At 37.8% G+C, this 101,639-nt stretch overlaps 4 protein-coding genes across 10 annotated transcripts; 3 read left to right on the top strand and 1 right to left on the bottom strand.

Moving 5' to 3' along the window:
- The first annotated feature begins 1,411 nt into the window (after window positions 1-1,411).
- Window positions 1,412-26,251, top strand: MTIF2 (mitochondrial translational initiation factor 2). Of its 5 annotated transcripts, none has more exons than XM_004461990.3 (15): window positions 1,412-1,532; window positions 2,670-2,731; window positions 5,640-5,856; window positions 6,207-6,318; window positions 10,929-11,100; window positions 11,861-12,021; window positions 12,932-13,108; window positions 16,328-16,467; window positions 18,125-18,249; window positions 18,917-19,121; window positions 19,323-19,572; window positions 19,905-20,045; window positions 21,539-21,703; window positions 25,067-25,207; window positions 26,038-26,251. In XM_004461990.3, the coding sequence occupies exons 3-15, from the start codon at window positions 5,647-5,649 to the stop codon at window positions 26,208-26,210; spliced, it is 2,172 nt and encodes a 723-aa protein (XP_004462047.1). In that variant the 5' UTR covers window positions 1,412-1,532; window positions 2,670-2,731; window positions 5,640-5,646; the 3' UTR covers window positions 26,211-26,251. The 5 variants fall into 5 exon arrangements, with proteins under 5 accessions (XP_004462047.1, XP_004462049.1, XP_004462046.1 ...); XM_004461992.4 differs by having other exon boundaries at window positions 2,670-2,761; window positions 5,640-5,747; XM_004461989.3 differs by having other exon boundaries at window positions 2,670-2,761.
- On the top strand, window positions 22,972-24,223 carry LOC101443258 (L-lactate dehydrogenase A chain-like). The gene has a single exon (XM_004481785.5). The coding sequence runs from the start codon at window positions 22,987-22,989 to the stop codon at window positions 24,130-24,132; it is 1,146 nt and encodes a 381-aa protein (XP_004481842.2). The 5' UTR covers window positions 22,972-22,986; the 3' UTR covers window positions 24,133-24,223.
- Window positions 26,252-26,606: 355 nt separating the features above from the next.
- RPS27A (ribosomal protein S27a) lies at window positions 26,607-28,835 on the bottom strand. Its single transcript, XM_004461993.5, has 6 exons — window positions 28,778-28,835; window positions 28,611-28,675; window positions 28,266-28,320; window positions 27,837-27,922; window positions 27,160-27,291; window positions 26,607-26,790 (listed from the first exon to the last, which is right to left on the bottom strand). The coding sequence occupies exons 2-6, from the start codon at window positions 28,656-28,658 to the stop codon at window positions 26,641-26,643; spliced, it is 471 nt and encodes a 156-aa protein (XP_004462050.1). The 5' UTR covers window positions 28,659-28,675; window positions 28,778-28,835; the 3' UTR covers window positions 26,607-26,640.
- Window positions 28,836-29,114: 279 nt separating this feature from the next.
- CLHC1 (clathrin heavy chain linker domain containing 1) lies at window positions 29,115-96,978 on the top strand. 3 transcript variants are annotated; one of them, XM_058278577.2, is made up of 12 exons: window positions 29,117-29,234; window positions 40,539-40,797; window positions 46,448-46,635; window positions 62,071-62,204; window positions 67,292-67,493; window positions 67,613-67,725; window positions 68,100-68,184; window positions 69,902-70,008; window positions 73,947-74,121; window positions 90,676-90,878; window positions 92,522-92,701; window positions 94,146-96,978. In XM_058278577.2, the coding sequence occupies exons 2-12, from the start codon at window positions 40,621-40,623 to the stop codon at window positions 94,295-94,297; spliced, it is 1,716 nt and encodes a 571-aa protein (XP_058134560.1). In that variant the 5' UTR covers window positions 29,117-29,234; window positions 40,539-40,620; the 3' UTR covers window positions 94,298-96,978. The 3 variants fall into 3 exon arrangements, with proteins under 3 accessions (XP_058134562.1, XP_058134560.1, XP_058134559.1); XM_058278576.2 differs by having other exon boundaries at window positions 94,101-96,978; XM_058278579.1 differs by lacking the exon at window positions 46,448-46,635 and having other exon boundaries at window positions 29,115-29,234; window positions 94,101-96,978.
- Window positions 96,979-101,639: the final 4,661 nt, after the last annotated feature.

Raw genomic sequence — 101,639 nt, 5'->3', positions numbered from 1 at the left:
AGAGCAAGGAAGTACTCAAAGAATGATGGGGACATATCAAAAGGACCCAGAAGCCAAGCCTGAAGTTCTTACTGGCCAAATCAAGAATCATTTGAACATCAAAATAAACAAGAGCAAATTATAGCCCATTGAATAAATGGGTATGAAGCTACCAGTCTACAGAGATGTAAGTAAATAAATGAATTCACTGAGTATTTGATGAGGGACAGGATATTTACATAGTTTCACAGTATCTCCCCACAGAATACTGACATGTTACAAAGGGAAAAAGTAATTTTACAGTGAAGTCAGGCAGATGCCATCTTAATCGAATTATGAGGGCGAGCAGGGTCAGCAATGAGACAGATTGAAATCATGTGTGACTTGAGAAAGTTCAATGAAAAGAACACAGCATCACTTCTGTGATATTTCTGCCACAGACACATAACCTGAACTTAATCATTAGAAAGCTTCAGAGAAACCTAAATTGCAATTTTTTCTGCAAATTAATTGACTTGTAATCTTCAAAGTTATCAAGGTCATCAAAGTCAAGGAAAGACTGAGAAATTTTTCCAGGCTGAAGACTAAAGAGACAAGATAACTAAATGCAATGGTGATTCTGATTTGGATCTCTCTGTAATATACATTATTGAGGCACTGACAAAACCAGAATGGGGTTTGAGTATTAGACGATAGTGATGTATCCATGTTAATTTCTGTGATAGGATGATAATGCCTCTTTCCCTTCTCCACCCTCGACTCCCCACCCCTCAAAAGAGGACGAGCCAAAAGACAAAATGTCCAATAAAGGTGTGGTAATGCTCTAGGAGCCAAGGGGACTGTTAATAGCAATAACCACAATAGTAAACAGTATGAACCAGGAGCTATTATAAGCATTTTATCAATTTATTTAAACCTTACTACTGATCTTATGAAGTAAACGCTATTATAACCACATTGTAGATGAGGAAACTAGGCACAGGGAGTTTACGTATTTGTCCCCAAGTCCACAGAACTGGCAATGATTAAAACTGGGAATGGACTCTGCTTTACTACCCCAACTGCTTCCCACCCGACGGTACTAAATGGTTCTACACCCACATTCCCTTGCCCTTTTTCCTTCCTGTTAGGCAGATGAGCCTTTTAAGAGCACATTTCTCCCACATTTCCCCGTTTAACTTCCGTCGGGTAAATGCACCGAACTCCCTCAGGACCAGAGTAGCAGTAATTTCTTTCCAAAAAAGGGACCTACAGAAACGATTAGCGACATTTTACTGGCTCTCACGAACGTCACAGGCTGAACCGTGCCAGCAGGTGGCAACGGCGACCGGAGGACGCTGTACTTATGCCTTCGAGAAAGAACCGCTTCCGGCGGTGGCAGGAAGCCTGTTGGGGACCGATTGGGGGACGGACCGACTGTTCGCTGCGGTCCCAAAGGTCCGGAAGCCTGTTGGGGACGGATTGGGGGAAGGACCGACAGTTCTCAGCGGGCCCGAAGGTTATCTCCGCCCGGCTTGGGATTCCAGACTCCCGGGACTTTATATAGGAGCTAAGTGAGTAGCGTCTCTTATCCTGTGTGGCGTACGTTGTTTGGCCTAAAGTGTCATTGACACAAATCCCTTGAATTCATAAACGTCGTGCATCAGCCAGATTTCCAGTGATGCACTTATTTCCCGCCTTGATTCTACGAGAATATGTTCATTATTCTCCCCGCATCGGTCAGCTGGCTTTTTGTTCCTCTGCCTCTCGTGAACCCAGGCTTTCGGGACTCGGATTCTACGTGTATCCACCCAAATCCGTAGTTTTCTGCAGGGACTTCTTTTTATCTTTCAGATAAGTTCTAAAGCTTCCAACTATTATATTTAGACATTTCCACTAACACAGTGACCATTTCCAACATCTTTGATTCCTTGAAAAGAAAACCGAATCAGCGGTCAGAAAACCTGGGTTTTAATAACGACTGCCATTAGCTAGCGGTATGCCATTGGAGAAGGCTTTTTGATCTCTCTGGAGTCGTTTCCTTTTTAAAATAAGGAGTTTGGAGTTAGTAATAACTAAGATTCTTTGCAGTTTAGACATTTAGGTTATTGCCCCCAATGTGTCTTTCTAATTCCTGATTCAATTATCTATATGTGCTTTGGTTAATTTCCCCGTAGGGCCCTTCTTCCCATTCCATTCCACTATTTTATGTCCTTTTCAAACCTGGTTTCCACAATTAAATTTTTTTTTGGTACAGAATCCTGTGCTTCCTGAACATTCTTTACTGCTTAGTCCAAGGTCACTTACCAATATAAGAAAATTTGTATCATTCTTTAGTCGTTTAATGTGTGTAAATATTCATTTACTATTGAAGGAATTTCTAAATCTTAATGTGTGGTTTTTTGGGTTTTTTTTTTGTAATTAAGTTTGGGCTTTCTTTTGAAGGTCTAACTTGAATAAATCTTTTAAGGTAAAATGCTTGCTATCTTACATACACTAAATCTCAGAATTATCCATAAATAAACAAGATCGTGACTTATAAATATTTTCAACTTTAAGCAGTATCTCTTCAAAGCATATCTAAAATCATTAAAAGACATGATACAGGTTTTAAATAGCTGGTGATAAAGTATATGTAGTATTTCATTTCCTCATCATAGCCTTTGTAATAGGAAGGACAGACCTTTAATCACGTTTATTTTCTTTTGCAGAGATCAGGAAAATGAGGCCCATAGGAAACAAGTGACTTGCTCAATCAAGATAATACGAACTGGTATTTGTCAGAGCCAGGTCTCCAAACAAGGTCTTTTGTTGCTTAGACTAGTACTTTGTCCACTATATTGTCCCTCTTTTCAGTTTTCTTTTCTTCTTTACTTTTTAAAAAATATTCAGTATATTGTGTCAGGACAATAAAGTATGTTTAGGAAGATTGGTTAAAATAGAACGTTTTATTTTTAATTTAGCATTCATTTATCCAGCAAAGCTCACTTGTCCAGAGTCTCAATTTTGTTGGTCATATCAAATAGCCGTTATCATTTCTGAACACATTTTGAAAATATATAGCAGGAAAAAAATCAAACACATTATAGAAATACCATAGTATGGGAAAAACAGGTTTTAAAATATCAGTATAATGTAAGTAGTATTTTATAGAAGGTAGCTTTATTTGGGTTAAGGTAAACACACTGAAATATTCCATAATTTTTATTCCTTGGTTTTTATAATGTTGAAGGGTAATATTTAATGATACAGAAAAATGCTCACAATAGAGTCTCTTTTTAAGCCCCCCTGATGGCTCCCATATCTGTGTGCTTGTTTTTGCTCGTTTTCTGTTTGTTTCTTCTTTAGAAGGCACTGGAAACCAAACCTGGGACCTCCCATGTGGGAGGTGGGCATACAACTGCTTGAGCCACATCTATTCCCTGCTTGTGTTTGGTTTTGCTCACTGTCTTCTCATTGTTTGCTTGTTGTCTTGCTCATTGTTTTTGCATGTTGTTTGCTTGTTTTTGTACGCTTGTTGTCTGCTCATTGTTTTTGCTTGATGTCTGCTTATTATATGCTAGTTTTTTGTTTGTCTTCTTTAGGAGGCACCAGGAACGGAATCTGGGACCTCCCATGTGGGAAGTGGGTGCCCAACTGCCTGAGCCACATCCACTCCCTATAAAAAAGTTTTGAGTATTTATTGCTTTTGCTTTCAATATCATTTGGTAATTATATATTATTATTATTATTATTTTAGGAGGTACCAGGGATTGAACCCAGGACCTCATAAATGGAAAGCGGGAGATCAACCACTGAACTACATCCTCTCCCCTCTTATTTTTTTGTAATTTACTTTTTAATAATGACTATGTTTTCATAAAATTCCTGAAACATTCCTGGTCTCATTCAGACCTGCCCAGACAGGACTGTTCATGTTAAAATTCACAGGGATATGTAGTTAAGACTCTTGCTATAAGAACCTTCACAATATATTCTTTAGTCAAAAAAAGTTATAAAACAGGAAGCGGACTTGGCCCAGTTGTTAGGGCATCCGTCTACCACATGGGAAGTCTGCGGTTCAAACCCCGGGCCTCCTTGACCCATGTGGAGCTGGCCCATGTACAGTGCTGATGTGCGCAAGGAGTGCCGTGCCACACAGGGGTGTCCCCCTCGTAGGGGAGCCCCATGCGCAAGGAGTTCGCCCCTAAGGAGAGCCGCCCAGCACGAAAGAAAGTGCAGCCGGCCTAGGAATGACGCTGCACACATGAACTGACGCAGCAAGATGACGCAACAAAAAGAGACACAGATTCCTGTGCTGCTGACAACAGAAGTGGACAAAGAAGAACACACAGCAAAATGGACACAGAGAACAGACAACTGGGGGGGGTGGAGAGACATAAATAAAAATAAATTTTTTAAAAAAAGTTATAAAACAAAATATAGTATGATTTTATTTGGAGAAGTAAAATAGCTATGAGCACAAGAAAAGGCCTGAAAAGATATACATTAAAATGTATATTTAATGAGACTGTTTCTGAGTGGAGAGTAAAAGAAAGTCTATATTGAAGAATCTGAAAGGCTATATCTACTACTTTGAAATATATTATTCATTAAAAAAATGATGCCACAATTTACAAAAAGGATCTTGCTTATTATTGAAATGAAAATACTACCCTATGGTTGTAATCAGTCACTGCGTCCAGTGTGCCCAAGAATCATTATATTGTATCATTATGTTGGAATACTTTTAAAGACAGCAAACTTTTTGAAGGAAGGAACTCTGGCTTATTAAACTTTGAATCAACAACATCAAGCACTATGCCTGGCATATGGTGCTCAAGAAATGTTTGCTGAGGAGTAAACTTGTGCTTATGTTATTTTCTTGTTGCTCTTATCCTTCAAAACTGAAAAGCAAAGCCATGGAAAGGCAGAGGAAATAGAGGACTCAAGGAGGAAAAGAACTATGCTATTGTTGACTTCAGTTACAGTATTCTTTCTAATAAACTTTTCTTTCATTCCAAGAATAATATTCAAAAGGCATTATTTAATATTTATTGGGTGCCTTTTTCTCACCCTTTTTATTAGGGTTTTGGAGAGTGTAAAGTGTTAAGGCTTGAAAGACATTGCACTTGGAGCACATTCAAAGCTTCAGAAATTAGATGACAAGTCATCAGAGATTATAGATGGGTCAGAATAACAAAAACTTGGGAGGTAGGAGTGGGGGAACTAACTATAAGATTATAAGAGATGAAGTGTGAAAATGAGTGGAGGGCAGATAATGAGTCCTTATATACTATGGTATGGAGTTGTACATTATCCTTGGGGTAATGGGGAGCCACTAGTGGACGTTAAGCAAAGAGGTAATGAGTTCCAGTTTGCATTTTAGAAAAATCACTCTAGTTGTGATTTGGTTAGTTGATGTTTTAAGATTTAAGAAAAGAATTTTTATGAAGTTTTCTTTGTATTTTAGTTCTGTCATGGTAGTAACATTTAACAATAATAATAGCTAATATCTAGAGGCTGCTTAGTTTGGATTCTCATTTCACTGACTCCCAAGTTTGACTCATTGTTGTAACTCTAGCACCTGGGCCAGTGCTTCCCATCTAGTAGATATCCAATTTGTATTTGTTAACTTGATTTGAATATTAACCCAAATATTATTTTGAGTTTTTTTTGCTGTTGTTTGTTTGTTTTAATAGGAGAAACATGAACCAGAAGATACTGAAGTTGGAGAATCTGTTACGATTTCACAGTCTTTGTAGACAGCTTCATAGCCTTTGTCAAAGAAGAACTTTACCACTCTGGAGGCATGTGTTTTCATCTCCTTACCCCATGTGGACAGCTCAGTTGTTTATCCGGCCAGATGCACTCATCCCAGCTACTTTGTCTCAATATAGGCTTCTAATAACAAAGAAGGTAGTTAAAGGTTTCTGCTCATTACTTATATTATTTGGTCTGAGAAGGAAGTAACTAGAGCCATGAGTAGAAATCTTATTTGAGTATTTTGTTGTTTAAGGAATCTGTCCTCAGTGCTATACTCCAGGGAATACAGCATTGTTTAGAAAAGGAGGTTCCAAACACACACATGGAAGTGAGTGTTTAACATTGAATTAAAGATGCATTTTAAATTTTAGTCTAAGGCTTAACCACTTATGGGAGTGTTTGTTGGTAGAAATAGGAGCTGTTTTTGTGATAGATATTCCAGAATCTAAAGTTGCCACTTAATATTTTATTCCTTCTTCATTATATGTTTGACTTTTTAATAGGAAGAAAGGCCACAGAAATCTCGTTCATCTGTGACAAAATCTAAAAAGGAGGTAGAGGTATGGATTGGAATGACAGTTAAGGAGCTGGCCAGAGCAATGGAAAAAGACATAGGTGAGCCAGATCATATTTACAAGGAAAAATATGGGAACATGGAAAATCTGATCTATTTGCTATGAGGTTGATTGATTCAAGGATGAAAACTAGACTGGTAGTTTTAAAAGACTTTACCTAAGTCCTAATATTTTCCACTTTAGGTTACAAACCCTAATTAGTATCTTGGTGCTACCAAATACAGTACTCCAAGATTTTGCTTTTACCAAAAGTAGAAAATATTTTCTTATCTACATTAACCCTTCTTTTTTAGAAATTTTGTCATCTATTAAAATAAGTCCAAACAATGTTTTTGGACTGAGGGACTATACTTATATTCATATTTTTCTCTTTATTTTTCTATAATTTTTTAAATGTCCTTTTTTCACACATTTTCAGTGTCCATAAGACCAGCAGATAAATTTTATAGTAATAACTACAGCTTTTAAGAATACTATTTTTACTTATAAATGGAAAGCATAATTGTCATTTTTTTTATTCTTCATTGAACCATTAATGTATTTATTAACTATTTAGAATTGCTAGAACAGGATTGGAAGTTTCATTGTAATCTGACAACATAAGAATAACCTATTGTAACAAAATAATGTGACAAGTGAAGCAGACTCTTGAAACTAGAATTAATAATAATAACTCACATTTATTAAGCTATTAATATATACCAGTAATTTTTGTGTGTTAACTCTTATAATCCTCACAGTACCCTAAAGGTAGGTATTATTATTATCTCCATTTATAGATTAAGGCAACTGAGGCTTAGAAAAGGGAAATAGGGAAACGGACTTTGGCCCAGTGGTTAGGGCGTCCGTCTACCATATGGGAGGTCTGCGGTTCAAACCCCGGGCCTCCTTGACCCGTGTGGAGCTGGCCATGCACAGCGCTGATGTGCGCAAGGAGTGCCGTGCCACGCAAGGGTGTCCCCCGCGTGGGGGAGCCCCACGCACAAGGAGTGCGCCCGTGAGGAAAGCCGCCCAGCGTGAAAAGAAAGAGCAGCCTGCCCAGGAATGGCGCCGCCCACACTTCCTGTGCCGCTGACGACAACAGAAGCGGACAAAGAAACAAGACGCAGCAAATAGACACCAAGAACAGACAACCAGGGGAGGGGGGAAAATTAAATAAATAAATAAATCTTTAAAAAAAAAAAAAAAAGAAAAGGGAAATAATTGATGATATTCTAGCGCAGTTTCACAGCTTGTATATGGTGGGACAGGATTTGAACTCGGGGGCCTGGCTTGAGAGCCCATACTCTTACTCATGAACCAATTACCACTCAAGAATTAGTATTTTGTAAATTACAGAGAGCCAGAATTTTAAATGTAGTCAGGTTACTGAAGAGTTAGATAAGATGGACTGAGAGAGAGAGATTTTGTTCCTGCCTGAAAGTATTAACACTTTATGCATGTACATCTTTACAAAAAATAGGAAATTAGCACACAGTCTTGAATTTTTATAATTTTGCAGGTAGATTATACAATCATTCTAAACCTTAGGAAAATAAATGAATATGGATACCTCATTCAGAAATTTTCCAAGGAAAATTTTATTGATATAATTTTGTAAATAATATTGATAATAGATTTGATTTTTTAAAAACTTTTTATTATTGGCAACTTTCAAACATATATAAAAGTAGTGAGAGTAGAATAATATACTTGAAAGTAATTATAATCCAGTCACCGCAATTATTAATATATCATTTAATCTGTAACTACTTCAGTTTGTATCTCTAAAAATTGAGGTTTCTTTGTTTTTTTAAAACATAACCACCCACACAGAAAATATAACCACAATAATTCCTTATTATCACCAAATAGATCATTAAAATATAAAATTAGTCTCATTGAACAGTGCCCAAAGTCCCAAACCGATCTGAGATTATTTAAATAAAATATCTATTTGAAGCTTACTTACTATTATATTAAAATCTCTTCTGAATTAAAGATAGCTTTCATAAAGTAATAACTACTGTATCAGAATGTGTGTACTTCCTTTTTTCCCTCTGGGAGGACCTGGGTTTGATCCCTGTCGCCTCCTTGTGGAAAAGAAGAGAAAGTGTGCCTGTGTGGCGAGCCAGTGCCCATGTGGCAAGCCGAGTGCCTGCGCAAATGCCCGTGTGGCAAGCCAAGTGCTCGCATGGCCAGCTGAGTGCCCACATGGTGAGCTGAGTGCCTGCATGAGTGCACACAGGGCAAGCCAAATGCCCGCATGAGTGCCCGCATGGTGAGCCAGTGCCCATGCGGTAAGCCAAGGGTCTGTGCGGCGATCCGAGTGCCCACATGGTGAGCTAAGTGCCCATGTGAGTGCCCGCATGGTGAGCCAGTACCTGCGTGGTGAGCCAGTGCCCGCTCAAGTGAGTCATGCAGCAAGATGATGTCACAACAAAAGAGAGACGAAGGGGAGAGTCAAGGTGAAATGCAGCAGAAACCAGGAACTGAGGTAGTGCAATTGACAGGGAACCTTTCTCCACATCAGAGGTCCCCAGGATCGAATCCTGGTAAATCCTTGAGGGAGAAAGATGAGAAGACAAAAAGAGAAACAGGTACTGAAGATCACACAGCAAATGGACATAGACAGCAAAAATAGCAGGGAGGGGGAAGGCAAGGGAAAGAAAAAAATACTTAAAAAAAAAGGAATTCTTAAGAAAAATTCTTTGTGCACTTTTCTACATGTAAATATTTATATATTGTCAGTACCATATACATTTAATATAGTGGTGAAAAGATAATCCCAGTGTTTAACCTAACCTTTCGAAAATTTAGGGTAACATTTTAGAAAATTGAAATAAATTGATTATTAGGTGTTTTTTGCATTATTAGAAACAGTATTACAGTTTTTATGTTTTGAAAGAGTTGTTCTTTGAGAGTGTATCCACATAGAAAATTTGAGTCATATTTTTAAAATATGTTCTATTGCAATAGGATGAAGGTGGGGAAAAACATGTAGGAAATTATGGTTTCTTGACATTATGAAGTAATAAGATCAGTGGTGTAGGAAGCGGATGTGGCTCAAGCAATTGGACTCCTGTCTACATATGGGAGGTCCAGGGTATGATTCCTGGGGCCTCCTAGTGAAGGCAAGCTGGCCCGAGCAGAGAGCTGGCCCACATGGAGGGCTGGCCCATGTGGCAAACTGGCCTAAGTAGAGTGCTGGCCCGCACAGCAGGCTGGTCTGAGCAGAGAGCTGGCACAGCAAGATGACTCAACAAGAGGAGGCACAGAGGAGAAATAATAAGACACAGCAGACCAGGGAGCTGAGGTGGTACAAAAGATTGAGCACCTCTCCCATTCTGGAAGGTCCCAGGATCGCTTCCCTGTGCCGCCTAAAGAGAAAACAAGCAGGTACAGAAGAAGACATAGCGAATGGACACAGAGCAGATAACGAGGAGGGTGGGGGAGAAATAAATAATCTTTAAAAAAATAAAAATTTTTTAAAAATTCAAATCTGATCATGTCATTCCCCAGCTTAAAAACTTTTTTTTAAAAAAAAGTCAGTGGTATGCTGGGGCCTGCTGGGGCCAGTTTGCATTTGCTTGTGAGAACCCATTATTAAAGTTTGTGATCTGAATAGAATACTCTTAATCTAATGTTCTGCTTACCTGAGGATATCTTTCTTTCTTATATATCTCTAAATTTCTATCTATAAATAGGTTAACTGAAAGTCTGGAAACAAAACTATTTCATTATCATCAGAGATACATTCATATGTTATCCATAAGGAAACATGACTGAGATTAAAACAAAGCACATAAATAAAATGAAAAAAGAACAATAGATAAATATTTTTCCCATATTTCCAGACTATTTGGATACTCTAAATAGACACATAAGTAAGTTGTGTGTATTTGTACTTAGACATACATACTGTGTATCTCTATAGATAGATAAATACACATTTGTGTATATATATATGACATGTATGATTACAACTGTTCAAAGCCATTGACTATAATAAACTAAATACTAAATGTGTATACAACATGCAGTTTAATGTTTTATTGATGGGTCAGAAGGTAAGTCACTGACTCTGAGGTATCCTTATTTTCAAATACTTATGAATATGCAGATATATTAATATAAATGGAACACATTTTAATTATTTATTTCTTTTCAGGTTCTTTGTTATTTGTTAACATTAGAGAAATGAACAGTTTATAGTTTTTCCACTCATTGAATATACTGTTTATATAGATATTTATTAATAAATGTCACTTTCTTTGTTTTTTTTTTAAGATTTATTTTATTCATTTATTTCTCCTCTCCCCCTCATTGTTTGCACTTGCTGTGTTTGTTCATCTTCCTTGTTTCTTTAGGAGGCACTGGCTACTGAACCTTGAACCTCTGATGCAGGAGGGAGGTGCCTAATTGCTTGAGCCACCTCCACTCCCTGCTTTGCTGTCACTCATGTTTTTCTTCTTGTTTCTCTTGTTGTGTCATCTTGTTGTGTCAGCTTGCTCTCTTCTTTAGGAGACACTAGGAACCAAACCAGAACCGAACCAGAGATTTCCATGTGGTAGGCAGGAGTGCAATTGCTTGAGCCATATCCCTTTCCCAAGGTTACTTTCTTGAGCATTTAGTTCATGAACTTAAAAGCTTTTATCTTATTCCAACCAGATTGTGTATATGAAGCTTTATTGAACACTGCTATTGACATAGATTCACTAGAAGCAAACTCACGTTTAGATGATGTCTGGATCAAAGAAGTGGTAAAGAAAACAGGGATGAAATTAAAATGGAGCAAATTAAAACAGGACAAAATCAGAGAAAATAAAAATGCTGTAAGAAGGTAAACTTAACCATATATTTTGGGGAAGGGAGATTATATAGTTTTGTTTTTTTAGATTTTTATAGTAGAAACAAATATACAACATAGAATTTCCTACTTTAATCTCTTTCAAATGTACAATTCAGTGGTGTCAATTATATTGATGGAGTTGTGCTACCATCAACACCATATATTACCAGAAATTTTTCAACACTCCAAACAGAAACTCTGTACCAATTAAGCATTAACTGTCTCCTTCCCCTTCCCCGATAAGCTGTGCTCTAATTTCTGACAAATTTGCATATTTTTTAAGTGAAATCATACAATATCTTTTCCTTTTGTGTCGTGCTTATCACTCAACATGAGGAGACCACTTTTAATGGAAAGATTTGCCTCAACATTTCTTTTGTTATTAAATGATGTGTGAATGTAATAGGATAAACTTTTCTTTAAAGTACTTAAAGCCCCAGAGGGGAATTAAAGTCATTATAAAATGCTAAGGGTTATTTTTCTTAGTTTGCTGAATATATATATATATATTGACCCTGAAGTTTAACATTTGATTCAGTTCTGTTTATTGCTATGAAGATCCAGCTGCAGGTGGATAGTCAGTATATATTCTGTCACAAGTCAATATATGTATAGATGGGGAAAGTTGATCAAAGCTGACTGTTGGATTTTATAGTTAATGGTAGTTCACAAAAAGAACTGTGAACCAATTCACAGGCTATAAAGTGTTTCTACTATTTAAAAAGTGAAACTCTTCTGCTTTTAATTGTAGACCCCAGGCAGATCCAGCTTTATTAGCCCCAAGGTCCCCGGTTGTTACCATAATGGGCCATGTTGATCATGGGAAAACAACACTACTTGACAAACTGCGAAAAACTCAAGTGGCAGCGATGGAAGCTGGAGGCATCACTCAGCACATTGGTGCCTTTCTTGGTATGAACACAAATTACAACGTGTTTGGGAACCCCACTTACGATTTTCTTAAGCCAAATATCATAATTTGAACTATACAAATACAAAATAAAAGGGAAGGCTAAAGCATAGAGCCATTGATTTAATGAATGGTAGAGCAGATGGTTAATAAAGGTTATTTTATACTTATAAGAAAAAAATTATGTTGCCTTCTTTATTCTAGCCCATTCTTAGTTTGGTTAAATGAACCTAAAATTCTTCGTTAGTTTATATAACCTCAAATGCTAGGTTGTGATAATATTGCTAAATATAGTTAAATAATTACTAAATATAATTAAATAATAGCTACTATTTACAGAGTACTTAGCATGCACCAGCACTGTGCTGAGCACTTTATATGTTTTATCTTTTTTATCTTCACAACAACATTATGAGGTAGGTATTCACATTCCTGTTTATAGATAAGGAGGCTGAGGCTTCATCAGGTTAAGAAACTTGCCCAAGGTATACAACTAAGTGGCATAGCCTGGAATCAAACCTAAGGCTGTTGGACTCTTAATTCCTGAGCAACTAACTGTTATTAAATTGCTTTCCTGTGACTCAAGGTGGTTGTGTAAGTGTGATTTGATTGCCTCCATTAGGTCTTTTCTCTTCCCAGAATAGACACCAGATATTACATTTATGAAAGTAGTTATGTTCTAGAAATGTGAAGAGTTTTAGTTTGAAACTACTATGTGGACAGAATAAAGGTTTCACTGGTATGTTATCACCTTTCATTGTGAAATGATAATCTGTATTGTTCTGATTAAAATTAATGAAAGTAATAAAATTAAAGGGTTATTGATTACATTTGATAATGTCACATATATTCTTTCATATTAAGGAAGTAAATATTTGAGTTCTTAGTGTTTTTGGATTTCTGTTTCCACAGTCTCTCTGCCTTCTGGAGAAAAAATAACCTTTCTTGATACTCCAGGCCATGCTGCCTTCTCAGCAATGAGAGCCAGAGGTGCTCAGGTCACTGACATTGTCATATTGGTTGTAGCAGCAGATGATGGAGTAATGAAACAAACTGTAGAATCTATTCAGCATGCCAAAGATGCTAAAGGTACTGTGTGACTTTCTTGAATGTGTCAGGAGGGAAACTGCTTGTTGTTTTTGTATTTTTTTAATTGTTTTGTATTTTTTAAAATTTCTCCCCCTTCGCCTCATCGAGCTAGCTGTCTGCTCTTTGTGTCTGTTTGTTGTGTGCTCTTTGTCTGCATGTCTTATTTTTAGGAGGCACCAGGAACCAAACTCATGACCTCCCTTGTGGGAGGGAGGTGCCCAATTGCTTGAGTCACATTTCCCCCCTGCTTTTTTTATCTCCCCCCGCCCTTGTGGCTTTTTGCATGCTCGCTGCTCTCTGTGTCCATTTGCTGTGTGTTCTTCTGTGTCTGTATTTATTTTATTTCCCCTTCCCCCTTGTGGCTTGCTTGCCATCTGCTCTCTGTGTCCATTCGCTGTGCACTCTTCTGTGTTTTTTGCTTGTCTCCCTTTTTTTTTGTTGCATTACTTTGCTGAGTCAGCTCTCCGTGGCATCTGGATGCAGTCGAGCCTGCCTTCACTAGGAGGTCCTAGGACATGAACCCAGGGCCTCTCATATGGTAGACAGGAACCCAACTGATTGAGCCACAGCTGCTTCCCTGCCCCCTGCTTTTTATAGCTCTTATTGTATTTCCTCGTTGCGTCATCTCATTGCAACAGCTTGTTGTATCAGCTCACCATGCCAGCCCATGACGTCAGCTCACTATCTTGCTCTTTTTCTTTAGGAGGCACTGGGAACTGAACCTGGGACGTCCCATGCATGAGGTGGGCGCCCAACTGCTTGAGCCACATCCGCTTACCTGTTTTTGTATTTTTTTTTAAAGATTTATTTATTTACTCCCCACCTTGCGGCTTGTTCCTTTCTTTTGCTGTCTCTTCTCTGTGTCCATTTGCTGTGCGTTTTTTCTGTATCTGCTTGTCACCCTTTTGTTGTGTCATCTTGCTGTGCCAGCTCTCCACGGCGCACGGGCCATCAGCTGTTCATGGCACTCAGCCCAGCTAGCCTTCATAAGGAGGCCCCCGGATGCAAACCCAGGCCTCCCATATGGTAGATGGGAGCCCAACTAATGGAGCCACAGCTGCTTCCTGTTTTTGTATTTTTAAGAGATATGCTACATAGTGTCCCTGTTCAAATGTAGCTCTTTTGATCTTCAAGGCAACCCCAGAATTCTTATAGTGTTTCACAGATAAGGCTCAAAATTGTTAAATTTTTTTCCCACAGATGTATAACTAATGAGATTAGTGTATTGGAATTCAATTTGGGACTTGTGCCCATAAGTACTCTTTCTCTATATTTCACATACATGGCATCATGGTATAAGAAATGTCTCAAGGAGACGGACTTTGGCCCAGTGGTTGGGGCGTCCGTCTGCCACATGGGAGGCCCGCCGTTCAAGCCCAGGGCCTCCTGGACCCGTGTGGGGCTGGCCCATGCGCAGTGCTGATGAGCGCAGGGAGTGCCGTGCCACGCAGGGGTGTCCCCCGCGTGGGGGAGCCCCGCGCGCAGGGAGTGCGCCCATGAGGAGAGCCGCCCAGCGTGAAAGGAGAGAAGCAGCCTGCCCAGGAATGGCGCCGCCCACACTTCCCGTGCCCTGACGACAACAGAGGCGGACAAAGAGACAAGACACAGCAAATAGACACCAAGAACAGACAACCAGGGGAGGGGGGGAAATTAAATGAAAATAAATAAATCTTTAAAAAAAAAAAAAAAGTCTCAAATTTTTAAAAAAACCTTTTTGTCATGGAAAATCCAAAGAGATAAAAAGTAGGAAGAAAAGAATAATGGACTTCTATGTATCCACCCCCTAAATGTATTAGGGGTGCAAAGTAGTGACATTCTAATTCTGTTATTACTTCATTTATTATCTGGAATTCTTTAAATGTAGAGAAATTTCTATTACCTAATTTAAATAACTTATTTGACCAAATGTAAACATTTTAAACTTTTGGAAAATCCCTTGGCCACCTTTTCCCTTATTTCTCTATTTAAAAATTGTAATAATAAACACTATACATACTCTCTCTCTGAGAAAATACTATCACCTTGAGAAAATGTACCTGATGCAATGAGCCCTGTTTCTCAGGTTTGTTGGCAAGGGAAAAAAAGATTGAGAATTACTGATCTTTTCCAATTCTTGCATCTCACAAAGTGAAAACTAAGACTTAAAGCTGCAGTAACTCTCCCAGGTTGCACAGCTAATTTGCAGCATGTCTGCATTTATACTCTGGGTCTCCTAGCTTCCAGTGTTTCTTTCCCATTTTTAAAATTTAATTTTTTTTTTTAAGTTTTTCTCTTTCCTTTTTAATTCCTCAAAACTGCTTTCATGAGATGCACTAATTCTGAATGGTCCTGAGGGAATTCATGGCAAAAAGAAGAGAGTGTTAAACTTGTCAGGGTTCTTATGACATATCAGATGGTCAACATAGGATAAATTCTTTATATCATGGTTTTCTGCACTTATTTTTATGGTTCTAATAAAGTTAGTTTATCATTATGGAATGTACTTTTTCATAACTGTGGCTTTGTTGGAGAGGATAGCATTTTTGTGTCTGTTTTCAAGTTCTCTTCTGATATCTGAGAAAACTGCAGAGATGGTGAAACTCAACCAGTGAATTATTATCTCCCAGAGTTTTGTTTGATCTCTCTTCTCTGGGTGGTTGTGTCTGGTAATGAGAAGTAAATTATAGGATTATTTGGTTCATTCATTAAGTAAACATTTATGGAGAGTTTACCATGTGTCAATCTCTGAGCTAGGTATATGTAAAGAGTTGCTGTAATCCTAAAAGAGAATTTGCAGTAATGATACTTAGTTTCACCCCAGTTAAAGATGTTGATTTTTAAAAATAAGTTAATAGCTCCTGGAAAGAAAGGCAATGATCTGAAGACATTGAATTACAATCTTCTCTTGATTTTCTTCTGGAGATTATCTCCAATGTGGTTATTGATTTTGCTTTCAGGTTTAAAAACGGGTGTTTCTCAATTCAAAATATTTCTTTTTTAATAACCTTAGGTATCTGCTCTTTATTCATAATCTGCTTATAATTGTAGATACCTGGATTCCCTCTTTACATTTGGAGAACAGAATAGAGTGGTGTGATTGCAAAATGGGTCGTTTAGATCTTTCATTAGATAAGTTTGTCCACCAAGTAAAGAGACGCAGTAACAGTTTGTTGTCTCACTGTGAATATCTGGGATTGGAGGTCTCACCGTTTGTACTTTTCGTAACTGTGTCTCTTTCAGTTCCTATTGTCCTTGCCATTAACAAATGTGACAAAGCTGAGGCTGATCCTGAGAAAGTGAAGAAAGAGCTTCTGGCCTACGATGTGGTATGTGAGGATTTTGGAGGCGATGTTCAAGCAGTGCATGTCTCTGCACTTACGGTAAGTGTGGGCCCTCAGAGACCAGTGCATTCAGCTGGTAATGCCATGTGCAGTGTACGTAGTGCCTTCTGCTTAAAGAGCATTTGACAAACTTTATTTCTAAAGTTGTTTAAAAATTCTCTGGGTACTAGGCAAAGCTGGTATCATTACCCTTGTTAGGAGCTTAAGAATAAAGCTCAGAAAGGCCAGTCACAAAACTTAATGCTTTTCTAATTGACATGCTTAGAATGTGAAGAATAAATGGCAATGATTTGTGAGTAGGAGAAGCGGAATTGGCTCAGTGGTTAGGGGCACCCGTCTACCACATGAGAGGTCTGCGGTTCAAACCCCAGGTCTCGACCCGTGTGGAGCTGGCCCATGCGCAGTGCTGATGCGCGCAAGGAGTGCCCTGCCATGCAGGGGTGTCCCCGCGTAGGGGAGTCCCACGCGCAAGGAGTGCGCCCCGTAAGGAAAGCCACCCAGCGCGAAAGAAAGTGCAGCCTGCCCAAGAATGGCACCGCACACATGGAGAGCGGACACAAGATGACGCAACAAAAAGAAACACAGATTCCCGGTGCCGCTGGTAAGGATAGAAGCGGTCACAGAAGAACACACAGCGAATGGACACAGAGAGCAGACAACTGGGTGGGGGAGGGACGGGGAAGGAAGAGAAGTAAATTAATAAATAAAATCTTTAAAAAAAAAAAAAGAAAAGATGTTGGAAAGAGAATAAATGAAGCATGTGTTTGTGAAAGGGAATTAAGAAGCACCACCCACCAGTGGCCATCCTTTAATAAAATTGCTACTTGTCATTTATTCACAGTCTAAAAGAGGGAAGCTCCCTAAGTGTTTATCAACTAATGAATGGCTAATAAAATGTGGTATATTCATAAAATGAAATATTATTCAGTCGTATAAAGTAAATGAAGTTCCAATACATGCAACACATAGATGAACCTTGTAGATTTCACATTGAGCGAAATAAGCCAGATACAAAAGGACAAATATTGTATGATCTCACTATGTGAAATAATTAGAGTAAGCAAACTTGTAAATCTTGAATATAGATTACCAAGGGATTGGTTGGGGATAGGGAATGGGAAATGAAGGCATAAAATATACAGGATTCCTATTTGGAATGATGGAAATGTTTTGGTAATGGGTGATGGTAATGGTCGCACAACATTGTGAAGGTCATTAACATCATTGAAATATATGTCTGAATGTGATTGAAAGAGGAAATGTTAAATTTTATATATAGTAACAGAATAAAATTTTTTTAAAAATCCATGGAACTACAGTACACAGTTACACTTTATACTGTTAAACTATGGACTTTAATATTACAACTGTAAAAATGTGCTATCACCAGTTGCAACAAATGTTCCACACCAATGCAAGATATTAGTAGATAGGGTGCTATATGGGAATCCTGTATTTTATGCATGATTGTTCTGCAAACCGTCAACTTCTCTAATTTAAAAAAAATAGCCACTTGCTCTTTGTGTGATTTGTTGCTGGGCCAGGTTTTCTTACTGATCTTTTTTTTTTTTAATTGGCAATTCTTATTTTTAATGCATAAAGAGAAAAGTGTAACTGTCAGGAATTATTTGGCTTTTGACCCTAGTATTTACATTTACAGACAATTCTAATTAATACCTTTGTGTTATTGTTAAAGGGCGATAATTTGATGGCTTTGGCGGAGGCAACGATTACTCTAGCAGAAATGTTAGAATTAAAAGCTGATCCCACTGGTCCAGTAGAAGGAACAGTAATAGAGTCTTTCACAGACAAAGGAAGAGGGTAGGAATGTTAAAATGCTTGTCTTTTAATAATTTTGTTCCATGGTTGATGTTTTTTTACTTAATTATAACAATGTATTATTATTTTTGCATGTTATTGTTAGCCCATGTTTCAAAGCATTTGTTTTGAAAATGTTTTATTGCATAAGCACTTAGGACACAAAAATGCTAGTTATCAGTAGACCATAGTAACCATCTGTATATCTAGTAATTGTATTTAAATGATTTGTCGTTCACTTTTATTTTTTTACCCCACTGACTTAAACTGATAAAGCCGCATAAACTAACATAAATTGGGATGAAATAATTGTTGCATTTTAGGTTTTCTTAGTTGTTTTTGACTTTACCCATTAATATAGCATATAAGAAGGTCTTTGAAATGGTATTTTCTTGAACTTCCCTTCCTATCACAAAAGAGGTCTCCTCACTGATAACAAACCAGTTTTAGAAAGAGGATTAGGATTCTGTCAGAACACTGCTCCCTGCTCCTTCCCATAGTATGTACCTTTACAAGAAACGTTTTTATAATATGAAAAACTGCTTACGTTAAATGGTAGTGGAATTAACTATGTATGCATATGTATATATATATAAACCTCATAAAGATATCTTGGCTTTACTGTACATCCTGACTGTGACATTAGGATATACTTTTATTTCTGCTTTAGTCCTGTTACCACAGCTATAATTCAAAGAGGAACTTTGAGAAAAGGTTCAATTTTGGTTGCCGGAAAAAGTTGGGCAAAAGTGCGCTTAATGTTTGATGAAAATGGAAAAACAATCAATGAGGCCTGTCCTAGCATGCCAGTGGGAATTATAGGCTGGAGAGACCTTCCTTCTGCAGGAGATGAGATTCTTGAAGTAGAATCTGAGGTACATCAACTTTAATTCCTATATATTAAATATGATATGATGATTTTAAATATCTAAAATGTTACACCAAATAAGTACTCATATTAACAAATAAAATTCATGTAATTTTCACATATGAGTTAGGCTAATTTCCTAGTGGGAGAGAAAAACAAGGCCTTTATTGTATTTAGCTAAATAATGACAGGGTTTTTTCCTGTAAAGCCAAAGGCACGTGAAGTTGTTGACTGGAGGAAGTATGAACAAGAACGGGAGAAAAACAAAGAAGACATAAAAATATTAGAAGAAAAACGAAAGGAACACCAAGAAGCACATCGGAAAGACCGCGAGAAGTATGGCACTTTGCACTGGAAGGAGAGATCACTTAAAAAGTACCAGGAAAAAATAAAAAATCCTTTAAAGCCAAAAGAGAAAACAGAAAGAGATTCAAATGTACTTCCTGTAATTATTAAAGGTGCCTTTTTAAAGATTTTACTTTACAGCTCATTTTGGAATATATGCATTTCTTCATTCTCACAATTAGTTTGGTCCCTTTAATTTAAGCCAAAAATATTTCAGTATTTTGTGGGTAATTTTCACAGAGTGAACACATTTCTTGCTGATTTTGTTGTAAATGTGCCTTTGGTTCATTATACTTTATTAAATTAAGTAGGTATTTACAGGGCTAAAACAAATTTAATGTGGATTTAGTGGTAAATGCCATTCCCAAGAGGGCTTTAAATAGATTGCCATTTTTGCGTGTTAAGACCTCTTATTTTCAACAATTTTAAACTTTTCTCTATTTAGGAGATGTTGATGGTTCCGTTGAAGCCATTTTGAACATATTGAATACCTATGATGCTTCCCACGAGTGTGAACTAGAATTAGTACATTTTGGAGTGGGTGATATTAGTGAAAATGATGTTAACCTTGCTGAAACATTTGATGGTGAGGACTCCATTTTCTCTTTAACTGTGCTCCCTAGATCACTCTCTGAACCATTTGCTTCTGTCCCTTGTTGCTTGGCTACTCATGCCAGAAATGTAACCCTATCAGCATTACCCTTCCTGCTATCGTCAAGTCCCAACTAGCAATTAAGGCCAACTGAGATGTGCAGTATTGCAGCCTTATTGCCATTATACTGCAACCTCAGGGAACTATTCAAGCTCGAGTAGTGTTTCTGATTTTTCTTTGAGGGCACCGTTACTCCTGGTTCCCCATCCCAATTCAAGGTTAATTCTTTGTATCTTTCATTGATTTAGACTTTTGAATGCTCCTAACACTCTTACCAGCCCATTCAGAATTTTTGTTAATTTCTCATTTTAAAAACCATATCCAGAGAGTGGGTTTAGCTCAGTGTTTTGAGTGCATGCTTCCCATGTACAAGGTCCCATGTTTAATACCTGGTACCTCCTAAAACAAACAAACAAACAAAAAAATACCCATATCTTTCTTTGATCAAAAGCTCCTTTTAGCAGTAAATACCTAGAAGACAGGGGCACAGTCTTTATTAGTGGAACTTAGGATAGATACTCGTAACTATCGCTTTAACTAGGTATAGCACCTAGTATAGCATCACCATTACTGAGGGATTAATGAATCATTTAGGAGGGAGGTACTTCATAACCTTATTTGATGAGAATTAGATGTCACCTCTACTACTGAAAAGTTATTGTCAGTAATGCTGGTTATTTCACAGATTTTGTTAGGCATTGACTGGCCTAGGCCTCTGACAGTAGTGAATGATTTCTTACTGATAAGACTTTCAATGTGATTGTGTTTTTCTTTTGCTGAAGCTGTTTAGGTCAATTATTGTCATTTGTTTAAGGCAAGAGTGTTTTGCATTTACTCCCCACGTCCCTAGTATTTGCAGTTAAATACGTTATTTATTTGGTCTTTGGTAAAGTGGGGTGGGAATGGTCAACTCCATGAAACTTCTTACTTCCTAAAATAATTCCTGAAATTTACCAATTAAATCACTATTTTTGGACGTCTTTTGGCTAGCCAAACATCCTATAGTAAACAACAAAAATTACAGGCATAGGATAATTTAATAAAATAATTCAATTACTAACATAAGGTAATAATACTTCAGCCTTACTGTTTTCCATTTTCTTATTTCCTTGGTATAAAAACCAAAGCTTTGTTTGGCATACTGCCTTGTACATTATTGGCACTTCAAATAATGTTTCATAGGTGAAGGATGAAATAATAAATTTTCCTTATTAAATAAGACACAATAGAACTTTATAAAATTCTCACTTTCATTAATTTGAAAATTTACTAGTTTTCATGAGAAAAAATTACAGAACTTTTCATCTCCCATAATTGTTTTTATTTACACAGGAAGGAAAGAAAAAAAATTTTGATTTGAGTTTCTTCTTGAAAAACAAAATATGCAGTATTTGTGTTATATTACTGATTCTATTTCTGCTTGGCAGGTGTTATATATGGCTTCAATGTGAATGCAGGAAATGTTCTTCAAAAGTCGGCTGCAAAAAAAGGAGTAAAAATTAAACTTCACAAAATCATTTACCGACTTATTGAAGATTTGCAGGCAGAATTGAGCAGCAGACTGTCCTGCATTGTGGAAGAACACCCAATAGGTTAGTGTTCAGTGAATGTTACTTTTAAACTGTTATATTGTAAGTGCTTTAAATAATACTTGGTAGCAAGTTTAGGGGAAATGTATTTCAAAGTTGTATCCAGGGTCTTCCTATTTCATATCCTGTGACCAAAAAACCGTGACTACCACAGATGAGAATTCATTGTAACATAATATGGATTATAAACACCTGCCCTGTACAAGGAATGCTCCTGTGCTTAGGCCCTGAGGACACAAAGGCAAATAAGTCAGGAAGAGCAAGCCCTTGAGTTTTTGCCTACCGAGACAGACCTGAACAAGTCATTGTAGTACAAGTTAGATTGGGATAGGGAGGCATAGTAAGTTTTTTAAAAATAGATTATTAACAGTGTCATGGAGCGCTGGTTTTTTCCTAGGGCTGGCAGAGATATCCAGTGTGAGAAGAAATTTACATTTAAATGTTCTTTATAGTAAATCCTTTGGTTGGATTAAAGGCTGTTTAAGATTGATTGAATTACCCTGTTCTTTTGCATCCACACCTGTAGAATTTGGGGGGTAACTTTTAATTTCGATTTAGATTTAAACTTTTAGGAAAATTGCAAAAAAGTACAAGGGACTCCCACACACCCTTTATTAAATTCAGCAGTTGCTTACATTTTGCTCTATTTGTTGAATCCTTCCAGACTCCCTTTTATGTACACAGACACATACTTAAACATATTTTTCTGGACCATTTGAGAGTGTAATTTGAGATATTAAGCCCATTTGCCTCTAAATACTTGTATTTCCCAAGAACAAGGACATTTTCTTACAGAACCACACATTAGTGAGTAAACTAAGGACATTTAACATTTTATACAGTATCATCTAATCCACAGTTCATATTCAAATTTTGTCCATTGTGCCGGTAATGTACTTTATATTTTTCCCATTATCCAGGACCCTGTATTACATTTAGTTGTTGTCTCGTCTCATTTAATTTGGAACAGTTCCTCAACCTTTTTGTCTTTTTTGACTTGACATTTTGGATCAGTTTAGGCCAGTGACTTTGTAGAATGTGCCTTAATTTGGATTTGTCTGATAACTCTTTATTAGATACATTATTTAGTTTTGGTACACATACAGATTTATTTATAGGCCTTTTCTGATCTGCTCATGATCAGAGATTTGCATGTTCTATCCATGAGCAAGCACCATCCAATACTACTAATGGCTAGAAAATTCGTACATCATGTGTTATCATTTCATCATTGGAATTTAATTTTCTGTGGAAAAAATTAAGCTTATTTCCAGAATTATCCTTAAATGGATATAATTAAATTACCAGTGATGAGATTTAAAATAAGTAAGGTGGGTCCCGGAGCTGCAGCCGCCCAGTCTGGATCCAAGCACCGTACGCAGCAGACGCCCGCTCGACGTGTAGTCCCGGTTCCTTCCCATTCCAAATCTAAGATGGCAACTCTCAAGGATCAGCTGATTCAGAATCTCCTTAAGGAAGAACAGATCCCTCAGAATAAGATTACAGTTGTTGGGGTTGGTGCTGTTGGCATGGCCTGTGCCATCAGTATTCTGATGAAGGAACTGGCAGATGAATTTGCACTTGTGGATGTCATAGAAGACAAATTGAAGGGAGAGATGATGGATCTCCAACATGGCACCCTTTTCCTTAGAACACCAAAAATTGTCTCTGGCAAAGACTATAGTGTGACTGCAAACTCCAAGCTGGTTATCATCACAGCTGGGGCTCGTCAGCAAGAGGGAGAAAGCCGTCTTAATTTGGTCCAGCGTAATGTAAACATCTTTAAATTCATCATTCCTAATGTTGTAAAATACAGCCCAAACTGCAAGTTGCTTATTGTTTCCAATCCAGTGGATATATTGACCTATGTGGCTTGGAAACTAAGTGGCTTTCCCAAAAACCGTGTTATTGGAAGTGGTTGCAATCTGGATTCAGCCCGGTTCCGTTACCTAATTGGGGAGAGGCTGGGAGTTCACCCATCCAGCTGTCATGGCTGGGTCCTTGGGGAACATGGAGACTCTAGTGTGCCTGTGTGGAGTGGAATGAATGTTGCTGGTGTCTCCTTGAAAAATCTGCACCCTGAGTTAGGCACTGATGCAGATAAGGAACAATGGAAAGAGGTTCACAAACAGGTGGTTGACAGTGCTTATGAGGTGATCAAACTGAAAGGCTATACCTCCTGGGCCATTGGGTTATCTGTGGCAGATTTGGCAGAAACTATAATGAAGAATCTTAGATGTGTACATCCTGTTTCCACCATGATTAAGGGACTCTATGGAATAAAAGATGACGTCTTCCTTAGTGTTCCTTGCGTCTTGGGACAGAATGGTATCTCAGATGTTGTCAAGGTGACTCTGACTCCTGAAGAAGAAGGCCGTTTGAAGAAGAGTGCAGATACACTTTGGGGGATCCAAAAAGAGCTACAATTTTAAAGTCTTCTAATGTACCACTTCATTGTTTAAGCTACAACAGGATTTTAGTTGGGGGCTGTTCCTGTTCTTTTTATCTGATCTTGGATTACGGCAGTAAGATGACCTAGGAAAAAAGTTAGACATAGGAATGTTTCTTAAAACCTTAAAGGTATTTACTGATACTGAAGATGATACCTATCTTGTATAGTCCCAAACTGATTATATAAAATAGTTTATGTCTGAGGCACCAGTGCCAATGCACATGCTGCAGCTGCCTTTCAAACCAGAAGTGTGGTTACTGTGTATTTTATACCTTCTGGTTCCTTTACCTAACATGCCTCGTGTAATTTCCTTCCTCCCAATCAATCATATCCTGAACTCCAATGTGTAAATCCAACATTGCATGTCTTGTGCATAACTATTTTAAAGGATCTTATTTTGTGTACCAAATGTATCAAAGTAGTGTACATTGCCATGTAATGTAAAAAAAAAATTACCTATTACAATGCAACCAACTGTTCAAGTGTTGTACCTCAAAAATGTCAAATAAACCATAAAGAGTGAAAAAATAAATAAAATAAAATAAGTAAGGTGATGACAGGTGATCTATTCTAGAAAATTGAGAGCAGAAAACTAGATTTTTAATGGAGCAGGCAGGAATTGTACCAAGCTATTACTTGCTATTATCATTCTGTGTATTTTATTGAGCCAAGAGTGAGGTAGTTTTCTACTGTTCACTCTTCCAGTGAGCATGTTTATTTTTGTAATTCTTTTCCAAGAATATCAAAGGTTTTTCATATTTTTATTTCTGTTTAGGGATAAAGTTGGTGGAGCCAAAGAAACCAGAACTTCTGTGCCTAAGTTTCTTTTTAACACCTTTAATTCTTACAAAGAATGTCAAAAATTATTTCTCAGCACCTTTATTTTCTGTATTTAATATTGTTTCTTCCTAAAGGTGAAGCTTCTATACTAGCTACCTTCTCTGTGACAGAAGGGAAGAAAAAAGTTCCTGTGGCTGGCTGCAGAGTCCAAAAGGGACAGTTAGAAAAAACCCAGAAATTTAAATTAATCCGTAATGGACAAGTGATTTGGAAGGGTAAGTAAAATACTTACCTACCGAGACCCTCCTTTGCTGATCCATACTCACCCATTCTGTTCATCTTTCCTTGCCTTTTCCAAACCTACTCTTCCTTTAGCATGTACTTTGATTAGTAGCTGGAGATTGCTGCGGCATCCAACCTGAGTTACTCCTTTATCTCCCTCCTCACCTTCATGTCAGATCCATCATTAAAATCTGGTGATTGTTACTGAGATCTATCCATTTCTGACTTTCATTCATCCTCATTCGGGCCATTACTTCTTATTCACAAAACTGATCTTCAGTTGATGGGCTCCCTTCCTCTCCCTAGTCCTGACTTCCAAGACTATCAGATCCCCAATCTGGTTTTCTAAGTGGTTTTAGATTGGTACCAAACTACTCTTCCAGCCATATCTACACTTCATCTACATTTTTATCTTATTGCTTTTTGCCTGTAATGTCTTTTCCCTTTTCTTTGGTTTTCCCATTCTTTATGTCCTGAGTACAATCCCATCCCCTGTAAAGGCTTAACCTACCTTAGAAATGGGAACCCCAAGTCCAATCATGTACAGCACACTTAATTTCCTTTGGTTCCTTATTTAGGCTTAACCTGCCAGGACTTAAATTTTGGTTATGATATATAACCCTCCAGTATTTAATGTGCAGCTTTAAAGTTTGTTGTATTTAGACTTCCCAAATGTTATTCTCGGTATTTTATTCATAGCTTAAATGTAAATGATTTTGTACAGTATTTTTAAGAATTTGTGTAATTTTCCTTTCCACACCATACTACATAGCTCTTAGTGGATATTGAATCTTTGTTGAATATAGTTTTTCATTTCTTTAAGGTTCATTAACCTCCCTGAAGCACCATAAGGATGATGTTTCAGTCATCAAAACTGGTATGGACTGTGGTCTCAGTTTGGATGAAGGAAATATAGAATTTAAAGTAGGAGATGAAATTGTTTGCTATGAAGAAAAGGAAGTTCTAGCCAAGACTTCTTGGGATCCAGGATTTTAAAATTACATTAAAAATGTAAATAAATATATTTTATTGTAGAACTGTTTTTGCTTTTTGAATTCATTAAGATATGCCACTACTAGTCAAAAAGTACACATGTACTAGAGAAAACTGTCAAGGTGCTAAACCTTATTTAAGGATACCTCCAACTAGAACAGCAAGTGGTAAAAGGAATCATGAATACCCATCAAGTGTATGCTTTAGTTAAGAGAAGCACTCCCTGAATTGAGCTCCATGAGCAAAGTAGAGTACCAGCCAACACTGGTACCAATGGACAATTGAATATTCACATGACACTTATAACCCACATGGAAACATTATCAGAGGAAAGAGTGAATATTACTTTGATACTTAGAAACCACTGTTTAAATTACTGGAATAAAATTCAACAATTAATCTTAGTTCATGTTTTTTATTAATCCACACACAATTACTTGTCTTCTGGTTTGTTGAAGCAGTAAGTCAGACAACACTTGCCACAGTAATGTCTGTCGAAGTGGCTGGCCATAAAAACTCCAGCACCACATTCATCTGAAGGGCACTCCCTACGAAGGCGACTAATTTTGCCATTCTCATCCACCTGAAAAATACAAACCCTGTTGTAAGATAAATGTACAACATATTCTGAAATCTTTTAAGTTACTACAACAAAAAAAAGTTGCATATTAAAGGTCCTGCTTTACAAGTATTAGGTGGAACTACAACCAGGACTCAGATATAATTTAAAGTACCCTGGTTTGGAACAAGCTACTAAAGGTGAAACATTATAAAAGCACTATTCAAATTCCAAACAGGAACTTTAGAGCTTGAAATCAAACAGAGAGACATACTAAGCAGACGGAAAACTTACAATAGCTTATTTACATCAAGAGTAGGTAAATATTGCATAGCCAATCCAATTACTCTATTAGTTTACTGATATTCTCTCCACCATCTTGAACTGACTCACCTTATAATACTTCAAGACAGCCAGCTTAACCTTCTTTCTCTTATGCTTATTCTTCTTGGGAGTAGTATAAGACTTCTTCTTCCTTTTCTTAGCACCACCACGAAGTCTCAACACAAGATGAAGAGTGGACTCCTGTTAATTTAACAGAGGAAGAGACTTTAGAGGATTACATTAATGTTTATGCTACATTAAGAACGGACAACTGGGTATTATTCATCTTCTAATGGGGTGCATCTACAAGACTGTCTTAAAAAAACAAATCTGATTTTAACTACCACTTTACAGGAAGATTAAAAAATACATGAAATAACATTATAGGATGCAATTAACAAAATTTAGAATGTTAGAAAATAATAGCAGCATTCCTCAAATGTGTGTAGGACTCAGATTTCTAGGAACAAGTTCCTGGGTGCTGGCAGAAACGCAGCTGGTCTTCATACCAGGCCCTTGACTAAAAGACCAAATTTTGTCATCAAAATGACAAAAGGGGAAAAAATGGTTAAAAAGAAACTTAACAAATGAAGACATTAATGACAGCAATTGTTGTCCACTGCAAACTATTAAATGTGGGGGAGAGGGGTGTTGGTGAAGCATCACTGCACCGATGTTAATAATTGCCAAAGCTGGATAATTGGTCGATTTACTTAAGAAGGGACTTTACTTTTCCCTAAACAGACCTTTTGAATGTTGTAGTCAGACAAAGTACGTCCATCTTCCAGTTGCTTGCCAGCAAAGATCAGTCTCTGCTGATCAGGAGGAATTCCTTATGGAAAAATAAAGCCACAGTCAAATTCGTAATAATCCTGAATCAATTAATGTACTAATTTATTTGAATCAAAGCAGTCACACAGCTCTTACTATAGGTTAGGCATGCTTCTAAATGTTTACACATTTAACCTCATTTACTCTTAAAGGCAGTGCACGGATTCCAAGCTCGGCAGGACTGTGCCATGCTCATATTTGTCCAAGATATTATTCTCTTGGTCAGTGTGAACACTTCCCACCCCACCCGTAACAGATATGCTGCAGAGCTCATGTAGTACCTACAGGTAGGCTGATGCCTCTATAGATTAATTTTCCTGAACTGAGAAAAAAATTAAACTTGCCTTCCTTATCCTGGATCTTGGCTTTCACATTTTCTATTGTATCCGAAGGTTCAACCTACAAGTTTAAAAATGCAATACATTGACAACACAATCAGACACCGGCGCCGTCTGGAGCGAGCTGCATCTAGGTCACACACACTCGTGCCCAAACGCACGAGCGCACCTCTTCCCCGCCGCGAGAAGGGACCCCGGCTTTGGCTAACTAGCCTGACCCACTCCGGGTCTCCAGGCCCAGTCTTCAGATCCGAAACTCGGAAGCAAAGACTAAGGCGAAACATCGCGCGGGTCCTGAAATGCACCTCAGGAACTTAGGGCCTTGACTTCCTCGCACCACCTGGTCCGTACCTCAAGTGTGATGGTCTTTCCCGTCAGAGTTTTTACGAAAATCTGCATCTTGGTGGTGGTTCCACCTGAGCATGAGGGAAAAAGAGAAGACCGATTAGACCTGGGGTCACAGAAGACAGAAGTGGGAAGGTCGCTGGCCAGAGAGCGGCCAAGGAGCACACACTCACCACAGATGGCGGATCGGAAAGGAAGCGCGCGGCGCCGGCCCACGGGTTTCCCAGAGACCCTCGCCGAAAGCCCCACCCCTGAGGTGGCCACACCAATGCCTGACTACCGTGACAGTGGCGGACCAACCAGTGCTCGCCCAGGTCGTGAACCTCATTTTCTTCATTTTCTCAGCTTAACCTTCGGAATGCTCTTTAAATGGTAGATTTAGCCAACTTTAAAAAATGTTTTTTTAAAAGGCTTTTCCCGTACAGTCGAAAGGGATTTGAGAATTTACAAGGGGGGGAGGGGTTGAGCGAGTCTCATTGGGGGAGGAAGTGAAAGTGCATTCTGGGAATTGTAGTTTCCCACTGCTTTCGTCTGGTTAGGACTACTTATCCCAAGATGCAGTTCCACAGGCCCGTGTTCCTAGTTACTATTTTCAAGCACTAGAATCGGTGTTTGGAGAAAGGGATTAAGGTGAGGAGGGAAGAGAAGAGTAATAGTTTGGGGAATGGTGGAAACGGGCCGGAAATGACTAGGGGGTAACGTTAAGGGGCTGGGGAAATGCTTGGGTCGCCGAAGTGTTGAACCTCGGAGGATCTTAGATCCGCTGGGTGCTGCCTGGGCCTCCGAGGGAAAGGAATCCCTGTGACCGACCCCACTCAAAAATAGATGAAATCTTAGGAACGATCGTTCATCCTTTCCTCACCCTTTACCTCCTCCAGGTCTTCAACCCTAATCTAGCTTAAGGAAAGTTCCGGGCCTCGTGTGTCACTCCTTGGTGTGAAATGGTTTAACATGTTGAAAAATCTCAGGAGGTTTATGAATGAATTTTGAAATGAAGCCATAAGGGAAAGAGTCCTGCAGAATGGTTCTTTAGTGATAGAATTTCCAAATTTGGACTTTGGGATTGGTGGCGAAGGACCTGAGTGCGGTAGGGTGCTCTCCCAGCAAGGCAGGCCAGTTGAAAGCCACTTAACTCTAGGTGTTTTCTACTCCACAGACTACAGAGTCCTTTCTAATGGACCTTTTTAAGGCCTTTTCTATTGTCTAGTCCCTTGTCCCTAAATTCAGGCTCTCCTGAAAGAGTTCTAACTTCTAACCTGTCTCCAGTCTTTTCCCTTTTCCACCCACCTTCGCTATTAACCTTCCAAATATTCTAAAAAGTGAAAATGACTGTCATTATTTCTACTTGATATTTCATCAGCTCCCTTTCATCTGAATTCCTTAGTATGACATTTGGCCTCTGCCTCCCTTACCACCTACTCTATGAAACCCATTACTCACTTCACACTTTAATAACATGGAGCTAGTAAAAGTTCCTGACTTAGGCTGTCCTATGCTTTGGCAATTCTAAAGAGTCCATTACCTTTTTTGGAACAATATTCATCCCTTAGTCTGCTACTAGTCTCTCCATCTTTCAACAGTTCTCCTTGAAAGAATTGTTTATACTGATTGTCTCCAATTCTTCCCCTCCCATTGACTTTTTAAATTTCAAAAAAAATTTTATTCCCCTCCCCCCCCCTTTTTTTTGTGCTCTCTCTCTGCTCTCTGTGTTCATTCCTGTGTGTGCTTTATGTCTGCTTGTCTTCTCTTTAGGAGGCACCAGGAACTTATTCTGGAACCATTTATGTGGGAGAGAGCCACTCAATCACTTGAGCCACCTCAAGTGGCTCTCTGGTTTGTTGTGTTTCTCCTCTTTGTCTCTTTTTGTTGTTCCAGTTCTCTGTGCTTCCAGCTCGCCACATGGGCCATCTCTCTTCACCAGGAAGCCCCTGGGAAACGAACCTGGAACATCCCATATGGTAGAAAGGAGCCCAGTCGCTTGAGCCACATCTGCTTTCCCCCATTGACTTTTTTTAAAAAATTAATTTATTTAAGTATATCACTAATACATAAACATATATAAGCAATTAGTGTATAATAATAGTTGTGAACTTACAAAACAAACATGTATTACGTCATGCAGTACTTTCATAACACCCTACCACCGATAATTTGCAATGTTAAACCTTTTTAACTAATGATTAAAAAGCATTGTCAAAATATTTCTACTAACCGATGTATTTTTCCCCCAACCAACCCTATTATTATCTGTATATCATGTATGTATGAAAATACATAAACAAGTGTATATAGTAAAAGTTGTGAACATAGAAAACAAACATGCATAACATCATACAGGGGTCCCATACAACAACCCTTCACCAATACTGTACATTGTTGTGAAACGTTTGATAAAGATTATGAAAAATTATTGTCAAAATCTTACTACTAATCATCATTATCTTACGTTTTGTGTGTTTTTCCCCCAACCCACTCTTAGTATTTTTCAAATATGTTTTTTATGACAGAAGTTGTAAACTGATAAAACAGTCATGCATATGTACAGAATTCCCAAACAACACCCCTCCATCAGCATACCACACTGTGGTGGAACATTTGCTACAGATAAAATAATACCATCTGACTGTTACTGTGTCCATAGCTTACATTTCACTCACATTTTCCATACTGCTGCATTATTAACACAGTACATCTTTGGCATAGATGCAAGAATATCATATTATTACTGCTAACCACAGTCCATAGGTCAAGTCCAGCTGTATTTTTCTCTTGCTTCTCCACATTCCCACCAGTAGTGGGATGCAGTAGTGATGTACAATTTGCACTAGCTCACAAAGGACACTTGCACCTGTACCATCAACCACAATTCTTATCCACCTCTTGGTTTGCTCTGCTACTCAGTTCCTAGATTATTCTCTAGTATTCTGTCAGTTGGTATTTACGTACCTAGACTACCATATTTAGCCACATCCCCATTTATAAACTAGCTGTTACTTACTATGTGTTACCATCCACTCTATGCATTTCCACACTTTTACAGTAAAGCTAATTAAAACGTCTACATATGTTAAACATCAGTAGTCCATCTCAGTCCTCCTCTTTATCTCCTTTAAGAATCCACCACCTACCACCAGGTCTTGAAGATATTTTCCTATGATTTCTTCTAGAAGTTTTATGGTTCTTGCTTTTATTTTTAGGATTTTGATCCATTTTGAGTTAATTTTTGGATAAGGTATGAGATAGAGGTCCTCTTTCTTTTGGCTACAGATATCAAGTTCTTTCAGCACCATTTTGCTAAATGGACTGTTCTGCCCAAGCTGTGTGGGTTCGACAGGCTAATCAAAAATCGCTTCACCATACATATGAGGGTCTGTTTCTGAACCATCAATTTAGTTCCATTGGTCTATGTGTCTGTCTTTATGCCAGAACCATGCTGTTTTTACAAATAGAGCTAGGTAATATGATTTAAAGTCTGGAGATGAGGGTTTACCTTTCCTTTTAATGATGTTTTTGGCTATTCAGGACCCCTTACCTTTCCAAATAAATTTGATGATCATGTTTTCATTTTTTTTTTTAATGCTGTTGGAATTTTTATAGGGATTGCATTGAATCTGTATATCAATTTGAATAGAATTAACCTCTTAATGATATTTAGTCTTCCAATCCATGAGCATGGACTGTTGTTATAATTACTTAGGCCTTTTTAATTTCTTTTAAAACCAAGTTGCAGTTTTCTGAATACAAGTGCTTTACATCTTTGGTTAAGTTTATTCCTATTTCAGTTTTATCTGTCATATTTTATTTTCACCACTCTTTTGACACTTTTAGATACTTTTATTGATGTAATCTTCATTTCTAGACTCTCTTCCAGGCCTCTCTCTCCTGTCTTTTCTTTTCAGGCTCTAGGACACCCTCTAGTATTTCCTGAAAATCTCTTGCTTAGAAATTCTCTCAGTTTCTGTTTATCTGTGAATATTCTAATCTCGCCCTCATTTTTGAAAGACAGTCTTGCTGGATATAAGATTCTTGACTGGAAGTTTTTCTCTTGCAGTGTCTTACCTATATCAGACCACTGTCTTCTTGCCTCCATGATTTCTGGTGAGAAGTCAGCATTTAACCTTATTGGGTATTCCTTATATGTTATGCATTGCCTTTCTCTTGCTGTTCTGAGAATTCTCTCTTTGTCTTTGGCATTTGACATTCTGATGAGTATGTGTCTTGGACTTGGTCTATCCAGATTTTTTCAGATGGGTGTATGTTGTGCTTCTTGGACATAAATATCTATGTCCTTGAATAGGGTTGGGAAATTTTCTACCATTATTTCTTCAAGTATTCCTTCTGCCCTTTTTCCCTTCTCTTCTCCTTCTGGGACACCCATGACATGTATGTTTGCATGCCTTTTGCCATCATTTAGTCCTCTGAGACCTAGTTCAATTTTTTCCATTCTTCATCTGTTCTTTTGTATTTTCACTTTCAGAGGCCATTTCTTCAAGCTCACCAATCATTTCTTCTGCCTCCTCAAATCTGCTATTATATGATTCCAGTATTTTTTAAATTTCATTGATTGTACCTTTTATTCCCATAAGATCTATTCTTTTTCTATATATGCTTTCAAATTTTTTTAGTGCTCAACCAGTGTCTTCTTTATATCTTTAATATCTTTAGCCATCTCATTGAATTTATTAAGATTTGTTTGAACATCTATGATTAGTTGTCTCAACTCCTTTATGTAATCTGGAGGCTTATCTTGTTCCTTTCACTGGGCCATAGCTTCCTATTTCTTGATGTGGATTGTAATTTTTTCGTTGGTGTCGTGGCATCTGGCTTACTAGAGTATTTATTCTGGGTACAGTTTTTCTGTTTAGTTTAGGGCTTCCTTCCCTTTCTCCCTTGCTGGTTGTACAATAGGAGCCAAGATTGTAATTGGTGATATAGACTGTGGAGGCTCAAGCTGCCCTCATTGTGCCAGGGACCAATGAAGCTTCTCCCAACTTTCTCCTTTGCCAGGGGCAGGGACAGAGTCATAGCTGTGTGGAATAATGTAAGTCGTGCAGGCCTAGACTGTAGTTGCCCAAAGAGACTGATGAAGCTTCACGCCCCCTTCTTCCCTGTCTGGAGTGGGTATGGAGCTGCAGGTGTGGGCAGCAGTCTATGCAGTGCAGGTCCCAGATGACCACAGTTGTCCTAGTAGACTTCCAATTTTCAGTCTGTACCAGCCAAAGTTACCTGCAGTTACCTGGATAGGCCAGTGCAGAGCCCGCCAGCTTCTTCCTTGCCAGAGGTAGGGCTAAAGCCTAGTCTAGGACTGCAGGCTGATCTGGGTGAAAGAAACTGGTTCCTACCATCACTGTGATTTTCAGTCCTGGCTTCCCTTCAGGCTGGGGGTGGAGTCAAAATGGAGGCCACTGGCCTCTTTCCGACTTGGACAGATTCACAACCCAACTGTTCCCAGAGTTATATCTTAGCCAGCCGAGTATACCAATCAGTAGCCAAAATCGGCCAGTCAACCTTCTCCTCCTCCCCTGTTTTTGGGAAATGGAGTTTCCTATTCCAGCCGCAGAATAGCTCCTGGTGTGGCTCATGCCACCATAGTAGGATGATCACCAGCTTCTGCAGCTTGGCCGGTAAGTTCCCAGAGAGGCTGGCTCAGGTTCCCATAGCTTCCTCCTGCTAGAGGTGGCACTGGGACCTAGGCTAGAGCTGCAGTCTAATCTAGATGGAAAGAAGCTGGTCTCTACCAGCACTGTGATTTTCAGTCCACCCCACTTCCCCTTGTGCCAGGTGTGAAGTTAAGATGGTGGTTATCGGCCTCTTTCTAACTTGGACAGGCTCAGATTTTAGCTGTTCTCAGGTTTATGCTTTAGCCCACTGAATTTACTCCTCAGTGGCTGAAGTCGTACCCAACCATCTCTTCCTCCTCCGTTTTGGGGAAGTGGAGCTTTCATTCCAGCCGCAGAACAGCTCCCGAGGCAACTTGTGGCTCCAGTGGAGGATGGGTACCGGCCTCTATGGTGTGGCGCGCTCTACCTACAAATCTTCTCTGCAGATGGGTTATGGTGTGGCGCGCTCTACCTACAAATCTTCTCTGCAGATGGGTAGTCTCCTCCTTTCATTCCTTCAAGGACATTGCAGGATGCTCTTCTCGCCTCCTGGAGCCCAAACATGTGTTTCAGCTAGCATTCCAGAGAGCGTTGGGTATTTACCAACTGCCCTGTAGCAGGAACTGACTCCAGGAACGCCTTACTCTGCCACCATCTTGCTGGTTCCCCCATTGACTTTTGAACCTACTCCTGTCAGGCTTTTGTCCCCAACCATTCTAGTGAGTTGTAGGGTCACTGATGACCTCCCTTATGTTAAATTCAATGGCAGTTCATCTTATTTGATCTGTCAGCAGCTTTTGACATTGGATCACTCCATCTTTGATACACTTTCTTCACCTGACAGCTAGGATACTCTCTCTTTTGCCTACCTTGGTGTTATTTTCTAGATTCTGCTGCTTCCTCTTTTTTTTTCCATTTTTAAAAACAGTTAATTCAATGGTATCATTCATACATGAACATGTATAAAAAATTAGTGTTTAGTAAAACTTGCAAACTTACAAAACAAACATGCATAACATCATACAGGGCTCCCATATATCACCCCACCTGCTGCATTCTTTTGCGGTCTAAGACCTCCAAACTTTGGAGTACCTCCACGCCCAGTCCTTGGACCTCTGCTCTGTTTACATTTTCCAGGTTGTCTCATTCTGTCTCATAATTTGTAAATGCATTTATTATGCAGGTGACTCAAATTTTATCTCTCACTCACCTGAAATCCAGATCCACATGTCCAACTCCTCAACATTTCTAAAAGGCAAACCCCAAATTCCTGATTTTCCCATGAAATTCACTCTTTCCATCTCCACAAACAGCAATTTTCAACTTTCCAATTGCTAAGGTCGAAAATTTATGGTCATCCTTGACACCTCTCTAGTATGGGACATCTAATCCCTCAGCAAACTCTGTTGGCTTCATTCTCAAAATGTGTTCAGAGCACATTTTACCACCTTCACCACTACCAACAGATTCAGCCACCATCATTTGTCTGGATTGTTCCAACTGTTCTTTGACCCTTGTCTCCCGGAGTCTGTTCTCTATAGAACAACAAGCAATTCTTTAAAATGTAAATCAACGATAACACTCTTCTGCCCACAGCTCTCCAGCGCTTCTTAAATGTGGGGAAAGCCTAAATTCCTATTTGTGAGGCTGTCTCTCCAGCACGGTTGGAAGGCTACTGTCCAGCCAGTTGCTTCTCTTTCCCAGTCTGCTTGCACAAAGTTGCCTCCATGAACTGGGGCTGCTTCTGCCTTCAAGGCCCGATAGCTTAAATAATCTGTTAGCTAATTCTCTGACCTCATCTCTTTCTTCTTTTGTCTTTCTTGTCTAGCCCCACTGGCCTTGCTGTTGCTCAAAGATACTATCTACCTCGAGTCCTAATCTTTGAACTTGCTTCTCTCTGCCCAGACCACTTTCTCGCAGGTATCTACATGAACTGCTTTTTTTTTTTCTTCCAGATTTCTTCTGAAATGTCACCTTGTCAGTGAGGGCTTTCCTCTTTACTGACGTGCCTTCTTTCAAATAATACCCTCCCACTTTCATTACTATCTCCCATAATGTGCTTTATTTTTCTCCATACAGCTTATTCTAGCTTCTGTCATACTACTATTCTACTTGTTTATTCTCTCTCCACTGAAAGATGTTAGAAAGAAATCTTTTTCTTCTGAAAGAAAATAAGGCTCACCCGATTGTGGAGAAGAAAAGAATTTATTCTCAATCTTGCAAGAAGAGGCGCACAACCAGAAAACATGGCTGGCGCGCCGAACAAAGAAAAATGACACAATTTATACCCCTAAGCCTAGCACGCAAGCCCTTCCTCTGTTTCTCCATAGATTGGATACTTCAGAAGTTACAACCTATCTGAGAAGATATAACTTTCCCCTGCAAAAGTTTGTGATTAACTGCTTCCCTCATCACATTCCAACCATTTTTGTTTTTACCTGCTCCCCTTTGCCAAATAAGGAATGGAATGTGGTGCTGAATTGGTATTGGCTTAGCTTTTTCTTGGGCATCTTCCTTTTTTTTTTTTTTTACTCCCTGTAGGACTGGCTTAAGCTGGTTTCCTTTGTTGCTCTTTAACCCAGGAGTGGGAGACTGAGGCAGTAGGCTGCCAGGTTACATTCCTTTATGTGAAAACTAAACTAATCTTTGTTTCTTACAAAGATAAGCTTTGTGAGGTTAGGGACTTTGTTTTGTGCAATGCTATATCTCCAGAGTCTAGAATAGTCCAGATATAAAACAGTTTGTCCAAAATATTTATTGAATAAATGAATGCAGCACAGCTTCCGCACCACCGTTAACTGTCCAACTAGAAATTTCCCTGCTGTTTCCCTGCCCTCTCCCCTCAGGCTAGTAAGCCGTCCCTCTGGGCTCCTGTAGTTTATTGTGCCTACCTCTGTCACACACTGCCTTTCCTGCTCTTTAGCAGGTGCACATTTACTAGACCCATTAGATCTCTTTAGGAACCCTTGTTTTCTGTGTATCTCTTAGTGGTTAATATGAGAATAAGTGAACGGTAATCTTGGTTACTTTATGTTCTTCAGTGGCATTTTGTACATAATGAACTTTAGCTGTGTTTTGGTTTGAGGGCATTGCAAATCACATATCTTCTGAGCAGACCAGATTATTACTCAGTGATTATTAATCATTCAGCATTGTTTTGTTTTGTTTTTTTGAGTACCAACTCTGCCAGAAACTGTACCGTGCCCTGGAAATATAATGGAGAAAGACTGTTTTGGTTCCTGACCTTGTCAGCCTAATGGGGGAGACAGAATAGAAACAGAATGTCTACAATACAGTATAGTATGATTGTGTGATAACACCATGATAGGGAAGTACACAGTACTATGGGAGAACATGGCAGACACCTGACCTAGTTTAAGGGAATCTAGGGAAGCTTTCCTGCAGCTTTATAGGCAGAGATCTGAAGAATGAGTAATCCCCAAGAGAATGAGTGTGGTGATATGCTATGTGTGTTGGGGTGAGGAGTGGGGGAAGGAAACCCATGGAGGGAGAGGGAATTATGAAAGGCACTATGGTAAGAGAGCAAGTTAATGGGTAGTACGGATGGGAGAATGGGGAGGAGTTTGGGGACATGAAAAGGCTAAATTTGATTAGACAGAAGAATGCCTGGATCCTAAAGGGCATTAGTAGGCCAGGTAAAAGACCTTGAATTTTATCTAAAAGTAATAGGAAGTCTGATATTCAAATGTGATCACTCACTCCATGATCACACCCATTCCTTCCTCCTCTTTTTTTTTTTTTTTTAATAAAGGGTATTTATTTGGGATAGGAGCTTACCAACACCAGGCCATAAAGCATAAGTTACTTCCCTTACCAAAGTCTATTTCCATGTGTTGGAGCAAGATGGCTGCTGATGTCTGCAAGGGTTCAGGCTTCCTTGGGTTCCTCCCTTCCTCAGGCTTCTTTTTCCTGGGCTCAGGGTTCCTCTCTTTCTGGGGCTTGCCTCTGTTTCCTCTGTGAGCTTACTTCCCGGGGCTCCAACTTAAGGCTTTGGAATCAAACTCCAACATCAAAACTCCAACCTTAAAAAAACCTTTCTTTCCTCCTTTGACTTTCACCTTTTACTATCTGAAATTACACTATTTATAAGCTTTTAGTTTGTATCTCCTTCTGGATTGTAAGCTCCAAGAAGCCAGGGACTATTTACTTTTTGCACAATCCCTTGCTATGAAACAATGTCTGGCATTTAGTAGGCACTTAATAAATACTGGTTGAATGAATGAACGAACAAATTGATTACTTATTTGGGAATACTGCTGTTCTATTTACAGATTATTACCTTGTTGCAAAACTGTATGTTTATTATTGACTTTTTGTAATCCAGTTTATCATAAAGATAAATTTGGCCTTTCTTTAAACTTTGAAATTATTTTGGTTTCTTCCCTCCATTAAATGGCCTCTAGGCAGTATTTACAGGCCACCTATGTTATTTCAGATAACCAGATATCAATTATATTACCAAACATTGTAAAATTAATTTAGATGGGTATTCATCACAGCATTATTTATCATAGTGAAAATGTCTAACAGTGGGGGAATTTTTAAATATATTATGGTATACCATACCATGAAATAGTAGGCAATCAATAGAAGTCATGTTTTTGAAAAATATTTAACAACAGGGAAATGTGGTTGTAGTATTAAGTGCAAAAAATTAGGAAACAGAACTGAATATAGATTTTGATCTCAGTTTTTATAAAGATTGGAAGGAAATATACCAAAATATTAATAGTGATTATCTTTGGGTTATAGGATTCTGGATGTTTTTAGGTTTTTATCATAGTTTTCTTTGGATTTTATTTTCCACATTTTATGCCATGAGTATATACTGATTATACATGAGTAATCAGGGGGCTAAGTTAAAATGTTTCTGTTTGTTGTTACGTATAGATCTGAAGAACCAACTTCTCCAGTCAATTCCTCTTGACAATTCTTAAACAATTCTACTTAAAAAGAGCAGCATAATGTAGTTGCTTCAAGACTGTATTCAGAAGTACTGTTTAACATCACTAGTGGATAGATTTTAGCAGTAGTCCTTTAGCAGAAGTTTATCAACATAACATGTTAATTATTATAGCTACTGTGAGTTACTGTAATTGGGCCAAATAGGCACTGGGGTGGAGAAGTATTTCACCTGTTTGTGTCATCAAGAGGCTTAGAAATGAATTTTCCTACATGAAACAAATAAAATACTTAACCTTCTATTAGAAAGTATTATGTTAAACATAAATCCTCCAGTTTTAGAATACACCTGGGAGAATCTGTGCTTAATTAGTAAAACAAGAGCTCTCTATTTATTGGGAATAGTATTTGGTATTTCTATCTCAGAGATATAGCATATGACAGTTGAATAGTACAGACCGGAGTTCTTAACAAGGGGTGTGTGAGCCCGATTTGAAATAAAAAAAAAAACATTTTTCTTGCAGGGACGTGTTAGTGTGGGTGTGATATATTTATTAAATAATACACAGTATAGTGTGGACTTAGTAAGGGGTCCATGGTCTTCACCTGACTGGCGAAGAGGTCCATAGAACAAAAAAGGTTAAAAACCTTTTATTTTTAAAAAAAATTAATTTATTTTTGTTAGAGAATTTGTGGTTTACAGGATACCATATACCACTCTAATTTGTTTTTTAGATTTATTTTTATTTATTCCTCTCCCGGCCCCCCTGCGCCCCCTCCTGTTGTCTGCTCTCTGTGTCCATTTGCTCTGTTTCCTTCTGCATCCACTTGCATTAGCAGGCAGCACTGGGAAACTGCATCTCTTTTTTATTGTGTCATCTTGCTGCATCAGCTCTCCATGTGTGTGGCGCCACTCCTGAGCAGGCTGCACTTTTTTCATGTGGGGCGTCTCTCCTTGCGGGGCGCACACCTTGCGCATGGGACACCCCATGCAGGGATGCCCCTGTGTGGTACAGCACTCCTTGCATGTGGCAGCGCTGCGCATGGGCCAGCTTACCACATGGATCAGGAGGCCCTAGGGATCGAACCCTGGACCCTCCATATGGTAGACAGACACTCTATCAGTTGAGCCACATCTGCTTTCTGCCCTCTATTATTAATATCTCGTCTTGGTGTGGTACATTTGTTACAATTGATAAAAGCACATTTTTATAATTATGCTATTAACTATAGTCCATGGTTTAACTTAGAGTTCACTGTTTGTGACCACAGACCTTTTAGTTCATAGATTGCAATATTTATCTCAGAGCTTCACAGAACATTTATTTTCTGAAACTTATATTTTAGACCAATATTTGACTTAATTTTTTAAAGCTTTAGATTAATTGATTCTTTTTTTTTTTAATTTCAGGTTTATCAAAATAACTACTTTGTTGCAAAAGCAGGTCAAGACAGAACTTGTCTCTGGTAAACAAGTGTGCAGATTGTGACATATGTCAGTGCAAGAAATAAAGAAACATGCAGTTCTCCCTCCCATCATTAGTAGAAGTGACCAGGAATTTTTGGAAAGTATTCAAAGATACATAATTACAGAAACTGAAAGAGTGGGCTGTAATGAGGAAGGACCTGCTGATGAATATTACATCATATACCGAAATGTTTTTGATAAGGTATCATAATGCTCTTAAGACAATGGCATTTTCATGTGGTTGGAAATGGTATATCTTTACAACTAGTGTTCCTGCCTTAGTAATATGAATGCTTGTTTGACCACATACTATTTGTCAATTTTGATAAGTTCATTGCATTTGTCAGGAAAGGATGAATGGGGAAAAGGCATTGCCAGGTTTATATCACTAGATTGTTAATGAGTATTTCAATTATTTCGGCTTAAGGCCAGGCTATCAGTCTTTGAACAATAACCTAGTTGTGTACTTTGACATCATTTTGACCTCACATCTGAAGGTATCATCTGCTCTGTTAGGAATTGGGCTCTGAGCAGGAACTTGTATTAGTTCTTATTGTTTTTGGTTTGTGTTAAAAAGTCATGGTTTAGATTTGACCCTTGTAGATAAAAGAAGTGAATAGGCAGGATAAACAAAGGATGAGACTGGACTCAACTTGGCAATATGAAGATGAGATTAGAAAATGTTATGGCTTTATAGAACTTATTTGATAATGCTCATCAAGGTTTTAGAAATACCTATTTTTCCTTATAAACAATAACGGTTTACCAGTATATCCTAATTTTTACCAGTTTTTTTAAAAAAACCCTTTGAAGATACCCTAATAGTAAAATAAGTGAAATCAATATCTTTTCCTCTTTGCTTAGAGAAAATAGTTACTTAAGACCAGTGGTCTCTGAGTAAAACAGCTACAGGCAAAATAAGAATTCAGTCTTTCGTTTAATTTTTGAACATGAGTTGTATGAATTTTATTTCTCTTAAAAAATATACTGCTTCACTCTAAGCAAAAGTGAGCACAAAGGTGTGATATGTGCTTGCCAATGGAATTTTAAAAATTGAGACATATCTATAAGTATATAAAATAGAGGAACAGTCTTTTTTCCTTACGTTTCATCCAGAAAATTTGTCTTTTAGAGTTGGTACATTGGCAGGTTAGTTTTATTTCATACATTGTTGTTATGATGAATGATATTGCTTCTTGATATGTTAGTAACTAATGAATATATTAGATAAATGTTTAAATCAAGACAATGCCTTGAATAATAGTTTTCCAGGGCTGTTATGACAAATATCACAGGCTGGTTGGCTTACACAACAGGAATTTATGTTTTACAGTTTTGGAGGCTGAAAGTACAAATTAATTGTATCAGCAGGCCATGCTTTCTCAAAAGTCTGTAGCATTCTGGTGGTGGCTTATATCAGTCTGCCTCCATCACATGGTGATATGTCTCCATTGATCTCTCTTCCTGTGGCTTCTGCTTCTCTTGCTCAGCCATCTGTCTCTGTCTAGACCTTATAAGGACTCTAGTCATATTGGATTAAGCCTACCCTGATTTAGTTTGGCCCCATGTTAATAGGATCTTCGAAGATTCTATTTACAAATGAGTCTACACAGAACTGGGTAAGGGAGAATTTGGGAGAGAAGGGATGAGGACTTAAAGGTCCCAGTTACAGATGAGTTCATGCCCATAGACCAGGGGTTAGGACTTGAACGTGTCTTTGTGGGAGACATGATGCTATCTACCACAAACAGGTTCTGTAAATATCAAGAATCTTGCTGACAGTCTACCTGCAGCAAAGGAAAGTTATAACTGTGACATGTTTATCTTTGCATATCCAAATGCTGACACTTGTCAGAATTTTTATTACATTAAGAGGAGTCTGATTTAAATGAGTATAATTATAGTGAAGTCATTTTAGGGATGGTGTTGGTAAATTTAATTCTTACAGAAAAGACATGGAATTAAACAAAAAATATCTACATGTTTCTTTTCTCCCATTTCCCAAGACTTGCTTGTATCAAATAATCCTATTCTTGAGGACTAAGAAGGAATCCAAAGTAGAAATCATGTTACTTAGAAAAACTTTGCTATTAGTTTCCCAATAACAGGTAATCTCCCTTTTCCGTTTTTATGTTATTCCAGCACATTTGATTGTTAATAAAATATTAGTGAGTGCCTTGTCTGATTTCCCTTTCTACTTGGAAGGATCTGGTTGGGCAGAAGATGAAAGTATCAATTTGCATCTCTGGGTACTTGAAACCAAAGGACAAACACCAAATTTATTTATTTATTTTTAAATAGGGGGTTTTACCTTGAGAACCATGCCTGATTCATAGCATGGAAGGCCTCAGACTCATATACCAAGATAGAACGAGCCAAGGACTTAGTGAGCTATAAAAACCAAATCTAGAAAGAATCACCTTCTATATTATAAATTATGGAGGCAGCTGGAGTCAGAAAGTGGCTGGCCTTTTCAGTTCCTGGTAACAAGTTGTACAAATAGTCTAGATCCATGTATTGGAGTTGAGGTGGAATGGATACTGTCCCTCTTCTCCTTCAGGCTCCTAGTAAATATAAGACAATAAGGAATGGGGGGGATTGTAAAATGAAGATGCAACCCCAGTCTAAAGCTCCAGTTCATTATTGCTATTAAGGAATGAGGGTTCCAGAATGGTAGATTTTTCAGAGTTTTTGAGAACAAAATGTTTTCTTTGTTCAAGCAAAACTGTTGTATTCTACCTGTAGTATGCCAGTTTTCAGCCTCTACTTTAATACATTTTCTGTGCATTCTTAAAGATTCCCATGAGTGTTCTTCTGTAATCTGCTGCTTCTAGCAAACAGACATGGGAGCTGATCATGGTGTCCCAACAAGTTTATTATCTACTCACTAATATATCTTAGTTGTGTGTAATTGTTAGAACCCATCCCTGGGATGTGTGGAGTGGAGGGTGGACAGGAGCAGTAGAATGTTGAGTTTGGAAGACCACAAGATTTATGACTTCCTTTTTTTTTAAAGGTTCTCAAATGGCAGTAATCCTGATTTGGGTGGATAGGTAGTTTGAAAATGTCGAAAAGACAACCAATATCTCCTACTCAGTATCCTCTCCTGGTACTTGACACTGTTCAGTAATCTTTTTTTTTTTTTTTCTTTTTCTTTTTGTCTCTTTAAATTAGAGCAGTTGTAGGTTTATAGAAAAGTTATGCAGAAAGGACAGAGTCCATATATTCCCCCCAAGTTTTCCCTATTATTAACATTTTGCATTAATGTGGTACCTTTGTTACATTGATAAACTGATATTATTATAATTATATTATTAACTATAGTTCATAGTTTACATTAGGGTTTACTTTTTGTATTATACAGTTCTATGGGTTGTTTGTTTTTTTCATTTTTATTCTACTATCATATGTAAAACAAAATTTTCCATTTTAACCACTTTCAAATATGCAATTCAGTGGTGTTAATTACATTTACAATGTTATGCTACTGTCACCACTATCCATTGATAATATTCTAATACCATTTCTTGGTAGACCAGAAGTTTTCTTTGATAACTTTTCTTAGATATTTTAAGGGCTAATACAAAACCATGGGGCATACCAGGAAGGCTAGTGTGGTGGCTTGAAGCTGTATGAACCCCAGAAAAACATGTCCTTAAGTTTAATCCATTTCTGTGGGTGTGGACCCATTGTAAGTAGGACCTTTTGAAGATGCTACTTCAGTTAAGGTGTGACCCGCCTCATTCAAGATGGGTCTTAATCCTTTTACTGGAGTTCTTTTTATAAGGAATGAAGGGAAATGGATGTGGCTTAGGCAACTGGGCTCCTGCCTACCACATGGGAGGTCGCTGGTTTGGATACAAGTGCCTCCTAAAGAAAACACTGAGCTGGCATGATGTGCAGGCATGGCAAGCTGACAGAACAAGAGACACAAGAAGAAAAAAACATAATGGGAGACAGAACAAAGCAGGGAGCAGAGGTTCCCATTCCTTTTTAAAGAAAGACAGTGAGCTGTTGCAATGGGCAGGCACGGCAAGCTGATGCAACAAGGTAATGCAAAAAGAGACATGGGGAGAAAAAAACAGAATGAGAGACACAACAAAGCAGGGAGCAGAGGTGGCTCAAGCAATTAGACACCTCCCTCCCAAATCAGAGGTCCCAAGTTCCGGTCCAGGTGCCTCCTAAAGAAACAAGGAAGATGAACAGACTCAGTAAAGTGAAAAACAACAAGGGGGTGGGGAAAAATTAAAACAACAACAACAACAACAAAATGGAGTGAATACAGAGAGAGAGAGATAGGAAAGCCACAGAAGCAAGAAGCTGAAAGCAATGAATCCCGGAAAAGAAGGGAGAGACCAGCAGACACTGCCGTGTGCCTTGTCGTATGGAAGAGGAGCCCAGGATCTCTTGTAGCCAGTCTTCAGGAAGAAAGCATCACCTTGTTGATGCCTTGCTTTAGACGTTTTCATGGCCTCAAACTGTAAGCTAATGAATTCCCATTGTTTAAGCCAACTCATTTCATAATATATGCTTTAAACAACCTAGGAAACTAAGGCAGCTGGTGATATAGCAGGGCAGAAAGCATAATTATAGTTTACAGGGCAAATTATGGCTTTATCACATCTATTCCTTATACACATTGATCCCTTTTGAAATCGCATCAACTGAGAAGAATTTGGAAACCATACGTTATTTATATTTATAACTTTTTTGGTTTTTAAAAAAAATATTTAAAAATATTTCTTTGCTTTGCATGAATAATGCTGGTGTAAGATTAACAAATAATAAACCAGGAAAGAAGAATATGCAATGCAGTCAGTTGCTTTTTATCTCTCGTCCTAGTTCCCCTTTCTTTCTCTTCAGGCACCCACTTTATCTAGTTTCTTCTATTATTTTTCCAGAGATATTCTATGTTAAAACACCACTGGAAACCATGAATATATAGTAGTAAGTTGGTTTTCTACAGTTGTACTTGGCTTGGAAATAGAAATGCAATTTAGGAATTGAAGGTATTGAACAACCTATAGGAGCTAATAGGTTAATAAAGCAGAGAAGTGAAGGTAGTTTAGGATTATAAGGTCTGAATCAGTTTGGAGACTAGTTTGGAGGGGCTAAGGGAAGGTATATAATTATGTTTAAAAGAACCAGAATTGGGAAAATTAGATGTGTGTTGGTTTTAGCTAACATCATATAATGTATGTGTTCATACCAAGGTAGAGCAAAAATAGTCTTTTTTTTTTCCTTTCTTAAGCTCACAGTATCTACCATAATGATCCACAAAGAGCACCAATAAATATTGTTTTTATTTCCCAGTCATATTTGAACTTGTTGAATGCATGCTCAAATTTGTAAAATTTTTAGACTTCTAAGTGCTAATCATATTTTATTTTTAAGTAATCTATAATGCTGTTTGCAAGGCTTTAAAAAATATGTATTTGTATTACAGAAGTTGTGAATTTACAAAACAGTTATGCACATGTGTCGAGTTCCTATACAACACCCCTTCACCAACTCATCACATCTTGGTGGAACATTTGTTACAGATTATGAGATAATATCTTCAGACTATTATCACTAACTATGGTCCCTAGCATACATTTGGCATAATTTTTCATACCCACCTATTACCACAGTACATCTTTGGCTTTGATGCAAGAATATTACCATATTGTTGATTACATTACATAGATTACATTAATTTATTCTTCCTGTGTTTCTCCACATTCCCACCACCCTGCAATAGTGATGTACATCTGTTCTAGTTCACAGAAGGACATTCTTATTTGTAAGGCTTTTGATCCATAGTCTTCTTAAAAAAAACCAGTACCATATGCAGAAAAATCATATTTCAGGTAATAGAATATGTCACCGTATACAAATCCATTCTTACTTCAATCAAAAAAGAATATGATACCTTTATTGAAACAATAAAGAAGGGCCGAAGAAGTGCATTTTATCTTCATGGAAAGCTTAAAATGTTGACAGCAGAGCCCACAGCATTGGTATATCACAAGAAAAGAACATTGCAACTTGAAGCAAAGTAAGTATGTTAGTAAGAAGTCCAAAAGATCATAATTGTTACTCAATTATATTAACTAGCTATTATACTATAACAAGTGGTTTTCAGTATTTTTGAATTTCATTTTTATTTTCAAGCCATTTTTTATATTACCCTTGTCTATCAACTTGAAATTACTATATTTTTTTACTTATTTCAAGTAAAAATATGAATTTTGCTTTTGAGAATTTTGTAATATTCATAGGATATTTGGAGGCACATTGGAGTATTATAAAATGAGGGATACAGATAATTGCTCCAGGTAATTTCTTACATGGAAGATTGATAGTACAATTTTGTGATGACTGTCTGAATTAGATCACTTAATTCTGGGATGTACTAAGATAAGTAACCTACAAGAAGAAGATAAAATGTTCTCTTTTTTTGGTATTCTCATATTTTTTTCAGTATTTGGTAAACAATGGGTAAATTAATTTTTTAGGTAATCTCAAAAAGATTATGCAAAGTTTGACATATTCCTGGTAATATGAATGGCTAGATATTGAAATATTCTCTCATATTAAGGAAAAATGCTACATAAAATATATTTTTTTAAATCTTTTCAAAAGCATCAGAAAACTGATAAGACAGTGACAAATTATCAAGGCAAAATTAATAGAAGACAAAAATACAAGTAGACCACAAAAGCTGCTTTGGCCCCGAGAACATTTATCAAAATTAGTGACCAGGAGCTTCAGTTTTTACCGTGGCATGGGTACAAAAGACAAAACCTAGCATCTGTCCAAGGTGTGAAGTCACTGGGAATCCCTCCCTATATAAAGCTAGAATGAAAAAAGGCTGTACCCTTTAGGGTGAATTAGAGGTAAACTGCTTCACCTGACCCCCAGGGGATGCATGGAAATTGCCTTCCTAGCAGAACAAGAGAAACAATAGCAACAAAAAATGGGTCCTTTTGTGAATTTGTAGTCAAATTCACATCTCTTGCATCACCTTTAAAAACTGAAGCTTGGAATTTAATGTGGTCCAGACTGGTACTTTCCCCAAGCACATGGTGAAAGCAAAGGCAAATCATTCTGGAGTACCACACCTTTCCTCCTTGGCCTCAAAGAATTTTCCCAAATAATTGTTAAGGGAAATGAGCAGTTTACAGTAAAAAAGAACACTTCAGCACACAAGGGAACATGGCATTTTGAATAAGAACCAGAGAAAACAAGGTAGAAATAAACACAAAGATTTCAGATTTGACATTCTCAGATAAATTATAAGGTAACTGTGCTTACAATGTTAAAAGAAATAAAAGATAATCTTGAAAGAATAAATTTCAGGGACAGGAAACTATTAAAAGTAATCTACCGTATTTGAACCATATACCTTCTAGAAATTAGATAAAATAACAAATTACTCAGTGGGTGGTTTAATTTCAGATTAGCTACAATCAAAAAGAGGTCTAATAAATTCAGAGAGACAAATTATGAAAGAGAAGAGACATGGAAGGTAACAGCATTATTCATAATAGCCAAAAAGTAGAAACAGCCTTATGTCTATCAATTGATGACTAGATAAACAAAATATGGTATAGCCATACAATGGAATATTATTTGATCATAAAAAGGATTAAAGTAGTGATACATGGATGAATCTTGAAAACATTGTTAAGTGAAAGAAGCCAGTCACAAAAGACTACGTACATATAATCCAATTTACATAACATGTCCAGAATAAGCAAATGCATAAAGTCAGAAAGTAAATTAGCATTTGCCAGGGATTAGTGAGAAAGGGGGTTGAGAAGTGACTGCTAGTGGGTGCTTGTTTATTTGGAGTTAATGAAATGTTCTGGAATTAGGTAGTAGTGATGGTTGCATAACTCTCTGAACATACTAAAAACCCCTGATTTGCTCTCTTTATAAGGGTGAATTTTATGGTATGTGAAAGCTATTATAAAAAGAAATACGGAAGATAGAGTGAGAAAGTCATAATATTTCCAATCATCGTATTGATAGAGAAGAGAATGTAGCACACAGATAGTATTTAAAGATAATGATTGAGGATTTTCTGGAATTGGTGACTATAAAATTCAAATTCAAGAAACCCCCAAAATCTCAAGCATGGTAAATCCTCAACTAGATTCATCATAGTGAAATCGTCAAATATCAAGACATCATAAAAGTAGCCATAGAAGGGAGAAACATCTTCTCATAAGCAACAAAAGAAGTGAGAATATTGTGAACTGAAATAGTCATTGAGCTGGAAAAAAAATAACTGCCAACTTAGAATTTTATACCCAATAAAAATATCTTCTGGGGAGTGGATGTGGCTCAAGAAGTTGAATACCTGCTTCCCACATGGGAGGTCCCAGTTGGTTTCTGGTGCTGTCCAAAAACCAAAACAACAAGCAAGTAAATAAAAAAACCAACTTGGGAGCCAATATGGCTCAGTGGTTGAGTGCCGGCTTCCCATTTACAAGGTTCTAGTTTTGATTCTCAGTCCCAATACTGGGGAAAAAAAAAAAAAAATATATATATATATATATATATATATATATATATTTACACACACACACATTTATATATATACATATATATATATAAATATTTTTTAGGAAGGAGATCAAAGATATTTTCAGGTAAAGTTTGCTACCAGCAGACCCTCAATAAAGAAACTAAAGGATATACTTCAGGCAGAAGGATGTTGAACCTGTATGAAAGGCTGAGAAGCAAGAATGAAGGAGAAAGTTAAAAATGTGTAGGTAAACATAAATTAATACTAACTTTATGGAACAATACTAATATGTTAAAAAGAAGAATTAAATACATGACAACAATACCATAAGTTGATTGGGAGGTATATGAACTTAAAGTGTTCTAAGATTCATGTGGTGTCAAAAAGTTTGAAGTTAGATAAAAAACAGCAAAACAAACCTAAAGAATGTGAAAGGAAGGAAATGATTAAGATTAAGAGCAGGGGGAAACGGACTTTGGCCCAGTGGTTAGGGCATCCGTCTACCACATGGGAGGTCCGCGGTTCAAACCCCGGGCCTCCTTGACCCGTGTGGAGCTGGCCATGCGCAGTGCTGATGCGCGCAAGGAGTGCCGTGCCACGCAAGGGTGTCCCCGCGTAGGGGAGCCCCACGCGCAAGGAGTGCGCCCATGAGGAAAGCCGCCCAGCGTGAAAAGAAAGTGCAGCCTGCCCAGGAATGGCGCCGCCCACACTTCCTGTGCCGCTGACGACAACAGAAGCGGACAAAGAAACAAAAAAGCAGACAAAGAAACAAGACGCAGCAAATAGACACCAAGAACAGACAACCAGGGGAGGGGGGGAAATTAAATAAATAAATAAATCTTTAAAAAAAAAAAAAAAAAGATTAAGAGCAGGACAAACTCAGCATGTAAATGCGTTGCCTTCCCCCCAGCATGGGACATGACTCCCGGGGATGAGCCTCCCTGGTGCTGAGGGATTACTACCAAGTACCAGTTGATGATGTAGCTAGAAAATGACCTTGAATAAAAGGGTCAACTCGGACCAGCAGAATATCTCAATCTACATATAATATCAGGAATTAAAAATGCTTTTTGACCTGAATCAGAGGGGGAAAGGAAAGGACAAATGAGTTTATATGGCTATGAGTCTCCAAAAAGAGCTGAGAGGTTATCAGAGGGGTTGCCCTTATGCACACCTCAGCAGAGTCCCAGAGACAGATAAAGTAGATACCACCCCAGGTATTGGTTCTTCTGAGGGCTGCAGAAACCCACAGGTTCTGTGGTCATGGCAGATGGAGTTCAGTGCCGTGTCAGTTGCCCCTACTTTGGAGTTTGTGTTTCTTTGTGATGGAGCTGGACTCGGATGTGATCTTTGTTCACAAGCCTCTCCTGTTACTTTTACCAAAACTGTAGTTGGTGCTGGGGTTTAATGTATACCCAGGGGACCGGAATCTCTGGACTGACCATGTGATAGCCAGGCCCTGAGCCTCAATAGATTTCAGCTCCTACACTCTGGTTTATTGGACTTACCCCACTCAGCTAACACGGAGTTGAAGAAGGTCAACCACCACACCATGGAGCCAAGAGTGCCTACAACTGAAAGCAGGAGAATTGCATCTCCAGCATCCATGTGGACTCTAAGCCCCCTCTTGATATAGATGTGGAGTGGACACAACCATTCCAAGGTCCACAGGATGGAGGAATAGAGTATGGATTAGAGTGGACTTACTGATATTTTATTCATGAGCTATTGTGATTAGTAATTGAAGAAAATGTAGCATTGGTGTGGAGAAAGTGGCCATGGTGGCTGCTGGGGGTAGGGAGTAGGAGGAAAAGATGAGATGTGGGGGCGTTTTCGGGACTTGGAGTTGTCCTGGGTGGTGCTGCAGGGACAGTTACTGGACATTGTATGTCCTCCCATGGCCCACTGGGTGGAATGTGGGAGAGTGTGGGCTATGATGTGGACCATTGACCATGAGGTACAGCAGTGCTCAGATATGTATTCACCAAATGCAATGAATGTCTCATAATGGAGAAGATTGTTGTTATGAGGGGAGGAGAGGGGTGAGGGGGTTGGGGGGTATATGGGGACCTCATATTTTTTTAATGTAATTTTAAAAAAATAAAGACCAAAAAAAAAAAAAAGATTAAGAGCAGGAATAACATAGAAAGTAATCTACAATAAAAACCAAAAAAAAGTCCTAAATCAGTTAGTTGGGAAAAAACTATTAAGATTAACAAATCACTTCAAAAATTTTCGAGGAAAAGAATGGCAACCTGGGAAACGGACTTTGGCCCAGCGGTTAGGGCGTCCGTCTACCATATGGGAGGTCCGCGGTTCAAACCCCGGGCCTCCTTGACCCGTGTGGAGCTGGCCATGCGCAACGCTGATGCGCGCAAGGAGTGCCGTGCCACGCAAGGGTGTCCCCCGTGTGGGGGAGCCCCCACGCGCAAGGAGTGCGCCCGTGAGGAAAGCCGCCCAGCGTGAAAAGAAAGTGCAGCCTGCCCAGGAATGGCGCCGCCCACACTTCCCGTGCCGCTGAGGACAACAGAAGCGGACAAAGAAACAAAAGCAGACAAAGAAACAAGACGCAGCAAATAGACACCAAGAACAGACAACCAGGGGAGGGGGGAAAATTAAATAAATAAATAAATCTTTAAAAAAAAAAAAAGAATGGCAACCAATATCAGATTTTACCTACTGCATACATACACAGAAAGTAGATTATCATTAACAATTTAATGAAAATAAACTTCAAAATTTATATGCAATGGGCAAATTCTAGGAAAAATACATTTTACAAAAAACTGACTAAAGGAAAAAGAAACCAGAGTAGTCTTACAAACATTAATGAGAATAAGTAAGAAATTAAAAGCTTTCCCACAAATGGCATTTCATGTCCTGATAACTTCACTAAGAAATTCTACAAAATATTTAGGAAAAATAATTAAAATCTTACACTTTTTCTTTCAGACAATAGAAAAGGAGGGCATATGCTCCTCCTGTGCTTAAATTTAGCATAACTTTGATACCACCAGCTGACAAAAGTATGAGAATAGAAATTAAAGTCAGTGTCACTTATGAACATAGAGGCAAAATTCCTAAAGAAAATATTAGTGCCCCCAGTCTACCAGTTATGCACAGTTATGACCAAATTGTGTTTATCTCAGAATGCAAGGTTGGTTTAAATTAGCAAATCAATGAAAAGATTAAAAGAAAAATCATATTTTTTTCAATAAATAAGGAAAAGCATTTGATAAAATTTAACCTTGTTTCATGATTAAAACTAAATAAACTAGGGAAGCGACTGTGTCTCCATCAGTTGGGCTCCCGTCTACCATATGGGAGGGCCTGGGTTTGCACCCCAGGGCCTCCTTGTGAAGACAGGCTCGTCCACACGCTGTGGAGTGCCATCTGGCCCACAAGTGCTGCGTAGAGCGAACTCAGCAAGGTGACGCAACAGAGAAAGGGAGACAAGCAAAAACACGGAAGGGCGCACAGCTAATGGACACAGAGCAGACAGCACACAGAAAGCCATGGGGGGGGGGGCCCGGGATATATAAAAACAACAACTAAATTCATGCTAGAAGGGAACCTCTTCAACTGAATGAAGGATTTATACAAAAAACTTCCAGCCAACATATTGTGAACATTAAAATTAATAGTGAAACACTGAAAACTTTCCATATGCATTCTGGGATACTTTTCACTTCAACATTGCACAAGGTCCTAGCTCAAAGGTCAAGGAAAAGAAATACAAGGCATAAAGCTTTACAAAAGACAGCATAAAACTGCCATTATTCATAGAAAATTTGGTAGCATGTGTTGAAAATCCAAAAGAATTTACAGATGAATTACTATATTTAATACATCTTTTTAACAAAGTTGCTCAATGTTAAATTAATATATAAAAATAATTTGTACTCCTACACATTAGCCAAAAATTTTTAAATAAGAAAAAATGTATTTAGAGTAGCATAAGAAATATGCGGTTCCTAGTAATAAATCTAACGAGAGTGTGGTATTGGTGTACTGATAGACAAATAGACTACGGGAACAGAATAGAGAGCCCAGAAACATAGCATATAGGTAGGCACTTGACGTTTGACAGAGCATGCAATATAGATCAGTACCTAAAAGGGCAAATGTCTCAATAAATGGTGTTTGGTCAGTTACTCAATCTGGAAAAAATTACTCATGGAAAAAAAAAGGAATTGGACTCCTACTTCACACTATACACAAAAATCAGTTCCAGGTGGTATAAAGAACTAAATGTAATAGACAAAACTCTCTTAGTGAGATTGCCTGTTTTCATGACTTTCAGGTTTGATGAATTTCTTAAACAGGATACTAAAAGCACTAACTATAAAAGAAAACTTGGGAAGTGGATGTGGCTCAAGTGATAGAGCTTCCACCTACCATATGGGAGGACCCAGTGTCAGTCCCTGGGTCCTCCTGGTGAAAAAGAAGAGAAAGCTTGCCCGCATGGCAAGGCAAGCCAGTGCCCGCACAAATGAATCAGGCAGCAAGATGATGACACATAAAAAATGAGACAAGGGGAGAGTCAAAGTGAAGCATTGCAGAAACCAAGAACTGAGGTGGCACAATTGACAGGGAACCTCTCTCCACGTCAGTGGTCTGCAGTATCAAATCCCGGTGAATCCTAGAGGAGAGTAAATGAGAAGAGAAGACAACCCAGCAAAAACAGCAGGGTGGGAGGAAGGGAAGGGGGAAAAATAAATATATATATAAAAAGAAAAAAGAAAACTGCCTGCTGCATACATTTTAAAAATAGATGACCACTAAATGATATTTGACTATACTAGAATAATAGCTGTTATTGAAAAAACACTGAAAAGAGTGAAATGACAGTCCATAGAATGGGAGAAGATTTTTGCATGCATAAGACAACACAAGAGGGAAGCAGATTTGGCTCAACTAATAGAGAGTCTGCCTACCATATAGGAGGTCCTGGGTTCAAACCAAGGGCTTCCTGACCTGTGTGGTGAGCTGGCCCATGCGCAGTGCTGATGCACACAAGAAGTGCCATGCCATGTAGGGGTGTCCCCCGCATAGGGGAGCCCCACATTCAAGGAGTGCGCCATGTAAGGAGAGCCACCCAGTGCGAAAAAATCGCAGCATGACCAGGAGTGGTGCCACACACACGGAGAGCTGACGCAACGAAAAAGAGACACAGATTCCTGGTGCTGCTGACAAGAATGCAAGCGGACACAAAGAACACACAGCGAATAGACACAGAAAGCAGACAATGGAGCAGGGAGGGGGGGAAGGGGAAGGGAAAGAAATAAAAAAGAAAAATCTTTAAAAAAAAACAAAACACAAGACTTGTCTCCAGAATACATACGATTGTGTCCCACAATCCAAAGAAAAGACAAAATTCAACAGAAAAATGGGCAAAGCACTTGAATAGGTACTTCTAGAAAAGGAAATTAAAATGGCCAATCAAAATTTGAGAAAACTTGCAACTTCTTTATTATCCAGGGAAAACCAAAGAACACAACTGTAAGAGCATTGCACAGTTGTCAAATAAAATGTTAAAAATCTGACAATTCCAGAGGAGCAAGTGTAGCTCAGTGGTTTAATGCCATTTCCCCATGTATAAGGTCCTGGGTTAATCTCCATTACCTCATTAAAAATAAAAAGTCTGACAATTCCAAGTTAAAACTCCATATATGTTTGTTGGGAATATAAATTGGTGCTAGCACTTGGAAAATGGTTGACATAATCTAGTACAGTTGAAGATATGCACTCTCTGATTCAGCAACTCCTCTTTGGAGAAACTTTTGCGTATTTGCACTAGGGTTTATGTATAAAGATTTTCCTACATAAATGTTCATAATTATCCCAAATGCTCATTAGCAGTAGAAAGGATAAATAATTTATGGAAAATTCAGAATATTCTATAGCAATGCAGTGAAATAAGGAGTTTGTGCCAGAATATAAATGAACATGCTGCTTCCTTCAATAAGTCTTGCAATCAAAAGAAATGTTTGCTGAACTATGCAGTGTGCTTAGGTATGTAATTAAATTTGTGGACTAAAAAGTTCAATGGACTTTTCTATAGCAATGAAAAGTAATAAGCTACTGTTACTTGCAAAACATGGATGAATGTCATAAGCATAATGCTGAACAAAAGAAGCAAGGCATGAAAAATAGATAAAATATGATTCCATTTTATCCATTAAAAAACAGGAAAAGCTAAACAATATTGTTTAGGGGTTACACAGGTGAATAAATAGTTGCTGAAACATACTAGGAATTACCTCTTTAGGGGTTGGGATTGATGAATAGCATATAGTAGGTCTTCTGGAATTCTGGTACTGTTCTATTTCTTGATGTGGGTGCTGGTTATTATAGGGGTGTTTGCTTTATAATTATTCTTTGTGATTCTTTGTTTTTTTTTTCTTGTGGTTGTAAATAATTCTGTCTGCAATTCTCCCATCTCTTTTTGGCTGCTACTACCCACTTTATGTTATTTTTCAGATTTACAAATGTCTATTGAATTAATTTTTTTCTCTTTACCTTTTAAAATGGCAAGACAGCTATTAATAATTACACTAAATATAAATGGAATAAGCACCCCAATTAAAAGACAGTTTATCAACATGGATTAATAAAACAATACCCACCTTTATGCTCTTTACAAGAACTATACTTTAAATATAAAGGCACATATAGGTCTAAAATAAAAGAATGTACAAAAATAATCCATGTAAATACTAACAAGGAGATGTAATAATCTTAAATTTGTATGTATCTTATAATGTAGCTTCAAAATATACAAAGCAAAAATTGATAGAACTAAAAAGAAATGGACAAATCTGCAGCCATAGAGATTTTTAACACAACTTTCAATAACTAGTGGAAAAGCAGATGAAACAATCAGTAAAGGACATAGAAGATTTGATTATTCCTATTAATTAACTTGACATCTGGGGCAGTTTCAGTTTTTTGTGGACCCCAGAAAATCCTTTTTTACAGCTGATCCATTTCTATGTGTGTGAACCACCTATTGTGGATGGGACCTTCTGATTAGATGCAGTTAAGGGACCTTCCATTTGGTTAGATCCCTTCAATACAGCATGACCCAGGGTATGGCTTAATCCTCTTACTGGAGTCCTTTATAAACAGGACTAAATAGCTACAGACACAAAAAGAAGGCTGCAGAGACAGAGAGGAACCCAGAAGCTGAGAGAGAAGGCCCCAGGAGCCAGAGGATGAGAAGAAGCCACTTTAGCCATAAACTGAAAGCAGTGAGGTCCAGAGGAGAAGGGAGAGGGGAGCCTATGCCATCCATTGTGCTCTGCCACGTGTCTGATTGCCCAAAGCTGTAGCTTGGGGAAAATGATCTCCTTTGATATCTTTTTAAAAAAAATTTCTCTCCCCTTCTCCCCTGTTGTCTGCTTTCTGTATCCATTCACTGTGTGTTCTTCTGTGTCCACTTGTATTCTTGTCAGTAACACCAGGAATCTGTGTCTCTTTATGTTGCATCATCTTGCTGCGTCAGCTCTCTGTGTGTGCAGCGCCACTCTTGGGCAGGCTGCGCTTTTTTCACACTGGGTGGCTCTCCTTACATGGCACACTCCTTGTGCGTGGGGCTCCCGTATGTGGGGGACACCCCTGCATGGCATGGCACTCCTTGCGTGCTTCAGCACTGTGCGTGGACCAGCTCACCACATGGGTCATGAGGCCCTGGGTTTGAACCCTCAACCTCCCATGTGGTAGGTGGACACTCTATCCATTGAGCCAAATCCACTTCCCTCCTATAATATCTTGATTTGGACACTTTTCACAGCCTTAGAACTGTAAGATTTTTACCTAATAAATTCCATCTGTAAAAGCCAAACCATTTCTGGTATATTGCTCCTAGCAGCTGTTAGCAAACTAAAACAGCCTCATTGATATTTCTAGCACATTATGCCAAACAATTGCAGAATAAAAATTTTTTTCAAGTTCCCAGGGAAGACTGGCCAAAATAGGCCATATTCAAATTTTAAGGATTGAAATCATTCAGAATTAAACTACAAACAAACAACAGCAAAACAACTAGAACACCTACAAATGTTTATAAATTAGTATAACAGGTCAAAGGAAAAAAATCACAAAAAGGTTTTGAACTGAATGAAAATATGAAATATTAAAACTTGTGGAATGGAGATGAAGCAGTGATGAGGGACATATGTGTATAATATAAAATGTGTATAATATAAAAGGAAGATTGAAGGTCAGTGAACTCAATTTCTATCTCAAGATACTAGAAAATAGCAAATTAAATACAAAGAAAGGAGGAGGAGGAAAATAATACAGAGCAAAAATAAAGTAGAAGACATACAGTAGATATTAACCAACAAAGGTGAAAGTTTTGTTCTCTGAAAAGATTAGTATAATTGATTACTTCCTAATAAGACTGAATAAGAAAAAGAGAGAAGACACAAATTTGTAACTTCAGGAACGGAAGAGAGGACATAACTACAGATCCTACAGAGGTTAAAATGATAATAGATTTATTTCAACATTATGACAATTTTGATGAAATGTATAAGTTACTTGAGAAAAACACCCCCAAGTGGCCAAGAAGTAAAATAATTGAATACCTCTTTATACACAAAAGAAATTGACTCAATTAAAAAATTTCTCACAACACTCCTGCCTAGATGGCTTCATTGGTGAATTCTTTAATACATTTAAGGGGAGAAAAAGTAAGATGAATCCTAGCTAACTCTTTCAGAAAATGGAGAAAGTAGAAACTCTTCCCAGTGTATCTATAGAGCCAAAATTGACAGAATTAATGAGGAAAGAAAATTATAACCCAATGTCATTCATGAATATAGATAAAAATTCTAAATATTAATAATTTGTATCCAGCAACATATAAAAAGGAAAATGCATTATCCAAGGTGGGGCTTATTGCAGGAATGTTAAGTTGGTTTACCATTTGAAAAATAAATAATATTTACCACTTGAACAATAAAAGAAAAAAACATGTTAAGCTCAAGAGATGCAGATGAAACATTTTATAAAACTCAGCAAACGTCTATGATAACTTGCAGCAAACTAGAAATAAGAGGGAACTTTCTTAAGCTACAAAAACCCTCTGTTATCACTGTTCTCAATGGTGAAATAGTTAATGCTTTACCTCTGGTGTTGGAATCAAAACAAGGATATCTAATAGGGCTTCTTTTCAACATTGTATGGGAGATAATGATCAGTGCAATAAAGCAAGAAAAAAAGTATGAAGATTGGAAATGAAGCAGTAAAGCTATCTTTGTTCTTAGATTACATGATTGTGCACATAGAAAATTTGAAGGAATCTATCATCAAACTATTAGAATTAAGCAAATTTAACAAGGTCACTGGGTACTAAATCTATATATACAAATGAATTATATTTCCATGCTAGTTCAAGCAATTGGAAAATAAAACAATATCATTTACATTAGCATAAAAATCATGAAATACCGAGCACAAACCTAGTGGAAGATGTGCCAGACCTCAACAGTGAAATTGCAAAATATTTATGAAAAGGTATAGATAAAGGAGTCCTACAAAAATGGAGAATGATACCAGGATCATGAATTAAAGTATTTGATATGGTTAAGAAAGCATTTTTTGCCAAGTTGCGCTATATATTTAATGCAGTCTCTCAAATCCGGGCAGGTGTTTTTGTAAAAATTGGCAGGCAGATTCAAAACTTTATGTAGAAATTCAGAGGATCTAGAATAGCAAAAGACAATCTTGAAGAAGAAACAAGTTAGGGCACTTAAAATGGCAGGTATCAAGATTTACTGTATAGCCACATTTACTGGGTTGAATAGTGCCCCTCTCCCTTATTTGGAAATAGGGTGTCTGCAGATGTAAGTAGTTAAGATAATACTGGACTAGAGTTGGTACTAAAAACAATGACTGGTGTCTTTATAAGGGAAAGGAGAGGAAGATTCAGATACAGTATCAGAGGGGACAAGGGAAAGAAGGCCATATGACAATGGAGGCAGATATTGGAGTGATGCACCTACAAGTCAAGAATTGGTAGGAGCCACTAGAAGCTAGGAAGAGGCAAGGAAGGATTATTCCTAGAACCTTCAGAGGGAATGTGGCTCTGCTGACAATTTTAGTTTCCATACCTGTGAGAGAATAAATTTCTGTTTTTAAAGCTACTCATTTTGGGGTAATTTGTTGTGACATCCCTAAGGAAACAAATACACCAGTGATTAAAATAGTGTAGCAGTGACAAAAATAGGCAAACAGACCAATGAAACAATAGAGAATCCAGAAGTAGATTTGTGTATATATGATCACTTGAATTGTAACAAAGGTGTTAATATAGTTCAGTAGGGGAAAATGATGGTCTTTTCAGTAAAAGTGCTTGTCAGTTGGATATCACTATGGGGGAAATAAAAATTAATCATAACTCATACCATCATAAAAAATAATTCAAGATGGATCATACACCAAAATGTGAAATACAGAGCTTTCAAAATAAAATATAGGAGTTGAGGTAGGCAAAGATTTTTAAAAAGCAGGACGAAAAGAATACGTATGAAAGAAAAGATTTGATAAATTGGACATCATTACAATGGATGTTTCTTCATCAGAAGTCACCAGAAATTAGAAACTTAAGCCCCAACCTGTGAGAAGCTATTTGTGATAAATATATCTGAAAAAGGACTTGTTTCAAGAATAAAGAATGCCTACAAATCAATAAAAAATTCAATAAAAAACTTGAACAGGTACTTCACAAAAGAGGATATCCAGGTGGAAAATAAGCATATTAAAAATATGCCCAGGGAAGCAGACTTGGCCCAGTGGATAGGGCGTCTATCTACCACATGGGAGGTCTGCGGTTTAAACCCCGGGCCTCCTTGACCCGTGTGCAGCTGGCCCACGTGCGGTGCTGATGTGCGCAAGGAGTGCCCTGCCACGCAGGGGTGTCCCTGCGTAGGGGAGCCCTTCGCGCAAGGAGTGCGCCCGGTAAGGAGACCCACCCAGCGCAAAAGAAAGTGCAGCCTGCCCAGGAATGGTGCCACGCACACGGAGGGATGACACAACAAGATGACACAACGAAAAGAAACACAGATTCTCATGCCGCTGACGACAACAGAAGCGGACAAAGAAGAACATGCAGTAAAATGGACAGAGAGCAGACAACGGGGGAATTGGAGGGGGAAGGGGAAAGAAAGAAATTATAAATAAATAAATAAAATATGCCCAACATCATTACTCAGACTTTGTTGGCATGCTCATATTTCATCTTCCTTTCTGCCTGAAAACAAGAATGTAGTTTTATTTTAAAGGTATTAATGTTCTTAACCATAAGGAACAAGTAGATAACATAAAATATAGAAGTTACAGAGGTTCTGAGATCTTATAAAGCACTTAAACTATCTGTTTGATAGTTCTTGCCTCCTTTCTGAGATGGTACCAGAAACTCAATTGGACCTCTATTAGCCTTTTTTTGTTTCTGACACAGAAGGCCCTCTAGATTTCTTTTTCCCATCATGATTTCACCCCAACATTGTCTCTTGAAGACACAAGCATTCAGAGAAATGATAGGTGTCATTTGTCTCAAAAAGGCAGTTTGCATTCCTGAGACCCTTGATAGCCATTTTACTGAGACTTATTCCACCTGTGAAGGCATTTCCTTATAATTCTCCTTCTTGACATAAAAATTAAACCTGTCTGTTTACTTTATGTACATGTGTGGCTGTGTATGTGTGTGTGCGTGTGTGTACACATGCAGCAGTATGGTTTTTTTAGAGGGGGGATTTTTTTTTTCTGGTAATACATACAACCTAAAATTTCCACTTTTAACCATATTCAAATACAAAATTCAGTGGTGTTAATTACATTTACAATGTTGTGCTACCATCACCACCATCCATTACCAAACCTTTTTCATCTCCCCAGACAGAAACTATACCAGTTGAACACTAACTCTGCATTCCCTATCCTGACCCTAGCCCCTGGTAACTGTATTCCAGTTTCTGACTCTGTGAATTTGCTTATTCTAGTTATATTACTGATATCATACAATATTTGTCCTTTTGTATCTGGCTTATTTCACTCAACATGATTCTTCAAGATTCATCCATGTTGTCACATGTATCAGAACTTCATTCCTTTTTACATCTGAATATTCCATTGTGTGTATATACCACATTTTGCTAATCCATTCATCTGTTGATTGAAACTTGGGTTGTTTCCATCTTTTGGCAATTGTGAATAATGTCACTGTAAAGATTGGTGTGCAAATACTGTTTCAGTCTTTGTAGATATGATTAAATTAAGGATCTTGAGATGGGGGTATTGGACCCTATCACAATATCCTTATCCTTATAAAGAGAGAACCAGAGGCATCTTTGACACAGACAGAAGTGAAGACAATGTGACCACGGACACAGAAAGTGGAATGATGAATCAAGGAACTGCAACCACCAAAAGCGGAAAGATTCTAAGAAACTGAAAGAGGACACATGACCCTGCCACACTTTGGTTTTGCTCCAGTAATACTAATTTCATATTTCTGTGCTCTGGAACCATGAGAGAATAAATTTCTGTTGTTTTAAACCACCAATTTGTGGTAAAATATTATAGCAGCCACAAACTAATATTCCTTACAAATTTTTTTAAAATTTACAAAAATATTTTAAATTGCCAAGGTAATTTTTGACTAAAGGGAATAAGACATAGTACCTTCTACCTAGATTATTATATTTAACCCATAAATTTCTAATAGGGTTAAGAATCATAATCAGTATGATATTTTACTGGAAGAAAATTGTTCTTGTGAGTTTAGTTAACTTTTTAGAGCATTGTTTTTTAAGTTTCCACCTAGGCCATAATGGTTCAAAATTATAATTAGTCAAAATAAAGTAATAATTTAACATGTTTTACTTTAAATCTTATAAGTCAAGAACTAATTAGTTGAAGGAAATGTAAGAAAGCCTTTTTATTTTTCAGAATGAGGGTTATTGAAAATAATTCCATGAAGATTCAAATGCAAATAGACAAAATGAAACAGCTTAGGGTGGAATATGACACGGAAGAAGTAAAATACTGTACTTTCTCCAAAGATCCTTCAAAACCTATTCCAGGTACTGTGTTTTGCTGAAAATATTTGAAATTCCAACTCTTTCCATTTTTACCTAATACAGAAAGTGATATAAGTGAAATGATAAGTGTACATTTACCAAGCATATGTTGTGCAAACAACTTCAGCCAGAACTCTAGGGAGATACAAAGGAATGGGGAGACTTAACCCTAAAAGATTAGAAGAGTTACAGTCTGGCTAGATGATATAAAGTGTAATGCAGTGGCTCTTAAAATGTGGTCCCTGCATTAACATCAGCCTCAACTGGGAACGTGTTAGAAATGCAAATTCTTAGTCTCCATCCAAACCTGCTGGCTCAGGAATTCTGTGGGTAGAGCCCAGCACTCCATGTTTTAAGTTTTCCGGGTTGTTCTGTTGTACTCTGTAATCTGAGAATCACTGGTATAATATACAGAAAAACTCGTGTATTAACTTCTAGTGACTATTGTTATAAATGTTGATGTCAGCATTCACTGACTCCACGCGCTCAGTATAATATTCTTGTCACATTTTAAAAAATTGGAGTACATCCAGAAATTTTTCCAAGATTTTGAAGGTTTGTATGATGAATGATTAGGAGAATTGCAAATATTTGCTCTGGAGAAATGAAATACTTTGAGACCAGATAACTATATTTAAAACTTTTAAGGATTTTGAGGAGGAATGATAGACTTAAAAAAAAAAAATCATAGGATCAATAGGTGGGAATTTTAGGAAGACAGATTTAGTCTCAATAAAAGAAGGTATGTCTTGAGATTATGATCTCCTCCCTACTAAGGATTTCAAACTGAGGTTGAATGGTCATCCTTCCTTCGGTGGAAGAAGGAGCTAGATTCACTTTCAAATATAAAGTTGTGAATAGCAAATTACAAATAAGATACATATGAAGAAGTACAGAATAACTGATAAAATGACTAAATGCTGAGAGGATTCAGGCTAAGAGGATGATTAAAACCAAGCAGATGTAGCCACATAAAACACTAATGGAAAATCATTTAGAAAAGAATTATTTGTTGAGTAGTTTTCCAGGGTTAATTTCTCCACCTTGTTCAATTCCATCTCTGGTTTGTAAATGGATGAAAAAACACACTATTGTAAAATGGGGGATTAATAATCTTGTTACTATGTTTCATTCCTTTTTCCTATGTTGATATTTTTCTCTGGAAATCTGGCCTATTTTATTGGCTCTTGGTAAGATACAGTATGCTTTTTACTATCGCACATAGTGTTTAAGAGAAGGAACAGTTTGTTCTATAAATTCTCACTGCATATGTATAGTGGCAATATGTTATATAAAAAATGTCCGGTCAAATGAAAAATTCTTACTGTCATAAATTTATGGAAAGTAAAGTGACACCAGTTTTTTTTGTGTGTAGGAATCAAAGGTTGGAATTTTTTTTTGTAGGTGTTTTGGAATGTAGATGAGTGCAGATTATGATTTCAAAATGGTCTGGTGTGGAACTTAAGGCATTGGTTGATTAAGAAAATTAAAGACGTAATCACTGAGTAGGAGAAGATTTAAAAAACTCTTCTAAGTGATTAGTTTGTCTTGCAAAAGGCAAAAGAACGACAGCCATGAAAGCAAAAAAAAAAAAAAAAGGTTTAGCTGAAAGAATAAAGGTGAAATATCCACTTGCTTCTTTTTTTTTTTTAATTAATTAATTTATTTAATTCCCTCCCCTCCCCTGGTTGTCTGTTCTCTGTGTCTGTTTGCTGTGTCTTGTTTCTTTGTCCGCTTCTGTTGCCATCAGCAGCACAGGAAGTGTGGGCTTCTTTTGCCATCAGCAGCACGGGAAGTGTGGGCGGCGCCATTCCTGGGCAGGCTGCACTTTCTTTCGCGCAGGGCGGCTCTCCTTACCGGGCGCACTCCTTGCACGTGGGCTCCCCTACAAGGGGAACACCTCTGCGTGGCATGGCACTCCTTGCGCGCATCAGCACTGCGCATGGGCCAGCTCCACACGGGTCAAGGAGGCCTGGGGTTTGAACCGAGGACTTCCCATGTGGTAGATGGACGCCCTAACCACTGGGCCAAGTCCGTTTCCCTCCACTTGCTTCTTATCTAACCTATAAGCAGAGAATTTAGTTTGAGGAAGGCTCTGAAGAAAGTAAACAGTAATATAATAGATAGTATGCTATACTGTAACCTCAGAATAAAAGAGGAGGTACTACTGGGAAAAAAATGGTGCTATGATGACGCCAACTGTGGTTAAGTTGTGAAAGGTACAGACGAGTTTGCTGCTGCTTTCCTCCTGATGGCACTGGAGAAAAAGCTATTTTGATTAACTTGATTTTGCCCAAAGGATTGGTCCTTCAAAAAATCTTTATATATAAAGGAAGAAAGTGTTTTACATGTAGTTTTCCTTTAAATTATCATGTTAATCAGTGTTTGGAGTCTAGTCTTAAAAGAGGATTAATACTAAAGTAAAAAAATCACGTATAGCCAACATTAACTTTGAATATCACTTAAATCATATAGGAAGTCCGTAATGTAATATTTCTCCATGTGTCTAGCACTACCAGTATTTCTTGCCAATATTGGAAAAGAGTATATGGTTGAGCACCAGAGGAAGTTAGTGAAAACTTGAAAAAATAATGGAAAAGGAAAAATACTAAATATACACATTCCCACCATTCAGAAGTAATAATATTTTGTTATATTTGCTTTACTTCTGTTTTTTAAAGACATAAAATATTAAGATGTAAATAAAGTCCCCTTTCATCAGTTCTTGCAGTCTTGTCCACTGCACTGTTATGTATACTTTCATCTTTTTTTTTTCATTGTATTTTCACCTGACATCCATAGGAAACTATTGTTTTGTTGTTGGTAAAATGTACGTAAATGTCATCCAGATGGATATATTCTTCATTTTCACTTACTATATTTTTGGGCTTCATTCATGTTTCTATGTATAGGTCTAGTTAGTTACTTATAACAGTGGTCGAATATTCAATTGAATAAATATGAGCACATTTTGTTTATTTATTCTCTTTAAAAAAAAAAAAAAAAGAAACAAGTAGAATTAACCCAGGGAGGTTTCTAGAGAGAAGAATTTTGAGTTATATCTTAAAGTGAAAATTGGCCTAAAGTAGAAGGGAAGGCATTTGGGATGTGTGTGTGTGTGTATTATGAATAGAGGGACAATGAGAGAAGGAGAGATGGCTGAAGATTTGGCAGGCATTTATAAATTTTGTGTTAGGGAGAAAAAATAAATTTTGTTGAGGTTGATAATAGATTTGGTTAGGGAAAAATCAGTTGACAGAAATCCTGAATTGCTAGACAGAGGCTTTTGGTTTGACTGAGGATCAGTGGTCAGTGATATTTAGGAGTTTGCAGGATGTGGTCATTTTTAAGGTCATTTTTTGAAAAAATGTTTTAAGATGTTAGTGGTTTATATATTCTTGGGATAGTCCATCTTCACTGATTTTATGTTTAAAACTGCTAATCATTAAGGTTGTAGGATATTTCTATTTATGTTCAATAAGCTATAAGTAAATTCTGCCATTTCTGAATTATTTAATAAATATATACACCACATTTTTTTTAAAGGCGCTTTAGATTACTTAAATGTTACATCAAAATATAGGGGATTTCCATATACTTCACCCCTTCCCCCTCCCACACTTCCCCCCATTAATTTCATTAGTGTGGTACATTTGTTACAATTGATGAACACATATTGAAGTATTGCTGCTAAGCATCGTCTATAGTTTACATTATGTTTTATACTTTGAACTGCACAATTTTATACATTTTGGCAAAATGTATAAGAGCTGGTATCCATCATTGCAATATCATGCAGAACAATTCCAATGTCCCCAAAATGCCCCATGTCACACCTATTCTTCCCTCTTCCACCCCCACAACCTCTGGTGACCACTGTCTTTAAAATTGTTACAAGTTCTTATAGTACTATAATAATAAGTCTACTTTAGTCCATAGTTGCATTCCGCTCTTATGATTTTTCACTCCTCAATCTTGAGGATTTTGGGATGGTGATTCCTACTCTGCTTCTGATTGAGAGGGGGCTTAGATCCCTTTGGGCAAATGGATGGAACTGTTTTGCTTGCACTTGCAGATACTCTTTTTTGAAATGGGCATTGCCCATCATTATCCTTTTGTTAGTTGTCCTGGGTGAGTCTGATGAACTGGAGAGTAGATAGTCACTACAACTCTGCTGAAATTCACAGCTCAACTGGCATATGAACAGACTGAAGATTTAAGTCTCTTGGACATTTATTTAATGGGTATAGGGCTAATTATAAGTTCAAATAAAAGGAGCAGAAGAACCACGTATAGGAAAATTATAAATGAGTCTAACTCTGATACACTAGGGGGATGGGGATGGGTTATCGTATATTCCAAGGTAAGGCCCACTGACCAGGTGCTGGTTTCCTGGGGTTATCTGTCCTGATAGTGTCTAGAAGTCTCTAGAGCCCTTAGGAGCACCCCTACTTGAGGCATTGCTTACTGTGGCAACCAGTGAGATCCTCTTGAGATGTGCATAAATATACCTCTGGAATGACCTCCCTGACTCACTTTGAAATTTCTTAGCCATAAAAACTCATTTGCACTTATTATTTCCCCCTTTTTGGTTTAGGTCTTTTTTCAGATACATCACTAGTTGGCACTTGGTAGTAATCCCTCGGTGCCACGTAGGCTCATCCCTGGGAATCATGTTCCACGTTGGGGGGAAGGTAGTGAATTTATATGCTGAATTTGGCTTAATGAGAGGCCACGTTTGAGCAACAAGGAGGCTTTCAGAAGGTAACTCTTAGGCAATATGTATTACTAGGCTAAGTTTTGATTTCAGAAGAACAAAGTTTATTAGTACAAGTGTCAATATCAAGGGCCTATCTTCCTCCTTCGCTAGGCACTACTCATGTACTCTAGAGATTCTTGCCACTCTGTAAGAGAATATAGCAGGGCTCCCCAGGATGGGAATTCAGTATTCCTTAGGTTATTTTGTGGTTCTTGACCCTAAGTATTTCTTAATGTAGTGAACTATGTGACCTATCTTGCAAAGACTTGCTATTGGAGTACAAGTCTCAAAAATGGCTTGGGGGTGTTTGATTTGTTCCCTTTTCCTATAGGTATGACTCTCCAAGAATCCGTCAATCTAGATGCTCTTACTAAATTCTTGAAATATCTTGAAGATAAATATGCCGAAATTAAGCAAGCTATGTTGATAAAATACATACCAGTTCAGAAGAAGGCTGATTTAGATGAGGAAATGAATGTATTATTAAAACGACGGGATGTAGCTGAAAATCTGAATAAAGAGTTACAGTTTCGGTATGAAAGTTGATTACTTTTTTTTTTTTTTTAATTTGAAGCTTTTATTTGTTTATTTTAATATTCCACTATTTGAATTTAGGCAGTCAGTGTGCTGTTGTTGTTTCTTATCTTTATAGTCACCAAAGACTGCAGATTATTTCAAATGCACTCACTTCCTGGGTAAAATCTGATATGAGCAGCTCATTTCCAGACTTCGTGGAGCAAATTCAGAAAACCAGAGATTTGCAGGGTAGTTATCTGTATTTTTTTCAATTAGCACAAATAATGAAAGACATTCTTTTTCCTCCCAGAAACCTTAAGAGTGGGGTTTTCCTCAGATGAGTTTAAAGGAAGCAGAAATATACTTCTAGGTCTTTGTTACTCTATGGGCTTCTTCTTTCAACAGCCAGCTGACAGTTAGTTGGTGAAGAAATAGATCTATTGAGCCAAAAAGAGAATACCTGAAAATGTACCTGAGAATAAGGAAAAAAAGGACAAGGAAGTTTAGGAAGAGGCTGATGCTTTTAGAAACCAAAGCTTTAAGTTGTTGGTACTAAATGTATTTATCATTTTCTGTTGATAAATATCCTTAAACACTTCTGATGGTACTTTGAATATTTACAGGTGACCAAGGCATTGCTGAGGAGTTACTTGAAGATGATCCAAACAGGGCCAAAGAAGCTGAAATTTTGCTTTACTACGTTGAAAGGCAAATACTTTAAAACCTTTGATTTTCCATGTTAAAATGACTGTATTTAGCATCTTGATGAGCTGTAATCTGTAGTATTTGTATCTTTAAAATTCTACTCTAATACATGAATTAGAAGATAAACTAGAATTTTATTTTTTTCATAGATTACTTGTGAAAAAAATGTCAGGTTTGTAATCTATGATATTTTTCAGAAGGGATAGAAGGATTATAGTGTCAATAAAAGTTTATTTATATTTTTCTTGTATTCCCTAGCTCTCAACCTGATATTGCAAAATGTTTTTAAGAATATATCTAATTTTTTATATTTTCTAGCCAATTCAGTTGTTTTTTCATCAGCCTATAATAAGAAAACATCTCTCTCTACTTTATTATTGTATATTGTGTATAATAGAGACTTAAAAGTCATCTAAATAGAAAGAAAAATGTCAGATTTAGAATGGGCAAGCAAAATAGGTTATCAGTCAACTTTAAAAATAATTTTGTTAAATGCTATTGTCTTTCTTCTGTAAAAAAATAGATTAAAAATTTAAAAAATATATAGTGATCTAAGACTGCATTCCTTAAGAAGTTAGTTATAGCTATGTGGTCAATATATAATGAATATTCTTTAATATTCCTAGTTTTATATGTTCAACAGTTTTCAACTGTTGTTTTCCTCTTTTAAAATAGTAAAAAGAAGGCAGTAAAGATCCTTTTGTTTGTTTTGCCCCAAAGCTTGTCTTGTTTCCATACACTGTGTGTTTCTCTCAGTCTACCAGCTTTAGATGAGAGTAAAACTCCTTGTTGAGGCTGAATATTTCATGTATTTTGCCTAATATTACTTCAGTGGCTTTCTTGGCTTCTCGTTCTGGGTCACATATTCCTTTGCAACATTATAAGTTCTGCTTGGTAGAGTTTTATTAATGTGAGGAAAGGCCTAATTTATCAACCTTTTGCATAGGAAGAGGAGTAGAGGTTTATCTTAACTATTATCTTTCATTCTTGTGTTAGCCTACTATTTAATTGAGAATCTGATGCTGGTCAGAACAAAATAAGGTCCTGAGTACCAAGGACACCTCTTGATCTCCACCTTGACAGCTTCCATGCCCAATTATTATTCTCCCCTAGGATGAGCCTCTAAGCAGATCACCCTTCTTTCCTAATACCCCGCCCCCCCTTTTTTTTTGTGGTACCTGGGACCTCTTATGTAGGAAGCTGGCATCACGTGAGCCACATGAGCTCCCCGGAATTGTTTTCTGGTTTTTTTTCATTTGTTTGTTTGTTCTTTGTTTGTTTGTTTGTTTAAGGGGCACTGGGAACCAAACCTGGAAACTCCCATGTGAGAGCCACATTCACTCCCCTAATACCTCTTTTCATTTAAATCTGACATGAGAGAAAAAACTCTGAGTTCATAGTAAATTTACTTCAAGTCCATTCACTCCCTTCTTTATGGCTTCCTGTAAGTACTATAGAAATAAAGTACAGTATCAGGTTCAAAGGTCAGCTAGCAGGTGAGAGTTTTTTCTGAGGCTGCAAAGAATATTGTTAGGGAAAAAACTGAAAGAACATATAGCAGAGTGAATGAATCTAGTTATAGTACATTAGAATTGCTTTTTGTTGTTTTCTATTATTATTCACTATGTTTGGTCTGTATGAGACATTTCTAATGAGTTTTCTTTCTTTTTGTGTATGTGTGTTTACCATTATAATACATTATAAAATACAATGGCTATAGATTCAATGACTTAATCTCACTTGGTGAATATGAAAAGGCAGCTATTTTTGCAGCAAACAGTCCTAGAAGAATTCTTCAAAACATTGGCACAATGAATAAATTTAAAGGTGAGAATTTTTCTGTGAACCTTATATATGGGTACAAATTATACTTTTTCTTTCTGATAGAATGAAAATCTAAAGATCTAGACTCTAGTCTCATCTTCACCATTTATTCAGTTTCCCTAGCTATAACATTAAGGGGTTTAATTCAATTTTTTAAATTAAATGACAAAATATTTCAAATATTCTGAAAAGGATGAAGAAACATACACATGTACTCACTATCCAGATTTAATAAATATTAATATTTTGCCAAATTTGCTCTAATCCTTTTAAAAATAGCTTTGTTGTGATGTAATTGATATACATACATTAAACTATACATATCTAAAGTATTCAGCTTGGGAAGCGGACTTGGCCCAATGGATCAGTCCTCCACCTACCACATGGGAGGTCCACGGTTCAAACCCTGGGCCTCCTTGACCCATGTGGAGCTGGCCCATGTGCAGTGCTGATGCGGGCAAGGAGTGTCGTGCCACGCAGGGGTGTCCCCCACGTAGGGGAGCCCCATGCGCAAGGAGTGCGCCCCGTAAGGAGAGCCCCCCAGCACGAAAGAAAGTAAACCTGCCCAAGAATGGTGCCGCACACACGGAGAGCTGACACAACAAGATGACACAACAAAAAGAAACACAGATCCCGGTGCCGCTGATAAGGGTAGAAGCGTTCACAGAAGAACACACAGCGAATGGACACAGAGAGGAGACAATTGGAGGGGAGGAGGGTGGAGAGAAATAAATAAAAAGTAGATCTTTAAAAAAAGAAAAAAAAAATGTATACAACTTGATAAATTTGACATATTATATAACTGTGAAAACATCACCTAAAAGTTTCCTTAGTAATCCCTTTCACCCAACCTCCCTCACCCTCATCCCCAGACAACCATAGTCTGTTTTAGTCATTATAGATTAGTTTGTATTTTCTAGAATTTTACATAAATGGAATCCTACAGTAGGTAGACTTTTAAAAATGACTTTTTGTACTCAGCATAATTATTTTGAGTTTTATCCAAGTTGTTGTATCTATCAATAATTAATTCCTTTTTATTACTGTGTAGTATTCCATTGTATGAATACAAGTCCTTTATGATATATGTGATTGACAAATATTTTCTCCCAGTTAGTGGCTTGTCTCTTCCTTCAGTTAATAGTGTCTTTCTAAGAGCAGAAGTTTTTAATTTTGTTAAGGCCTAATTTATCAGTTTTTTTCTTTTGTGGATCATGGTATTTTTCTGCATTTACTAAGAAATCTTCGACTAATCCATGGTCACAAAGATCTTTCTCCTATGCTTTCTTCTCAGAGCTTTATAGTTTTAGGTTTATGTTTAGGTCTATGATCCATTTTGAGTTAATTTTTGTAAATGGTGCATGGTTTAGGTAGAAGTTTTTCTTTTTTATGCATATGGTTCTTCACTTGTTTCAAGATAATTTGTTAAAAAACTTTCTCCACTGAATTACCTTTGTACCTTTGTTGAAAATCAGTTGTCCAGTTATATGTGTGGGTCTATTCTGTTCCATTGATCTAGTTGTTTCTCTTGATGCCAATGCTACACTACCTTGATTACTGCAACTTTATAATAATTGTTGAAATCAGAAATGTTCATATTTGAACTTTGCTCTTTATCATATTTGGTTTGTATATTCTAGGTCTTTTGTATTTCTGTAAAAATTTTAGAATCAGCTTGTCAATTTTTACCAAAAAAAAAAAAAAGCCTACTGGGATTTTGATTGGAATTTTATTGATTCTATAATCAATTTGGGGAGAATTGACACTGAATATATTGGGTCTTCTGACCCAGTGTACCGATAAACTCAAGATATCTCTCTTTTTTATTTTAGCTTCTTAAAATTCATCTCAGCAATGTTTTATAGTTTTCAGTGTACAGGTCTTGCACATATTTTGTCAGATTTATCCCTATTTCATATTTTTATGCTACAGTAAATGACAATTTCCAATTGTTCATTGCTAGTATATAGAAAGATTCTTTACTTTTGTATATTGGTCTTGAATCTTACAATCCTGCTAAACTCATTTTTTCTAGTATTTTAACTGAGCATCCTTAGAATTTTCTACATAGGTGATCATGTCATCTGCTAGTAAGGACAATTCTGCTTCTTCTTTTGCAATCTAGATGCCCACTATTTATTTTTCTTGCATTACTACATTGCCTTTATCCTCCATTTCAATGTTGAATATTAGTGGCAAGAGCAGATATCCTTGCCTTGTTCCTGATCTTGGGGATAAAGCATTTAGTCTTTCACCATTAAATATGATGGTAGCAGTAGTTTTTTCATAGATGCCTTTTATGAGGTTGAAGAAATTCCCTTCTATTCCTGGTTAGTGAGATTTTTTTTTAAACCAGGAATGGATGTTAGATTTGTCAAATATTTTTTCTGCTTTATTGAGATGATCATGTATTTTTTGTCCTTTGGACTATATATATATATTCATATATATTACATTAATTGATGCTAAATGGCAACTAGTCTTGCACTCCTTACCCCACGCTCTTTGAAGATTTTACTATAATTACAGAATTGTACACTATATATTCATATATATTACATTAATTGATGCTAAATGGCAACTAATCTTTCACTCCTTACCCCACACTATTTGAAGATTTTCTTATAATTTCAGAATTGTACAAACTTCACCAAAATCTAATTTCAGAACATTTTCATCATTCCAAAAAGAAATTATGTACCCATCAGCTCCTCATTCCCCACTCTTCCATCCCCTTTCTAAGCCCTGGGCAACCACTCATATCCTTTCTGTTGGTAAACATTTGTCTATTCTGGACATTTCATGTCAATAGGATCATACAGTATGTGTTCTTTTGTGACTGCTTTCTTTCACTTGGCATAATGTATTTGAGGTTCATCCTCATTGTAGCAGATATCAGTGCTTTATTCCATTCTATGGAATATTATACATATAAAATATTATACATATAAAATAGGAATTTTATTGATTTTATAGACCAATTTGGGGAGAATTGACACCGAATAATATTTTTTGTTTACCCATTCATCAGTTGATGGTCATATGGATTGTTTCTACTTTTTGGCTGTTATGAATAATACTGCTGTGAACATTCATTTACAAGTTTTCATGTAGACTTGTGTTTTTATTTCTCTTGGATAGATAATTAAGAGTGGAATTGCTGGGTCAGGGTCATATGGTAACTCTATTTTAACATTTTGAGGAACTGCCAAACTGGCTGAACTATTTTACATTCCCACCAGCATTGTAGGAGAGTTCCAATTTTTCCACATCCTTGCCAAGACTTGTTATTGTGTATCTTTTTTGTTATAACCTTTCTAAGTGGTGTGAATTGATATCTCATTGTGCTTTTGATTTTACATTTCCCTAATGACCAACAATATTGAACATCTTTTCATGTGCTTATTGGCCATTTGTATATCTTCTGGCAGTCAATCAAAAATGACTAGATTTGCAAAGAAACAGGAAATTCTGACCCAAAATGAGAAGATAATTTAATAACTCAAATTTTATCCACAAATGACATAAGTAGAATTAGTAGAAAAGGATATTAAAACATTTATTATAATGTATTACTCCATATGCACAGGAAGCTAGAGGAAAGATTGAATATATTAAGGAGAAACATGGAAGATATAAAACAAACACAAATCAAACTTCTAGAGATGAAAACTATAATATCTGAAATGAAATATACTAGATGGGATTAATAGCAGATTGTAGATTCATTTTCAATCTCTGACTATGTCTTTACATGTCACTGATTATTCAGTTATTATCTAGACTATGAAGTTTAACCCACAAGTATTAGTTGAAAATTACAAATATGTAGTTAATTTTAGATTATTAAAGTTTTTAGAAAATGAAAAAAGAGATTAATAGAATTTAAAATGCAAACTGTATTAAAGTATTTGATGTAAAACTTTTTCTTCTTCCTATAGCTGTTGGAAAAATTAAGGGAAAGCCTCTTCCATTACTGCTATTTTTTGAAGCTCTCTTTAGAACAAGTCATGCTGTTAGACGTCCTATTGATGCAGATCTAACCCTGGAAGGAATCAAATGTGGATTATCTGAAAAACGGTTAGATTTAGTTATCCATTGGATTACCCAAGAACGGTAAGTGAAGTTAAGCTTTTAACTTTTTTTTTAGATTTATTTATTTCTATCCCCCTCGTTTGTACTTGCTGTCTGCTCTCTGTGTCTATTTGTTGTGTGCTTGTTGTCTTTTTAGGAGGCACCGGGAACCAAACTTGGGACCTCCCATGTGGGAGAGAGGTGCCCAGCGACTTGAGCCACTTGTTGTGTCTCTCATTGTGTTTCTCATTATGTCTCTTTGTTGCATCATTTTGTTGCATGTCCTTGCTGTGTCAGCCCATTTCGCTCATCTCGCTGTCTTGCATGTCTTCTTTAGGAGGCACCAGGAATCGAACCCAGGACCTCCCATGTTGTAGGTGGGTGCCCAACTGCTTGAGCCACATCTGCTTCCCCAAGCTTTTTTTTCCTTAAGATTTGTTTTATTATTTCTTCCTACCCCCTTATTGTTTTTCACTTGCTGTGTCTGTTTGTCTTCCTTATTTCATTAGGAGGCACCAGGATCCGAACCCAGGACCTCTGATGTGGGAGGGAGGTGCCTAATCACTTGAGCCACCTCCACTTTCTTGCTTTATTATGTCTCTCATTATGTTTTTTCCTCCCATGTCTCTTGTTGCATCAACTTGCTGTGCCTGCCTGTCGTGTCAGCTTGCTGTCTTTCTTTAGGAAGCACCAGTAACCTCTGCCCCCTGCTTTGTTGTGTCTCTCATTATGTTTTTCTCTTCTTGGTCTCTTGTGTCAGCTTACTGCACCTGCCTGTTGTGCCAGCTTGCTGAACTGGGATCCAAACCAGTGACCTCCCGTATGGTAGGCAGGAGCCCAGTCACCTGAACCACATCTGCTTCCCTTCCCCAAAATTTTAACTTTATTTTGATATTTGTTTAAAAAGTTGTTTTCAAAATTTTAGTGGTTTTCTTATCAATATGTTATTTAAACATTACTTCAGGTCCCTATTGCAATTTAATCTCTGTATTAGTCAGCCAAAGGGGTGCTAGAAATCTGTTGGTTTTTCTCTCTCTCTTTTTTTTAAATGGATGTATCTTTATTACCCACCCCCACCCCCCCACCCCCCGCTGTCTGCTCTGTGTCCATTCGCTGTGTGTTCTTCTGTGTCTGTTGTATTTTCATTAGGCAGCTCTGGGAACCCATCCTGGGACTTTCTGGTGGGAGAGAGGTGATCATTTCTTTCTCCACCTCAGCTCCCTAGTTGCTGTGTCTCGTATTGTTGCATCATCTTGCTGCATCAGTTCTCCGTGTGGATGGTGCAACTCCTGGGTGGTCTGCTCTCTTGTGTAGGGCTGCACTCCTTGTGTGGCGGCCACTCCTTGTGCACAGGGCACCCCTGTGTTTGGCAACACTCCTTGTGCATGGCAGTACTCCACATAGGCGAGCTCGCCACACGGGACAGGAGGCCCTGGGTATCGAACCCTGAACTTCCTATATGGTAGGCAGAAGCTCTCTCTGTTGAGCCATATCTGCTTCCCTGTTGTTGTTGTTGTTGTTGTTGTTTTTAATTTAAATGTTCCTCTCCTTGCAGCTTGTTCCTTTCTTTGCTGTCTCTTCTCTGTGTCCATTCACTGCATGTTTTTTCTGTATCTGCTTGTCTCCCTTTGTTGTGTCATCTTGCTGTGCCAGCTCTCCGTGGCGCACAGGCCGTCAGCTCTCTGTGGTGTATGGGCAGTCAGCTCTTTGTGGTGCACGGGCCAGCTTGCCTTCACAAGGAGGCCCTGGGACACGAACCTAGGGCCTCCCGTGTGGTAGACAGGAGCCCAACTGATTGAGCCACAGCTGCTTCCCCTTTGGTTTCTATAAAGGGTATTTTTTTGGAGTAAAAGCTTATAATTATGAGGCCCTAAAAAGTCTAACTCAAGGTACCATAAGAAGTACTCCCTCACCCAAAGTCTTTTGCCACGTGTTGAAGCAAGATGGCAGGCAACGTCTGTTAGGATTCAGCCTTCCTCTCCCCTCTTAAGGCTCTGGGTCCAGCTTCTTCTGATCTCAGCTGTAGGTTGGCATAGGGCTCATCTCTCTTCCCAGGGCTTGTTTCTTTCTGGGCTCAGTTGCTCTGAGCTCTTTACAAGGTCAGCTGTAAACTATCAGGTGAATGGCTCATTTCTCTTCCCAGGGCCTCTGCCATGTCTGTGGAGCTGTCTTTCTTTTCTCACATATCTGCTCTGTGTATCTACTTCTGTGTTCTTGATTGAGTGTCCATTTATATAGCCCACCAAGGGTATGGGAACTCAACCCTGCATGTACTAAGGACCTGGTCAAATCAAAGCCCTAATCTTGACTTGTTTTATGTTTAATCAAGTGAACATAAATCCTTTAAATTTAATAGTCAAAGGGTATCACAGCCAGAGAAACAGACCAGTTTAAAAACACAATCAATATCTCTTTCTGCAACTCATAAATAATATCTCAGAAAGTATTTACTAAGCATTCATGGAGTAATGAGCCCAAATGTGGATTCATGGAAGTTCACAAGATGATTCATTACCATTTGATGATGGATGAAATTTGAGAAATAAGGGTAGAGAGGGATTGATCAGTATCATGCCACTGGGAGGGAAGAGGCAGTAACCTGGTTCCAGACAGGCTGTGGGTACATGACTTTTATATACACCCATGAAATCATCACCACAATCAAGAGAATGAACAAATCTATCACCTCCCACAGATTTCTTTGCCTCCTTTTAATGCCTCATCCTTACATCTACCACCTCACTTCACTCCCCGTCTCTTCCAGTAACCACTGATATGCTTTTTTTTTTTTAAGGAGATACCAGGGATTGAACATAAGACCTTATATATGAAAGCAGGTGCTCAGTCACTAAGCTACATCTGCTTTCCTGATATGCTTTCTGTTACCACAGATGAGGTTACATTTTCTACAGTTTCATGTGAAGGGAATCAATACAGCCTGACTTTTTGGTCTGGCTTCTTTCACTCATAATTATTTTGAGATTCATCTATATTAATTGGTGCTCATTGTCCCTTTTGGCACCTATTTTACATTCTTTTTACTCTTGCATTTCTGTTAGTCTTGATGGCTTTCCTGGTAGGATGACCCTGGTTACCATACCTTTATCAAACCATGACTATTGACTTACCCATTTACAGTTTTTAATTGGCAAGGGAGTACCAAGAGACATGCCAGTAGATCATTTTTCACAGGAAATAAGAACTCACCATTTAAAAAACAGCTTCTTGTATGTTTCTGGGCCCTGCTAGAATTGAGCATTTATTCATGGGATAAATCAATAACTGTGTAACCAGGATTTCCGATTATAAACTCGATCTAATAGGCCCACCAAGTGATAAGGTTATGTAGGCTCACCAGGAATCCATCCACACATGAAGAGGTGGCCAAAACCCCTGTCTACTGGTGGGGATTGGCTTATACTGCTTCCTCAGCTTACAATTTGGCCTAATGCAGGGGAAGGCTCACTTAGGGCCAGTTAACAGAGGAACTATATACCCAAGCTTGGTTCATGGGTGGATCAGGTATTATCCAGGTGATGCTACCTGGAAATAACACATGCTTTGAAGATGGAGTAACATCTTTCAGGATGAAGAGTACTCTTTAAACCAATGGCAATCGTATGGTGCTGTATCTCCAACAGGTAGACAATTGGGCCTGTTCCAGTAGCCTCTTGGGGAATTTTTGCTTCCTGTGCCTGTGTCTTTAGGCTCTGTGGGTCTAGAGGTTCCAATTGATCTTTATTATTATGAGAAAGTAGGACTTTTGCCACATAACATGTCAGTGAGGAATACATTTGAAATATATATTCCCTTAAAGAGAGCTGGATATGTGCATTTGTTATTGGTAGAGTATTTCTCAGGAAAGTTTGTAAGGGAAGGAGTGGAATAGGATAGGAAAGGGGAAAGAATCAAACAAACAAGGATGTGAACTCAGGTGTGGTGGTTTGAGCTATATGTATCCTGGAAAAACATATCCTAATATTTAATCCATTTCTCTGGGTGTGAACCCAGCATAAGTAGGACCTTTTGGAGAGGTTACTTCAGTTAAGGTGTAGCCTAACCTCATTCAGGATGGGTCTTAATCCTATTACTGGAGTCTTATATAGGCAGAATGATATTCAGACAGAGAGAAAGCCAGATGCAGAATATCAACAGAACCCAGAAAAGAAGGGAGAGACCAGGAGATGCTGCCATGTACTTTTCCATGTGACAAGCCAAGGACCAAGGGTCACCAGCAGCCAGTCCCAGAAGGCCACAATCTTTGGGGAGAAAGCATCACCTTGATGATGCCTTGATTTGGACTTTCTTTTAGCCTCAAAACTGTGAGCTAAAACATTCCCATTGTTTAACCTAACCCATTTCATGGTATATATCAAGGAAACTAAAACATCAGGTAAAGTCTAACATTAGCTGTTGTTACAGTGGGGAAGACTCTTGAACATAGCCATACCACAGAGTTATTTCCCCTTGATTAGGGGAAATAAAGCTAGTGTTTTGTACCCCCTTATCAGTAAATCATTGGCTCTGGACTATAGGAGGTGAGGAGTGGGGTTGTGGGATTGTGGGATAGGCATAATTTTCCAGGTAAAGTGCCTACAGTCAGCTGAGTACAATTCTCTAGAGACGGGGGTATCTGTGAGCTGTTAATATAATATAATCTGTGAGCTGTCTCCAGTGGGAGAGGGGAACTTTTCTAGTAAAGTGGATCTGGGTGAGGCACCAAAGCAGTGTCTTCCTTAGTATCTTATGAAGGGTATGAGGATAGATTCTAGCTGCCTTTGCTGGGTCTATGTGGACATGGGTTAAGCTGTGAGTATTGGAAGACAAAGGGGCAGAAGGCTTCCCTGCCTTCTTTATAGTCATGGCCTGATGATTACAATTTAAGGGCTATGCTTATTAGGCTCTGAATGCATAGGGAATAGGACATTTATATGATAGAATAGTTACACTCCTCATCTTTCAGAGGCGTATCATCTTATAAGGGAGCTGTGTAGACTAATATAAGCTCCCCTAAAGAACAGATCTGTGATGTAAAATGTCCCAAACATAAAAATGGCAGGTTTGTTAATTACTGCCTACTGACTTCCATTCCAGATCCACCATTTCTATTGCGCCACTCAGGATAGTCATAAAGCCCTCCTGGATTGATGGCACTATCCCTTTCTCAGAACAAAATATCTTTCTCCTACCTTCTCTTACTTTGATCTTCGCTTACAGTTCACACACTAGTTAATTCTATTTTAGAGACTATCTTTCGTATATGTATTCCCTTGTTTTATCTCTGTCTCCTTCTTTCTTTCCCTTTGCCTGGTCATACTTTTATACCCCCTAGTCCCACTTCTAATACCACCAAAGGTACTTGTCAGGGAGCTCTGGAAATGGTTCTGACTTGAGGTCATTTTCAGAAGGTATATATTCATTAATAACACCTGTTATTTAGTGCCAAAACACTTTAGACAAGATTAATCATGGTTCTTGATCCATTCTACATTTGCTGTTATGTTTGTTTCCTCATTTTTAAAACAAACAAATACCATACAATGGATTGCCATAAACAATGGAAATTTATCGCCTCACAGTTTTGAGGCTAGACAAAGTCCAAATCAAGGCATCATCAAGGTGATGCTTTCTTCCAGGAGACTGGCATTCTGAGGCTGGCTGCTGGTGATGGTTGGTCCTTGGCTCCTCTGTCACAAAGCAATGCACATGGCAGACTCTCCTGGCCTCTCCCTTCTCTTCCAGGTTCTGTTTACTTTCAGCTTCTTGCTTCATATGGTTTTCTTTCTGTCTGAATTTCATTCTGTTTATAAAGAACTCCCATAATAGATTTAAAACCCATCCTGATTGAGTTGGGCCACATCTTAACTGAAATAACCTCATTAAAAGGAGATGCTTACAAAGAGTTTACACCCACAGGAATGAATTAAGTTTAAGAACATGCTTTTCTGGGGTACCTAGCTCAAAACTACCGCAGTTGTAAAAATTTAAATTCCTGTCCAGTTAATTTACTCTGCATATATTTGGAAAGTACCACCACTCTCAAGGATCTTGAGATGATATAACAGGGAATAGTCAAGGCAATTCACATTCTTTCTTCTTAGGCTCTGTATTCTTTTTCTTACTCTAATGACCTGGTCTGTGCTACATGGTTACACTTAAAAATTCTCCAGTTCTTCACCAACCTTAAGCACCCTGAGATATAAACTAATCTCAGCTCTCTTAGTTTTCCTTACCTGGGAAAAGTCTAATCACTTGGCTTACAAAGCTTACATTTAAAAAATGATACTTTGATCAACATAGTGATGTCAGCATCCCCTAGAAAAGTCTCCCTTCAGAATGAACTAATGAAAGGATCATTTCTACTTGCTTGGAACTCTGAAGGGGAATAAAGACTGGAGAAAAACTCTACAAACACTGAATTGAAGAAAAAGAAAAGTAATCTCCAAGACCATGTAGGAGATAATCTTCCCAGAACTGCCTTCTGCCTCACTCGGTCCTGAGCAGCTTGGGAGTTGCACAGAGACAGCACAAACCCAGTCCTTGCCGTGGATGTAGACGTAGAGCTACTCACAGCAGCAAGTTAGAACCCCATGCATATTCAGGCAAAGGGACTTGAGTCCTTAGAAACACAAGGCAGAACAAGCCAATGAGGAGTGTCATATATAAAAGAGCCTCCAGGGGGAGGGAGAGACTGGCAGAATTTTTGGCAAGAGGTGCACATACTCAGTCCAGTTTCTGTGGCTGGGCCACCTAAATGCAAAATGACTTTACCGGATTGGCCCCATCTGGGTATAAAGACAGGATTTCTTAACAGGGAAGAAACTGGTGGCAGAAGAGCCTCACAGGAAAAAAAAACTGGGGGTGGGGTGAACTGCTGAAGACATGGTGGGTACCATAACTGAAAAGTATAAGGAAAAGGGGCACTGAGTGAGGGAGAAAATTTAAATAATTTATAGCAGAAGCGGACAAAGAAGACGCAGCAAAGAGACACAGAGCAGACAACCGGAATGGGGGAGGAGGGGAAGGGGAGAGAAAGAAATAAAATAAATCTTTATAAATAAATAAATAAATAAATAAGTTATAGGAGCTGGGGAGAAAATTATGCACAAAAGCAAACAGAACAGATCAAGATTCCCAGAGAAAGAACAGAAGAAAGGAATCTTTCTCCTGGAGATAAAAATGACTGTGGTACACTAAAAATAGTACCGCATATCCGGGAAAAGAATTCTAATCAGAATGTCAAGAAATGAGAAAATTGGAACAAACAAAGGCTCCTCTAAAGGTCCAGAATAAGTTGGACCAAATGTTAAAGAAGAGCCTTTGCACAAAGCCAATCAACAGTAAAACCCTAGACAAGAGGGAGAGATAGACCTTCAGAGTTACCTCAAGATAATAAGATGTCTAGACATCAGCAAAAAATTATAAACCATACTAAGAAATGAGAAAATATGGGTCAGTCAAGGGAAGAAATTTAAAAATCAGGGAAGCAGACTTGGCCCAGTGGTTAGGGCATCCATCTACCACATGGGAGGTCCGTGGTTCAAACCCCGGGCCTCCTTGACCCGTGTGCAGCTGGCCCAACCGCAGTGCTGATGCGCGCAAGGAGTGCCGTGCCATGCAGGGGTGTCCCCGCGTAGGGGAGCCCCACGCGCAAGGAGTGTGCCCCGTAAGGAGAGCCACCCAGTGCGGAAGAAAGTTCAGCCTGCCCAAGAATGGTGCCGCACACACGGAGAACTGATACAACAAGATGACACAACAAAAAGAGACACAGATTCCCATACTGCTGACAATAACAGAAGCAGATAAAGAAGAACATGCAGTGAATAGACATAGAGAACAGACAACTGGGGTGGGGTGGGGTGGGGGAAGGGGAGAGAAATAAATAATAAATATATTTTTTTAAAAAAGTAAACATCAGAGGAGACACAGAATTTGGAAGAACTAACCAAAGCAATTAAAACATGTCTCCTAAATCAATTCAACGAGATGAAGGAAAATATGGATATAGATCTAAAGAATATTAAGAAGACAATGTGGGGGCATAAAGAAGAATTCGAAAGTTTAAAAAGAAACATAACAAATTATGGGGATAAAAGGCACAATAATGGAGATGAAAAAATACATTTGAGGAATACAACAGCAGATAGGAACAGGAATCAAAAACCACCAGCAATCTAGAAGACAGGACAATCAAAATCATACAGTCAGAAGAACAGGTAGAGAAAAGAATAGCAAGAATTGAGCAGTCTCTCAGGGATTTAAGTGAGAGCATGAAGTACACAAACATAGGCACCATGGGAGTTACAGAAGGAGAAGAGAAGGAAAAGGGCAGAAAGAATATTTGAGGAAATAATGGCCAAAATTTTTCCAACTCTTATGAAAGACATAAATATACTTGTCCAGAAGCAGAATGTACTCCAAATGAACCCTAATAGACCTTCTCAGAGGTGCATGCCTATCAGAATGTCAGATGCCAAAGATAAAGAGAAAATTCTGAAAGCAACAAGAGAAAAATGATTTGTGACATACAAGGGCTCTGTCATAAGACTGTGCCAATTTTTCATCAGAAAAATGGAGATGGGAAGGCAGTGGTATGATATATTTAAGGTACTGAAAGAGAAAAACTGCCAGCCCCAAATTCTTTATCCAGCAAAACTGTCCTTCAAAAATGGGGGAGGGTTTAAAATATTCACAGAATATTCACAGAACTCACAGAAACTAAGAGAGTTCATCAAGAATTACTAAAGGGAATTCTGCAGGTTGAAGGGAAAAGACAGAAGAGAGTGGACGGGGAAGTGGGAAGAAATGAAGATCTTCAGTAAGGGTAACTGAAAGGGTAAATGCAAAACCCAATAGTACTGTATCCTCAGTATACAACTCTACCCTTTAATTCCTGTAAGACTCAGATTACAATTGAGGGGGTGGATATGACTCAAGCAATTGGGCACTTGCCTCCCACATGGGAGGTCCTGTTTTCAGTTCCTAGTGCTTCCTAAAGAAGAAGAGCAGATACCTTAAGGAGCAGATGCCACAACTAGGAAGACACCACAATGACTAGTTGCTACAACCAGCAGACGCCACAGATGCTGCAACCAGCAGACACCATAACCAGCAGGGAGCACAAGTGGCTCAAGTGGTTGGGCACTTGCCTCCCACATGGGAACTCCTGGGTTTGGTTCCCATTGACTCCTAAAGAAGATGAGCAGACAATAAGCAGACAAATGAGGGAGACATCACAGGGTGGGGAGGGGAGGGGAGGTGTAGCAGTTTGATATGGTTATAAATTCCAGAAATAGATATTGGATTATGTTTGTAATCTGATCTGCACCTGGGCCTGATTGAGTTATGATTGGGCCACGTTTTAGGGCATTGAGTCCCCACCCCTTGGTGGGTGGGGATTCACAAATAAAAGGCATGGCAAAGGACAGAGTTGAGGGTTTCTATGTTGGAGTTTTGATGTTGGAGTTTGATGCTGAAGTCTTAAGCTGGAGCCCGTGGGAAAGAGACTGAGCCATTTGCCTGATAGTATACAGCTGACCTTGTAGAGAGAGGCAAAGCCTAGAGAACCTCATAGTCTACAGCTGACCTTGTGGAGGAACCAGAGGAGCTGAGCCCAGAGGAACCCAGAAAGCCTGAGCCCTCACAGACGTCAGCAGCCATCTCGCACCAACACGTGGAAATAGACCTTGGTGAGGAAGTAACTTATGCTTTACGACCTGGTAACTGTAAGCTCCTACTCCAAATAAATACCCTTTATAATGCCCAGCAGATTTCTGGTATTTTGCATCAGCACCTCCTTGGCTGACTAATACAGGAGGGAATAAAAAAAAGAATACAATTGAACAAGAAAAGGACATATTTCCTGATAATGAACATGCAAAATATATAGAGGTAATGTGGGACAGAAAAAACATAAAGAGGAGAAACAGGGATATGGAAGTAGAGATTGTATGCTATTAAAGCAAGGTTGGTGTCTTTTCAAATTAATAGGTTAGAAAGTTAGGTTGGCTAATATAAACCTCAGGGTAACCTTAAAGAAAGCATTTTAAAAATATGCAGGAAAGGATCAGCACTACAGAAAAGGAGGATGGAATAAAGAAAAAGTGAGGCAAGAAAAAGGATATGACATGTAAAAATCAAAGGACAGAATAACCGAAGTGTTGTCTTTACAGTAATAATAGTGAGTGTTAATGGATTAACTCCCCAGTCAAAAGGCACAGATTGACAAAATGGATAAAAATGCATGATTCAACTATATGTTGTTTACCAGAGTTTCAAAATAGGTTGACTGTGAAAGGATGGAAGATACATTCCATGCAAATAGTAATCAAAGAAAGAGTTGGGGTAACTATACTGATATTGAACAAAATAGACTTTAAGTCAAAAGCTGCTATAAGAGACAAAGAAGGACACTATGTATTAATAAAACAGGCAATCCACCAAGAATAAAAAACAATCATAAATATTTATGCACCTAACTATGATGCATCAAAACACACAAGGCAAACACTGTAAAACTGAAAAGAGAAATAGACACCTCTACAGATAATAGTTAGAGACTTCAATAAACCGTTCTCATCAATAGAACATCTAGAGAGAAGCAGACTTGGCCTAGTGGTTAGGGCGTCCATCTACCACATGGGAGGTCTGCGGTTGAAACTCCGGCCTCCTTGACCTGTGTGCAGCTAGCCCATGCGCAGTGCTGATGTGCGCAAGGAGTGCCGTGCCATGCAGGGGTGTCCCCGTATAGGGGAGCCCCACGTGCAAGGAGCGCGCCCTGTAAGGAGAGCTGCCCAGTGCGAAAGAAAGTGCAGCCTGCCCAGGAATGGTGCCCGAACATGGAGAGCTGACACAACAAAAAGAAACACAGATTCCTGTGCCGCTGACAACAACAGAAGCGGACAAAGAAGAACGCATAGCAAATGGACACAGAGAACACAACTGGCTGGGGGCGGGGGAGAAATTTTTTTGAAAAATAAAAAAGAATTAAAAAAAATAGAACATCTAGAAAGAAGGGCAATAAAGAAACAGGAAACTTGAATAAATATGATAAATGAACTAGACCTAACAGGCATATATAGAACATTGTACCACACAACAGCAGGGTGTACATTCTTCTCAAGTGTGCATGGACCATTCTCCAGCACATGTTGGGTTACAAAACATGTCTCAAATTTTTAAAAGATTAAAATTATACAAAGCACTTTCTCTGACCTTATGAAATGAACTGGAAATCTATATCAGGCAAAGAACTGGAAAATCCATAAATGTATGGAAGTTAAATAACACACTTCAAAAAAAAAAAGATTTATTTATTCCATCCCCCACCTCGTTGTTTGCACTCGCTGTCTGCTCTCTATGTCCATTTGCTGTGTGCTCTCTGTGTCTGCTCATCTTCTCTTTAGTAGGCAGTGGGAACCGAACCTGGACCATCTCCCATGTGGGAGAGAGGTGTTCAATTGCTTGAACCAGCTCAGCTCCCTCCTTTGTTGTGTCTCTCATTGTCTTTCCTCTTTGTGTCTCCTTGTTGTGTCATCATGTTGCACCAGCTCTCTGTCTTGCTTGTCTTCTCCAGGAGGCACTGGGAACTGAATCTGGGACCTCCCATGTGGTAGGTGGGAGCTCAATCACTTGAGCCACATCTGCTTTCCAAATAACACACTCTTATGTCATTAATGGGTGAAAGAAGAAATTACAAGGAAAATCAGTAAATATCTTGAGGTGAATGAAAATGAAAGTACAACATAAAAAAACTTAAGAGTTTTCATGAAGGCAGTGCTTAGAAGTAAATGTATAGCCCTAACCACTTAAATTAAAAAGAAGAGCTAAAAGCAAACCCCTAACTGAAACCTGGAGAAACTAGAGAGAGAACCGCAAATTAAACCCAAAGCAAGCGGAAGGGAAAAAATAATGAAGATTAGAGCAGAAATAAATGAAATTGAGGATGAAGAAACAATAGATAGCATTAACAAAGCCAAAAGTTGGTTCTTTGAAAAGAACAATAAAATTGACAAGTCCTTAGCTAGGCTAACAAAGAAAAGAAGAGAGAAGCAGCAAATAAAATCAGAAATAAGAGGGGGACATTACCATTGACCCTGAGGAAATAAAAAGGATAATAAGAGGATATTATGAACAGCTGTACTCCAAAGATTAGACCTACTAGAGGAAATGGACAAATTCCTAGAAACACAGGAACAACCTACACTGATTCTAGAAGAACCAGAAAATCTCAACAGACAAATTACAAAAAAGAGATTAAAACAGGCATCAAAAACCTCCCCCAAAAAGAAAAGCCCAAGACCAGATGGCTTCACAGGTAAATTCCACCAAGCATTCCAAGAATAATTAATATTTAATACCAATTCTGCTCATTAAACTCTTCTTAAAAACTGAGCAGGAGGGAACCCTAACTCATTCTATGAAACCAGCATCACCCTCATACCAAAGCCACATAAAGATACTACAAGAAAAGAAAATTACAGACCAGTTTCTCTTTTGAATAGAGATACAGAAATCCTCATCAAAAATGCTTGCAAATTGAATCCAGTGGCACTTTAAAAGAATTATGCACCATGATCAAGTAGGCTTTATCCCAGGTATGCAAGAGTGCTTCAGCATAAGAAAGTCAATGAACAAATCAAAGGGGAAACAAAACCACATGATAATCTCAATTGCATTTGACAAAATCCAGCATCCTCTCTTGATAAAAATACTTAGAAAACAGGAATAGAAGGAAACTTCCTTAACATGATAAAGGGTATATATGAAAAACTTATATCAAACATCTTACTCAGTGGTGAAAGACTGAAAGCTTTCCATTTAAGATTTAGAGCAAGAGAAGGATGCCTACTGGTCCCACTGTTATTCAACATTGTGCTGGAAGTTCTAGTCAGAACACTAGGTAATGGAAAAAAAAGAAAACATCCAGATTGGAAAGGAAGAAGTAAAACTTTCACTATTTGCTGATGACAAGGTCCTATATGTAGAAAGTCCCAAAAAATCTACAACAAAGCTCCTAGAGCTAATAACTGAATTCAGCAAGTTGGCAGGATACAAAATCAACATGCAAAATTAGTAGTGCTTCTTTACACTAGTAATGAGCAGTCTTAGGAGGAAATCAAGAAAAAGTTACATTTATAATAGCAACTAAAAGAATAAAATATTTAGGAATAAACTTAACCCCTATATCACACCATATTGAAAAAATTAACTCAAAATGAATCAAAGATCTAAATAGAGTTCTTCCAGGACTATCAACTCCTAGAAGAAAATGTAGGGAAGCATCTTTGGGATGTTTTGTTAGCCAGCGGTTTATTAGACTTTACTCCCAAAGCCCAAGCACCAAAGATAGATAAATGGGACCTCATCAAAATTATAAGCTTTTGCACATCAAAGGAATTTATCATGAAAATGAAAAGGCAACTTACTCAATGGGAAAAAGTATTTGGAAACCAAATATCTGATAAGTGTTTAATATCCAGAATATATAAAGAAATCCTACAACTCAACAAAAAAAGACAACCCAATTAACAAATGGGCGAAGGACTTTAATAGACATTTCTCTAAAAAGGATATAGAGTTAGCTAGAAAACACCTGAAAGATGCTCAACCTCATTAGCCATTAGGGAAATGCAAATCAAAACCACAGTGAGATACCATTTCAGACCCACTAGAATGGCTACTATTAAAAAAAAAAAAACAAAAACAGAAAATTACATGTGTTGGAGAGGATATGGAGAAATAGGAGCACTTATTTGTTGTTGGTGGGAAATGGTATAGCCACTGTGGAAGACAGTTTGAGAGTACCTCAGGGAGCTAAGTATAGAATTATCATATGACCTGGCAATCCCTCTACTAGGTATATATCCAAAAGAATTGAAATCAGGGATTGATACAGATATTTGAATACTGATGTTTATAGCAGCTTTGACATTATTCACAATTGCTGAAAGATGGAAGCACCACAAATGTCCATCAAGCAATGAATGGATAAATAAAAGTGGTATATACATACAACGGAATATTATTCAGCTGTAAAAAGGAATGAAGTCCTGATTCATGCAACAGCATGGATGAACCTTGAAGACCTGTTGAGTGAAACAAGCCAGACACAAAAGGACAAATTCAGGGAGCAGATGTGGCTCAAGTAATTGAGTGCCTGCTTCCCACATGGGAGGTCTCAGGTTTGATCCCTGGTGCCTCCTAAAACAAAAGCAAAACAACAAGCAAACAAATGAAACAACCAACTCAGGGGAGCTGGTGTGCCTCAGTAGTTGAACATCTGCTTTCTATATATGAGGTACTGGTTTCAATCTCCAGCCCCAGTACCTCAAAAAAAAAAAAGGGGGGGGAGGATAAATATTGTATGATATCACTGATATGAAATAATTAGAATAAGCAAAGTTATAGCGTTAGAATCTAGAATTCCAGGGGCTGGTTTGGAAGTAGGGATTGGGGAGTTAATGATTTTTACAGAATTTTTATTTAGGTTGATTATAAAGTTTTGGAAATGGATGGTGGTGATGGCAGCACAATATTGTGACTGTAATTAACAGCACTGAATTATATATGCGAATGTGGTTAAAAGGGAAAATTTAGGTGGTATATTTGTTATTAGAATAAAAATTAAAAGATAACACATAGGACTGTACAACACAGTGAACCCTATTATAAATGATGGGATTTTGTTAATATTAACAAAACAATTATAAAAATGTCAGAAAGAGACTTTAGGAAAACAAAAAGTGGATTATGCGGTGATTGGGTGAAAAAGCAGGGAGGAAGGTTCCCACGCTCATTTCCTGCATTCTCCAGGGTGTTTGATTACCTCCCTTTCCCCCAGGAAATCCCTGGAATCCCTCTGCTTTTCTTTTCCCTTCTTAACTCCAGGGCCAGTTCCATTTTGGGGAGGCTTGACCCTCTTTCTCCCTCAGGATATTTTTTCTATTAAATCAGAATCTTCTTTCCTACCATCCTTTTGGAAAATGATAAGGACCGCGCAATCTCAGTCCTGGACCTGGACCCTTCTCTCGGGTGGAACAGCATCTTTGGACAAATTAAAGCTGATGATGATGGCTTAAAATTAATGGTGCCAATAAGAGAAATAAATACTAAAATACTGGTATTCTCATTTTGCTCTGGTATTGCAGACACTACATAGACTAAAATAGTTACCTGTTTAGCCTCAGGAAAACTTGCGACAATATTTTGCCGAGAATTGTTTACTAAACAATTTGTACCCAGAAGCTGCTTTTTGATTTTAGGACCTCCTCTTTGCTGTCTACCCCAACAAACACCAAGAACTTTATTTTCTTTTATAAGAGTTTTCAGTGAAGAGATTTTTTTTTTTAAGATTTATTTATTTATTTAATTTCCCCCCCTCCCCTGGTTGTCTTTTCTTGGTGTCTATTTGCTGCGTTTGTTTCTTTGTCCGCTTCTGTTGTCGTCAGCGGCACGGGAAGTGTGGGCGGCGCCATTCCTGGGCAGGCTGCTCTTTCTTTTCACGCTGGGCGGCTTTCCTCACGGGCGCGCTCCTTGCGCGTGGGGCTCCCCCACGCGGGGGACACCCTTGCGTGGCACGGCACTCCTTGCGCGCATCAGCGCTGCGCATGGCCAGCTCCACACGGGTCAAGGAGGCCCGGGATTTGAACCGCGGACCTCCCATATGGTAGACGGACGCCCTAACCACTGGGCCAAAGTCCGTTTCCCAAGAGATATTTTTTGTAGGGGTTTTAGGATTTCATTTTAATGTTACTGGCATTTTGTTACATGTATACAGACACCAATATTATGTGATTGCTGTTATTCTGTAGCTATTAATTAAAAATATAACTAAAGCACATTTTCCGTATAATTAGTAATTAAAAGTTGTATCTTTAATCACACTCAAATGGTCTTTGCTTATGCTGATAGTTTCTAGGTGAAGTTACTAAATTTCAGGTGGTCCACATCAATTGTGTATGAAGATTGCACACTAAAGTATACCACATGAATTCTATTCAATTGAACCATCTTAAAAGAACCACTTCCTAATAGGCACAATTATGTGCTTTTTTCCTGTTGCTTCTTGTAAATCTCTAGCAAAATTTTAAAAAAGCAATGGGTGTCACACTTTCTTTTTACCTTTTAGTACAAATCTTTCCAAGATTCATCAGAAATTGTGAGCTGAATTTTGTTGTCATTACCTTTAAATAACATTCAAGCTAACATTTTAATAAGTACAGGGTTAAGAATCTAGATAAGTGAAGAGAACATTGAGACCCTCAATTATAAGAGAATTTTTGTTTATCTTGTAATTTTAAATCCCATCAATCTTTTCTGAAAAGTTTTAACCTTGTTTGTGGATTTTTTTAAATCTTGAGCTCTGCTTTGCCAAAATGTCTTCCCCCAAAAGCATGCATGCTCTGATTGGTTTTGTTTTTCTTGTTAACTCTTGGATATGCTTAATTACTCTTATATCACCAATTGCTTATTAGCTTGGCATTCTTACTGATCATAGAAAGATCAGTTCTACCTTGCTGAATTTTCAGATATTTCAGAATTTACCCACTCATGAAGAACTTTATAACATGTGCTTTATTGATTGGCTCTTTCTAGGCTGACGTTTTCTGAAGAAGTTGGGGATGTGATTTGTGATTATGGGGAGCAGGATACTTATAACAAATCCAAGTGCCTGGCTTTAGCTCAAATTATCTACAGTGAATGTGGCCTGCACAAGAAAGTTCTTCTTTGCCTGTGTAAACAGGGTCAAATTTATGGGGCCATGGAATACATACAACAATTCAAGGACTTCACTTCCGGTATGATGAAAAAGGCTGCTTATTCCTATACATTCAAATTAATTTTAAAATGACTTATTATTGCAGGTAATATTTTGAACGTGATTTATAAAATACATTTTACATATACTGATAAGTAGGAGATTTCTTTTGAGGTTTTTAATGAAAATAGTTCTAAACTGGAGCTGATTGACTTTCATGCTAGATATTCAGTTATATTATTATTATCATTTTTTAAAGATTTATTTTTTTAATTTCTCTCCCCTTCCCCCCCTCCCTCCAGTTGTCTGCTTTCTGTGTCCATTCGCTGTGTGTTCTTCTGTGTCCGCTTGCATTCTTGTCCGCAGAACCAGGAGTCTGTGTATCTTTTTGTTGCGTGATCTTGCTGTGTCAGCTGTCAGAAAAAACAACTCAGGGAAGCCAGTGTGGCTCAGTGATTCAGCACCAGCTTCCCACATACAAGGTCCCATGTTCAATACCCAGCCTCCATTACCTAAACAAACAAACAACCAAACAAAAATTTAGCAATTTAACACAAAGTTTAGAAATTTAAAAATACAAATCATAATTTTTGCTTACCTCAATGATTAATTAGTAGACTGAACCATATGAAATTGTCAAATGTCGGCAACTTCATATGGCTCATCTTATAGCTCGTTGAACTAGCCAATGTCTTCTTAAAATCATTTTAGAATTTCTAAATACTTTATATCTTTAGGAAAAAATAAGAAGCCCATTTTTGTTTGCAAGATATGGAAAGAAAGATATTACACTCACTAGAATTTGACCAGATATGGGCAACAAGATACATACAAGCATAAAATAGTATTAGATGGGACTTTAGAAATTACCACCACCACTTTTCAAATGCAAAAACTAAGATCCAGAGTAACTAGATGAAACTATGATTAGAATTCAGGTGTCTTGATTGCCAATGTAGTTCTTTTTTTTATTTTACCACAATTCTTTTCAATACAGTCTGTATTAGTTTGCCAGGCTGCTGTGACAAATATCACGCAATGGGTTTGGCTTAACAACTGGAATTTATTGTCTCATACTTTTAAAGACTAGAAGGCTTGCTTTCTTCCAGAGTAGGGAGTGTTCCATTGCTGGCTTGCCACAAGCCTTGGGATTCCTTGGCTTGAATCCCTGCCTCATGTCACATGTCAATATCCTCTCTTCTGGGTTCCTGCTGATTTTCTGCTTCTCTCTGTGGCTTTCTCTGATTCTGGCTTCCAGTTCCTTTCTCTCTATAAAGCCTCAATAGTCCAGACTAAGACCCAACCTCATTCAGTTGGACCACTAAAAATATCTTCAAGAGATCCTATTTACAATGGGTTCATACCCACAGGAATGTGGATTAAGATTAAGAACATGTCTAAACTACAGTACATAATTCAGTCTACTACACTGTCCGTGGATAAACTTTATTTTTCTCTCATACTCATTTGTTATAGACGTTTTCCTTCATTTGATTTTTGCTATGCTGTGCATGATTTTTTTGGTTGGGTTGGAGTTTGGGTTGGGGTGGGGTACAGAGGGGTTAGGAAGGATATTGGGTAAAGAAGTGTTGATTGGAAGGTATAGGCATTAGCAAAGTCCCAGTTTCTAGCTAATTTATCATATTAGGAGGTTGAGACATAGTTTTTCGTTTTCGCTTTCAGATGACCTGTTGCAACTAATAATGTTATGTCCCCAAACTGAACTAATTCAATGTCTCACTAAAGAATGGAATGGGAAACCACCATCTTTATCTTTTGGTCTTGCCATACTCCATCTGTTTTCTGTAGATATGAAAAAAGTTGGCATAAAGCTGCTTCAAGAAATGAATAAAGGTGGGAAAGGTAAGCAGAGTAAAATGTTTTTGTGGAAATAATAGCATTGGGTTCTTAAGAAGACCGAGATGAAAAAGGAAGTTGCTAGTTGCAATTGAAATACTTTGGCAACCTTGTGTATGAGGTTCAAGATTATTATGTGTGAGCTAATTCAGATTTTCCTAATAGTTCATGCTTGGTAAGTGTTAACTTTGGGAGTTTATAAATGTAAAGATTACCATATCAATAATAGTTTGTTGGGAATAGAATATATTTCTTGAGGGAATTAGAATAAAGAGATAATCTTTATGAAGCCTTAGAGAAATATCATAATTATAATTGCTAAGACTATTCTAAAAACCTTATATGTATTAATATGTATATATTTAGCAATATTTTATATGTATTTTCCATGTTATTTAGACATAAAACATATATTTTTTTATTCCTCAACAAAATATATGCGTATTTACGTATGATATTCACTCCGAACCTAATTCTGCAGTGGGGTCAGGAATATCTAATCAGAACTCACTTTTTCCTTTCACTAATTTAATGTAGTAACTTGAGCATACAACTTTATCTTAAATTATTGTTTGGGGTCAAGGAAAGAATGGATTATATGGTTTGTAAATTGTATGAAAACATATTTTGTAAAATAATTTTGTAATTTGAAATGATCACTACAGATATCAACTAAATATTTTATTTGATAGGAAAATAATAATCATGGTAGAAAGAAGATAATAGAAATGAGAATATTTGAGAAAGAGATACTCTTTCATGAAGTATCATAAGTAATGCAAGTAAGAGATAAGAAATGTTTCATGAATAGACATATCCCAAAGAGAGTCACTATAACTGATTTTCAAAATTAAGTAATATCTTAGATTTATTTGATAAACAAAATCCTTCTTTTCTTTCCTTTAGAAAGATATTTGTTAAAGAAGCACCATCATTAAGAAGTCTCAATCTAGATACAGGATGATGGGCTTACCAGAAAGTTCCTTAAGACCATGGGTTAGCACTACTAGGACTGAGAAAACTAGATCTGTAGGCCTTCAATTATTAGTTTCCAGTGGTGCCTTTTATCCTCTGTGACTAAGGCTGATTCTACTTCTTCACTTTCTGAGCTTCCTGCCACATAGACTTCAACATTGCTATCTTACCAAGAAGGAGATGAGTGGAAGAGTGTAGAATGTGAGAAATGGTAGAGGGTCATGAAGAGGTTAATGCTAAAGAAGGAGGAGAAGGAACATGAGCTGAATTAAGCATTCCAAATGTTATGTTATTAAACCTATGGGAATCAGGTGGAGTTGAGTAGTAAGAGGCTTGAAATGATGTCCTTTCTACTTGTGATGAATCTTTAAGTATAGATTATCAAAAAAGAATAAGTGCTATGCTAAATAATATGGTATTTTTTCTGCAGATGCAATTGAACATATTATCATAAATGATCCATTTTTCTGCCTAGAAAGGTGGCAAGAAATGGCAAATATATGTTTACAGATTGGCTTTGAAAAATTATCTGATGACATCATGTCCATTCTTCGATCTCGGGCGGGAGTCACAGAAATTTCTGAAGAGGATGATACAGTCAACTTAATGGAACATGTTTTTTGGTAGTTCCATATTTTCACCAGTTGAGGGAGCTTGTATAACATTTTATGTATGTTGGTGGGGTAAACTGGTCTTAGCATAACTAATTTATAAATAAATCTAGAAGATGAAGCCTTAGAAACAAATCACACTTTTTGTTATGATGACATTTCAATTTGTCCTTGATACATTTATACCATTGCTCCCTTCCTTTTTTTTTTTTTTTAAATATGGTCATTTCTTATATTCTTATATTGAGCCTTGATAAAATCCAAGAATACAATTTTATGTAAAACTGAGTATAGACATTTCTATCTAAGGATCTAAGCTAGTGTCCAGATACATTTCTCTCTGGTGATCTATTTGTTAACTAGAACTAAGGAAGGTGTAAAGTAGTATCCAGTCCATTATTCTGTCTTCCCAGGTATCAAATGCTACAAACCTGACTTTTCATAAGAAAAGCAGGATGTCATTCCAAGGTTGAACCTTCCCATGAGAACCTAAAGTTTAGTAACTTTGTACTAAAGGAAGTGACACCTGCTTTAGTATATACACATGGCAAAGGCTATACATTTCTACTAAAAAAGTTGGGAATCTTAACATGTTCTTGCATATAGAGGGGACCAGAATTTTTGATTACTGATTCAGTCTCTGTAGTTGTTATTGGTCTGTTGTTATATTTTATTTCTTTTTGAATCAGTATAGGTAGTTTGTGAATGTTTCTAGGAATTTGTCCATTTCATCTAGGTTATCTACAATTGTTCATAGTATCCTTTTTTTTTTTTAAGAGAGGTATTGGAGATTGAACACAGGACTTCATATATGGGAAGCAGGCACTTAACCACTTGAGCTACATCTGCTCCCCATAGTTCCTCTTATAATCCTTTTTATTTCTGTGGGTTGGAAGTAATGCACCCCCTTTCATTTTTTAAAAAAAGATTATTTACTTTATTTTTAAAAATTTACCCCCCTGCTCCCCCAGATGGTTCTCTCATCTGTCTGCTCATTGTTTGCTCAACCTCTCCAGGAGGCACCAGGAACTGAAACTGGAACCTCCCATATGGGAGGTGAGTGCCCAAAGGCCAGAGCTACATTCACTCCCTGTGGGCTGCAGTGTCTGCTGGCTTGTGTTATCTGTTCATTTAGCCATCTGCTCAGTGCAGTGGGTGTGGCGTTTAGGTCGTTGTGGCAGGTGTACATCTGCTTATCTTTAGGAGGCACCGGGACCTGAACCCAGGACCTCCTGTGTGGCAGGTGGGTGCCCAACTGGTTGAGCTACATCCACTTGCTCCCCTTTCTTTTTTTAAAATACATTTTTATTGAAGTATGTCATTCATACATGAATCATTTTTTGTTTTAGTTTTTCATGTCCTGTTTTTTCATTTGTCAGTTTTGTTAAAGATTTGTCCATTTTATTGATCTTTGCAAAGTACCAACTTTTGATTTTATTGGTTGATTTCTCTCTGTTGTTTTTTTTTGTGTGTGTGTGTGTTTATCTCTGCTGTAATCTTTGCTATTTCCTTACTTCTGCTCTCTTTGGATTTAGTTTGCTCTTCTCTTTCTAGTTCATTCAATTGTGTGGTTAGGCCTCTAATTTTAAATCTTTCTTCCTTGTAATGTAAACACAAATGGCTATAAATTTCCCTCTTAGCACTCCTTTTTCTGCATGCTGTAAGTTCTGGTATGCTGTGTTTTCATTTTAATTTGCCTCAAGATATTTCCTAATTTCTCCTATGATTTTTTCTTTGACCCATTGGTTGTTTAAGAGTGTGTTGTTTATTTTGTACATATTTGTGAATTTTCCAGTTCTCCCTCTGTTATTGAGTTCTTTCTTCATTCCATTGTGGTCATACAATTGTATGTTGTAAAATTTCAATATTTTAAAATTTACTGACACTTATTTTGTGACCTAACATACAGTCTATCATGGAGAATGACTCATGTGCACTAGAGAATATGTGTTCTGATGCTGTTGGGTGTATTCTGTATTTGCTTGTTAGGTCTACTTGGTTTATAGTATTGTTAAAATCTTCTATTTCCTTATTGACCTTCTGTCTAGATGTTAGCATTGATTCTTTAGGTACTGTAGTAGTTTGATACTGTTTATGAATTCCAAAAAAAATACTTGATTATGTTTGTAAACTGGTCTCTGCCTCTGGGCAAGATACCCTTTGATTGCATTAGATTCAGCTGAGATGACTTTGATTAAATTATGTTAAGATTTGGGTTTTGATTGGACTACTTCATAAGGATGACTCAGTTTGAGTCCCCACTCCCTTTGTGGGCTATATATATAACAGTTACTCAATCAAGGAGACACACAGAAGTAGATACACAGAGAAGATACACAGAGGAAGAGAGACAGCAGCTCCATAGACAAGGCAGAGGCCCCAGGAGGAGAGATGAGCCATTTGCCTGATAGTTTACCAGCTGACCTTGTGAAGAGAACAGAACAGCTGAACCCAGAAAAAAGCAAGCCCAGGAAAAAGAGACAAGCCCTGTGGCAGCCTACAGCTGGGAACGGAAGAAGCTGGGCCCACGGAGCATCAAGAGGGAAGGGGAAGGCTGAACCCTCACAGACATCGCTTGCCATCTTGTGTCAACATGTGGCAACAGACATTTGGTAAGGAAGTAACCTTGAGTTGGACTCTTTAGAGCCTTGTAACTGTAAGCTTTTACCCCAAATAAACACCCGTTATAAAAGCCAACAGATTTCTGGTACTTTGTATAGCACCCCTTTGGCTGATTAATACAGGTACTGATGATTTAAATCCTTTTTTAATGGATTATGTATGATTGATAGAAGGCTGTTATATGTCCATTTATAGAACTTAGGAAAAAAAAATGTGTCCATGAAAGACAGGAGGATGAAGTTGACATAGAAATCTGGGGAAAGCATAAAACAGCATTTGTTGTTGTTGTTCCTGCTAATTTTGCCTTGGTGTAAAAATGTTTTCCTCCACTCATTATTATTCCTTCTCTGTTAGCATTACGTTGGCAAATTTCCCAAGGAAAGTGAATTAAAATGCCTGGAGATGGAAAGTGGAGTCAGGAAAAAGAGCAAATATATAAAGATGGGTGGGAGAGGGGAAAGAGTTGAGTTGTGAGGTATGTAGGGCTTGGAAGCTGTAAGAACATCTTTGTAAGCTGCACTAAAATAAGAAATATTCTCTTTGAAGCACAGGAGCCTGTGTTCCAGACCAAATCTTTCACAATTTAACTTTGCATCCTTTCCTCATGTTTAAAATGAATTTTTAAAAACTAGATAATGTCTCATGTACTTTCTAAATCTAAAATTCAGTGATTTTGAAAAGATATAAATGATTCCCCAGTAATTCTTCACCTTCAGCCTAAAATTTTTTAATTTATATTTTTTAATTTAAAATTTGTTATTGAGGTATATCATTCATACATGAACATACATAAATAATAAGTGTAAAGGAAAAGTTGTGAACTTAAAAAACAAGCATGCATATCATCATACAGAGCTCCTGTATATTACCCCACCACCAACTCCTTGCATTGTTGGAAACATTTGTTACAAACTGAGAAAGCCCATCATCGAAATATTACTCCTAACTATAGCCAATATCTTACATTTGTGTATTTCCCCCACAACCCACCCAAGTATTTATACCCTGTATTAGTATTATATATTTGTTATAGTTTATGAGAAAATGCTCATAAACTATAAAAATGGACCCCAGTCCATTTTCCACCACAGGAAAATATGTTATACAGACCTCTATGTGTTGTGCAATCCATTCAAAGCATATACTCAGTGACTCTCAGATTGATCGTAGAGTTGCACTGTCATTACTCTGAAAGGAAAAATCCCATACCCACTTACACTTCCCTATTGTCCCTTAGAGTTGATATATCTTCTTTGCCATTGCTGCAAAAGTATTATAATAGTACTGTTAACTATCATTCAAAATTGAGTTACGTTAGTTGTAATTTTCCCACTTAACACCATATTCTGAACACTTTGTAAAACAACATTCTCATATTTATATTATTAACCACAATCTTCATCCACTGCCAAAATCACTGTTATACATTCCCTATATTATTCTCTGGCTTCCTTTCAGTTGACGTTTATATCCACAGACTGCCCCTTTCAGCCACAACCACATTTATAAATCAGAATAATTCGTTATACTCACTATGTGTTACTATCAACTTTATTCATTTCCATACTTTTACAATAAATCTTCTTAAAAATTCTACATACCTTGGGAAGCAGATTTGGCTCAACTGATAGAGAGTCCACCTACCACATGGAGCCCAGGTCTCCAACCCAGGGCCTCCTGACCCATGTGGTGAGCTGGCCCACACGCGGTGCTGATGCGCACAAGGAGTGCTGTGCCACTCAGGGGTGTCCCCTGTGTAGGGAAGCCCCACATGCAAGGAGTGTGCCCCTGCAAGGAGAGCCGTCCTGTGCAAAAAAAGTGCAGCCTGCCCAGGAGTGGCACCGCACACAGGGAGAGCTGACATAGCAAGATCACGCAACAAAAGGAGACATAGGTTCCCGGTTCCGCTGACAAGAATACAAGCAGACACAGAAGAACACACAGCAAATGGACACGGAGAGCAGACAGTGGGGAGGGGGTGAAGGGGAGAGAAATTAGTAAAAATAAATCTAAAAAAAAAATTCTACATACATTAAGCATCAGCTCCCATTCTCAACCCACATTCTATCTCCTAGTAACCCACACTCCAGAGATTACCTCTGTGAGTTTACCCATCATATTTAGTTCTTATTAGTGAGACCATACAATACTTGTCCTTTTGTGTCTGGTTTATCTCACTCAACATAATATCCTCAAGGTTTATCAGTGTTGTCATATGCATCCTGATTTCATTTCTTTTTACAGTTGAATAGTATTCCATTGTTTGTATATACCAAATTTTGTTTATCGATTCAAGTGTTCATTGTTTGATGGACACTTGGGCTGGTTCCATATTTTAGCAATTGTGAATAATGCTGCTGTGAATGTCTGTGTGCAAATGTCACTTTGCATCCTTGCTTTCAGTTCTTCTGAATATATTCCTAGTAATGGGATTGCTGGATCATACATAAATTCTATATGCAGCTTCTTGAGGTACTGCCAAACTGTCTTCCACAGAGGTTGTACCACTCTATATTCCCACCAAACCAACAGTGAAGGAGTGTTCATGTGTCTCCACATCCTCTCCCGCACTTGTAGTTTTCTGGGTTTTTAAAATAAGGCCATTCTATAAGGTGTGATATGCTATCTCATTGTAGTTTTGATCTGCATTTCCCTAATAGTGATGTTGAACATTTTTTTTTATGTGCTTTTTGGCCATATGTATTTCCTCTTTGGAAAAATGTCTATTCAAGTCTTTTGCCCATTTTTTATTTGGGTTTGCTTGTCTTTTTATTGCTGAGTTGTATGCTCTCTTTATATAACATGGATATCAAACCCTCATCAGATAGGTGGTTTCCAAATACTTTCTCCCATTGTGTAGGCTGCCTTTTTACTTTCTTGATAAAGTCTTTTGAAGAAAAAAAGTGTTTAATTTTGGGAAAGTCCATTTATCTATTTTGTGTATGTGTGTGTGTGTGTGCATGTGTGCTTTGGATGTAAAGTTTAAGAAATGACCACCCCACCACAAGATCTTGAAGAGTTTGCCTACATTTTCTTCTAGGAGTTTTATGACCGTAGCTTTCATATTTAGGTCCTTGATCCATTGTGAGCTAATTTTTGTATAAGGTGTGAGATAGGGGTCCTCTTTCTTTCTTCTGGATATAGATATCCAGTTCTCCTAGCCCCATTTGTTGAATAAATTGTTCTAGCCCAGCTGGATGAGCTTGACAATCTTGTCAAAAAGCACTTGACCATAGACATGATGGTCTGTTTTTGAGTTCTCAATTTGGTTCCATTGGTCAATATGTCTATCTTTATGCCAGCACCAAGCTGTTTTTAGCACTGTAGCTAAGTAATATTCTTTAAAGTCAGGAAGTGAGAGTCCTCCAAGTTTGTTCTTCTTTTTAAATAAATTTTTGGCTAGTCAGGGACACTTACCTTTCCAAATAAATTTTATAATTGGCTTTTACATTTCTGCAAAAAAGGCTATTGGGATTTTTATTGGGATTGTGTTGAATCTGTAAATCAGTTTGGATATGATTAACTTCTTGACAATATTTAGTCTTCCAATCCATGAACACAGAATGTCCTTCCATTTATTTCGGGCTTCTTTGGTTTCTTTTAGTGATGTTTTATAGTTTTCTGAATATAGGTCCTTTATGTCCTGGTTAAGTTTATTCCTAAATATTTGATTCTTTTAGTTGCTGTTTTATTTTATTTTATTTTTTAAATTTTTTTATTCATTTTAAAAAAATATTACATTAAAAAAATATGAGGTCCCATTCAACCCCACCGCCCCCACCCCACCACTCCCCCCACAGCAACACTCTCTCCCATCATCATGACACATCCATTGCATTTGGTAAGTATATCTCTGGACATCGCTGCTCCTCATGGTCAGTGGTCCACATCATAGCCCATACTCTCCCATGTTCCATCCAGTGGGCCCTGGGAGGATCTACAGTGTATGGTAATTGTCCCTGAAGCTCCACCCAGGACAACTCCAAGTCCCGAAAACACCTCCACATTTCATCTCTTCCTCCCATTCCCCGTACCCAGCAGCCACCATGGCCACTTTTCCCACACCAATGCCACATTTTCTCTGTGGACCTTGGATTGGTTGTGTCCATTGCACATCTATGTCAAGAGGAGGCTTATATTCCACATGGATACTGAATGCAATCCTCCTGCTTTCAGTTGTAGGCACCTTAGGCTCCATGGTGTGGTGGTTGACATTCTTCAACTCCATGTTAGCTGAGTGGGGTAAGTCCAATAAATCAGAGTATAGGAGTTGAAGTCTGTTGAGGCTCAGGGCCTGGCTATCATATTGTCAGTCCAGAGATTCAAATCCCCTAGATATATCTTAAACCCCAGCACCAACTACAATTCCAGTAAAGTAGCATGAAAGTCTTGTGAAAAGAGATCCCATCTGTGTCCAGCTCCATCACTCAGAAACACCAGCTCCAAAGAAGGGCCAACTGACATGGCAGTGAACCCCATCTGCCATGACCATAGAACCTGTGGGTCTCTTTAGCCCTCAAAAGAACCAATACCTGGGGTTGTATCTACTTTATCTGTCTCTGAGACCCTGCTCAGGTGTGCATAAGGGAAATCCTTCTGACAACCTCCAGACTCTTTTTTAGAGACTCATAGCCATATAAACTCATTTCTCCTTTCCATTTCCCCCTTACATTAGGTGAAACAGCATTTTAATCTCCTGTTATTATATGTAGACAGGGATATTCTGCTGGTCCGCA

This window comes from Dasypus novemcinctus, chromosome 17 (genome assembly GCF_030445035.2).
Source record: "Dasypus novemcinctus isolate mDasNov1 chromosome 17, mDasNov1.1.hap2, whole genome shotgun sequence".
Taxonomy (NCBI): Eukaryota; Metazoa; Chordata; class Mammalia; order Cingulata; family Dasypodidae; genus Dasypus; species Dasypus novemcinctus.
Note: the sequence above shows the minus strand (reverse complement) of the source record. Positions and strands in the feature narration are given on the sequence as shown.

Excerpts from the sequence above, each read along its gene's own strand:
- MTIF2 (XM_004461990.3), top strand. The coding sequence starts at position 5,647 with ATGAACCAGAAGATACTGAAGTTGGAGAATCTGTTACGATTTCACAGT. Across the intron at positions 11,101-11,860 it reads AATAAAAATGCTGTAAGAAG|ACCCCAGGCAGATCCAGCTT; the intron begins GTAAACTTAACC and ends TTTTAATTGTAG. Across the intron at positions 19,573-19,904 it reads ACTTCCTGTAATTATTAAAG|GAGATGTTGATGGTTCCGTT; the intron begins GTGCCTTTTTAA and ends TTCTCTATTTAG.
- LOC101443258 (XM_004481785.5), top strand. The coding sequence starts at position 22,987 with ATGGATATAATTAAATTACCAGTGATGAGATTTAAAATAAGTAAGGTG.
- RPS27A (XM_004461993.5), bottom strand. The coding sequence starts at position 28,658 with ATGCAGATTTTCGTAAAAACTCTGACGGGAAAGACCATCACACTTGAG. Across the intron at positions 27,292-27,836 it reads CTGACTACAACATTCAAAAG|GAGTCCACTCTTCATCTTGT; the intron begins GTCTGTTTAGGG and ends TTAAATTAACAG. Across the intron at positions 26,791-27,159 it reads CTGTCTTGAAGTATTATAAG|GTGGATGAGAATGGCAAAAT; the intron begins GTGAGTCAGTTC and ends TGTATTTTTCAG.
- CLHC1 (XM_058278576.2), top strand. The coding sequence starts at position 40,621 with ATGTCAGTGCAAGAAATAAAGAAACATGCAGTTCTCCCTCCCATCATT. Across the intron at positions 46,636-62,070 it reads ACATTGCAACTTGAAGCAAA|AATGAGGGTTATTGAAAATA; the intron begins GTAAGTATGTTA and ends TTTATTTTTCAG. Across the intron at positions 90,879-92,521 it reads ATTCAAGGACTTCACTTCCG|ATGACCTGTTGCAACTAATA; the intron begins GTATGATGAAAA and ends TTTCGCTTTCAG.